The sequence below is a fragment of the Ursus maritimus genome, unplaced genomic scaffold (assembly GCF_017311325.1).
Source record: "Ursus maritimus isolate PB19 unplaced genomic scaffold, ASM1731132v1 scaffold_4, whole genome shotgun sequence".
NCBI lineage: Eukaryota > Metazoa > Chordata > Mammalia > Carnivora > Ursidae > Ursus > Ursus maritimus.
In genome coordinates this window covers 1,363,321-1,504,692 of record NW_024426552.1, presented here as the reverse complement: position 1 = coordinate 1,504,692, position 141,372 = coordinate 1,363,321, and the positions used below count along the sequence as shown (strand labels likewise).

General features: G+C 51.4%; 1 protein-coding gene across 2 annotated transcripts; it reads left to right on the top strand.

Annotated features, from left to right (window-relative positions):
- The first annotated feature begins 59,320 nt into the window (after positions 1 to 59,320).
- On the top strand, positions 59,321 to 138,372 carry ADARB1 (adenosine deaminase RNA specific B1). 2 transcript variants are annotated; one of them, XM_008710171.2, is made up of 10 exons: positions 59,321 to 59,467; positions 95,790 to 95,864; positions 99,254 to 100,188; positions 103,713 to 103,827; positions 105,840 to 106,008; positions 106,615 to 106,763; positions 107,724 to 107,892; positions 119,012 to 119,193; positions 137,165 to 137,343; positions 138,165 to 138,372. In XM_008710171.2, exons 2-10 carry the CDS (start codon positions 95,837 to 95,839, stop codon positions 138,342 to 138,344), a joined length of 2,106 nt encoding a protein of 701 aa, XP_008708393.2. In that variant the 5' UTR covers positions 59,321 to 59,467; positions 95,790 to 95,836; the 3' UTR covers positions 138,345 to 138,372. The 2 variants fall into 2 exon arrangements, with proteins under 2 accessions (XP_008708393.2, XP_008708395.2); XM_008710173.2 differs by having other exon boundaries at positions 137,165 to 137,299; positions 138,165 to 138,343.
- The last annotated feature ends 3,000 nt before the right edge of the window (positions 138,373 to 141,372 follow it).

Sequence of the window (141,372 nt, the reverse complement as noted above, 5' to 3'; positions counted from 1 at the left end):
GGCGTCTGGCACTGACCGTGAGCAGGCGGCCGGAGAGCTTTCCTCTGCAGCCTCTAGGATCCCTCAATAAGGCGCTGGACCTCACAGTGCTGCGTGGGTGTGGCAACGTCCTGCGTCTTGGCTCCAGTGGCTGGAAGTTGTTTTCCCCGCAACAGCGTAAAGGGGCGTGCTCTGCGCGCCACCGCTCCAAGTCAGGGAGAATGCCGCAAGCCCGGCTCCGCCAGCAGTCCTGGGCTCCTGGCCGGGTCTGCGTCCACAGCAGCCTGAGTGTGAAGGTCTTGGTCCGGCTGCACCAAACAATGGCTCGCTTGCAGAAGACGGCTGCGGAGATGTGCCCTTCAGTGAGCCACACGTCCCTTCACCGTGCCCTGCACAGCCCCCCTCACACCCACTCAGCCCTCAGCCCTCTGACTTGGGCCAGTGGGACTGGAGGCTGGAAATGTCCCATGCACTGAGCCTTGCCCTCCCTCTTGCTACGGTTGGGGGTCACACACCTTGAGAAGCAGCCTTGGCCAGCCTGCGGACCGCAGGTGACACACAGCCTGGTTCCTGCGTGGTCCCTGCTGGTGGTCCATAGGAGTGGGTCCAGCCCACACCCCATGAAGCAGACTGGAGCTGTGTGAGCTGCTGGTCACAGGATCATGAGCAACTGAAGCCGCCTGGTTTTGGGGTGGTCAGTTTCACAGAAACAGATCTCAAGTCCTCACCATATATTTGTTTACTAAGGTGGACTCCCTAGAGGGCATTCTGGGAGTCTTGATTTTTCCTCGGTGGTCCACAAGTGTTCCTGTGGACACTGTACGTGGCCCTTAGCCCTCAGGCTGGGTGATGGCTTGCCTGTTAGCTGCTGGCCCCAGGGGGTGTTTCCTTTCCATGAGAACACCCGCAGCAGATACCTGGCGCGCCGCAGCACTTTTCCGTGTGGTTAACTGATGCTGCGGGGCACCGAGTTCTCAGAGACGTTCAGTGGGAATCGCATCGCCGCTGTGCTTCGGGCGGAGCGGGCTCCTCACCGGCATTAGCCTTGTCCTGCCCGTTTTGCCCGGGAGGAAGCAGGCAGAGGTCCTGAGAGACGCCCGAGCTGTGCCCGGGCGGGCGAAGCGGCAGCAGAGCTCGGCTCTGCGGGGTAGGACCCCGGGCCTGCCGGGCTCTGAGCACCGTCCGCACTCACGGCTCAGGTCTCGGCGCCGCCGTTCGAGAACCGTGCATTTTCCCTGATGAAGCTGTAGTTTACTTTCTGTTCTGGGTAGACCGCAGCCTGCACTCGGTTCCTCCGGTCTTCGGAAATGGGGCATTTCGACACGTGCTCACGGTGCTGTGCGCACTCAGCGCGCACAGGAGTGAGTGTACCGCACACCGTCAAGGAGCTTTCAAACGCCTTTCCTGTCGTCACACAAACCCACCGAGCCTCCCAACCAGCACCTCCACGTGGACGAGCTGGACCTGCTTCCGGCCTCCGGGGCGCGGAGCGGGGGCCTCGGACCCGGGCCCCACCTGCTCTGAGCACGCGCCGCACCGCGCTCGGCACCGCTAGGGCCGCGGACCGCGGGACGGCTTCCGCGGCCTGCGGGCGCGCGCACGTCCTGCGCCGCGGCGCCCCCTCCCCCCGGCGTGCGCGCGGCCGGCGGCGGGGGCGGTGGGGAGGGCGGAGCCGGCGCCGCGGGCGAGGGCGGAGGGCGAGGCTGAGGAGGCTGAGGCGGCGGCCGGCGGCGGAGGCGGCGGCGGCGGCGGCGGCGGGAGCGGCGGGTCGGGCCGCGCTCGGGCCGCGCTCGGGGCCGCGCCAGGCCACGGCCAGCGCGCCGCAGCCCCGGCGGCCGACTGGAGCCCCGGCGGCCTCGCGGTCCGAGCCCCGGCGCGGCGTGCGGAGCGGAGCGGCCCGCGGCTGAGGTGAGGCGAGGCCAGGCGAGGCCAGGCGAGGCGAGGGCGGGGGCTCGGACCCCGGGGCCGGGCAGCGCCGCCGGGGCCGCGTTTATGTAAGCGCCGCGGGGCAGGTGGTGAGGCCGCGCCCGGCGTACGCCGCGAGCCGGACCCCAGTGCTGCCCGGCCCGGGGCGGGGGTACGGAGGGGCTGCCGGGCGGAGGTGTGCGGGGGGCTGCCCCGTGGGGTGCGGGCCGCCCGCGGAGGGGAGGCTGCGTCCGGGACCGCCCCGCGTCTCCTCTCCGGGGCGCCGCGTCCGCGCGGGATGCTCTGCGCCGCGGAGAGGGAGGCTGCGCCCGGCGATGAAGCTGAACGCGGTGGGGGGACCGCGCCCCGCGTGGAAGCTACGCCGGTGGGGGGACTGCGCCCATCGATGAAGCTGAACCCGGTGGGGGGAGGTGGACTGCGCCCCGCGATGAAGCTGCGCCTGGTGGGGGCACTGCGCCCGGGGTGAAGATAAGCCCGTGGGAGGGGGAGTGGACTGCGCCCCGGGATGAAACTGCGCCCGTGGGGGGTGGACTGAGCCCCGCGATGAAGCTGCGCCTGGTGGGGGGGACTGCGCCCGGGGATGAAGATGCGCCCGTTGTGGGGGGTGCTGAGCCCTGGGATGAAGGGGGAGGCCGCGCCCCTGAATGAAGCTGCACTGGTGTGTGTGTTGGGGGGGGGGGTAAGACTGCGCCTGGGATGAGGGGGAGACTACGCTCCTGGGAGGAGAGGCTGAGCCCCGGGGAGAGTAGGCTGCGTCCCGGGATGAAGGGGAGAGTGCGCCCCTGGGACGGGAGGTTGCGCCCTGGGATAAGGCTGCGCCCCAGTAGAGGGGACACTGCGCCCGGGATGAGGCTGAGCCCCGGGATTAAGGGGACGCTGCACCCCGGCGTGGAGATGAGCCCCTGGGGCGGGAGACTGCGCCAGGGCAGCCCCTTCTCCTCCCCAGGAGTGCCGCGTCTACTCCGATGCTCTCCGCGCCAGGGAGGGATGGTTGCGCCCGGGACGGCCCTGCGTCCCCTTCTGGAGGGCACCGCGTCCGCGCGGGAAGCTCTGCGCCGCGGGGAGGGGAGAGTACGCCGTTGGCATGAGGCTGCGCTCCCCAGGATAAAGCTGCACCCCGGACGGCCCCGCGTCCCCTCCCGAGGGCGCCGTGTCCGCGTGGGATGCTCAGCGCCGCGGGCGGCCCGGGGCGGGGAAGTTCCCGCGGCGCGTGGCGGGCGTCTGGAGCCATCCGGAACAATCTGGGGCGATTGGGGGCCCGAGGTGAATTCTGACGTGTTCACATCTGCAGTAGGAAAATTACCGGGTTGTGGATGGGTCCGAGGGAAGGTGTCACATTGAGCTGTGGACGCTAAAAGTGTTGGAGTCCGGATTTACAGACGCGAGAAACGTGCTCTGGTCCCCGTATTTGTCAGAGCCCTGCACCCTTGTGTTTGTTTCGCATTAATATTTTTAGCCGCCAGGTTTTGCTAGTTACTTCTGATAAGGACATTTTGTTTCCTTATTAAAGAAACCATAATGGTTAGCATTCCACTCTTCAAGTATAACGGAAAGTGGCTTCGTATCAAACTTGCTTCTTTACTCTTAGTGCCCTAATTAAGATGATATATCAGTAAGCTTTGAGAATAGAAATACTGATTTAATCTTCTTTGTTTCCTCTTAAATTTACCTGTATATTTTTATTCCTTTGAAAGGTGCCGGCAGAGCTGCATTTTCTAAAACAGTGGGTTGTCTTAAGAGCAGTTCCTGGGAAATGTCTTTTAATGACCATCTTTTGTTTGGGGCAGAGACTACCCTCTGCCTGCCCACGGTTTCCCAGAGGAGAAAGGGAGGAGGCAGGCTGGTACTGCCCCACCTTGGGTGGGAGAATTAGCTGTCCTTGCCTGCATGGCTCCTCCAGTGGGCAGATCCTCTCCGAATGCACACCCCCGACAGGGGCTTGATAAATATTTGATGAGACATGCTGAGCTGGGTGCGGAGACCCTGCTGGAGGGGGAGGCAGGGGACTCACAAGGGCTTGGAAAGGAATGCATGGTCCGTGAGTAATGCCCTGTGAGATGTCTGAGGGTTCCTGAGACTGAATATATTCAGCTACATCTTCAACAAAATTGGAAGCTGCAGTTGGAAGGGGGAAAAGGAGGCCTTTCTGCAGGGGGCAGTGGTGAAAAGAAGATTGGTCGAGCTCTGAGAAATTGATGACACACGTACCTCGAGGAGCAGTGTGCACATGAAGTCAGTACTGGGGGTGAAGAGAGGAGAATTAGCTAATAACGTCATCAGCAAGCAACTTCTCGGTTCATAGGCAAACGCACTCCTTTGTGAACTGACACGTTGTGAAAGCATTTCAGTTGCTTTCAGATTTGTGGAATAAGAAAATTCTTTGAACTTATATTTGTCCGGTGAATGAATAAAGCAAACGTAATTCAGTTGACAAATCCATCTATGGCTTGCTGTGTGCTGGGCCCTCCCTGTTACAGGCTGTGGGCTACAGTGCTGAACAAGAGAGAGTTCAAAGCAGTTCAGGTGCTGGCAGTTTTAGTAATCAGTTTATAGCATTACATTAAAAAAGTAAGATCTATGACTTTAGTTATAAAACTTTAAGACATATAGCAGTACCATTTTTATGCATCGATGTAAAAATGTAACAGCACCTTCAGACGGCACAGAGGGTTAAAGCTCACTCCACTCCGTTCCGTCTACCCGCTGTATGTCCAAGCAGGGGTCAAAATACAGACATGGTTGTATGTATGTTTTAATACAGTTTTTAAATATTTGCTGTAGCAAACAGGGCTGCCGTGAATAGTTTTTATATGTGGGTGCAAGTGTAACCAACCGTGTTTTACTAGTCCCCACAGTCCCTTAGTCCTAAATTTTAGTCCAGAATGGAGTTCTATTCCCTGGAATGCTGTGATGCGCTGTGTAAATACTTAGGAACAAGGACTGTTATTTAAATAGGAGATGGTTGGAAAGTATACTTTAGAGATTAATGGGTGAAATTATATACTTAGCAGCCTTTAAAAAAATTATTTAAGAAAAATTGTCAATCTTAGTGTGAAACTGAAAAGCTTAGAGAGTTCCAATTTTATTTAAAAACTTGATGGTTTTTTTGTGTCGATTTTCTAAATTGTGAATTTCCAAATTTATAATTTGGTGTGATGGAAATGATGGTGTTAAAAAAAAACCTGAAAAAATATGTTCATAACATATGTGGTGGAAAAGGTAAACCGTGAGAATTTCATTTAAAAATTGTACGTTGAGGCACCTACCGGCTCAGTCAGTGGAGCTGTGGTCATGAGTTTGAGCTCACGTTGGGTGTAGAGCTTACTTAAAATTAAAAAAAAAAAAACAAAAATTATACGTTGAAGCAATTAAAATGTCCTATTTCCTCGAGTGACTTTTTGTGTTTTATTTGGAGTGTGACCAGGGAAGGTGCAGTGGCCGGGAGATGTCCTCACGTGGCCCTGCTGCAGACCTTGACGGCTGTGGGGCCCAGACCTTGTGAATTTCTGCTCTGATTCGTACTGCTTTCTGCTTGTCTCCACCCATGGGTGCAGGGTGTTCTGGGAGTGTACAGAGAAAAAGGACTTTGGTTTTCAGTTTTTCATCTTTGTGATGGATTGAAGTGAAGATGGGGTGGGGAGGGTGTGGTGGCCTGGAGGTACCTGGAATTTTTTTTTTTTTTTAAGATTTTATTTATTTGACAGAGAGACAGACGGCCAGCCAGAGAGGGAACACAAGCAGGGGGAGTGGGAGAGGAAGGAGCAGGCTTCCCACTGAGCAGGGAGCCCAAGGTGGGGCTCGATCCCAGGATTTTGGGATTACGCCCTGAGCCGAAGGCAGACGCTTAATGACTGAGCCACCCAGGCACCCCGGTACCTGGAATTTTTACTGGAAGTGTGGGAAAGTTCTGCTTGCCTTTAGGTCGGTTTGTTTCTCCCACGGCGTCACCAGCATGTGTCCACCCTGTGCCGGGTACCGTCCTAGGTGCTGGAGACATGGGTGTGAGCACAGTAAGGGTAGTTCCTGACCTCGTGGGGTTCACATTATGGGGGATGAGGGGATGGTAAACCTCAGCTGAAGTTTTAAGTGCTAGGAAGTGCAAATAAAATAAAATCGAGTGTGGGTGGGGGCCTGGGAGGTGGCTCAGAGGACGGAGGGAGCTGGGTGCTGCCACGCAGGCAGGGGGACCCCTAGAGGAACTTCCTTGTCCTGTGCTTGGAAGTGTGGGGAGACCAGTGAGAGGGAGGGAGGGTGGAGGGCTGAGGCTGCGGTAAGGAATCTGGATTGTCTTCACGGTGTGATGGGAAGCCTTCAGAGGGCGGGCACTTCCCTCCCTCTCTTCCTAGTTGACCTTAGCGAGTTTTTTTTTTTTTTTTTTAAAGATTTTATTTATTTATTCGACAGAGATAGAGACAGCCAGCAAGAGAGGGAACACAAGCAGGGGGAGCGGGAGAGGAAGAAGCAGGCTTATAGTGGAGGAGCCCGATGTGGGGCTCAATCCCATAACACCGGGATCACGCCCTGAGCTGAAGGCAGACGCTCAACCGCTGTGCCACCCAGGCGCCCCAATGACCTTAGCGAGTTTTGAACGAGGAAATGTCATGACCAAGCTCTCAAAGAATCACAGGCTGTTACACAGCTCATGTTTATCAGGTACTTGGGACAAACCGGGCTTCTGGAGCACCTTCCACGTGTTGACTTAAATCTTGGGAGAGTCCAAAAGGTGGGCCCTTTTATGTGTCTTCCCATGTTGTGCATGTGGGTAAAACTGGGCACAGTGAGGGCACATGCACATGTAAGGGGCAAAGCCAGGACTGCCCTGAGCCCCGGGACCACAGGGGCTCTTCCCACCATTCCTCCTGCAGACAGGGCGGGGGTGAACAGCGTGGGCACGTGGCGAGATCACCGTGGGCCTAGGGGTGACATCAGAGCCTGCACTGTTAGCCAGAAAATGTTGCCAATTGTACTGGGATGTAGTGCCTTTGAACCATTTAGGCCTTACTTCTACTCAAAGTGCACTTGGACTTGAAGCATAGACTTTTAAAATCATACCATTGTGCCCTCAAAAAAAAAAAAAAAAAAAGGAAAACAGAAGTGAAATAAAATGCAGTAATTGTAAAATTTCTTTCCGTTTAAAATCTGATTCTTCCCAGTCAGCCTTTGAGCACCGATGTGCTCCAAGCTGTCCCTCTGTTGTTCCCTGTGCTGGCTTCCCTTAAGACCTCACCCCTGCCATCTGGGGGTGTCTTCCAAGCAGCTGATGCCCACTCTGTCCATTTGGGTGCTTTCTTGATCTTATTGGCGGGTGTGAAGGACAGGTTTCTGGCCCTTCGTTGACGGACCTGTTGATGGGCTGTGTTGTCCCGTGTCCTGTCGTTGTGAGACACCACCCATGCCAGGCACCTCCGATTTCACAGGGTTCAGATGTGGGAAGATGCACATCTGAGAACCGGTGAACTGGGGCCTGTTTTGTAAACAGGCCTGTCAGGATTGGAACATCCCAGAATGATCCCAGGGTTGTTGGCCTGAGCAGTTGGCTGGCACTGGCGCCGAGCTGGGCGAGTTGGAGAACAGCAAGTGTGTGCGGCAGAGAGCAGGCGCTGGGGACTGGCCGCGTGGGCCTCAGACCCTGGCGCCGGCAGTTCTTCAGCAGGGACGCCCACAGACTGGGCCTTGAGCGTGCGCTGCGTAGATCTCCGTGTTGCCACACTCCAGATGTGTGATCTTGAGCGAGCTGTTTAATCTCTCTCTGCTTCGGTTTTCTGAGCCATAAATTAGGAAGAGTAGTGCAACCTTTATCCTACGGTCGTTGGGTCAGTAAACTGAGCTAACATAAAGTGTCTAAAATAGTACCTCTAACAGTACTAAAGTGGGTTTACTTTTCTTGTTATTTTTATGATTAGTCATCCAAGTGGAGATGTTTGGATACAAGTGGAAATTCAAGGTTGGGCTCAAGAAGAAGTTGGGCCAAATATGTGAATTTGGGAGTCATTTGTCTGTTGCTGGTGTTTGAAACCATAGGCTGCACGGTGGGTATAGACAGGGCGGATGGAGTCTGGGGGCTTCTGGCAAGGGGTCCACGGGAGGAGGGTGGTCTGGCATTACCCACTGTAAAGGGGTCTGTTGAAGGAGGAAATCAGGAGGGTCTTGTGGCCTGGGACCCAGGGCTGAGGGAGTGGGCCTTGCAGTGGCCGAGAGTGCTGCAAGGGAGACTCACATACGGAGGCTTCTCGAGGGGTCTTGTTAAAAGAGGGCAGAGTGTGGGCCAGTAACTGGAGGGGTCTTGGGCTCCAGGGAGTCAAGTGATTTTACTTTTTAAATGGAAGTGATGATGATATGTTTATGGGTTAACAGGCACGACCCAGTGGAGGGGGACAACTTTATAATACGTTGGGAACAGGGAAATTGCAGGAGCCAGGTCCTTGAGAAGGTGAGAGGGATCACGAGTATTTCTGAAACACACGCTGCCCTTTTGAAAGGAAGGTATTAAATAAAATAGAGTTTTGTGCTCAGTTCCAGAAACTTGGGGATCGTGCTCCAGGACTTAGGATACAGTTTCTTATTGGCTCCTGGTGTTAAGCATGCCGTGAGCCATCCTTATAGAAAGATACATGTGGAATGGCGTTTTACTTTATCAGAAGAATTCCCTTCTTTCTAAAAGTGTCATTAACTTCACTAGATGTTGGCACCTTTCCTCTCCAAGTTTGGTACTGCTTTTGAGGACTGGCAAGATTCGCCTCCTGCTTTGTGCTTCATTTGTCTTAAGCTGTCCAGAAGGACGGCAGCTTTGCATCTGGGACAGCCCCCCACCTCTGGGGGAGGACGGGTGTTGCTTCCGGCCCCGTGAGGCCTGATTGCCCCTGGGCCAGCAGCACGCACGTGAAGTTGCCTGTTCCAGTGCTATGACCTCTTCCTTGCACGCTGGTTCGTGGTGTTTGTGGTGGGTTCGAAGTTTTGAAATACCGGTCTCCTCAGTAGTTCTGTCAATGGGCTGAAGTGTGAAGAAGCCGTCACGGACTCCCTGCATGTGCCCGCAGTCTGTGCCAGGGGAAAACTGGTTTCCACTGCTCTGGGCACTCTTTCCCACAGTGACAGGTTCCGTGTGAGTCACTGCGGAAGGACGCACTCTGAAGGAGAAGGCCTCTGCCTCCTCGGGCCAACATTCCGGCGGGGAGGCTAAGCCAGGCACCAGGGCTGACGCTCTGCCGTGAAGCTCCTTTGTCTGGGGGGGTTGAGGGGGACTGAGGAGACAAAGGGTGAGGGAGATGGCATCAGGGGGCGGCTCCTCCCTGAGGCCCGCCGGGCAGGGCAGGCCTCTCTCAACAGGGGCGCCACGCTGACGCCCAGGGGAGACGAGCTCTTCCTGCCCAGAGGGGGGACAAGGACATTCCCAGTGGAAGGGGCAGCCTGTCAGAACCCCGCTTGTTGGAGCAGCTGGGGGGTGGGCAGCAGCCTTCGTCCAATCCTTGATGGGGGGAGCGGTGGAAGTGAGCGGTGCATGCAGAGTTTGAGGCTGGGGGTGAGGGGGTGCCAGGCTGAGCAGGGATGAGGTGTAGGGGGTGAGGACGCAGGGGGGAGTAGGAAGGGCCCTTAGAACTCTTTGTGATGACGCGCAGAAGGACCCCAGGGGAAGGTCCCTCAGTTATGGGCATCACTTTACATCAGATTCTCTTTGAATCTGCAAGTCACTTGCCCCTTGGTGTGTCCCGTGCAGAATGTGAACATGTGTGCACGTGATCTGGAAGGGGTGTACCATGTTGTTTGTGAGACGCAGACAGGTGCAACAGGGCTGCCCCGGGGGCTCAGGTGGCTGTGTGTCTGACTCTTGATTTCAGCTCATGGCATGGTCTCGGGGTCTTCATGGTCTCGGGGTCGTCATGGTCTCGGGGTCGTCATGGTCTCGGGGTCGTCGTGGTCTCGGCATCGTTGTGGTCTCAGGTCGTGGGATCCAGCCCTGCCTCGGGCTCTGTGCTCGGTGGAAGTCTGCTTGAGATTCTCTCTTTTTCCCTCTGCCCCTCCACCTCTCCCTTCAAATCAACTTTGTGCGGCAGAACTGGCGGGAACTGGGAGTCCTTGTACTTGGGTCAGTCATTCCTCCTGAGCGTATCAGCCCTGTTTTTCAGATGGGGATTGGATGTAAGAGGTTCGGTAGGTTCTGGGAGCGCTGGGTAACATGTGGCTGACATTCAGTAAGCTCTTAGTGTGTGTCGGGCATGGTGGAGCCAGTTTCATCTGGCCAGCTGCTCCTGCAGCTCTGAGGAGGTCCCCCTTGTGAGGTGCCCTCAGCACCCTCGGACCACTCGGACACTCCTGCGTGCCTCTTTCGGTAGCCTCCTCCCCTGGGTCTCCTTCCCCCTGTTCCTGACCCGCAGCCAGATTGGAGCCCTACGTGGGGAGGGTGGATCCATCACTCTCCTGCCCAGAGCCCTGCCACTTCCCCCATCTCAGAGTCCTCCCAGGGTCTGCTGTCCCCCTGTCACCCCTCCAGCCCTGGGGCCTCGCCCCCAGGTGTCTCCTGGGCTGCATCCCCTGCACCCTCACCTCCTCACCCAACATGTATCCTGCTGTCCCTTCAGTTTATCTTGCTCTCCGAGACCCTCCCCTGCTCTCTGAGCGAGCGGAACCCTCAGGGAGGCGGGGCTCTGGCTCTGCGTCCGTCCTCAGGGCTCAGAACAGTGCGTGGGGGAGAGCAGGCAGTTATCCTGGCTGTGGAGCGAATGACTAACGTTCTCTTACTTTCTATGCAGGTAGTAAATGGCAGAGCCGACAAGTCTCCGTTCGTCTGCTTCCCCACACTGCCCCTCCCCTGCTCCTGCCGTGCTTGCTGAATCAGTCATCTATTTATGCCCCGTATGTCTATGTTATCTCCAGATTTTTTTGCTTTTCTTTGTAGAGTAGAAACATTTATAAAACATTCGAAGTTGTTCTAAAACCCTGAAGTACACTATTGTAATTTAGTCTGTTGAAAACAGGGAGTCCCCAACCTACAAGAGCGGCTATGTCCCGCTGCCGCCCTTGGAACCCCTTAGGGCGACACACAGCTGAGAAGCGTTCTCGTAAGTGGTAACAGAGAAGTAATGGTTATCGCTACACTGGGACAAAAATGAGAATGCGAGTAATTCTGGGAGGTTTCGGAAAAGCACCAAGTGAAATGGAACATACCTGATTCAACAGTGGAGGCTTCAAGGATGGAAACCCTGGAGAGAAGGTGGCTGCTAAGGTGCCCGGTGCAGGAGGAAAGGAGAAAGCCAGAGAGTGCTGTTATTTAGGAAGCTGGGTATCTAATCCCAGCCCTGCCTCTGAACTCGGGGGGCCCTTCCCTTCAGCATCCTGCCCTAGGTTCCTCGAGGTAGAACGAGGCCAGTCAGGTGGGTGATTTCCAAGCTTTGTTCCATTTCCAGAAGACTGTCATATGCAGGAGTAAAATAATAAATTCTGAGCGTTTCAAGGGTCACTCGGTCATCTGTTGCACAAATACTTATCTTAGAACCTGTGTGTAGTCCTGTGTTGGAAGTAGGCAATGCCTTGTCCCTTGGCTGCTAAGACCCAGCAGAGGCTCACACCTGGCAGAGGGTCCTGTCACCTCCGTCTGGACCAGGCAGCTCTGCTGAAGGAGGTGAGGTGCAGGAAGGGAGGATCTGGGGGGGTGGGTAGAGTCATGGGTTCTGGCTCCAGGGGACTCCAGACGGTCCCTTTCTCTATTCCTTGGTCTTAGGGCACTAGTCTCTGTGTTGGTTGTCGGGAATTAAACTGAGCAAGGATTGTTTTTCAGGTGTGAAAGTCTGAAGCTTACCTTAGCTGACTAGAGATAATTCCACAGCAGGTGATACTTAATTAGCCCTCTCTTGTAACATGATAGAGGTGGAAACTGAGGGGGTAGGTTTGGGAGGTGCGTTGTCGTCTGTGCCTTGGCGTGCAGGCCGCACACATAGATTCACCTTCCCTTTCTGGTTTCGGCCGGTGACAGGATATGCACCAGCTCTCTGACCTTCCGAGTGTTAAGCATGTGGAGTGAGTTGGTTTCCTGGAGCAGAGGAATTCACTCAAGGAGGTAAGGTAGCTTCTCGTCATTTGCACGACGTTGAGTCCGTTGTGGCACCAGGCTCCCCTCGCCCACGCTCCCGTCCTGACCCCATGCCTGCGGCCCGTTCATCTCCCTGTCTTCTCTTTCGGGGATGGGTTCTGCCAGGCACCTACTTTCACAGGTTCCTCTCTTTGGAGGCAAGGCTTTGTGCAGCCTGCCTCTTACCGGGCTCCGGCTGTGCGAGGCAGGAAGGGGGTGACCCACGTAGAGAAGGGGAGCTGTAGCATGCTGTGCGAGGCACTCACCACTGAAGAGCCACGGATGGCACGGTCACTCCACGCAGATGCTTCATGGGGTTCCGGCCTGGGGTCCGTCACAACAGGGGCTGTGGTTTCAGGGGCTCTGTGCTCAGGCCACAGCCCATAGCCCACAGAGCCGTGGTTCTCTAACCTCTGGTCACCTCTGCCCTGTCCTGGCTATGAGTGAGATCAGTCAGTGCAAGTGAGGTTTATTAGTCTAGATTCTTTTTCAGAACAGGAATCTACCCAAAATAACAGTCAGACAGAAGGATCACTCTTGAGCCAGTCATGTGCGCCGGGTTTGACAGCACGCTGCTGTTGTAACACCATGTTCTTGGCGGGCTGCTTTAGGGGGCTGTTGTTTTTGTTAATACCGTAAAACTTCATTTTCATTCAAAAATTATCTAACCGTTTAAAGAACCTTATGTAATAATTTTTTGTATTAACGTTTCTGGGGAGGGAGCGGCAGGCGCAGTGAACTGAAGACTTGTTGCTTCAGGTGGAAGCTGGTTTGGGAGTTGAGGCGGAAAATCGTAATCCAGGAAGATGCAGAAGTCATAGGAATGCATCATTGGACTCGAGAGCCGCGATAATTTGGGGTCATAGAGTTCAGCCTAGATTTGACCACACTGAGACCCTGTGGAAGATCACTGCTTTCCGGAAGCTGTGGGACGAGAGCTCTGTGTCCGGACTGCTGGCTCCGTGTCCGGCCGCGGATGTGGCTCAGATCGCCGAGTGCAGATCAGGGTTGCAGTTCTGTCTCCTCACTCCTACTCTTGGTTTCTTCCTCTCTCTATTTCTCTGTGTCATGTCGTACAGGGCTTTCACCCACAAGCACATGAATGAGTGACATGGTTGATCATTGTACTATGAGGCTTCCTCTCCTTTAATTTTCTGCCTCTGAGGAAACTGTGAGGGGATTGATATTTCCATAGAAAAAGCAGGTATTGCGCAGTCAGGCAGGATGTGACACGGGGCGGGGGTGCTGGGGAGCTGGAGGGTGGGGAGCAGAGAGCCCGTGTGTGGTGCCCCTTGTCCCGCCCTGCTCCCCTAAAAGTCCCCGTGTGGAGCAGCCCTCCGTGTGCTTGGCAGGGTAGGAGAGGAGTGCTGATGAGCTCAGGTGGTTCTCTCCGAAAGCCCTTGCTGTGGGAAAGGGAGGCTTCCTCCTTAAGTGAACCCAGACTTTGAGGCGGGATGTCCCCTGTGGACGGAGCCCCACCGCGAGTGGAGGAGCCGGGAGAGGGCAGGGCTGTGCGCGATGGCGTGCGAGAACCCACCCGTGTTTCCCCGGTCCCGCTGGTTGTGGGAGGGAGCGCTGCAGAGGGCGCATGTGATCCAGCTGTGGGCTGGGTGCTCTAGGAGGGTGCGCGTGGGAGCTCAGAGGTGGGAGAGGTGCTGTAGGGAGGTTTGGTTTTGTGTTCAGCGGCTGCCGTGAGAGGTGCCCTGTGAAGGAGACAGTTCAGTGGTTTTCACAGATGTCTGAGCTGTGCAGCCGTTACCACGCCTGCATCACCCCCAGAATGTTCCAGTGTTTGTGTTAATTCCCATTCCACCTGCAGGCCCTGGCAACCACTGACCTTTCTGTGTCTACAGATCTGCCTTTTCTGGATGTTTTACTTACGTGGACTCACGCGGTGTGTCGTCTCTAGTGTCAGGCTTCCTTCTCTCCGCAAGGGTTTTGGGGTTCGCCTGTGTTGGGGAATGGACTTGTGGTTGGTTCTGTTACTTGCTGACGGGCCCTGCACCGCACAGAGGTAGCAGATCTGTTTTATCCCTTCCCTGGCTGGGCGCTTGGACTGTTGCATGTTCTGACTGTTGTGAATAATGCTGCTGTGAACGTCGGCAAACATGGCTTTGTGTGTGCGTGTGCTTGTGTGGGTGTGGGCTTTGAAATGGGGTTTAGGATAAAAGCATGTCGTTGTTACTGATCGTGGTGGTAAAAACCACGTGTGAGTCTTGAGGCGGCTTGCTCTCTGGTGTCTGTGACGTGCACTGAGCTTCTCGAGTAGTGTGAACCTTTTCCTTCCAGGACGGAATGTCACGGTCAAGATGTCGAGCATCAGCTGCTGGGGTTTCTTAGGTGACAGCCTGTGTGTGGTGTATGCTGTTGGGGCCCCACAGGTGTTTACTCTTCCCAACATCTGATCATTTCTTTCTCCGTCCGAGGAGGAGATCAATGACGCACAATCGGGCGTGTTAAAAACACCATTCAGCCTGCAGAACGCCGTGTGCCGAGTGCTTTGACCCCTCAGTTCCACTTCTAGGAGTGTAGCTCGAGGGGCACCCCCAGCTGTAGGGACATAACCTAATTATCCATGCGAGTGTGTTGATGTCCACAAAGTGCTGTGTGGAGGACAGTCTGTGTGAACTGATTCGAGGTGACTTCCAGAGCAAGCAAAAGGCGAGTGGAGCACAGCACCACAGAGTGTCTAGTAGTCTGCCCTCTGCTAAGAAGACTCTCGCGCGGCCGTGCCAAGGGAACACGGGCAGGACAAGCCAGAGCTGAAGGTGGTGCCGCGAGGGTGGGTGGGGGGTGGGAGGGACGGGGGAGTGGACTCAGCTGCAAGTGTGGGGGCGTGGGACGTGTCAGCACAGCCTGACTCTTGGAACCACAGGCCCCAGAATGAAATAAGTTAACTTCAGCCAGGACGTGGACTACAAACAGAAACAAGCCTTACTGTGGGACAAACAACAGTAGAGCCACAGAAGAGGGGGTGGGAAGAAAAATGTTAGCCTGGGTTTGGAAAGCCACATTTTGGCTAGATTCTGTGGGGCTGGAGTCTAGCGGTGCCTTTGTTTCTCACAGGGGTCAGGTCAGTGTGTGAGCATAGGACAGAACAGATAGTAAATCTGTGCTGGGTACCTGGAGCGAAGAGGAAGGCTGAAGGGCCCGGGTCACCGTGTAAACCTGTGGTGTCTAACATGTGCACACGGGGGTAGGCAGGTACGGACACACGGAGATGCACGTGAATGCGTGTGTCCTAGCTCTGTCCCCGGCAAGGCCCAGCAACGCGAGCAGGCCCGAGCACCCGTCTCCAGTAGAAAGACACAGGGCTCCTGGAAGGAAGCGTGGCTGCCGGTGTGGAAGGAAAGGCATGCTCAGAAAGGGCGGGGTGTGTCCAGGGGGTGCAGGGGCCGCCCCGAAGGAGCACAGAGGGCCACAGCTGAGTCCGGCTGAGCGAGGAAATACATGCTGATAGCACGGGTTTATAATCCACAGACTGGAGTGACGACCCGCCAGTCCGCGCTGAAAAGACAAATGGTTGATTCAGTGAGCAAATACGCTGGGGCGGGGGGCAGCTCCTCCCGACGGAAGAGTCGGACTCAGTCAGTGTGGAAAGGGGGAGGCCGTGGAGCACCAGCATGAGGCAGGCGGCATAGCAACAGTCAGCTCGGGTGGGGCTCGGGCACGGGGGCTAAAGCCGCGCAGGTGGAAGTTTGAGGAGAAACAGGATATTGGCCTAGATTGGAAGTATCTCTTCCCCAAGTTATTTATTTATTAAAAAGGGAAAAATGGTAACTTTAGAGTGGAGAAAGCCAGCAGATACCACCTTCCCCGGGCGACCCAAGTTACCGTGCCCTGTGATGAGACCAGTCGTCTCCACATACCCAGATTGCACACAGGCACATTGGGTCTCTGGTATTCCTGCCCCAGGTGCACAATCACGGTATTGTCACAGGAGACAGCAGACAGACCCAACACGACACCTGACCTGCGCTCCGTGCGCGCCCAGGTGCCCCAGGACAAGCTTCTGGAGGGGACGTGATGGCAAAACGCAGTGCGGCTTCTGGATGGGGTCCTGGCGGGGGGGAGGGGTCTGAGTCGGAAACCTGGTGAATGCAGGTACGGCTTGTGCTTGAGCTAATTGTACTGTGCTCGAGTTCCTTTCCTAATTTTGTAGTTTATCAGTGATTCTGTAGGATGCAAACATTAGGAGAGGCTGGGTGAAAGATACGAGAGAGCTCTCTGCTGGTTTCAGCTTTCCTGTAAGTCTGTCATTTCAAAATAGGCGACTGAAGAAGAAAGCCCCTGATGGAATGTGACAGGACACCGGAGAGCTCAGGGTGAGGACAGGTTCCTCTCATCCGTCCCCACTGCCATTGATGATTCAGAGTTGTGTTCTCAGAGACAAATCCTCTCCTGCCTTCTTACTGGGAATTCTGGTGCCCTTGTGCCCTGCATGGAGCATTCCAGAGCTGTGGGGTGGGGGCCTTGGGATTGCTGGGCTCCCTCGGGAGGAGGCAGTCGGGGCCCTGGCTGACAGGGATGCCAGAGGCCCTTGTTGGGGACCTCTCACAGGCCTACAGGTGTTCTCCTAGGTTGTCCTTGGTCTTTTGATTTTAATATTTTTTTTCCAAAGAGAGATGTTTATATATTAAAGTTTATTGGACTTTTCCTTTATGACTTGTGTTTTGAGTCCCATCTGAGAACATTTTCCTGCTGCAGGAGTCTTTCCTTTTTCATTTCTTCTGGCGGTTTTATAGTCTGTTTTCCACACTTAGCTTATTAATCTGTGTAAAACTTGCTTTTATACCGTTTGAGGTGAGATCTGCTATTTCTCCAGTCGGCTAGCCGGTCGCCCATCGATCACTGAGCGGTGTGCCCCCTGCGCAGGGACGAGAACCACCGCTCTTGCCGTGCGGAGCTGCTTCCGGTCGCTGGTTCCTGCCGTACGGGAAGGCTCTCGGGCTTGCGTGCTCCTTCTGTGCGCAGCTTGTCATCACGTCTTGTGTTTTCTAGGCAGAGGGTCAAATCCTGCAAATAATGCTGTTTCCTGCGCATCTTCGTACTCTCCCCTGGTTCGCTGGCTGGCGTCTCGGGCACTGTCCGCGCGGTGGCCGTGCTCGGAGACTCTCCCCTTGCCCCGGCCTCGGCACTAGCGCCTCGTGGTACTGACCAGAGGTGTTTTGTACAGACCCTTTATCCAGTGAAGCAACTTGTTACCTTCCTACTTTGCTGAGAGGCTTTTAAAATAAACTTTTTCATGACTAACGGTAGAATTTTGTATGCCTTTCCTGCGTCTGTTGAGATGGTTGTATGGTTTTCCTCTCCAATCCGTTGATACAGTAAATTTCATTAATAGATTTCCAGATGTTCAACATTTTTTCCTTCTTTACTTCCAACATGTTGAAAATTAAATTTGCTATTTACCTTAATACCTTTTCCTTTTTCAAAATAAGCCCTCCCCCTGCCCCCTCCCCCCCAAAGTGTTTTACTTCTATGGACCGTAGTTTATATACTGTAAGGTGTGTGTGGGGCCGGGCTGGTAAATCTTCAACAGCTGGTGTTTTTGGAGGGAGGGCGGTGCAAAGAGCCCTAATGCGTAGCGTTTGCCAGTTTCTGTGGCATAAATATTTTCACCATTGTTTATTTCAAGCTACCAATGAGCTGTCAGCTGGTTCACAAAATTCCAGGAAGTCCTCTCTCCTGAGCCGGCAGGAGCTGGTGCGCAGCCTGGTGACCGGCTCTGACGCCCACCCTGAGGCTCCTCGTGCCCGTCCAAGTCAGCACTCCCCCTGGTAGCTGCTGCTCTGACCTTGGTCCCCATCCCGTCCTTTCTCCTTCTTGTTTTCTGTTCTGTGCGTTCACAGCTCTGTATTTTCCCCCCAGGACTGGCTTGGCCTCCTCATTTATAGCTAGTAAATGTAGGGCTTCTGGTGACTTCTGTTGGAAAGCGGAGCATCTGGCCCATCACCATGACTACTGTAGCACTACCTTTGTTAGAAAGACCAGGTGGGTTCCAAGATAGGAAATGTCCTCTAACCTGAGGGGTCGCTGGCATCTTGTATTCATGGAGCTCTTCTTCTTCCCTGGTATAAATTGAACCTCTTTTCAGTTATCTGTGCAATCATTTGACAAGTGTTTCTTGAGCACCTACTATGTGTCAGGCACTTGGGATGCCAGAGGTATAGCCGTGAACAAAGTAACCCAGTCTCTTTCTTCGTAGAGCACAGGTTCCGATCTACCTTTAAGCTGCAGGTTTTTCCAGTTTGCCTGGCCTTGCCAGTCTTCTCCTTCCTCACATATCCACTTGTCTTTGCCCCTGGTATTACTTAAATCAGCCTTCAGTTAATCCAGTTTCTTCCACTGCTGAATTTGAAAATCCCTGCTTCAACATTAGTTGATGTTCAGTTTTACTACATATATAATTATTTCTGCTTTTACTAAATTCTCGTGATGAAAAGACAAAGGAATTGGATCTGGTGGTTTTACGCTAAAAAAGGTTAATACTTTCAAGGGTTGTGATGGTAGAGTGCTTGGAAGGATGAGTGAAGTGACTCTGTGGTTGGTGGACTGTCGTCTGCGGAGGAGCCGTGGTGAGCTCATCGTCACCATCGTCATCATCACCTGCAGCCCTCTGGATGCCAGCAGGCAGTTCCCGACCAGCGTGGTCTCTGTCTGGCTCCCACAGGCAGCGGGGTGTATGTGGGGCTGTGCTTCTGGTAGCTTGGCGGCTGCGAGGGATGGGAGCCTGGCTCCCAAGCACCATATGGCGCTGTTTGCATTTGCTGCCCACTCTGCGAGCAGGTCGGGGGGAGGAGATCAGGATGCAGGTTCCCATTCTCCAGTGGGACTCAGGCCAGGGCGACTGGTGGGTTTGCCTGAGGGAAAAAGATCCAGAGGCCCCCAGTGAGTTTAGCTGTTATGGTGGGTACGGGGGCTGGATGCAGGCCAGTGGACCTCAGAAATCCATTTGCCCATTTTAATAAGAGAAAATAGTTGTATTTTACTTATTCAGACAATTTAAAAGCCCTTAAAGATCAACTTTCCTCATTCCTTGGGGAGGATATTGAGAAACAGAGTGTGACAAGTACAGTCTGGGTGGGCCTTGGCTCTGCAGAGAAGAACCTTCCACCTGCTGGGCCCATTGGTGTAGGAGGTGTTGACTGGCCCAGCTGAGATCCAGAGCCAAAAACACCTTCCCTTTCCTTGCCCTGGTCTTGCATGACACCCCTCCTTACCAGCCGGGGTGTCTGTGGAGGATGGAGGCAACCTCTGAAGCCCATCCTTTGTTTATCAGCCGAATTTGGCCTCTTGGAAGTGACCGACTGAGCTGCCCCCCCCCCTTTCTGCCATATTGCAGCTGGCTGCCAAGAGGGATCAGAGAGATGGACATTTTCGTGGAAGCCAATATTATCTTTTTTTCCAGTATAGTTGCACCTTGGAATCTAGTCTTTGAAACTAATAATTACGGGGACTAAGTCTTAGTTTGATGGTTGAACCCTTATAGAAAACCTTTAATTCTTAGAATCAAAATTCAAGAGCCCTCATCAAAAGTAAATTTTCTGTTGTTGTGTACATGTTGGATTTTAAAAAATGGGTGCATCTTATTTATCTGTACTTAAATTTATTAGCCAGACTGATATGCTGATAATAATGTCACGGAAAAGCAAAATATCTTTCAATGAGTATTAATCTTCAAATTAGGGATTGTACGAAAACACAGCAGGTGAGGTGAAGGAAATCAATGAAGCTCTGAATAGCTTAAATCTAACTTTACCTGGATAAGTACTTTAAAAATTGTTTTAATAAATAGAGCCTCTCAAGCCTATGCAATATGAGTAATAATTCATCATCATACATTTTTGTATTTTTTACTTCTCTTTCTCAAAGGTAGATTTTAGGTCCTAGAGATGTCACAAGTAGCATCATCGTTTAGTTTTCGTTTCCTTCTTTCTTTTCTTTTTTTTTTTTTTTAAAAGATTTTATTTATTTATTCGACAGAGAGAGAGACAGCCAGCAAGAGAGGGATCCCAAGCAGGGGGAGTGGGAGAGGAAGAAGCAGGCTCATAGCAGAGGAGCCTGATGTGGGGCTCGATCCCACAACGCCGGGATCACGCCCTGAGCCGAAGGCAGACGCTCAACCACTGTGCCACCCAGGCGCCCCTCTTTCTTTCTTTTCTTTTAAAGATTTTATTTATTGTTTTGAGAGAGGGAGAGAGAGAGCACACCAGTGGGGGGAGGGGCAGAGGGAGAGGGAGAAGCAGACTTCCTGCTGAGCAGGGAGCCGGATGCCAGACTCGATCCCAGGACCCTGGGGTCATGACCTGAGCTGAAGGCAGATGCTTCACTGACTGAGCCACCCAGGCGCCCCCATGTTTAGTTTTCTAAAGCCAAGGAAATCTTTATATCTTGTTTTCAGAGCCAACAGGGTAATCTGTTACTGGGCTATTGAAATCTTTCGATGAGTCTCATATCATCCTTGTCGTACCCGCCCCCCCCCCAAAAAAATTTACAGAGTAAACAATGAAAACCAGGAAGCCCGGGCTCTGAGATAAGCCGGGGCTCCAGAGGAAGGAAGCAGCATGGCTCCTGCCATGCCATGGGGCCACACAGCCTCCTTCACGCGGCTCAGGCCACAGAGGAGCCTGGGGTGGCCATGTGGGGCCGCTGGGGTGCTGAGCAGCTGGCATGCTGGGCCAGGTGGCTCCAGGTCCCAGGGAGGAGTGTGTCGCTGGAGCTGGGCCCGGATAGCTCCAGGCCAGGTGCAGCAGCTGTGGCTGCCTGCTTACACTCCCCTTGGCAGGTCTCCCTGGCGATCAGCAGAGAGAAGCAGGCATTCTGTGGGAGCTTAGCCCTCAGAGCCAGACCACTGCCGCTCTGACCTGGGGGTGTCTTCTTGCTGCCATTGCATTTTAGTCTGTGGTTCTGGAACTAGTCCTGTGCAGCGAGGGTCCAGGTGGTTGTGATCTGTCACTGTGTGTCCACAGTGCTGTCTGAGAAGACCTGCCCGTCTTCTGGCCTGGCCTCAGCCTCCTGCGCTGTGTCTTCTCTTGGGAAGAGGCCCTTGTATGCAGAGCCTGGAGGAGACCAGGCAGCAGCCTCTGGGGGATGTGGCGGACGGGTCTGCTGCAGCCCCAGGAACCTCTGGCAGGGTGTCGGGTTCTGGAGGAGGGTGTTGTCGGTCAAGGCCTTCTGGGGTTTTAGTTTTTGTTTTTGTTTTTGTTTTTGTTTTTTAAGTAGGCTCCACGGCCAGCGTGGACCCTAATGCAGGGCTCGAAGTCATGACCCTGAGATCAAGCCCTGAGCTGAGATCAAGAGTCAGATGCCCCACCGACTGAGCCACCCAGGTGCCCCAGCCTCCTGGATTGTTAAGTGACGGGCCAGAACTTAATTATTCTTGTCTTCCTGGCTGTAAGTCTGAGCACGTGTCTCTTACCTGCCCTGAGAAGCACCTTAGGCTTCGGCTTCCTGTCCCTGCATAGCCGTCACGCACTGGGTGCGAGAAAATGTTTGATGAAATCAAGCTGAGTGACTTGCTTTATTTACGGCGCTTCGTTTTTGCTGGTGATCTGTTCGCCATCCCCACTCATGACTCAGCTCATCAGTTGTGTGGCTGTACGTGACTGCGGCCTGTTGGAGTCACAGAACTTGAAGAGGTGGTTTCTCGATCATAACGGACAATGTGCTCTTTCATAGGATGGGTTCTGGTGAGGTTGTGTTTACAAATGGAGGCTCTTTTGAGAAATAAAATATTTCAAAATATTCAGAAACATTTTTCACAACTCCCCGAGTAGCTGGATTTAAAGCACAGCGTTCAGTGTGTATTTTGAGCCTCGTTAAGGACCCATGAGATCAGCTTCCGTCAGGCGGCTTGTCCTGACTTCTGGTGCGGGCAGAGCTTCTCAAGTGCTGGGAGCCCACTCTGGGCCCAGTGCTGGTTTGTTGTCCGAAGTTACCTTTACATTGGGAAATCCTGAAGTAAAATTTCGGACAGTTATCAATTCCCCAGGATATTTTTGAGTTTGGATTTGGTGAAAAGTGCATTTCTCATGCTTTGCTGCTGGTGTGGTCACTGGGTGGGACGCGTGCTCTGTGCACAGAGAGGAAGCACCCGAGGGCTTGTGCCTGGCTGTGTCTCGGCTCCCCACCTGCGGGCTCTCTGCGCCCCTGTGTCCACGTGAACCCCCGGGACCCTCAGGACCTTGTCCTGCTGGGCTCCGTTCACACGGCTCTTCTCACCTTCTCCCAGCCAGTGATTTCTGAGTGCCCCTTGCATGGGGGCTCTGTGACAGGCACCGGGCAAACCAGGCAGGGACCTGTATGTCTCAAGCTGTTCCGCCCACAGAGGTGATACGAGAACACACTGAGCTGGGGCCTCGGCGTGACGGATGACAGGCTATTGGTGTTCATGCTGGGGCCTCCCAGCTTGGATGCCTGTCCCCATTCTTATGACCTTGACTGTTCTGCTTGGCCTCTCTGTGCCTCTGAAATGGCCCTTCCGAGTCACTAGTGACCTGTCTTTGTCAAGGTCAGTGACCACTGTCCTGTCTTGCTTAGGCCCTCAGCAGCGTCTGACAGAACTGCCTGAGCTGCCCCATTCCCCAGCGCCCGCCTGCCCTCGGCCCAAGGGCCACGCTCTCCACCTGCCCTAGCTGCCGATGCCTCTCTAGCCTGCTTGCCCTGCCCTCCACTCCAGAAGTGGTACAGTGCACAGCTGTGCAGAGCTGAGTCCTGGCCCATCCCCGTCCCTCCCCCAGGGGCCTGTAGTCATTCTCATTCCTTCCTCCTCACGTTGCTCACTGTCTGCACAAGGCCCATCAGCTCCTCCAGGTCTGCTTCTGTCTCCCCTCATTGGCTCTCCTGGGTCCAGACTTGCTCCCGTGCAGTCCACCCTCATGGGGTCACTGCTGTCATCCTTCCAGGGGACATCCCAGCAGCTGACCCCTGCTTGACCCCTTCCATTGACTTCCCCTCAGGATGGGGAAAGTAAGTTCCCTTAGGAAGACGTTCACAAGCCTTCTCCCTTGCTGGTTTCCCTCCACTTTCCCTGTTTGCCGATGTGCACAAGTGGAACCCCCCACCCCAGGTCCCGTGTGTCTGCTGTGCCTCCTGTGGGGGCCAGTCATCCCCCGGGTGTTCATGGGGCTGCCACTGTCTGGCGTCCAGCCTTCAGCTCACATGTTGTCTTCTTGGTGAGGCTGTCTTGCTCTGCCCTCCCCCGGTTCTTCTTGTCTGCGTCACCCTGCTTGACGAGCACTTGACATGGCACTGTTTGCTGGTTGGCATGTGCGTGCTTTCTCCCTCTGCCCTGCCGCGTGAGCTCATGGTCACTGCTGTGGATTCAGGTCCCTAGCAGGCCTGGAAATAGTCCCTGTGCCCGGGCAGTGTCCTTGACCTGTGTTCGTGTCGGGTTGGTCTGGCAGCATGGAGCAGAGAACCTGGCTGGTGTGGCTTTTAGCTCTTGGGCCCCTTATGCCAAGAAGTGTGCAGTCTGGGGCTGGAACGGTGCTTTCTGGGCCCTTGTGTCTCTCCTTTCTGCTAGTTCATCCTCATGCTTAGGGGTGACTTCTGACTGCAGCCTGATGTTCCAGCAGGAAGGAGGGGAAGCAGGAAGGGGCGGTGTCTCTATCAGGAAGGCATTTCAGGAAACCCCCAGTCTCCATCTCGTTGTCTGGAAGAGTGCTGTGGGCCTTGGTCACTAGGGTCTGCGGCAGCGTCTTTGCATGACAAAATCAGGCTCTGTGAGGAAGGGGTAAGAGGGACAGTGGGCAGTGCTCCCACAGCCCTGTCTGCAGGAGTCCTAATACCTGACTATCAGAGGCTTCAACGCTGCTGAGGTTCTGTACTTTGCACCATTTCTTACCATCCCAAGTTCTGGACCAGTTGGGAGACCGGTGAGTAGGGAGTCGACGAGGGCTCTGTTGTGCACAGAACTAACTGGAGAACGGGGCTGTCTGTGGCCGAGTGAGCTTGTTAGTGTTTCACCCCAAACTAGACGGACTGGCCTACCTGGTGATGAGAATGGCTGGGGACAGGTGCGGGGTGCCCTAGGAAGGGACGAACCCCTTGTGTGCAGTGACCTGAGTGCATGGTTGCTGTGGGTGGGCTCAGCCCAGGATGGGGAGAGGAGCTCACACCTGGCTCTGCTGACCCTGCACCTGCAACCATGCCTCCCTCCGCGGGGAGGGGCCACCTGGGTTCTCTCCAAGAACGTGTGCCCCCTCGGCCCCCAACATGGCTTTTGCTGTGTCTGTGGAAGAAGTCTGGGGGAAGTGCTCTCTTGGGCTGGGCTACCATCTAGCCGTGTGCCCCAGGGATGGCTGCCACAGCCCTGTCCTCACACAGCCCCCCGGGAGGCAGGGAAGGGGCAGGCCCTCCTCCAGAAGAGCTGCTCATGTCTTCACCCACTTCTTTGCAGCCACCTGGCGTGGTGTCTGAGGCGGAATCTACCGCACAAGCAACCCCACCCAAGGACATATCCAGAACAGCTCATGAGAGCTGAGGGGAACCCGGGGAAGCCTGTCTGGGGTTTGGGAGGGACCTTTCCCACATCTCAAGTGTGCCCACACAGCTTCCTCTTCCAGTTCAGCTGCCCCCTCCATGTTTTCTGCAGGGGATTAGATGTGGGCATGGATTTGCCCTGCCCCCTCAGCAGTGCCTGCAGGTCAGGAAGAACGGGGTGGGCTGCTTCACTTCCACTGTGAGGTGGTCACAGTGCCGTCTCTTTGTTAATTGAGAACCGGAGAGCAGAGCTTTGCTGGAAGAGCTAAAGTGAGCTTGTGAGCTTTGCTGGTCGCGTAGCAGGCAGATGTGGTCACAGAGGAGCCTGTGGGCCAGCTGCAGGTCACCGTGTCTTGCTCTGAGCCAGGGATGGCACTGGGCGGGGGGTGAGATCAGAGCTGTGGTTTGGAAGGTTCTCCCTGCTGCTGGCGGGACAACAGGTCCGGGTGGGGGCGGGGAGGCTGCTATCCAGGCGGGAGGTGCAGGATTAGGGCAGGCAGAGACTTGAGGCACAGCGCCTGCGTTTTGGCGTGTGCAGGGCATGGAAGGTGGAGCCCTTTCGGGGCAGAACTTGTGGGGAAGGAGATACGGTCGGAGGGGCCAGCAGCTGCTCTGATTTGGACCTGCTGACTTTGACAGGCAGGCAGTTGGCTGGGGCGCTTGCTTCTGCTTTTCCCCCTCCAGCGCCCTGTGGGTTCTGGGCCCCAGGCCTGCCAGGTAGCACAGCGCACCTCCCTCTCCAGGCTGCTGTTCCACAGGTGTTCCTGAACATCTGCAGTCAACCACCTTACTTTCCTTAAATTCCTACCCTTTCTCCTCACAGTGAACGTCGCCGACTGCCCCCAGTCGCTGGAAACCTGGCAGCTTGTTCTTGCGGTCACCTCTAGTCCCCAGCACATTTTGTGTCCCTCTAATCCTCCACCCAGGATGCCTGCTTCTCCATGTCCCCCCCCCTTGGCCCAGCGGCCCACAGGCTACCACCCTCTCTCCTTTGCCCCAAACAGAAGCCTCCTGACTGGGCCCTGAATCCTCCCTCATGGTCTCAGCACCCTTTGCGCAGCCGCCAGAGCTCACTGTCTTCCTCTCACTTACAGTCCCTTCGTGACTGGCCCTCGGGGCTGCAGTAAAACTGTAACTTACTCCTTATCCACCAACACCTGGCTTGACCCAGCTCCCATCTGCCTCTGGCCTCCCCCACACGCTCTCCCTGGGTAAGCTCCAGGCCCACGGCCCCCTCCCCCCGACCACTCTGTCTGCTTGGGTCCAGCTCCTTGCCTTTTTAGCTTCTTGCACGGGCTTGCTTGTTCCTACCTCGTGTCTTTCCCCGTGCTGCGCTCCCTCCCTCAGATGGTGGCCACCACCTCTGAGATGATCCTGACCTGCCTGTCTGTGGAGGTGTCCTCTCATTCTCAGTTGAGGGAAGTCCTTTTTTGTCTGGTCTCTGGAACCAGACTGTTGGGTTTCAGCCATCCCAATCCCACCTCTCACTGTGTGACCTTGACATGCTATTTGCCTTCTGGGCTTTGGTTTCCCAGTCTGCAAACTGGGCATATTAATACCTCCCTCATGACTGTGAGGATGGGACGATTGTGTGAACCACTTGCAACAGTGTCTGTGGATGGCAGGAGCTGGGTAAGCACTGGACCAGGCACTGGGCCGAGCTCCCCAGGAAGGGCAGGTGTTCAGGAAGTCAGGAGCTGGGCACCTTAGCCTTGAGCCTCTCTGCCTTTGCCTTGGAATCAGAGACGCGGCCAGGTTATTCTTGGTGTTTTAGGCCAGGCTGGGCATCTTCCCTGTGCAGCAGAAAGGATTGATTGATCCCCAATAAAGAGACATAGTTTCCACAAACAAAACACGTGCCTGAGTTGTTTTACCAGCAGGTAGGTAGAGCTGGAGATAGAGATAAAGTCTGATAGAAGCCTGGGATTGGGATGAAACCTTGGATCATCTGCTAGGAATTTCCACATCTTCTTTAGGGGTTCTTAATTCAACACTACTGTGAGAGAGTAGGGGTAGGATTGGTGACCAAGAAAGTGTAATTTGCTATGGGAGAGCAGCCTTTCCATTGTTCTTTATGTCAAAGAAAGCTATAATTGGCCATCCTTTAATACATAGAGTAAAACCTTTTAAATTAGGATTTTTCTCCAGATTGCTCCTTAAGCCTTTAAAAAAATAATTTGCCATTTGTGTTCAATGCAAGTCAATACTGTATCAGTTTATATAAATCAAAGCTTGATTACTAAACACAGCATGCACTCCAGAACACGCAATGTTTGTTCACACATGCTTTTCTTGCTCTGCACATTGTTGAATCTCGTGTTTCTGGAATGCTCTCTGAGGCTGGGAGGTCTTTGGTTCTGAAGGCCCCATAAGCCTGGTCAGTAATGGCGTGTCCATGTGGGACTACGGAGCAGAGACTTGGAGACGGTGTCTGTGTGTTGATGGTTGGATTCGATTAATGTCCAGAAAGTACTTTAGGCTTTGTCCCAGGTACTGTCTAAAAATATTAATAGGAAAGAGTACAAGTGTGGGTTTATAAAGATAACATGTATTAAACAACAACAAAAAAGTGTGACTATAACTCAGGCGAATGTAACGTGACTCCAGACCTCGTGTTCAAGATTTAAGATACGTATTAAAGTCACCCTTAAACTGTAAAAGTTATTAAACATATACAAAAGTAAAGCAGCGTTTGAAGATTACATGCGGTTATCTACTACTCTCAGGATAGGTCAACAGCGGTCCTGCAGAGTTCTTGCCTCTGTGGGATGTGCAGGACAGCAGAGTGCACACGCTGGGCATGGGGATGGTCTGCTGTCATTGTGCTGGCCCCTGTCACTTACTGTCCCCAAGTCAGATGCAGCCACCAGCTCCCAAGAGAGCTCAGCTTCCCAAGAGCTACATCAGGCGCCAGGCCTGGCCGCTACGCATCACCCACAATACAGAGAAACGCTGTGCAGACTACCCAATCATTTTTTGACTTTATACATTTAATGAACCAAAGTAAAGGTAAAATATCTTTTAATTCTCAAGGTAGAGCTGCAGGTACCCGAAGTTCCCAAGCCCCATCTTGAACTCAGTAGGATGTCACCAGCTCCTTTCAGTCTGTTCATGGAATCTCAGGAGGTGTGACCGTTGTGTCCACATGCTGCAAACCAGTCACGGTGGGGTTCTCTATTTTCTGGATCCATTTCTACTAGCAAAGTCAAGGAGTGGAGGGCGGTGATCCCTGGCGCTCTGTGCCCACGCTGGGCAGTGCTGGCCGCGCTGGATGGGCGCCTTACCCGAGCACCAGCCGCGGGGCGAGCGGGATGAGCGGGGCCAGCAGGGCGAGCGGGCGGGGTGCGGGGCGCAGGGCGTGGGCTGCCGCCTTGAGCTCAATGCCCGGCAGGGGCTGGCCTGCCGACGAGTTGCGGTCCGGGGTCGGGGCCGGGGCCCGTGCTGGGGTCGGGGTGGGCGCGGTGTCCGTGGGCTCCATGCGGGTGTGCTCGGACAGGAGCAGGACCACCAGCAGCAGCAGCAGCAACGCGGGCATGGGCTGGCTCGCCATGTCCGAGCGCTCGGGGCGCCTCCCCTTGCCGGTGCTGGCGGTAGTGGCTGCGCCCGGCAAGTCTGCTCTACGCAGTCCTCTCAGAGTCCTGTCCGGTGAGGTCTGGTCCGCTAGCTGCGGTTAACCGTCGGCTCCCGGGATCCCGCCCCACGCGCCGGCACGCCTGCGCGCCGCGGAGCCTGCCGAGTTCGCGCTTCAGCGCGGTGCCCACTGCGCCGGGGCTTCCTCCGCGCCAGGTCCCCGGCGGCGCCTAGTCCGGCTGCAGAGCTGCTAAGCAGGGCTTCTGGGCACGCCTGTGGCATATTACCACTATTCTGCAGGGGACTTCGGAAACCTTACCTCCTGCTGTGTGCACACGGAGCTTTTGTGTTAAAAACCTTGAGATTATGTATCTTTTTCTTAAATATGCCCGTGATGTAGCTAAAACATTTCTTCTTGTTAATGCTTCTCCCGAGTTTTGCTCATGTGCAGCATTTACTTCCTGGACTGCAGTTTGAAAGGGTAACTTATTTCTTAAGTAAACCAGGGACCCTTTTGTTTTGGAAGTTATGATGAACTCAGCCATCTTCAGAGCTATAAAATTTTCTCCCCAAGCAGAACTCTTGTGAAAATTTCCAAATACTATATACTTAATATATAGACATGTGAATTTTTAAATTTTATTTTTTTATTTATCTTTTTTAGTAACTCTCCACCCAATGTGGGGCTCGAACTCATGACCCCAAGATCAAGAGTCACATGCTCTACCGACTGAGCCAGCCAAGTGCCCCCAGACGTTTGAATGTTTTGAATGCCTATTATGAACCAAACTGCTGATTGTTGGGCAGAAGAGAGCCACCGGAAACACTGTAGGGAGAGTCCTGGCAGCCAGTATATGGTGTGTGAGACTGGGTATTTAGTTCTAAGCACAGACTGAGTGTGCGTTTTGCTTATTTTATTCTAGAGAATTTAGTATATCTTCCTTACTCGGATTTGGTCTCTACATTGCAATCAACACAAGGATTTAAAATAATTCTACGTGTTTTTAAATTATAAAAGTATGCATATCTTTGGACATGAGTATGCAAGCACTTTAAAATGAAAGGTTTAGGCTTCCTCCCCCATCCCAGTCCCTTCAGGTAGCCCCTTCCATAAGACCACCTGGTCAGTAGCCAGGGAAAGTCAATTTCCTTAGAACAAATTTGGTGCAGTATCAGAAGTAGGAAGATGGATTCAGGGTCAGTTAAACTGGTCAGTTAAAAACAGCTTCTTCCATAAGTATATTTTTCAAATGTGTAACTGTATGCTTCATAAAAGAGCACATAAAAAATAAAGAGCAAGGGCTCCTTTCTAGGGCCGGGCAGGACGTGCCCACGGTGGGCCAAGGAAGGAGGGGCTCAAAACCAAAGCACAGCCCCCACCTTGATGGGCATGTCAGAGGGACACAGGAGCCAGCTGCAGGGGCTCCCGGTGGCCGGAGCTGGACCGGTCCCAGCAACAGAGTGGAGTCGTGTTGGACTATAGCCCACACTATAAGATAGATGCCGTGAGTCCATACTGACATCCGTAAGTGATTCACTCATGCACTGATACAGAAACGGTATTGATCTCCTCCTCCGAAGGAGAATCCCACAACGTCTGCACAGCTGCGTCGTCCTCGGGGAGCAGAGCACACCTCCCCACTCCTTAGGTGGGCTGTGCGTGGCAACTCCCTTCCCCAGGGGACAGTGCGGGAAAGGGAAGGAGCCACGTGGGGTGGGGACACCTGGCAGACCCACCTCCAGGTGACCACGGCCAATGTGAGCAGTGACAGGTCGTGTTGACGGCAGGCACCTGGGCCGGACGGGATGCACGGGCACTTCCCTCTGTGGTCTTCCCCCCAGCAACTCCTGACCCCAGTCCACTCATGAGAAACCATCATGCTATCCCAACGAGGGGCATCCCCCCAAATGCCTGACTGGTCCTCCTCCAAATGGTCAGGGTCATCAGAGAAACTGTCACAGCCAAGAGGAGATGTAAAGGGACATGATCAATGTCACATGGCGTCCTGGATGGGATCCTGGGACAGAAGAGGGACATTAGGGGAAACGGAGGAAATCGGAAGCTTAATTAATAATAATGTGTTAATATTGGTGTGTTAATTGTAACAAATGTACCATCCCCATGTGAGGTGTTTATAAAGGGGAAACTCAGTGTGAATATGTGGGAAACCTCTTTACTGTCATCTCACTTTTTCTTTAAATCTAAAATGGTTTTTATTTATTTATTTATTTATTTTTAAGATTTTATTTATTTATTCGACAGAGATAGAGACAGCCAGCGAGAGAGGGAACACAGCAGGGGGAGTGGGAGAGGAAGAAGCAGGCTCACAGTGGAGGAGCCTGATGTGGGGCTCGATCCCGGATCGCCGGGATCACGCCCTGAGCCGAAGGCAGACGCTTAACCGCTGTGCCACCCAGGTGCCCCTAAAATGGTTTTTAAAAATACAGTCTATTTTTAAAATATAATGTTTTTTAAAAAGCTAATAATTCCTTAGAAGCTCCTTTTGTGTTCTCATCCTCTGCCCTAAGTATCATTGACTTTTGTGTTAATTGTTCCATTGGTTTTCTTTGTAGATTTATCACTTTCGTTATTCTAAGCAGCATATCCGTTGGTTTTGCCAGCATGAACTCCACTCAGCAGAAAAGGGTCATATTGCCAGTGAGGCCCCTGGGTGAGGCTGGGGTCTTAGCGGCTGTGGATGTCCGGGGACTTCACTTGCAGCGGTCCCTCCTGGCCAGTGTCCTCACACGTTTTACATCTCTCAAGAGTGAGATCTTTTAATGAGTCACCCAGGACTGCTGCCGCCTTGTCCACCCACTTCTTTCTTGCACGTCCCCTGTCCCAGGAGACCTCGGATGGCCTCGGGCATCTTAGTGCTCTGGCTGAGAGGAAGTTACATTGGGTTGCATTTAGTTTGTGCTTAAGGGGATACATGTATGTGGGTGTGGTCACTTCTGGGAGGACTTAGGCACTGCTTGGGTGTGGTAAGCTTGGATTCTGTAGTTGTCCTATGGGGGGGGGACATAAAGGAGCAGGGCCAAAGGAGAGGGGCCATTGCCCATTGCTCCTGTTTACCTTGGGACCCCTGGGGGAGAGTTAGACTCCAGAAAGAAGAGGGAAAATCAGGACAGGGGCCAGCCCTGACTGCTGGGAGACGGGGGTGGGGCTGGGGTGATGGGCCAGGAATGGAGGTGTTCTCAAGGAGGGGTTTCTCAAAGAGCTTTGTGATGAAACTCCTGTCCAGCTGGCTAGCAGCCAACTCCAGCAGAGTTCCGATGGTCTCAACTTTGGCCAAAGTGGACAGACACAGTGTTGCAGGGGACACTGCAAGGGGCTCAAAGCAGAGGAAGTGTCAGGAGTGATGAGTGGGGGTTTTGGGAGCAGGGCCCCTGCCTTGCAGCGACGGGCAGCCCATGGGTTTGGAAGTGCCCCTTGCTGTCCTGGTGAGCGCCCAGCAGCCAGCCTGGGGGTCCTGGCTCAGCCCCCGGCCCCATACCAGTCCTGCAAGTCTTCTTGAGGTGATGGCTGGCCGTAGGGGTCATGGTTTTTATGACATTAATGCAAAGTTGGCATTTTTCCTGGGGGGAAATATTCCTGGGTGAAGTCCGCACCTTCTGAGCGTCAAGTTGGATAACAGGGTTAGCGTGGAAACAAAGCGAGCGATGCAGGTTGCTGGGCTCACTTCTGAAGTGATTTTCTGCTGTGGTTTAGATGCATTTTTGATCCTTTGCTTTTTTGATATTTGGCTTTGTCACTTGTGATTTTTTAGAGGAGATCTGGTTTCATTTTGGCCTTTTAAGTATGATAAAAGAGACAGCATGGTTTCTCCATTTGCTCCAGGTGCCCCCTTGTAGCTTCAGCGGTTCCCAGGTCACGATTAACTGAATGTGTTTTGAATGTGACCATCCCTGAGAGTTAGGCGTAAGGAAAGGTGGAGTCGCTTTGAACACCGTGCAGATAAACGCATGCTAACAGTGTGTTCTTCCTGTGCTAGCTTGTAGACTTGCTCCGCATGAGCGTGCACACGTGGGTTGTAGGCGTGTTTCAAGAACCCGCCTCCTTCGAGCAAGTGTGTGGTGCCGTGGGAAGGTGAGGGACCTGAAATCCTGGCTCGCCTGTCCACCAGGTGCCAAGAAACCCACCACGTCCAGGCTTTTGAACTTGTGGGGTGAGTTTTCTGTCTGCGGTGCACCCGTGTCTAGGCATTCTGGCTGAGATCAGCCTCTTTGGTGTTTAGTCTGGTTGCTCATGATCCTGTGTCTTTGTGAAACAAGTGTGGACGAAGATCAACGATCTGGCGTGGAAATCCTTCTGTGAGAAGGAAGCTACCCCAATGTCATTTCATGTTTTAGGGTTCTTTGCTTCTTAAGTTGTTGATAAAGTTGTTCTTGGATTCTCAAGTGTTACCAGTAGCATTTCAAGCTCTCAACGCTGTTTGCTTTTGTTTCTTTCTTTTCCACGGTGGCATTGATTCCTTTGTCTTTACTGCAATTGTACCCCATGAGAGTGACCTTACTAAATTCCTTGGTTTTTTTTAATAGGTCCCTTTCTTCATTTGGCTATGAAGTCTGTTGATTTTAAAGCCCGTCTATAATATTTAACCAGGCTCTCTGTGTGTAGTTGTGGTCATGTTCATTGTTGCCGCCTAGACTAATACAAATAGAGTCTGTCAATAACTAATCCTTCTAAATGTGTTCATGATTCTTGCTCCAAAACCATCCTAACCATGTGGGCCAGAGACGAGTGCGCATAGATGTGTGTGCTGTGATTTCTTAGATTGAGTTTCCCAGATGTGAGTCTCCATGGTAAAGCCGGCAGAGCCGGGGGAGTGTGTTTGCTGTCACACTTTTCTCTTATTCTCCTAAAAATGAGTGAATTGGGAATTAGTCAAAACAACAAATTAATAAAAAATGAATTTTTCCAGCAATGTAAGAAAAGTTTAGCGTGTTTTACTTATACAAAGCCTGTTTAGTGCTGTCTGAAGTCAGTTAGGGTCCTTCTGATGGAAGGTACTCCAGGCCAGGGATGAGCCGGGTGGAGGGTGCTCCAGGCCAGGATGAGCCGGGTGGAAGGTGCTCCAGGCCAGGGATGAGCCGGGTGGAAGGTGCTCCAGGCCAGGGATGAGCCGGGTGGAAGGCATCCCTTGCGAGTGAGAGGACGTGGCTGGAGATGCAGTAGGTATGATACATGATTGTTGGAATACTGAAATAATGAAATAGGAGTCAGGTATGTATGTCCTATTTATTTCAAGTTTTAATAAAAAAGTAACATTTAGAAATCTAAAAATCTGTTTTTCAGGACCTACAGATGTCAGTCATTCAGTTTGTTTTAGATGGAAGTTCCATTTTTCTCTATGAAAAAGTCTTATCCCAGGCTTAAACACGAGCCAGAAGGGTGAAGAAGAGGTTGAAGATGAAGCTGATGGAGTAAATTTTGGTGCTGATCTGTCCTCCTCACAGCGGGGCGAGGTGCTGGGCACATGGGCCCCAGGGGAGTGAGACGCAGAAGGTGCATAAAACAGAGACGTGCCGTTTCATTAAAGATCATCAGGGGCGTGCTGGTGTCCTTACCAGCCAGGCTGAGGACAGGACAAGGGAAAACACAGGCAAAGTGATCTGTTTGCAGGAGCCTCAGGAAACCCCTTCTGTGGCGGTACACTGTCCCATACAGTGGCCACCGTGTGGGAGGGCACAGCCTCAGAATCAGGGATTAAAAAAACCCAAATCATAAAAATTCGCCAAGGCAGCAGAAATAAAACCTAACGTACATCCTTAGTAACCTAGTGTTCACAGAGGACACTATAGAGGAGCTGGCCCCATTCACAGTAGCTACAAAAATGAACCGGTACTCAGGAATGAACGTGGTAAGACAGGTGCAAAACCTAAGTGAAGACCATTCTAAAAACTCTTGAGACAGACACAGAAGTAGCCTCGAGCAGATAGAAGGGCGTGCCCTATTCATGGTAAGGGTGTCAGGGCCCATTCTAAGCACTCTTGAGACAGACACAGAAGTAGCCTCGAGCAGATAGAAGGGCATGCCCTATTCGTGGTAAGGGTGTCATGGCATCGTTTCCATGGCGGTTCTCCCCCGGGCTACTGTGCAGAGTTCATGTGATTCCAATAACAATATGAATGCAACAAGAGTCATTAGTTTCCCTCGGGCTGGACATGTTGATTCTAAAAGTGACACAGAAAAACAAGCACGCGTGGAGACTAGAAACTCAGAAGAGAAAGGGCTGAGAAAAGGCACGTAGCCTGCCAGACATTAAAATGCACCGGAGAGCCTCTCTGTGTGAAATCGCATGGTCATGTTGTGACCAGTGCCACAGGAGACTCAGAAGGAAGCCTGAATCCGGACGGACATGTCGTCTGTGGTTAGGGTGGTGTCTCAAGTTGCCGGTCATGAGGGACTTCTTGAGAAGTGATTTGGGGACGGTTGAGCACCATTGTGTGGAAGACAGCGTTGGATTTCTGCCCTGCACCACGCGCAAGAATAAGCTCCAAGTGGCTCAGAGAGCTAAATGTGGCGGCTGAAGCTATTCAGCCGAAGAGAGCCTACGCGTGGGACGAGGCTTGTCAAAGTAGAACTCAAAACTCAGGTTCAGCAAAAGAAAAGATGCTCAAAATTGACTCCATTAAAACAATACCACGACAGTGGAAACCTGTCTGAGTGAAACAAAACAACAGAATAATGTGAGTAAAGTCAGAAGACAGAAGGATCAATTGTGAGAAAAATCTTTGCAACATATCATAAATCCTTAAAAATCGTGGGGAAGAAATAGACCAAATCCTGTAGGAAAACAGGTGAAGGCACACATGTGCATTCCGCCGTGCACACTCACACACGCGACGATGGCCCTTCCGCGTCCCCGGGGTGCTCATCGGATGGGCGGGAGTGAGCCGTCAGCCGTGTCTGGCGTCACTGGCAGTGGTGGGGTAGACGAAGCAGTTGTGCAGAGCTTGGCCTCTGTGTCTGAGCTCGCTTGGCGGCGTGCTGGGCAAGGGACTTGAGAGCAGCGCGGCGCTGCTGCCTCTAGGTCGTGGGGACTAAGCACAGCGAGTCAGTGGGTTTTTGGAAACCTACCTTTGAGCTCCATCTCTGCCTCCTGTGGTTACTCTGAGCTGTTTCTCCTTTCCTCCAAGCCCCGTGCCTCATCCCCACACTTAGGGATCGCTTGGTTTGGGGGTGTCTGCTCTGCTCCCGCTTTTCTTGTGGCATCTCTGTGCTCACGTAGGGTTTCCTACTCCGGTAGGGAAGTATGAGAGGGGCCTGAGGCAGAAAGGGTGCCCGGGGAGCAGGCAGTGCTTTGTCTGCAGGCTGCGTGGCTGTGGCCCCACTGTGCCCGCATGGCTGCGTGACCCGGTGGAGCCCACTTTTCCATGACCAGACGAGCTCTGTGTGCACGGCGCTGAGACGGTTGGCAGCACGAGGCTGGAGTCCGTCTTGTGGATTCGAACTGAAGAAGTCAGATGGAGAAAAGGAAAGATGCAGAGGAGGACTTGAGACCAGCAGAGCTTCCCGAAGGGCAGAACCTCTGCTCTGGGCTGTGCTGGAACTTTCCGTTCCTGAACCACAGGCCTGGCCCTCCCACCGCCATCCCACAACAGACACCCTCTGTTAACAGGAGACTGCGTTCTCTGCCCCTGGATTTTTTGTTAAAGGCTGAATTGTTGTTTTGATTTATGACCTAATTGTGTAGGTCCCAGCGTAGATCGAAGACCACACGTCTTTCCTCTGCTTGGTGCCTTCTACACGGAGAAGACGGCCTGGCAGGGGTGATGACGCAGACCGAGTACCAGTTCTGCTTCCGATCCTCCTGTGCCCAGTGGGGCAGGAGCATTGGGTCCCGGGCCAAGGCCCCTCCAGGCCGGGAAGTGCTTGCTCACTCCATGGTGGGTGGACAGGAGGGCCAGGGTCAGTCCTGCCGGCGGCTGGGGCTCCTGAGATGCTGGTTCTCACTTGGGTTGGGGAACAGTCATGGGACAGCTGCCACCCTGCCTAATGAGGCCACCCCAGGTGCAGGAGCAGTCAGAGAGGGTGACGGTGCCTGCCGTGTGGTGTGGGGCCTGATGTGTCACTGGCCCCTTCCACATAGCCAGCTTTGGGTTCGCTCACTCTGACTACCAGGATCCCCTGCTGTCCCTTTCTCTGATTGCGCGAGCCCCCTCCTCTGCTAACTGTGGCCTGTTTTGGAGATGTATTTGTGCATGGGAGGAAGGTGTTTTCTTTCTGTATTACGTAGAACTACTTTAGGTGCATTCGGGGCCTGGCCGGAGAGAACACTCCTCTCCTTCCTCCACTGGGGCTGTCACGTCCAGCAAAGCATTTCAGAGCAGAGTCTACACTTGAGCTCTCGCGGTGCCCGTTTCATGCTCAGCCTGTGGCCATGGGCTGCCCCCGTGATGGCCGTGGTACCTGGAGCCACGCCCTGGCTGGACGGCCTAGGTCTGGTCCTCTAGGCCTGTGGGGCCGGGCTGCCCAGCACTAACAGCCCCACCCTTCCAAGGCTGCGCTGGCACAAGCCGCTGTAACGCCCTCTGTCACAGCTGGTCGGCAGTGTTGTGCTCCCACCGACTGCCATCTTCCGGCTCTCTGTGTAAGGGCTTCAGGCTTCATTTAGTTTAGGGCACTGACTAAACACAAAGTGGCCCTGAGGAGGGGATACTTGGAGACCCTTAACTTGTGCCGTTGAAACCCCACCCACCTCCCCAAACCGCTTTAAGAATTAAATTCACATTTAAAGTGGTGTCTGGAAAACACTGTGGAGATTCCTCAAAAGTTGGAAATAGAGCTCCCCTATGACCCAGCAATTACACTACTAGGTATTTACCCCAAAGATACACATGGAGTGATCCGAAGGGGCACCTGCACCCCAATGTTCACAGCAGCAATGTCCACAACAGCCAAACTGTGGGAAGAGCCCAAATGTCCATCCGCAGCTGAATGGATAAAGATGTGGTATAATTATATACGATGGAATATTACTCAGTCATCAGAAAGGATGAAATCTTGCCATTTGCAGCGGCGTGGATGGAACTAGAGGGGATTATGCTAAGTGAAATAAATCAATCAGAGAAAGACAATTATATGATTTTACTCATGTGGAACTTAAGAAACAGCATAGAGGATCACAGGGGAAGGGAGAGAAAACTGAATGGGAAGTCATCAGAGGGGGAGAAAAACCATGAGAGACTCTTACCTCCAGGGAACAAACTGAGGGTTGCTGGAGGGGAGGGGAACGTGGGTGATGGGCACGAAGGAGGGCACTTGATGTGGTGAGCACTGGGTGTTACATGCAACTGATGAATCACTGAACTCTGTGTCTGAAACTAATGATGTAATGATGTACTATATGTTGGCTAATTGAATTTAAATTAAAAAAGTAAAGTGGTGCCACTAGCCACGTGTGGCTTTTTACATTTAAATTACACAGAAACACAGGTTCACTTGCTCAGCGGCGCTGGTCCGGGCAGGGACACTCAGGGGTAACAGGGAGCTGACTGAGCGCAGGCCCCGGGGAGCGGTGTGTGCGGCCCCCCTTCCTTCCCCCTGGCGCTTTTCCTGGTCCTGTTCTTCTGTTATTAAACTGTATGCTTTGTCACAGAACAGATAATAGAAACGAGAAAAAGCGATGAGAACAGTCGTGTCCGCGCTCAGATAACCTCTGTAACCACACTGGGTGGTGCCTTCACGCGTGTGCACATGTGCACTCGTGCACACAGGCGTCCCTGGCTGCGTGCGTCACTCTGGGCACTTCCTGTGCGTTCACTCGTTCGCTTCTCCACAGGGAGTGACAACTGCTGACCCGCTTGCAGAAGAGATGATGACCTGAGGCCACAGACGTGGTGGCGCTGGAGCCGGGTCAGTCACTGGGGCTCTGAGTTCACGTGTGAGCCACTAGTGTGCCCAGCTGCCTCCTGTGAGCGTGGGCGTGGCTGTGTGTGCATGTGCGTGTGGGCGTGCACACTGCAGCGCCTGACTTGTAAGCAGCTTCCCATTTGGGGAGCTGTTTCAGGGACTGTGAGGTGGTCACCCCTGCCATCCCCTCTGGACGCCCGGCATCGCGCCATCCACGGCGCCTCGGCCTCCCGTCCCTCGCCATGGGCGCCCTCCCGGCAGGTCCCTGACAGTCCGGCGAAGGGTGAGCGGGTGACCACAGAGTCTTCAACCTTGTGTACCTTTTGGTTTCCAGGTTTGCTAATGTTTTTGCTGCATGTGATAGAAAAGCCAACACAAACCAGTTTTAAGTGAAAGTAGTGTGTTTACTCCTGAAACTTACCTTTGGGTTTCCACAGTAGATCATTGCAGGGGTAAGATTGTCAGTATGTGGTTTTCAGCTCTACTGTGACGAGTTTTTCTCTCTTTTTTCTTCTGTCTTTAATAGGGTATTCGGGGAACGCGGAGCATAGCTGGGGAGGGCTGTCACCCAGTCCTGTCTTAGCTGGAAATCAGATGTGAGCCTATACTTTTACCCCACAGCCCTTCCTCCAAAAAGCTCACACTTCTTTTATTTTTAACTTTAGCTTTCTGCTCTGTTAGCTTGTACAGGGAGAAGAGGAGCTCAAATTAGTTTGCTTTGTATTTATTTTTACTTGACCTTTTCACTTCTAAATTTTGAGAAGAAAATGTGAGATTCTTTTCCCTGCATAATTTTCTTTTGAAGGTGGTGAAGTTAACCTCAGGGTAGCATGTCTTGCATTTCCCATTCATGAAATAAACTTTCAAATGTTAATCTGTTTACTCTATGAAATAATTGTTAATTCCGTTTCCAACTAATTTGGAAAACAGTACATGTGTATCCCAAGTAATGGTTGTGTTTCCAGCCAGTCCGGCAGGTTTTCAAGACCAAGGGGTGTGAGGCAGGGTGCGTGTGGGGGTCATTTTGTCCAAGAACCAGGTGAGGCAAGAGTGCAGAGAATTTGTTCACTATTTGGTTTTTATTCACTTTTTTCCTTCAAGAATTGAACTAAATACTTGTCACTGACGGGAACCTATTTGACTTCCTAGGAGATGAAACTCTTCACAGTGGCAGCTTGAGGACTAATCCTCGTCTATTTAAGCATATACCCATCCTTTTGGAAGTTCTAATAGTCAAGGAGTTGTTAGCCTTGATTGTGCCTTTAGTATTTCTAGCTATAGTTGTTGTCAGGATTCATTTTATTTTGAATAAGTAAAGCATATAATTTAAGAACGAAAGGCCACTCCCAGGAAAGATGTGAGGGGGAGAGAAGGTGGGGCCACACACACCAGTCCCCAGGACCTGTGCTTATTTATTTTGAATAAGCCATTATTTTAAAAAGGTAATAAATAAACATATTAAATCAAATCTCATATAAGGTGTTTCAAAACAGATTCCTCTCATGCTTCATAAGAGCCAGCTGTGTCCCCAGCTTTGTGCTCCTGGCGGATGCTCGTAGGTGCGCTGCTGCGATCTGTGTTTCCACGTCTGGCACCTGGGACACCCTCCCGCCCGGCAGCGGCGGCTCTGACAGCGCTCGGCGGGGTGACTGCTGCTGAGGAATGTGGCGCAGAGCATACGTGTGCCCTCAGAGCACACTTTGTGCGGCTGCCGCAGGACGAACTGCAGGGCGTGGCCGGCACCCCGGCCCGGCGTCTGGGTGACAGGTGTGTCACCGGGGCACCTGGCCTGCAGCTCTGGGCTGCAGGTCTGCCTGCCTGCATGTGGGTTTTAACTTTCTTGTATAAATACAAAGAATGCATTTTTGTGTCTATTTTCTTTTGTTCAGGATTGTATCTGAGAGGCTCAGTCTGGTGTGGGGGTTTTCAGTGTTGTGTAAAGTAGTCCACTGTTTGCCCCATCGTCCGTGCACCCACCCTTCTGATGGTGGGTATTTACCATCTGGGGCCATTGAGTACAACCGCGGTGACCATTCTGATACACATGTTTTGATGCAGAAGCACCAGTCTTCCTGGGCTTGGGCCCTCGCTGGGCATACTTGGACGTCCGCGGGCGTTCTGCTCTCTCCACACTCCCCCTGGGACATTGGCTGTCTTCGTCGTTTTGCCTTTTTAATCTTTACTATTCTCGAAGGTGCTCTGTGCTATTTCCCTGTGGTTTTAATTTTTATTCCCCTGATGGCTGATGAGACCAAGCACTTCTTTCATGTGTTTAGTGATCATTTGGACTCCCTCCCTTCCTTCCTTCTTTTAAGATTTTATTTGAGAGAGAGAGAGAGAGAGGGAGAGAGCATGAACAGGAGGGGCAGAGGGAGAGGGAGACTCTCCAGCAGACGCCCCACTGAGCGCTGAGCCCGACACAGGGCTCAATCCCATGACCCTGAGATCATGACCTGAGCCAAAATCAAGAGTCAGATGCTCAACTGACAGAGCCACCCAGACTCCCCTGGACTTTCTTTTGATTGCTGGTTAAAGTGCACAGCTCACGCTTCTGTCCCCAGGGAAGAAAATGGGGATGGGGGTCAGGGCTCTTCTGCCACAGCTCCTGTCACGCCTGCATCTCATCTTAAAAACGAGCAAACCTTTGTTTCCCTTGCAAGCTGAAGAAATTGGCTCATCATTTCTGAGTTCTGTCTCAGGTGTCTTTTCTGGAGTTGCCAGTTTTACTGAGTTTTAAGAAAGGCATGAATACTTGATAGCTACTCTACGCGTGGCCAGTTCCCTGGAGATACGCGTAGGCTTCTGGCAGAGCCTGGCCTTCTCTGTGCTTCTGGAACCCTGTCTAGCGCTCTCCTCCTGCTCCCTGGGCTGCCTGGACGCGGGCCAGGACCAGCTCACAAGCCTGGATCTCAGGTTTATCTCCAACCAGAGCTGCTCCAGGACATACTCCTTCTGTTCTAAATGCAGCTGGGTGGGAATAAGAGGTGAGGGGACCTGGGTCCCCAAATATCTCTTGGTTGGTCTGCCTGGTGTGAGGTGGGGAGGTGGGCAGCCAGCAGTCCTCTGTAGACCCTCATTCTCCCCTCTGCTTGGGGGACACAAGCTTGTGTTTAAGTAGGTGGCCAGGCAGTTTACTGTTGGATGGGGCCACTTTAGGGAGCCAAGGGGCTGCGGTTAGGAATCACCACAGGTGGCATTGTGAACTGCATGTCCTGGGCCCATGGGGTCATGATCCTAGAATTGCCATCCCAAGGGCCCAGAGGATCACCAGGAGTTTGATAGATGAACCGTGAGTTGTATCAGGTCCTGTGTGTCCCTGTGCCACAGACCAGAGGGAACGCTCGGGGGGCCTGTGTGTCCCTGTGCCACAGTCCAGAGGGGGCCCTCGGGGGTCCTGTGTATTTTCTGAACCACAGCCAGATGGAGCCCACAGAGGTCATGGGAAGATCTGGAGTTGGAGGCAGAATGTCTAAGTATTTCTTGCATCATTTTTAATGTTTAGTTTTATTTGTTCATGAAAGAGGGAATCTACTTGCCTTGCTTGAATCCCTTCCCTAGGGCTAGTTGGGGAAATAAGATGTGATAATAGAACTTAAAAATATTTTTTTAAGGATTTTATTTATTCATTTGACAGAGAGAGAGATAGCCAGCGAGAGAGGGAACACAAGCAGGGGGAGTGGGAGAGGAAGAAGCAGGCTCATAGTGGAGGAGCCTGATGTGGGGCTCGATCCCGTAACGCCGGGATCACGCCCTGAGCCGAAGGCAGACGCTTAACCGCTGTGCCAGCCAGGCGCCCCAGAACTTAAAAATATTTTGTAAAATGTTTATTATTCATTTTGTCTTCAACTCTTTCCTTGTCTATCTTTGATGGGTCTTGAAAGGAAGTGCCTCTCGAACGTGGTCTCTTACAACTGGTGTCCTTAATTTTACCGAGGAAGGTGCACGGAATGCATCCCCAGGGTGCTCGGGCGGGGCGGGGTGGCCCGCAGGTCTTGCCTTCGTGGCTCCTGCCCGCCTGGCGTGGGCCTGACTTACTGAGAGGTCTTCAGCATTTGTCACCGTGTGAACGAGCTCCTTGTCTTGACACAGTTGCAGGCTGCCCCGTCAGCTCTTCCTGCCAAGTGCAAAGGTCAGTTTAGCTTAGCCCCTTCATAAATTTTTCAAAGATTTCAAATTGGAAGTCACAATTGGTTTTTACTTTTATAAGCAATCCACTGTTATGATTAGTTGCGTATACATATCACAGATGAGAAGGTGAATGTTTAGTTAGTTAAAAGTACTTTTAAACAGCTGCTGAAGGACTAGAATTCTTTTATAAATTGAGGAAAACCATGTGATCTAACACGGTTGTGGGATGAAGGTTCTTTTTAATGAATGTTAGGGTTAGTAGACATATCCCGCGTACCGGTCAGGTCACCACTTAAAGAGCGAACGCTTGCTTGCCTGACTTGGGCCTGAGAGTGCGGGGAGGCCGTCCTGGTCCCTCCCTTGCAAGGCCTGCAGCCCTTTGGCTGGAGCACAGAGACCAGCGTGAGTAGTAGCGGGAAGGAAGCAGAGTTCATCAGGGATGTCAGGGGGACGCAGGGGCATTGCCGTGCCTGTGGTGGCCTTTTCCATGGAGCGTGACAGCCCCTGGGCGCGTGTCAGGGTGGCGCTGGGTTCAGTCACAGAGGGGCGAGGTGAGGGCATGTGTCCTCCTGTGGGCAGAGGGGCAGTCTGGCCAGTGGGGGCTCCTCACTCACTGGAGAGCTTTGCGTTTGCAGGGTCTTCACGGAGGTCGTGGGGCTGCAGCTGAACATTGTTTTAAAGGTTTGACTGCCCTGAAACAGAATAGACAAAACTGTTTATCATCACTTAATTTTTGTTGATTGGGAGAGTGTCTGGGCAGCTCAGATTTGGTTGCTGTTACCGCCCTCTTAACAGCCAACAGTTACTGATCCTTTTACTCAGTCCTTGGCTGTGCGGTGCATGGCGGGCACTGCTGCTAACCCCAGTTTCTGGGTGGGAAAGTGCGAGGCTCCTGGGGCTGGGGAGCTGGGTTCTCGAGCAGACAGGCTCCCCACTCTGCTCCTCACTCCGGGCATGTAGGTTCCACCGTTGTGTACCGAGGCCAGGACTCGCGGGGAACGGGGCCTGGAGCTCTCCCTCGGAGCAGGAGCATGGAAGCAGGGTGATCTCTGCGAGGCACACTTATTCCAGCTGCACAGCCGCGAACCCGCTCACAGACACGTTTGTGAGGGCCCAGGGGGCATCCAGGCGGCCAGTCATCTGGTGATAGACGATATTGTAAACTTAGTTCTGTTCCCTCCTCCCAGAAATGCAAAAATACATGTTTTTGGATGTTTCATCTCACCTGTTTGTGGTCAGGAGGACGTACCCGCTTTTGTCCTGCTGTCTGGCTGTTGGTCACAGAGTGAGTGGTGCCTGGGGGCCCATGGTCACCTGGGGAACTCCGCGGCACGCAGCTGTCCTTGTTGGGCACTCAGGTGCCAGGGTGGTGGGCAGCCTCTGCGATGGCTCTGGGTGACCCACCTCCTCCCAGGCAGAGCTAGCGCCGGGGCCCACAGAGTTCACAGGGCTTGGACATTCCCACGTGCCGTTCACCTCTGTGTCGTGGTGTTATGGTTGTGACTTCCTGTGAGCACATGTGTTTGACTTCAGTGTGAGTCCGCCCCTTTTCCTGCATCCTTGGGTTTTGAACTTAAATATTCACTATGTAAGTTTAGAGCAGAGATTCTGTTTTTATTTGTATCAGTTAAACCCTCCTGTTCTTGCAGAAGTCGCAGGCCCTTTTTGCTCGCGTCTGTACGTGTGCGAGGGGTGGCTTGCTCTCAAACCCCGTCACGTAGCCCACGGCGTCATGGTGGCGAGCCCGGGAGCCTTGGCCTTGCTTGGGGGTCCAGCATCTCACCCAAGATCTGGGGCAAGGGTGACCACCAAATTAAATGTTAGAGACAAGGACTTCTGCTTTAGGGGGCTTTACTTTATTCTTTTCTGCAGAACCAAAAGCTGAAGAGATACGTGTCTGCTAATTAAGTGGCTTCCTGGAGTGCCTCTTGGTGTCAGGAAGTGTGTGCTGCGTTTTTACTGTGCAGACAGAGCTCTTTGCCTGAGGGTGGGCCCTGGGGAAAGACAAGTGCTTTCTGGGGCTCGGGGTCAGATGGCCTCGCTGTGTGTCCCCATGTCCGCAGGGCGAGCTTCCCTATGGCTAGCTAGTTCTATGTAATAAACAGGACCCGTGTGGGAAGCAGCCTTGGCCGAGGGGAGGGCTCCAGGCAGGACCTGAGCCTGCGCTCTCTGGCGGCAGCTTTGAAGGACACTTCTTGCGTTTCTGAGTTTCTTTTAAGAGATTTTATATTTTATTTGAAAACAAAATACTCTCATTGTGAACTGTGTGTACTTTGCAGAGATGCAAAACAGGAAGAAAGAGGCTCTGTGAGCCTGACTGCCCCACAGCAGATCTTGGTAATGTTCTGTATGTGAGTCTGTTCGCATCTGTTTTCCCGGGCAAGTATATGATTTCTCCCCAAAGCACAGCTGATAGATGGCCGTCACTCTGTGTGTTTCTGCAGGCCTCTTCAGGTCACCGGAACGGGACGTAGCACAGATGGACGTGGACTAACAGCTGGCCTGTGGACAAATGGTTTATATTTTCCCTTTCGCTGCATAAATAGAGATTGTCCTGTGCGTGTTCTGTGTGTGCTGGGAGGACACTGTGCAGAGTAGCAGCGCTGCTGTTTCTTGGCTTTTCTTCCTCTAGGGACAGAGGTAGAGGACGTGGCTCTGTCGGAACGCCATTTCGTCCCATGTTCTTCTCCGTGGCAGCCTGTGCCCGCTGCCCCTCCCCGCTCCCACGGGGGTGGCCTTCCAGCACGCTGGCTTGTCCGTGCCACGCCTGTGTTCAGCGCTAGGCCAGCTGTTTGGGCACATGAGGGTGCCGTGTGTAGGGTACACGGGAAAACCACGGCAGGGTGCGTGCCCAGTGGTGTACGTTCACACTGGCTTCTGTGCGTATGGGATTCCTGTTGGGTGTATGTATGGGATTCCTCTATTATATATGCGGGATTTCTGTTAAATACATAGGACTCCCATACACAAAAATAAACTCCAAATGGATGAAAGACCTCAATGTGAGACAGGAATCCATCAAAATTCTAGAGGAGAACATAGGCAGCAACCTCTACGACATCGGCCAAAGCAACCTTTTTCATGATACATCCCCAAAGGCAAGAGAAACAAAAGATAAAATGAATTTATGGGACTTTATCAAGATTAAAAGTTTCTGCACAGCCAAGGAAACAGTCAGAAAAACTAAGAGGCAGCCCACGGAATGGGAGAAGGATGTACTGTATGGTGACTTACATAATATAATAAAATATCATTAAAAATAAAATAAAATAAAATAAAATAAATAAAAAGTAGCATCTTTGACAAATCAGCTCTTTGGATTTCTACCAGGATCTGATAGAGGTGAATTATGATTCTTAGGTGACATTTGATCATTTGACCAGAGATGCCCAAAATGAATCAAGGGGCTTTGGATACATCTGGCCAGAGTCCTAAATAACAGAGACTACCTGATTAAGTAGAATTGACATATATGATGTCTACCCTGAATAGTTACTTCAGACACAAGTAAATTTCAGGATAGAGATTTCTTGATAGGCCCTGTGGTTCAACTATGGACCCAATGCAGTACCTGTCTCAACACGAACATATATGTCTGTGAACAGTTTAGGCCATCAGTTAAATGAGTAAGGGAAAAAAAAAAACACAAAAAACCTCTTTTACAGAAAGTTCTGGATGATAAGCTGGCATGTATTGAAAATGGTCTATTACCATATTACAGGCCCATTTAAGATGATTGTCAGGGACATTAGAAAAAGTAAATCTTCCAAATAAATCTTCCACTTCCAAGTGATGCTTCCGTTGGAGCATGTTGTTTTCCACTTTTCATGGAAATAGAGATGGTTGGATGCGAGAAGCTGACAGTTATTCAGATAACCAAAGACTTGGAAGAACAGATAAGAAAATTGATATTGTGGGGGAATGGGATAGACCGGTGATGGGTAGTAAGGAGGGCACATATTGCATGGTGCACTGGGTGTTATACACAACTAATGAATCATCGAGCCTTACATCGAAAACCGGGGATGTACTGTATGGTGACTAACATAATATAATAAAAAATCATTATTAATTAAAAAAAAATTAAGGGCAATTATGAGGTAATCTGAATGCAAAAAAAAAATACATAGGACTCCGATATATATGGGATTTCTGTTATATATGGGTTTACATCACTCTTTAATGCACCTTTTTCATTACACCATGGACATGTTAGTACAATGGTACTTCCCTCTTCATAGGACTGATGCGTTTTATCTATTTTCTTTTAGAGTAAAAAATAGTTTTTAAAAAAATTCTGATTTAGGGGCACCAGGATGGCTTAGTCGATTGAGTGTCTGACTCCTGATTTCAGCTCGGGTCGTGATCTCAGGGGTGTGGGATCAAGCCCCGTGTCAGGCTCTGTGCTGCACGTGAAGCCTGCTTGAGATTCTTTCTCTCCTTCACCCCTCCTGTCTCTCTCAGAAGAACCCTGATTTTATATAACTAATATACTGCTCATAACTACTTAATACAGTGAGGGTGTATTACTCTGTCCAGTAGATGAACTCCAGTGTTTTCCTGAGTCCCTGATTGATGAGGGCGCCCTTTCAATTTAACTGACTTTAACAAATGTTGGAGTAATACAGCACGTGCTGTTAGAACATATTCCCACCCGTCAGCACGTGTCAGTTCAGTTAAAGAGCCCTTCTTTCCACCCCTCTTCCCAGGGATGAACACCTTATGGTTTGTGTCTCTCCGCTCTTTGGGCCCCCCACTTGTGTTTGTTAGCTGTTGGGGTGCCTGCGCACAGGGCCTCCCAGGTCTTGGTGTTCGTGAGTTAGGTTTTGGGTTTGTGGTCTTTCTCATCTACGGCTAGGCTTTCTGTGTTTCTTCTGCAGCTTTAGTCTAAACATGATAACGTAAGGAAGACGACGCTTGTAGGGTTGTGACAGAGCCAAGCACTCTGACTGGAGAAACAGAAAGTGTAATCTCTACCCCAGGACTCTTGCCTGGGAAAAGAGCATGTTTAACCAGAACCTCCACTTTCTTTTCACATCTCTGAGCTACGTCAGGTGCCGTAGCCTCTCGTGTCCCGTCCTGTTTGTTTCTTGGATTCTGTTTTGGTTTTGCTGGAGTGCGTCCTTAATCTGTTTCTTTATGGAGAGCATGGCTGAGAGACTTATGGGGTTCTTGTGTGCAGTTATTGTTTTCCCACACTTGATGGATCCTTTGGCAAGACCCAGAACTCCAGGTTCTTATCATCTTCCCTTCAAACTCTGCATTTCCTGTCATTGTCCACAGTCTGGTGTTGCTGAGGAGAAGTCAGGTGTCAGCTTGATTCTCATTCTTCACAGGTCAGTGTCTTCTGCTCTCCCCTGCGCCCCAGTGCTGATGATTGGATGTAGAATTTCCCTGTGCTCTGATCTGCTTCTCTTCCAAGACCGAGTGGCCATGTTTGGCTCCCCGCTTTGGGAAGCCCCACACCGTCTCTGGAGGGGAGTTCTCAGGCTCAGCCTGGAAGTGAGAGGACTGCCCCGTGGCTCCTTACTCTTGGGAGACCCCTCCCCCAGCTGTCCTGTGCTGTAGTTCCCACTACTCCTTCAGGTCAACCTGACTGCATCTGCTTGATGCCTTACCCACTTACTGGAGTTCCCTTGTCTGCTGCTGAGCCTGCTTCGTGGTGTTTCAGTCCTATTATGGTCCATTGCCAAGAAGTACCTTTTCTGCCATTTTGATGGGGTTTGGGAAGAGAAGAAAGAAGATACGTTCTTTTTCACCATCTTCAATTAAAAGCCTTTTCATCTTTTTTTTTTAAGAGAGGGAGTGGGGGGAGGGGCAGAGGGTGAGAGTCCCAAGCAGACTCCACGCTCAGCACAGAGCCCGACATGGGGCTCCATCTCACGACCCCAAGACTGTGACCTGAGCTGAAATCAAGAGTCGGATGCTTAATGGGCTGAGCCACCCAGGTGACCCCAGAACTTTTTTAGATCGCTCTTAATGGCAAGACTCTATACCTTGAATATCTTTAACAATGGTGGTTCTTTCTTTCTAGTGGAGAAATTGCTCAACATTCTCAAAGAATTGGGAAGAGATTAAATGAGCCAGCTCCAGTACATTTGTCAGCAGCAGTATAAATTCTTTATGAGCTATGTTACACTTTTTACCTGTCATTTTATATTACGTAAGAGCAGTCCATAAACTTCAACATAGCTGGGCAACTGTGTCGTACTTACCTTGTAGAGCGTGGCAAGTCAGAGTTCACGCAAGTCAGAGTCAGAAGGTTGCCAATAAATGAAGTGTCACTGGCTTATCGAAATTGGGGGGGTTCTATCTGTTTTGAAACGAGCTTGGAAATGATTCATGATACTGATAAATTTAGTTATTGAAAAATTATGGTTAAAAACCTGATAAAATTTTCATCACTGTGTACACAAATAGCCCATATTAAACTGATGTGAAATGATAAAGCAAAATTAACATTATAGTGATAGAAACAAGAATGGTTGTAGTTGAAGTCCATGATAAATTGGGGCTGACATGGATGGCGACTACGGGCGTGTGGCCCTCTGCCGCTGTGTGCGGGAACTACGCCGCTCAGAACTGAATTAGAGCCCTGTAAGCACTAGTAACGCTTCGGGTGTGGGTTACGAATTCCACTGTTAGTGCCCCTAACACGTCCCTCTATGGGTTACCGTTGACGAGCCATAGTTGTATTGAAAAAAGAAGGGCCGTGAAATGTTGTTGGTTAAATGCCAAAGAGAAGACTGAGTCAGTTCAGTTTGGGAGGGTGACTTTGTCTGCCAGAGGTCCTTCTGAGCACCTCATTAAAGCTGTAGACATCGTCGTTAGAAAGATGCACGTGGGCTTAGAAACATACCGTTTTGTGTTTTGCCTTTTTCATGGACGTGAAGCCTTGAGGAACACCTGCTGTATCTACACGTGTGAAGTGGCTGCTTCTCTGTCCCGGGGCCTCACCCAGCAGCGGCCCCGTACGTGCACGGGGAGCCAGCAAAGGCCGCACAGGCTGGGGGTCTCCGCCAAGCTCTTCGTCCCTGCTCCGGTGACATAGGAGGGACACCGTTCCCCGCTGTTGCCAGCTCTGTTGCCATTGCTCCTCCCAAGGGAAGGAATGTGCAGGGACGTCTGTGTACTTGTCTATTTTCATGATTGGCAAAAAAAAGTTTTCGTTTTATCAGCTTTATTTTTTCTCTGTGTTTTCAGTTTTTTCACAGTTGGATCATATTTTTTGAGAAAAGTATCAGGTTCGTTGTACTAGGGGAGATTTAGGAAAAACCAGTTTAGATTATCGAAGACTCTAAATTAAAGCACTCTTAAAACAAACAAACAACCTTTTACTTAAATTCCAGAAAGTTAACATTAAAGCACTCCTGAATAGAAATGTCATGTTCCACATGCCACGTGCTTTTATCTTCATTCTTTTTTGTTACTTATTTTCTCTACAAGATCACTTCCCTTCTTCTGAAACGTATCCTTTAGGGTTTCTTCCAAACAAGGGTCAACTGGTGGCTGACCATCTCAGGTGTGATTTGCCAGGGAAACATCTCCGTTTGTTCTCATTGTGAAAAGATGTTAGGTGGGTCTGTGGTTTCAGACTCAGCCTTTCTCTCCGTCCAGCTGAGAACTGCCCTCCCCACTGGCTGTCTGGGGAGCCAGCTCTGCCTGCCTGCTGCTCCTGACCTGTCTGGGCTGAGAATTATGTTGGTTTCCTCTGCATGGGGCCAGTTGGGTGTCTTGGATCTGCCCCCCTCTCTGTCCCTCTTCTGCATTCTGGTCACTTCTTCAGCTTTCTCTCCCGGTTTACTCATCTTCTCTTTGTGTCTAATAGGATGTTAAAACCAACCATCAAGTTCTTAATTTTAGTAATTTTAGTTTTATTTATAGATGGTTTATTCTTTTCCAAGTCTGATTGGTTATTTTTTGTTTTCCTGTTTCCCATCTATTTCTGTTTTTAGAGAGCGTGCATGTGAGCGTGAGTGGGGAAGGGCAGAGGGAGAGTCCCAAGCAGACTCCCTGCTGAGCACGGAGCAGGAGGATGCAGGGCTCCATCCCAGGACCCTGAGATCATGACCTGAGCTGAAATCAGGAGTCAGCCGCTTAACCGACTATGCCACCCAGGCTCCCCCCATTTTATTTTTATTACTTAACCAGTTACTGTATGTATGGTGTGCTTGACAGGTCTGCCACATCTGAAGGTCGGTTTCTTGTGTCTCTTGTTCATGCTGTTATCCCTCAGTCCTTGCTTCCTTGTGGGATTATCTTTTTCACTGTCAGCTGCTTATTTTCCTTGGAAAACCACTTGTATGAATTCTTTGAGGCCTCAGATGATGGTGCGTATTTCCGAAGAGGATTTTCTTTTGCTTCTGCCGAATGTCTGAGTACCACTGGTTCAGGAAAACTTCTTACTCAAGTCCTTTTGGGTACATCTTGGGGCATCTGGGTGGTGTGATTTGGGGCTTGGGAGATTGGCTTAGGACAACACCTGACCAGAGACCTTTTGTTCCTTGCTTTGTATACCAAAGAGAGTAGTAGCCGCAATTTTCTGCCTAAAAACTTACATTTACTATGCCTTATATAAGAGCAAGAAGATCTATTTGAGAGATTCCTATAAAAAATATTAAAAGGTTTTTTTTTATTTAGACAGTTCATCTCCTTGCAATGGATAATATTACACAAACTTTTAGTGTTTGACAAATAACCTCACAGAGTACTTTTAAATTATAATGTTACTTAACTACAGACATCACATTTGTTTGACTTTGAATTAAGATCTTCTGGAAATGTGTGTGCTTGACACTAATCTGATGAAGGGAGTTGAGAACGTCACAGGTTAGGTAGCATATAGGTGCACGGTGAGCAAAGAGGCTGGCAGCTGTGCTCGTTAGTTACACAGGTCCTTTGGGAAGCCTGGGGTGATGGATCTTTCTAGACCTTGAAGTCTGTTGGGGGTCTTGGAGCCGCCCATGTGCCCGGGGCTGTAGTGTGGGGCTGCCTGCGGCCCTCCGTGCTCTGCCGACCGGTCTACATCCTCCATCACAGAAAGTCTCTCAAAATAATCTTTCCTTTCACTCTCCTTTTCTTACTTGGCTTTGTCTTTTAGTCTGTGGAGAGATTTTTGTTTTTCTTGACCTGTTTTGGTGTAATCCAGTCTGAGTCTCCTATGGGAGAAGGTGGGTCAACCAGCGCCTCTGTGGCCTTGTGTTCCCCACATCCGCGTGTGCACTGCAGGCACGGGGGAGCCTCAGCTCATGGCTCTCATGCTCCACCGGGCTTTGGAGTTTGAAAGGCTCCTCTGTTGGTCTTATTTGTTTGCTAGGAATGACTGGCGAAATTAGTCCTCATTTTTATGAAAAATCACTCCCTAAAAGCAAGGGGGAAAGTCATAATAAAAATAACGTGGCTGGTCATCTCTTTCAGTGTAGGAGCTCTCTGACACGAGTAACCCCGTTAATCATGGGGGACAAAGGCCTCAAGTCCTGCCCGTAAGGGGTGTCGACTAATAATACACTGTATGTAACTAAATTGAATTAAAAAAAAAAAAAGGAGGTGTCGACTCCTGATAGGCAGACCTCCACTTCCTGATGCCTGAGGACACAAGCCCACCTGCAGTGCGGTGGCCAAGGACCAGGTCAGGAAGCCCTGTCTGAGGCCCTGCTTCCACACCGGCGTGCTCCCCTGTAGCAGAGGCCCCTCTCCTGGCCTGTTGGCCTCTCTGGGTTGTTTTGACGTAGGTGGCCAAAGGGTGGACAGTTGTCCTGAAGGGAGCAGGTGCCAAGGACAGGGAGGGCTCAGAGCTCCTCCCACATCCTTCCTCTTCTGGGCTGGAATGATAAAGGTGCTGCGTGCCGCACCCGGGGTCACACGCCCTGCTTGACCTGAGTGCAGGAGAGCAGGTGCAGAGCTGTGCTCACGAGCGCTCCCCCCCTCCTCCCTCTGTCTCTGTCTCCACCCCCAGGTGCCTTCTCTCTGTGCAGATGCAGAGCTCCTGCCTAGCGTTGGGAGCATTGGGTCCCTCTGGGAATGATTATACAACAGTAAAGTGTAGCTGGATGGGGAGAACTCCCTGGCCTATTTAATGAGTTGTTTTAATGTTTGCAGCAAGCTTTAATTTCCCATAAAACATTAGATTATTCAGAGTTTTAAAAAGTAATGTTTTCCCTCAGGTCACAAAATATTTTCAATAGTGTTTACTAATTGACCTCAAAAAATAAGATGAAGGTTTTTTTTTTTTTAAGTTTTTATTTATTTATTTGACAGAGAGACAGTAAGAGAGGGAACACAGCAGGGGGAGTGGGAGAGGGAGAAGCAGGCTCCCTGCTGAGCAGGGAGCCCGATGTGGGGCTTGATCCCAGGACCCTGGGATCATGATCTGAGCTGAAGACAGATGACGCTTAACGATTGAGCCACCCAGGCGCCCCAAGATGAGGGGTTTTAAAATATAAAACAAAGTAGTCTTTTTAAAAGCCAGCTTTCTTGGGGTATAATTGACATGCCAGAACACGGCACGTGTTTTAACATGTGCAACTTGATAAATTTTGAGACACCGGTGAGACTGTTGCCACAGTGAAGATGGCGAACGCGCCCATCGCCTCTGAAGGTCCCCTGCCCCCCCCCCCACTCCCGACAACCACTCCTGTCCTTGCTGTCACGATAGATCCCTTTGCATTTCTAGAGTTTTATATAAATGGGGTCAGATAGTAGGTACTTCTTTGGTCTGGCTTGTTTCACTCGCCGTTATTACTTAGAGATTCATCTGTGCTGTGTCTACCATGGTTCATTCTAATGAGGCAAAATATGTTATTCTTACTTGCTAAGAAAATGGAATATATTGACTTCAGTAAGTAGAAGAGACGACAGAGTCCATTTTGGTTGTTCTGTGAAGACCAAAATGCTGGGGAAATAGAATGAAGAGCAACAGGGGCTTCATTGTCTAAGTGGTGGTCCCAGTGTTGAGGCTTCCAGACTGAGGCAGACCCCACGGTCTGCACGGGGGTAGAGCACGTGTCCTCCAACTGAGCTGGACCCTGTTCAGGAGCAGGGAAGAGGTTGTGGTTCTCCAGTGTCACAACAGAATGTGCTGTGCAAACTACTTCCTAAATGGAATTTAAATAATATTAAAAAATGTTAAATTAAACCAGGACCTCTGGACTAGGGCGCTATTTCCTCCTGCATTTCTCTTCCTTACTAGAAACCAGTGAAACGGGGACCTGCGCCCTCCTCCCAGCCTCTTCATTAAGCGCTGAGCTCCTGACGGTTCGCTCGCGGCGAGTTCGCTCTGTGGATTTAGTCTCCTACGGCAACGTTCTTGCATCTTAAGTGTCCGTTATTTCTTTACCATGTAGAGATCTTACCCCTCCCTGTAGTAGTAGTTCCTAACACAGAATTGACTTTATCCTTCTGAAACGTCAGGTAGCCAGGGAAGGTTTGGTCATTGTTGATGTTGAAATATCAATGACTATAGTTAATATACTTTGAATGTTTTTATAGTTCAGGACAATTGAAAAACAACTATCTTATTTCCTCTTTTCTTTCGATTTTCTCATGTTGGTTATTGAAAATTCCATCCACCCCTTTGAGTCAGGATCCTCAGAGTCGCCTGCCGGTGGTGCTAGCCCTGCTATCACCCCTCTGTCCCTGGCTGTCCTCCCAGCCTCCAGCTTCAGCCCTCCAGCCATGGCCCACAGGGCCAGCAGAGCCATCTTTCTGAAGACAGACTGGATCGCTCTTGCCAAAGTGAGTGTTCAGTGCCCTCTGCCGAGGGGCCTCCCACCCTCCTCCTCACCAGAAGCATCTTGACAGGCCCTCTGTGCTCCTCTCTGTGGAGAAGCATTGCTGTGTCCTTTGGAGCCCCGGGCTCATGACTCAGGCCCCACTTGTGGCCCTGCTCTCTGTTCCCACCGCTTCCGGTCCTTCTCTTGGGGGTACTGATTCTTAGGACTGACTAAGCACTTAAAATCAAACACACTGTCAAAAATCAGGAGGAGTGCTTCTCTGTCTTCGACCCTTCCGTTGCCTGCTTGTTTACCTCACTTGTCCTGAGCATCTCAAGCCTTTGTATCTTGAACTAATTGGTGTCTCGAAACATCAGAGAATCTACCCAGTTGAACAACTCTGTTTAACTGTATACTCATGTATCTATGAGGTAGAAAATGAGAGTACTTATTTTTTGGCAGAGCAAAGCCCTAATTTCCACGGTCTAATTAAATTATGATGATAAATATCACTTTAAAAGAAAATGCGATGGTTTTATTTAATCAGTACAGCTATTAGTGGCACAGCAAATCCATTGAGTGCTGAGTGATACGTGTATTTTTTTAAAGATTTTATTCGTTTATTTGACAGAGAGAGAGAGCGAGCACACAAGCAGGGGGAGCGGCAGAGGGAGAGGGAGAAGCAGACTCCACGCTGAGCAGGGGGCCCGACATGGGGCTCGATCCCAGGACCCTGGGGTCATGACCCAAGCTGAAGGCAGATGCTTCACCGACTGAGCCCCCCAGATGCCCTGATATGTGTATTGTAACAGGACTAGTCCTGTACCTGCTATTGGCACTGGGCACATAAACCCTGTGTGAGCTATGTTTCATCAGCACCGCCATGACGTTTGAATTTCGTTTTGTCAGCAGGTAGCTGGATACACACCTGTTGTAGAGACACTTCCGTCTCGGCTGATTCGGGGTCGCCTGTTTCCAGGGAGGCCCGGGAGCAGTCACTGGGTGGAGGCTCCAGAGAGGCAGCGTGTGGGGTGCGCTGGGCCGCTGCCCTGGAGTGTGGCAGGAGCTGGAGGCCGCAGAGCCGCNGCAGTGGTGGTCCCCCACTACCTCCACTCCTTCCAGGTTCTTGGGTCACCTCAGGCCCCGCCTGTTTCCTGGGGTGGGTTGCAGCAGTTGAGAAGCGTGCTGTTTGCAACTCAGCCCTGCTTTGCTAACTCGCTCCTTGCCTAGAAGGCACGTCTCCCTGTGCTTCTCCCTCCTTTGTTTCTGCGGGAAGCGTGAGACCTGTTGCTGCCTCCCCGACCCTACCCCAGGCTTGTAGACTTGGCACCACTGGCGCAGTACCTCCCGCCCTTCCTGCTGCAGGGAGTTGGCGGTGTCAGTCACTTGTTGCGTGGCAGTGACGCCCTGGCCACGGCTTGGTTCCGTCGTGGCGGACCGTCCTCTGTAAGAACGGTGGTCACCGTTGGCCGTTTCTGGGTCCCCTTGCCCGGTTGTTTCCTCGTGCACGTTTGCCGCGAGTTAGATCGTTCCTACAGAGAGCGCGTGTGTGAAAGGATGATTTTCCTACGTGTTCCTGTCACCGTCACCCAGGACCATAGACAGAACATAGACATTGTGAGTCAGAGCCTCCCTCGTGCTGCTCAACGGTGGCCTCCCCGCACACCGCCTGCTGCCTGCGCTCCGGCGCGCACGGCCCTGCTCCCCCGTCTGGCCACGGAAGCCCACGTCCCTACGCGGTCAGACTCCGCGTCGCCTGTGGCTGAACTTCACGTCAGTGGCGTCATGGGTGTATTCCACGCCTGTCTCGGTTTATTAGTGTGGCAGGTTACGTTAGATGATTTCCATACACTGACGCATTTTTACATTCCAGAGTAAATCCAACTGGATCATATATCAGCTTTTAAAAACGTTGCTGGATTGAGTTTGCTGACGTTTTCTTTAGGATTTTTACATCTGCATTCATGAGTCAGTTTGGCTGATACTTTGTACATGATTTTTGTTTCCCAATTCTTGTTCTTTGTAGTTTAGTCAGAATTTTCTATTTCTTCCAGAGTCAGTTTTGATAAATTGTATTTTTCTTAGAATTTGCTCATTGTACCTAAGTTTACAAATTTTAAAAAAATTTTTTAAATTTTTTATAAAGATTTTATTTATTTATTTGACAGAGAGGGGCAGCGAGAGAGGGACCACAAGCAGGGGGAGTGGGAGAGGAAGAAGCAGGCTCCCAGCGGAGGAGCCTGATGTGGGACTCGATCCCAGAACGCCGGGATCAGGCCCTGAGCTGAAGGCAGACGCTTAACGACTGAGCCAACCAGGCGCCCCTAAGTTTACAAAATTTTTGAAGTAAAGTTCCTAATACCCCCTTATTATATTTTTAATGTTGTGAGAATTTGGAGTGATAATTCTGTTCTGGAATCTCTTGTTGCCTAACATACCCCCCCCCCCAATAAAGCACAACTTAGTGGCCTGAACAACCACCATTTGATTTTGCTGGTGATCTTGTAGGGCAGGGACTGGGGCAGGGCTTGTCTGTGCTCCATGGGACTGGGACCTCAGCAGGGGTCCCTCGGGTGACTGGAGGTGGCATGTGTCTGCAGCATCAGGCCCAGCGGTCAGCTGGGTTTTGTAGTTCTTGCCAGCATCTTGTACATTTTGTCTGAGGACAAGGTGGGCACCTGCCTGGGGCTGACCCGGACCCTGCCTCTCTGCGTGGACTCACAGCTGGGTGGTCTCAGCTGGGACCGGCTTCCTGCAGAGAGAGTCTTCTGAGATGGCAGCCCCTGAAGGCGTGGGCCCGGCACGCGGTGACTCTTCTGCACCCAACCCTCCATGGCAGACCCAGAGCCTGCTGAGACTCTCAGGGATGCCTTGAAAGGACCACTTCACTCGGTGGCAGGGGTGTCATGTAAGGGTGGGCACCCGGCTCTCCACTGTTTCCAGAGCAGGCTGATGTGGGCCTTTTCTCCCTTCTCTGTGTGTTGGGATTAGCCTGGCGGGTGTCTGTCTTTGTGTGCCTGCTAGTATGTGTGATTAATGCGGGGTTAATTTCTTCCCTTTTTCCCCTCCTATTTTCTTTGGGCTAGTTTTGTTGTCCTTGTACTGACTTACTGAGGTGGGGATTCATTGATTCCCCCCCCTTTTTTTTAATGAGTTCAAAATCGGCAGTTTTTTTTTTTTTTTAAAGATTTTATTTATTTATTTATTTATTTGACAGAGACAGCCAGCGAGAGAGGGAACACAGCAGGGGGAGTGGGAGAGGAAGAAGCAGGCTCATAGCGGAGGAGCCTGATGTGGGGCTCGATCCCAGAACGCCAGGATCACGCCCTGAGCCGAAAGCAGACGCTTAACGACTGCGCCACCCAGGCGCCCCTTTTTCCCCCTTTTCTAAAAGTGCGAGCGTTAGGCTACACATTTCCCTCAGCGTGCTGCCTTATCTGCATGCCACACATTTCCATATGTAATCTCTTTTGTTTTTAAGTTTTAATGTTATCTGGTTTCTGCTGTGATTATTTCCTTTTATCTGTGGATTACTTAGAAGAGTACTGCCTAACTTCCAAACGTACAGACTTTTCTAGTTACCCTTTGGTTGTTAGTCCCTGGGTGTGTGGCGTTGTGGATGGGCGTGAGCTCTGCCCAGCCACCCCTGTTGGCTGTTGGCTGGCTGCTTCCCAGAGCGTCTGTTAGGGACGGAGGCTTCTGTGTGTCTGCTCGGTGGTGTGTTCCTGGCGCTGCTCCCGCTCTCTGTCAGCTGCTGTCCTCTACTACCCCATGACAGCAGCCTTCTCTGTCTTTGCCCACCTTCTGTCGCGCTCATGCTGTGACTTCCACTGTCACTGGGCCAAGCTCTCTGTGTCCGCGACACCATTCAGTCCTCGTGGTACCGTACGTGGCCCGTCCTCCACGTGACTGTGCCAGGACCCGGGGGCTGCACCGCCCCTGGAGGCACTGCTGTGCAGCTGCAAGGCCCCCTCTTGCAGTCCGAACCCACAACCCTATAGTCCCCTGGGTGTATGGCAGCTCCCATCACCCGAGTCTGGTTCTTCCTGTTTAGTTGTTGCAGTTTTGCAGAACCCATCCCACGTGAGTCCGGCTCCCCTGGGGCAGCTACGCGGGGCTGTCCTGGGTATGGTCCCTCCAGCAGATGTCAGGGCTCAGACTTCCCCTCACTCTGGGCCAGCGGGTGGCAGTGTGGGCACTAGAACCCCGTTCTGTGAGTCGTGGTCATGTTCTTCCTGCTGTTTCCCTCTCTCTGTGCCATCTGTGGACCTTGGTTGGTACAGTGATGTTTGACCTCTTTCCCACGTCATCCTTCCTTTTCCTTGGCTTGCAGGAGGCTCTGGGTCCTGGTCTTCATTCTTTGTTAAGGGGTCTCACTGTCTCTCCTGCACACCCTCCAACCAGGGCAGGAGCTGCCGACAAGATTACTGATCAGGTGGGGGTGGCGTTGAGGAATGGGGGGGGGGCCACGGCAGCACCACTTCCTTCATTCTCCTCTTCTGGGTGTGGAATTAGGACCAGTGGGGCGCTAGTAGGATCAGTGCCTGTGTGCACAGACCTGTGTGCTTGGCCCAGAAGCCTCTGTGCTGGACAGGACAGCTGTGTGACCTGTAATCCCAGGCTAATAGGCCATTGTCGTCAGTCCTGGTTAGACCGGGTGACGGCAGCATAGGACATGAGGACCGTGTCTTAGACCTGTCCTCGCGGGCCTGCTGACACACATTACAGATGAACTGAAGCGAGTTACAGCTGAGAGATGTGGAGGGGCTTAGAGACTGGTCACTTCTAACCCCTGAGGACCCACAGCTGGGGCGGGTGGCCCCAAGGGTCATGGTGCCTGGACTGAGTCTGCACAGTCAGGGACCCCTCCATGTTCAGAGGTGCACCTGTCTACACTCATTGCCAGTCTTCTGGCCGCCCGCTCAGGGACCCACTCGTTCCTCCCCTGTAGATGCTAGCTAGCAGCTCTGCACTGGAGAAGTCCCACTCTAGACTTTGCCTTCACGTGGGTACTGGTTTGTTTTCTAAAAGAAAATGTTAACATTGCATATTTAGGTTTTGTCAGTATATAAGCACGCTGAAACACTCTCTTTAATGAGTTGTGAGTTGAAAACATTTTTATGCTGAGAGGAAGTGGCATGGAGATGTTCCACACAGTCTGCCTGCAGACACACGCATGGACTGTAGCTTCTAAGCCCGGGCGGAAAGGGCAGGAGGGGCCTGCATCCGCGCATTTCTGATGTCTGTCTGTACTCACGCACCCGTGTGCATGTGGCATTCTATCTTACTGAAGATGGTAGGTGCACAGGATTTCACTGGAGGCCCCATTCCTCAGCATGTGGGCTGGTGCATGTTTGCACTCCTGTGTTGGTGCGCAGAGATCCGACGGTGAGTGTGCGTGTGCACCTGCCTCTTGTGACCGTTGGGGTGAAGGTGTGACTCATTATTGTGTATCTGCTTTAGAAAAGCATAAGAGTACATTAAAAATGATTTACGCTTGTATTTAGAAAGAGGATTTTTAATTATTTATTATTAGAATTCACATCTGAAGTGTGAAAAGGCAAAGTAATTGGATCTTTCTGTTACACAGAGTGAAGTCTCTCCAGCTGGGCATGGCGAGCTTATGGAGCGACTGAAGGAGACGTGCTGAGTGCGCGCATGCCCTCGGGGTCGCTCAGCCCTGCCTGTACCCAGGGAAGCTCTACCCAGGGTCTGAGCGAACATCGACGCTAAACAAATCTAAAGGTAAGGTAAAAACCTGCAAAAATCTGCTAACATTTGACTGATTAAAAAATACCTTTTGCTTGATGTAAACTGTTTAGTTAAGGCTGTTTGCCTTTTCAAGTGTCTTATTAGTGACTTCCAGCATAGATTGTTGGTTACTGTTAATTCTCTCATAATCACATGGGCCCGGACTCCTTGCAGGAGCCGCCACGGCTCCAGGTCGGTGCGCTGCTGCCCTCCAGCGGCTGTGTGTCCAAGTGCTGCCCCGGCCTCCCGTCTCCGCCGTGCGCAGTAGTGCCTCGCTCCAGGCGCTGAGCTAGGCTTGCTGTAAAGCATTTACTGTACGTTAGTTCCTTTGAGGTGATTAAAAGAAAATTTATTTAGTACTTAATTGTTTGGTGACTATTACATGATTCAGCGTCTGCTTTTGAGGGGAGTCGAGGCAAATTTAAAGTCCCGGTAAAGTTAGTACCGTATAAAATTAATTTATGGCCTGTGGAGTGACTAATTCAAGAAAGTTGAATTTTAAATATTCAAGGAAGTGTTGTCGTGGGGAAGAAGTATGAGGAAGTAGTCGGCAGAGGGCCGCTTGTGCTCATTCACCCGTTCTGGAGACGCTGACCCGTGCCCAGTGTCTTGGGCAGCCGTGGAAGGAGCAGGCGCGGAGCTCGCGGTGCGGGAGGGGATGCCCGCCATCTCCGGGGAGTTCAGGTGCGCCCACATCTGCTGGGCATTTCCAAGTCTGTACGTGTCAGGAACGTAAGGAGACAAGCTCCCGGGGAGACCTTTAAAGGAGGGTTTGCTCGATCTTTAACCAGTGCCCCCCACCCTCCTTCTGCCACAGGAGCCCTGAGAGTACGGAAAGGGTGAAATTAAGGTTATTTACGTTTGCCATGCCAGTGGGTGGGCTTTCCTGCCCCGGCCCTTCTGTTAGCCCGTTAGTGGTATGAAATCAGTGTCTCTGTAACTAGAGTGTATTCAAAGGTGGTGAGCGGTGCCGAGCCGGCTGAGCCTGTAAGAGACACTGTTCGTGTCGCTGGGTGCCGTGCAGTCCGTGACCACCTGTGCCTCGTGCCGTGGTGGTGAGCGGCTGCATTCACTGGGCCCTGTACACGAAATGGCAACCATTTTTATCTCATGCAAGCATGCACTGGGGAGGTGGATTATTTATAGTCCTGTGTAGAAATAAATTGTCCTTAAAGGCGTACACACAACAATGAGCTCCAAAGCATGTGCGGGAAGGCGGAAGCAAAGTCCGAGCGGTTACAGAGACAGCGACGCAGGAACCGCCCTCCTTCCACTGGCTCTCCCTCAGTAGGTGCTCTAGCCGCACGGTGGAGATTTTGTACTTCTCTCATAACATGAAAGCTAATTTTGACAACACATACTCTGATGTATGATAACTTTCCTTTTTCAGGGTGGTTTGGAAAAGAAAAGTGAGCACGAAAGCTTTTGGCTTAAACGAGTCTTCGCTGGGGAGCGCCCTCACCGGTAGGCGCGCTCTGCCCTGCCGCTTGTCCAGAGCCCGTCGGGGCCTGGCGGTCCCGCCGCGTCCTGCTTCACATTTAGCTCCACGCAGGCTCACTGCTTTTGCCTTCCTTAAAGAGACGAAGCTGTTTCTTATGGGTTTAAAATTTTAAAAAAGATTTTATGTATTTATTTATTTGACAGAGAGAGCGAGCACAAGCAGGCAGAGTGGGGGGGGGCAGAGGGAGAGGGAGACGCAGGCTCCCCGCTGAGCAAGGAGCCCGATGTGGGGCTCGATCCCAGGACCCCGAGATCATGACCTGAGCCGAAGCAGACGCTTCACCGACAGAGCCACCCAGGTGCCCCTGTTTCTCGTGTCTTAACACGTGAGAATGTCTGCTGAGGTTGGGGTAGCTGGGGGTGCTCCTGAGGAACTCGCCCTCGTGAGAGCGGCTGGGGAGCCGTGACTCTCGTGTTTCTCGTTGCCACCACACCCAAACACTTTTTCTGTAGCAAATATTTATGAACTCCTCCATTGTATTCTGAATGAAATTCATAGAAGGCATTACTTTGTGTAATTATCACCGTGTAATTTTAAAAAGGAATATCGTGCCAAGTGCAGTAAAGGAGAAATTACAAATGCGTGATAAAGGCACCTCGAGTCGGTATGTGCGCAGTGCTCGGTACTCCAGCGCGCTGCTCACGGCGGAACCACCGAGGCGTGCACCTGTGCGTGCGGCCGGGCGTGCATGTGGCACCACTTCTGCGATGCTTACAGCCCGGGGGAGTTCTAAGAGAACCCGGTACGGTCTTCCCTGTCTTCACGTGGTAGTTACGTTTTTGGACAGTCAGGTGTGTGTTAAAAACATAGAGAAATGCCTCGTGCTTACGTATAAGACAAAGTGGGCATCTGGGCTGGGTGACCATGAGCGGCCTCCCCCACCAAGTCAGTCCTTCAGTGCCGGAAGGTTCTTTGTTTCCGGGGCCGCCCTGCATGTCCCAGCAGTGCCCTGTGCCCGCAGGATGCCAGAAGCTCCCAGCACGGATGAGGAGCCCCCACAGGGATGCTGTTCCCTGGGAGCCTTGGTTGAGCAGAGCCAGTGGCAGCGGGAGGGGGCACAGCGTCGTGAGCCACTGGCATCGTGGAGGGCTGTCCTCCAGGGCTGTCCTGTGCCGTGTGTCCAGCTCAAGGCAGAAGCAGCAGTGGGCTCCCAGAGAGTGAGCGATGCAGGCGCCCAGCAGGGCTGGCTCGCGGTGCGAAAGTCACCTGGGCGGACGTGTCATACCAACGAGGACTGTTGAGTTCAAGGTTAAAGTTGCAGTGGCACTGAGTTCTGAATCTTTATATATCATGGCAAACACTTGACCTTTTTTTCCTTTGAAGTGGTTTATTGGTTGAAGGAAGCTATGGAGCACAGACGATGCTTTAGTTTATAAGCATTCCTGAAGGTTTCTGAAACAGAATTTGGCTGAGAATGAGAAGAGATTCTCTGTGTTTTTCTGGCATTAGTTCTCGTCACTGAGAAGGTGTCTTTGTGTGTCTGGCCTGATGCACTGGTTAGTTTGACAAGAGGTGTTAATGTCTTTGCGGCTCGGTTTTGTGAGATCACAGAGCCAGGGCAGCCGCCAAGGTCAGGGAAAGCGTCCTGCCTGCCGCTCCGTGGCAGCGGGGATGCTTGTCCGGCAGCCTGTGCCCTGGCGGACTTCACAGCTGCGCTTGCTCGTGTGCTCTTCCGTCGTGGAGCTGGGAAGCAGGGCTGAAGCGCCTTGTGTCGAGGCCTCGCTGGCCCTGGTGGCCCATGAGGAAGGTCACGTCCTGCCCTGCGAGTGAGATGGAAGCGGATGCGCTTCCTGGAAGGTCTGTGCAGAATGAGCTGCGTCTTCAGAGCCGACCCTCCCGGTGTCNTGCACAGCCGTGTTGTGCAGCTCTGTCCCGGTGAGAGGAGGGCGGGTCCCTCCAGAGCTGGCGCGCCACGTGCGGTCAGAGGGGGCGGGCGCCTCAGCACCAGGGTGGGCTCCTGGGCCCTGGAGGCTCCGTGATGGTGCGTGCCAGTCGGACAACATTTCCCGCTGGTGCTAAGGCACAGTCAGAGAGTGTGGGCTGGCGATGAGGAGACAGGGCTCCTGTGCACACGGCAGACGAAACGTTGAAAAGAATACCAAACACCATTCCACACAGAGAGGTGCCGAGGGCACCCCCGTCACTTCCCTGTGGGGTTGTGCGCCTCAGTGTATGCACGGTGATCTCAGGCTCACCGTCCTGGCGAGCCCGACTCGTGCCCCTGGTGGGACTGGACGGCTGTCTAGGGATGTTGGCTTTCGCTCAGAGGTGTGGGCCCCTGATTCTGTCCCTGGAGGTGGCCAGAGTTAAGGCACCTGTGGATTAGCGCTCTGTTGCTGCATAATGAATCAGCAGGAAGTTGGGTCGCCATTTCCAGGCATGGTCCCCGGGGTCCCCTGCTCAGGGCCTCACTGGCTGTGGTGTCCTCTGAGGTTTGGAGTCTCTTTTGCGAGATCACTGGCTGTTGGCAGAATTTGGTTCCTTGTGATTAAAGGGCTGGGGCCTCCAACCCTAGGGACCACCAGTTGTTCCGGCCAAGTGGTCCCCTCCACAACGTGCGGTTTGCCTCTTGCAGGCTGTGGGAGTGTCTCTTCGCCTCCTTATCACTGACGTCTTCTGTCCTTTCAGGGCTTACCTGATTAGGGTAGGTCCATCCAGGGCTCCACGTCAGCTGATCAGGGACCTTAATTTTGTCTCGTAAAATCCCTTCACCTTTGCTTTATATTGCAGTGTGTCCATCATGTTCATAGCTCCACCCCCTGTCAAGGGGAGGGGTTATACAGAGCGTAGACACCAGAGGGTGGGGTGCCAGTTCCACACAGACTGGGAAAAGAATTTGCTACACGGGTCCCTGAGAGGGGCGCGTCCCTGACGGGGGGCAGGTCCCTGATGGGGGCGTGTACCCCCCCAGGGGCATGTATCCCCAGCGGTGTGTACCTGATGGGGACGTGTAGTTGACAGAGGCCTGGCTTTGTTTCTGGAGTCTATAATACATGAAGATTCCCACGAGTCAGTAAGGACAAGACAGTGCAGTGGAATTAGGTGCAAAACGCTTGCACGGTTTTTTCACAAAAGGTGCAGTCCGCGTGGCTAATAAGCTTGTAAAAAGTGCTCATTCCTTCGGCAGACTCGGACTGCCTACCGGAGGCCAGAGCCCATCACCCTGTGATGGACTCGTGAAGGTGAGGAGTAAGTTGGCATCTTCGTCCGCAAGGCCCGCCTGGATGCCTGCAGGCAACATGCCAGAGAGCTGAGCTCCGGGCCCGCTGGCGGCAGCTGCGTACCCCGAAAGGCTGGGCAGAGGCCTCCCCTGGGCAGGTGGCCAGGTGGACCCTAAGTCCAGGCTCTGAAGTGAAGAAAGGCTTTTGCATCTTTCAGGAATTGTAAACCAAGCAAACAAAAGTGGGATATGCAACAGCTACTGTACGTGGGCACAGAGACCGAAATATCTGCCATCTGGCACTTTACAGAAATGTTTGCAGACTGCTGGAAGGGGTGAGCTTGCTGCACGGGGGCCCTGCCCGGGCTTCCTTGTCTGGGCTCCACTTCTGCCGGCCCTCATCAGCTCCAGGAAGACTGCACGATGACAGTGTCGTCAGACACAGTGCCTGGGCCAGGGTGCCCAGGAAGCCTTTGACCCCAGAGGGTGGGGCCACCTGTCGTCAGTGCCTCGCCGTGCCCACGGCGCCATGGCTTAGCTCGCAGAGAGCGCTCCTGACAGCGTGCCTGGGTCCTGCGACCCTAGGGCCATAAAAAGGCAAAGAAGTGCAGGTGACCTATAGGAAGCAGTGACTAGGGGAAAAGGCCAAATGGAACCAACTAGGAAAAGTGGCTCCTGAAGAGGCAAAAGGCTGGGACACAGAAGCTAGAGAAACCTAACTCACAGTGAGGCCATAGGGCAGTGGCCGAGACTGGAAGGGCTGTCTGGAGCCGACAGACTGCTGTCAGCCTTCACGTTTTGTTAGATGGGAAGAAGAATGTCATGCTGAGCATGACATGAGTCTGCTCGATCGGGTGAAGACGCAGGTGACATTGCAGATGACAGTGGGGGCATGAGTTAAGGGCCTCGGGTGACTTCCCCACTCCACTGCCATCCCCTCACATTCCACAGGGCTCCTGGCAGCAGGGTGCTCCCTGCCCTTCAAGACACCAGCCATTGTGGAGCTAGGTGGGAGCAGGACGGGGCTGAGGGACGTCTGCCCACACACAGCAGGCCATGCATGACAGCCTCGCCACTGTCCATCCTGCAGCTGCCCCTGGTACGGGCTGGTGCCGGGCAGGGGTGTAAAACCAGCCCACCCCAGCAACTGGTGGAGGGAGTGGGAGAGGCAGAGCTGCTGGGAGGTACAGGGCCCACAGGACTCTTGGGGGGACTCTGTGATGCCCCCTGCTGGTTCCTGCTCTGGCTCCTGCTCCCACACTGAGCACGTCTCCCAGGCTCCTGGTGTTCTGCATAAGGGGGCGCGCACCTCTCTCTCCTCTGCCCATGCTTGAGGCACAGAGGATCCCAGTCAGAGCTACAGGCAACCCAGTTTCAGGGGAAGCGATGTAGGAATGTGCGGATAGATGGAGTCAGTGTTTGCAGCGATGAGTCCCAGAGCTCTGGGGTTTGTTGGTCTAGGAGTTGTAGTTTCTGGAACTCAGAGCAATGTTAAAGACAGATCTGCATTGCACCCTGGACCCACCTCGCGTAGCCAACAGACACGTACGGGCAGATGCTGCCCAAGGCCCTGGGGTGACAGTGGGACAGGCTAGATGGCCCCTGTGGAGCTGACGCCGGGTGGGAGCAGACGGTGTTGGGGAGGGACACCCAAGAGAGGGGTGGCGGCCTCTCCAAGGGGGTGGCATCTGAGTGCGGAGCCAGCGGGGGGCCAACCACCACAGTGAGGCATGGCCCTCCCCTGGCTTCTTTTCTGCAGACCCCTCGGCCGCAGCAGGCCTGCAAGCACGGGCGAGGCTGGACACCCGCCGGGGATGCGGAAGCTACTACGTGCGGTGGGGAAGGGGTCGCGATTTTGGATTGTTTTCCATCCAAAAAATGGAAAAATCTGAGTAAAACTTGGTTTAAACAGTATCAAGTTTGAAAAATTTCTAAAAAGCGGTTGTATTCCCAGTTTTTGTGTGCTGTAGATTTAAGCTTCCAAACGGACAAACGAATACATCATTAACCACAGAAGTATGGCTTGAGATGATGGCCGTTCAGTTGCCTGTACGTTGTTGGGTGGGAAACCACAGATCTCTGTAGTGGTTCGAAGTGGTTGGCAGTTCTCTTCTCGCTGTTGTGTGCTCGGGGCGTGACCGGTAGGAAACCGTGGACCCAGGTACTTAGCAGTGATACACACGTGAGAGAGCACGGCGGGGATGCATTTGCAGATGCGGGGAAGTCTGGAACTCTCCGTGATTTCCTTCTGTTTTCTGCGAAGGCTTTTCCCAGGGCGGGACTTGTAGAGACCCAGCACCTGTGGGCGGCTGCCGCTCTGTACAGAGGGAGGACGAGCTGATGGGCTCTGGGCCCCTTGCCAGACCCGCTCCCATCCAGAGCTTCTGGCAGGTGCCGGGCACCCCCAGTGCAGCTGTGCGCAGGAAGCGGGGGCTCCGTGGGCCTCCCTCCTTGTTCTGGGATCTGGGGGCTGGAGCACGGGTGTGCTGTCACAGGGGAGGACGGAGGGCAGCTTCCCTCCTGGGCGCCTCGAGGAGGGGGCCGGGCTGCTTTGAAGGGCCTGGGAGGGGGCCTGGAGCCTAGTGGACACTGGCGTCTGCTGCTGCGGTGACAGAAGTGGGGGCAAGAGGGAGGTGGCCTGTTGTCCATGTGGGGCGAGCTTCGTGGGGTGGGCTGGAGCTGACTCTGGAAAGGTACCGTGCTGTCTTCAGGGGCCGGTGAGCACGGGGCAGGAGCTCTGCTGAGCAGGGGTGCAGCAGGGGGCGACTCCAGCAGCCCGGTGGTGTGGTCATGCCAAGGGTCTGTGACTGGGGGAGGGGGCGTGGTGGGGGGGAGGAGAGGGGTGGGAGAAGGTAGGAGTGTGGAGGGACTGAGCAGGGCCTGGGTGGACGCCTGTCCAGCAGGGGCGAGGCCAGACCTGTGTTTTATTTCAGTTTTGATCCAAGTGGTGCCTTTATAGGCAGGTCACCTGATTTAGGCTTTTGATGAAAATCAGTTGTCCACAGTCTTCCCCTTCCTCTGAGGCAGCACTGATGGTTTTAGAAGTGGTAGGTATTTGTATTTCTGGGTTGGTCATGACAGGGACACCGTGCAAGGAGCGTCCCCAGGGGAGGGCCTGCCCCATACAAGCAGCCGTGCTCAGGCAGACAGGGCTGGAATGAGGCCCTAGCTGTCTGGGCCCAGCTCTGCTCGGCGTGTGGCCTGTCACGCATGAGCTCACCCACTGTCAGGGCCTGTGATGGAGACACTGCGACAAAGGGTGCATGTATGCCATCTCTCGAGGAGGTTTCCGGAAGCTTCCACACGACACTTCTGTGTTCATCCCAGTGGACACGACCTCATTTGCATGACCACGACCAGTCACAAGGGGGCTGGGCATGTCGTTCTCGGCGGCTGGGTGCGCTGCCTCACAGAGGAAGGGAGGAGTGGCTGTTGGGGTGAAGATGGCAGTCCCTGCCGTACTTTAGTCTCTAAGGAATAGCTTTGCTGGTTTGTGATTTATGTATTTTAGACACGATCTGTTGTGTTCAGTTCAGGATAGCAGCAGCTTGAGCTTACTCCACACTTGTCTGGCCTTTCCTTCTTGTGTTGTTTAGGAGTGCTCTTGGCCGAAAGTCCCAGAACACATGACCTACAGTGTCTTCACCTAGTGGGGATTTCTTCATTTATTTCATAGGAAGGAATGCAAAGGTGGGTTTTTGCTAGAGTTGGTTGAGAGCTCATCCAGGTCAGAAGTCTGGGTCTGTCTCAGCGGTTCTAATCTTTCCCTCATGGTTGCAGTGTGGTTGCTGCAGTCCGAGCCATCACATCTGTATTCAAGGCAGGAATAACTGGGAAGGGTCAGGCAGTGCAGCCCATGTCCGTCATTTTAATTATGGCATTCCAGAAACCTCCATCACACTTTTATTTACGTCTCATTGACAGCTCCGGCTATCTCCCAGCACCCTGCCCTGCCCTTCACCCCCTCCTCACTCTCTCTGCTCAGTTTCTGGCAGATTTGGTTCTCTCCCTCTTTCCTTCTCTTACAGAATCAAATTTTCTGTTCTGTAACCAGGGGTCAGTCGGTTTCAAATTCACAAGTGGTGTTTATATAATTATGATGAGTAAATATTGTTCATTACGGAACCAGGTAAAATGTGTATGATCTTACTTCCTTCTCCGCCGTCCCCGTGCCCTCACTGCCGTGTGCACTCAGGAAGATGTTAAAATGACTCCTCTTTTAGCTCGCTCTACTCACAGTGGAACGCCATGCCACACTTTAACTTACTTTATAATTGGATTGTGCCTTTTCTGTCCCCGGTTTCCTTTTCCTGACGTTCACATTGCCTGGGCCGGTGGAGCCGAGCGGGGAGCAGTGTGGCCCTTCCCGAGGCAGCTGTGTCCTCGGGCACCGTGCTCGGCCTCCCCGCCCAGCCTCCTCGTCTGGGCGGCAGGGGTGGCCGCGGTGGCCACGGGGACTAACGGGCTAGTCTGGGCGTGGCTGTTTTCTTGTTGGGAGAGGAACTGCACGCTTTGCTGTCAGTCTTGTCCGGCTCGTTCCTTCTGTTGGTTGGAATATATTCATTCCTTCTTCCTGAAATCTGTGTATTTTCTATTTTATCTCAAGTTGAGACTGTGACTTTTGTGATGTACAGCTGGATTTACTGAGGTGTGATTTACATACAATAAAAGTCACCTCTTTTCAGTGCTCGGTTTGGTATGTTCTGACCAGTGTGTACGGTTAACACAGCCCCCACTGCAGTCAAGACATGGAGGCTCCCCCCCCCCCCATCCTTCTTGGCCCCAGCACGGAGGTCTAATGTTGGCCTCCTGGGACATTGTTTCCGTGTCCGCTGGCGCCGGGCCCCTTGAGCGGGTGACTCAACACTAGGTGGTGCTGTGGGACCGCGGCAGGAATTCAGCCGCAGCTGCTGAGCCAGAACTTCGTTTTCTTGCCAGGAGTCCAGTTTTCCATGCATTTCCTCTGTGAACCCAGATGCCGGTTTCCTTCAGAGAAGTTTCTGTTTACTGGCTTTATTTGAACCATTGTAAAGAATCCATGCGGTAGGGGTATGGAACATTTATAACTGATTTGGTTCAGCGAGTGATATGATTTGTAAATTAAATTTTATTCATTTATAAATTTAGCAATAATTAAGTGAGTCTGTGGAGAGGCTTTTACTGTTTGTGGAATTGGAGATCAGATTTCATACATCGGTTCCCAGTGTTTGAAAAATTACTACTTTGCCTATACACTTGATGTGCAATATAATTTTATGATTCTACTATTTTAGAAGAGTTAAGATAAAATGCAAAAAAAAAAAAAAATAGCCTGTACCATCAAGTTTCTGAATGTGTGGTGTTCAACAAAATCCAACGGGGTAACTTTGAAGGTCTGATTGGCTCTCTCCGGTGACCCCTGAACCCGGCCGCCAGCCGCGTAGTGGGCAGAAAGGAGCTCCACAGAGCTGCACTGATGAGAGGCTTTCGTGGGCAGAAGGGAGCAGGACAAGGATGCTATCCCAGAAAAACGGGGGTTAGTTGGCCAAGGTCACTCCTTCAGGGGACCGCGGGGTCTGCAAGACAGATGACCTCGCTCGTGCCGACCAGGTGACTCCTGATGGAGGCCGAGCTCCCGTTTCTGGGAGAGGCCGTCGATGTAATTAGGTTAAGTCTCAGTTTGGTGACCTGGGGCTCATGCTAACCGAGTCCATTTTGGGGCCTGTTGTCTTGTTTTTAATAGTGCTGACAGATTGCCAATTTTAGGAAGATAATAAGTTAGCCAAAGTTTGTGTTTGTGTGTTTGATCTTTGGCGAAGAGTTGCCATCATGCACTAAAGGAGTAATGTCGATATTTAAGTTTTAGAATCTCCCTTCTGTGAACCCTTGTCTTGCATCTGCTCGACATTTTCTGGCCAAGTTCAGCCCGTTCCCACTCTGATGCCCTGTCCTTCCACACCTGCTTGGTCCTCTCTGACTTCGCAGCTGTGGGGACAGGATCCTGGGGGGGCCAGCCTGGCCAGACAGCTGCTAGCATCTGCTGTGTCATCCAGGGGTGAAAAGTCCTGGCTCAGGTTCTGCCCACGCGGCACAGAATTCTGGAATTCTAGACTGAAGGGAGGCTTCCCCTCTGGACAGGGGGTTGGGGGACACTGCCACAGAAACCCCCCCTTAGTGTTGACCCAGGGGGCACCCAGCTCTCCAGGCCCAGGGCGATGGGCCCCCTGCCTGCCCACCATGGGCCTCTGGTGAATTGGAGGTGGGAGAGAGTCCTCAAGAGCCATGTGCACCCGGGTCTGTACAGACAGGACATGGGGCCTGTGGACCGCCTGCACCAGGACCCTGGACTTAGTAGCGGAGGTGCTGACGACACACCTCAGGGTCTCATAAGACCCCCACCCCTACCCGTTAGAGTTGAACAGCATCTTGATGGAAACTCAACTTAGAGGTCACACTGTCCTTTTCCTAGAACTTGGAAATACTCCATCACTGCCCTTTGGCGTGACTTTATCTCCTCAGTAATTAGATTGTGTTGGTCTAGATTCCCTTAGAATTCTTCATGGATTTCAGGAGTATTGCTGAGAAAATGTGTTTTCTTTGTTTTTTATCACCTTTTCCATGCAGCTGGGTGTCTGTCCAGTGGCTGATTGGGATCTTTATTCCTGGGACGTTTTCTTCCATCATAACGAGTATTTTCCTGGTTTGCTGCTCTGGTCTTTGGGCCCAGAGATCGTGTGCCTTTGGCTCTGCGCTCCGTGGGTCCGGGCCGTCATGTCTCTAATCCCCTTGTAACTTTCCGTCTCCATTTGCTCTTGTTTGCATTTCAGCCTGGCCGAATGCGTGTGTCCACATTGTACATTCCTTGTCCACGCTCATGTTTATGCTGCGTCTTTCATCTACACATACCCACGTTAAAGACAGCCCGACGCCATTTATAAATGCACGAAGTTGGCCAGAGGTTTTCCGTTCCAGATTGAGTAAAGTCACTTTTTCTTCTTTGAAGGACTAACCAGTTTTACTTTATATTTGAAAAGAGTTGTGTTTTACATTGTTTTTTAATATTTGGTAATAATAAGCATTATTTTTAAACGGTGCTTCAAAAACTCATCTTTAAAGAAATATTTATTTAAACCACGCTATCAGTTGCACACCCCAGTTTAGTTTCAAATTTATGTTCAGACTTGATCCTAGCATTTCTTTCAAACTTTTCTTCGGTATGTAGTGCGAGTTCAGAGCTCTCCCTGGAGGCCCTGGGCCTACTGGGCTTGAGTTCCCTATCGCCAGCATCCATCCACGCGTCACCTGGGCCATCCACGGGCCACCATCTCTGGCTGCTTCCTTAGCTTTAGGTTGCTTTAGGCTTTTGGAGCTAATTTTAGGGCCTTCAATTTAAGTGCCTTTTTTTTCCCTCTGCCAAATCCAGCATCTGCTATACTTACTTGAGAAATGTAGGTTCGATTTTAATTTAAAATTCCTTGATAGAGTTACCTTAAAAGAAAATGGAAAAGCTTAATTGAATTTATGATCTTAATTGAGTGGAGGAATTTTGCAAGTAGACATAAACTATACTTATACCCATCTGTTTGAACCCATTTTCATATAGGAAATAGAGATGTGTTAATTTAAAGAAATATGTATGTGTTGTTTTGACTGACAATTGTGAGGAATCGTAACATATAAAGAAGTAAAATCAAGCGGTCATGTTTTTGCTTTTACTGGGCAGCACTGTAGAGGAGTGAAGAGCTAGGGCCCCAAGTTCCAAGTGTCCTGGATTCTGAACTGCGTTCTGCCGCGTTCCCCAGCACGTGACCTTGGATGAGCTGCTCTGCCCCTGCGGCTGGAGGGCTCCTTTTTATAAAGCGGTGGTGCTGATGATATGATAGCAGCTAGAGCCCAGGTGGGCACCATGTCCTGCACGCTGTCTTCACTTGATCCCCCCAGTGAGCCGGGAGTATGTGCTGTCACTGACTTCTGTGTTGTACTGAGGAATCTGAGGAACCATGAGGGTAAGAACTTGCCCAAGGTTCCCTGACTAGCAGGAGGTAGGGTGGGCCTTTGACCAGAGAGACATGCTTTGGGCTTTGTGCTCGTTACCACTATGCTATAATCATGGCCACACTGTACAGTTGTATGGGTTGTACACTGCACAACTCCACTCACAAAGACTTGAGTGATGTCCTTGATGGTTGTAAAACAAATGGTGGCTATTTCCAGGCTGCCTCTTGTGCAGTCATTTCAGAGGCTGACATTTGGTGAAGTGTAAATGAGCTGGTCCATGTGTGGTGTCTGGCAGGTGACAGTTGCTTGGTGAGCTCATCCTCCACGCTCTGCCTTAGTGGCTGCTCCCTCACAAGCTCCCTGCCCATCCTTCCCGTCCCATAATTTGCCAGCAGCGGTGCCCTTCCTGGCTCAGTCCTGGTGTGTCCTGGGCTCTATCTGTACTGGTGACTTGGCGTCTCACCCACGTACACCTCTGTCAGTCTCGGACCCTGGGGCTGCCCAGCATCTCCTCCTGGGCATCTGTGATGTCTCTGACTTCAGACGGCAAACCAGACCTCTGGTTCCTGACCCCACCTGCAGTCTTCCCATCTCTCCAGGCTCTCAGGGCACAGGCCATGGACATCCAGTGTCTTCTGTCCCCTCCTGGGCCCTCTATCTGCTGTCCCTCAGCATGCATCCAGCATGCATTCTTGCATCTGCCATCACGTGCCCTGAGCCATCGGCTGTGCCTGCGCCAGTCTCCTGACCGGGCCCCCTTGCATCAGCCCTTGCCCCACATCTGCTCTTCGCCAGCTCTTCACCTCTGGCTAGAGGCCAGGACCAGGCCAAAACTCCCGGGCAGAGGGACTGCCAGGTCCTTGCACGAGCCCAGAGGCCCTGGCTCTGGGTCTCCTGGTTTTCACCTCTGCCAGCCCGGCCTCCTGGCTCTTCCTGCCACATAGTCGTTACCTGTGTTTCTCAGACACTCTGTTCCATCAGATCTTCATGTGTGTGCTTCACTGCCGTCTTCCTCGAGACTAGAAAGCATGCCCACCGCTGCCCTCCTGCCCTGTCACCTTCCGGGGTAACACCTACCCTCCTCTGACATACAAGGCCATTCGGTGGCTTATGGTGCCCCTTGTTGCCTGTCTCTCTTGCCCTCCATAGAGCAGAAGCTCCTTTTGTTCCCTGGTGTATCCCCAGCACCTGGCTCAGACCTGGCCCTTACTTAGCAGGTGCTCACTACTAGTTGAATGAGCGAATGAATGAATATTTGCTGCTTTTCTTATTAATAGATAATTCTGAGGCACTTGAATATTAAGTAGTGCTACAATTTCCCATGTGTTGATTCTACGTAATAATTAATAATGGACTCATTTCACAGAGTTTAGAGTTCTAATGGAATAAATTCCTTTTTTTTTTCTTATAAGAGAAAAATTGTTTTTAAGAGTTTTTTCATCAATTAATATTCTAGGAACATTAAATTTTGGAGTCTTTACTCTGAGGACATAGATAAAAATAAAATTAATGAGGTACCAGGAATGTCAGATGCTAAATGGTGTATGGCTATTTATGACATTCTCCTAGAATTCAGTAGCTATTAACTCGCAAAGATGTGGCAGCCGAGGTCAGAAATGGATGTACTTCTAAAGTTGGAGAAAAGATCTTCAACGTGTCTCTTTAAATTATAAACTGTCAGTTTAATCATCGCAGAGACCATAGCTGGTGCACTAAATCATTGCCGTTCTGCTGTGAATTTCTTGATTCTCATGAATGCAGGCATTCTATTTTTATGCTTTTCTTAAATGATCCTAAAGGTAGAAAGAATTGGGAAGAAGGAAGAAAGAAATGAGAGGCCCAGAGCTGGGACCTCACATTGACTCTGGAGCATCGTGAGGGGCGCTCGTCCTCGGGCGGCGGTGCAGGCCCGCCGAGGCTGGGACACCGTGCGTCATCACACTTGTGGATTCTCAGCTCCCCTGACTTTCAAGAAGGCAGAAGATACAGCGCTTACCATGTCAGGAAGATCTGCCGTGCGCCGGGTTGTGTCCTGTGACGGGGGGTGATGATGAGTGTGTGACACGGTGGGAGAGTGTAGGTAACTGCCGTTTTATCTAGGGTTTTAGATGAATGCAGAGCAGGTATCAGATAAGGCCGCACAACGCGGCAGTCAGGGAACGAGCTGGCCTTTTGTTTTATAGCCTATATATGCCCTTTAGTTAAAAGGAAATTAAGTAGACTTGGTATTGTCCAACGAAGCCAGTCTTGAGAATGGTACTCCTGCCCCACTTGTCCCCACGGGATGGTAGTTGATGACATCATGGGGAGGGAGGCCAGTGCCATTAAAAGAAGACTTTACTACTCACATTTCCCTAGAGGAGGGTCTGAGCCACGCCGTGCTACACAGGGCCACACGGGGAGCACTGGTCTTGGTCTGGAGGTGAAAAGGAGCAATGGAAAGGTCTAGGTAGGCCAGAGCCTTCCTAGGGTTTCCACAGGAAGGCAAGGCAGGGCAGGGAAACAGCTTAGGATTGGCAATTTGAATAACTGTGGCAGGCTCTGGGCTCTGCTTGATTTCCGGTTGCCTGGTACCTGGCCCTGGAATGATATAGAGCGAGGGCAACACCGGCTGGATGGGAGAGTTACAAGAGGAAGTGAGGGGGTTGTTTGCATAAGAAGGGTACGCTCCTAGCTGGGCCCTGGGAGGGACAATCTCTTCCTGGGTCTGTAAGGCTCCCAGATTCCAGAGCATCAAGAAAAAGAAATTATAGTTAATATAATTTTCCCAGCGATGAGCGTGTGCCAAATAGACAAATACAGTATTTAAGAGAGTGGTTAGCACAATGGCCTCCGTTGACCACATGGCACACCTAACCCGAGACATCAGGACGCCAGGACGCCAGGACGCCAGGACGGCACCAGCAGAGGGTTTCCTGGCAAACTCACCATCGTGTCTTTCACCATGGTAACTGTAACTTCCAAATTAATTCTTAACGACAGCATATCTCTTGGCTTGTGGTTTTGGTATATTTCCACTTTGCTAGGTTCCCGAGAAGCTACCCTTGGGTTAGGTTTTTGGTGGTCATGTCATCGAGCCCGTGGGCGCACCGACACAGTGGGCTTCTGGCCCTGCGCTCGCCGGGAGCCTTCGGATCAGTCCAGGCAGCCTTTCACAGTAGGCCCTCGACTTCCCCACCTTATGGCTTTGGATTTCTCTGATTCGTGCTGTAGGAGCTTTCGATAGAGGAGTATATGCAAGCTTGTCACTTTACAAGCTTTTCTTTTCATGAATATGCTTTTTATATGTTGTGGTGTGTCACGATATAAAACGTTTTGTCTCTTTTAGGTCAGAGTTATGATGGAGATGGAGAAATTAACATTTTCTCATTTCCAGGGTGCAGAGGGGAAGCCTGTGCAGGTTTGTGCTGGCCTCGAGGCGGCCTCACCAGGGCTGTGCCCGTGAGTGGGGCAGGGTGGGGCCCACCACGGAGCTCCACGTCCTGGAGACACCAAATCCAAATGAAAACCTTAATTCAGGAAGAGAAACCATAAAAAATGTGAGTGTCTCTAATAGCTGGGGAGATGCTCCTTGTTTTTACCTGACATCCTGGAGCATTATTTCCCCAGATATTCTCATCATAAGGAATCTAGTGTCCAGATGGCTTTTTATCATTTACCTTTAAAAAAAAAAACCTGTGTATTATTTGATGTGGACAGCTCCAGATTCTGACAGTATTAAGCTCTTTCTCCTGCATAAGAGAGTCCCACAAGTTCTGGCTCTCTGCTCAGATTGTTGCTTTCTTGGTTCAGTCCCCATTAGGAGGGCCCTGGGGCCGGTCCCTTGTCCGTATGGTGCCACCTGTGCCCGTGTGTCCTCAGAGGGGCGGGCGGCTGTGACGTGCTCACTGTTGTGCTCAGAAGAGTCCATCCTGTGCTCTGGGCTTGGGGCTTCAGGCTCATCGTCCATGTCTGCAGCCTCGTGGTTAGTCACGGCGCAGGGCTATTGTCAGGGTTCAGTACCGACCTTGTTTCGATGTGTGGCAAGGAAATAAATCATAAGGAAGCCCATGGAACTACCCAGACAGATGTTAAATACAGTATCTTTATTTTATAAAACAGGTCCAAAGATGTTTTCTTGTTTCTTATTTAAAGTAGTTGAAGAATGTTTTATGTTTTCCTTCATGGTTTCCTCTGTGGTTTCTTGGTTCTCATTCCTGTGGTTTGCTTCTGAATTCCTCTGTTGGGGGTATACCGTGCGTCTGAACTCCACAGAGAACTCAAGCCCCACCAGGAAGGCCGGGACAGGTGTATGGTGCTGGCAGGGGTTTTATCCAGGGCAACTTGTCACGTGAAGTTGTGAAGCGTGTGATGTCTGTCTGTTTCATGTTGTCCAAGTGCTGCTTCTACCAAAGAGGCCATCTTGGGTAGTTTAGGCCGGGCCTCTGTGTGCGTGCGAACTGTTCCGCAGCGGTAGAGGAGGGAGGTCTCCAGCCTGGCAGCCACAGAGCCTCAGCAGCTCCACCGCCTGTCCATCGGTCCTGCACACCCACCACAGGGGCTGTCTGGGTGTGAACACGGAGCCCAAGGCTACCCCCCTTCCCAGACTTCAGACTGCTCTTTCTTTGTCCTGCTCCTAGCTTCCTTCCCGCATTTCCACTCTGCCGCTGCACCTGCCTCTTCCTCCCTGAGTGCTGACTGCCTGGGGGCTGGCCTGCTACCATGCAGTGTCACTGTCACCCCCAGCCCCGGCCGCAGCTCACAAGCCGAGACGGCTGTAGGAACGAAGGAGTTCTCTGCTTCCCAGAAGACTCTGCCCCGTGCGTGGGGGAGAGCAATGCTGGCCCCAACCCCAAGGCTGTGACCACCTCCATGAGTTTGTAAGCAACAGAAACATATGACCACAAAGTCTGAAACACTTATCATCTGGTCCTTGATCCAAAGGATTAAAAATAAAATACTTAATTGGGTTTAAAATATATGAAATTTAAATATATTTCTGTCAAAAATGGAAATTTTACTAAACGACAAAGCAAAATACTTATTTTTTCATGTTTTCAGAAAATGTCTTTTCAAAATTCTCTATTTAAAGTAAGTCACATAATATAAATTACAGTTAGTATCAAATGTTTAAGTCGAAATTAAAGAAAGCTGAATTTTTAATTTAATACTTTGAAAATTTAGTTAAGTCGTATGAAAAAATTTATGAAAAATGAAACTCGTGGTGATTCTGGCTGCCGGCACAGATCACGAGTTACCCTGAGTGCGTCTGGGCGCGCACACATGCGAATGTAGGGGAGAGCAGGGCTGCTTCGTGTGGGGGAACGCGCCCCGGGCGCCCGTGTGCTTATGCTGGATCGCGTGTTAGCCTGTGTGCCTTTGGAGGAACACGTAGGCAGACAGGTGCTGGCCGTTGCTGGAGAGGGATTTTGTTCTATAAGCCATGATTACTTTGCATCGAGAGAAGAGTTGGGTGACTTGATTGTCTTTTCTTTCCCCCAGTGTGCTCTTCCGCTGACATCCTTCCCGCATCCTGGCTCCTCCCAGGACAGCCGCTGATCGGCAGGGCTTTTGGATGCCGTTTTGTTCCAAGGACACAGAGCCTTGATCTGGGACACTGTTCCCCTGGGGCCTGATCCGTGTGTGTCGGACAGGAGGACATTGAGGGCTCGTGGGTTGGGCTGTGTCAGCCCTAAATGCCGGGTCCCAGACACAGCCCCCTGGGCTTGGGGGACACCGTGAAGGCTCAGTGTCTGCCCGCCCAGGGTGCTGACCATGCAGCTGTGGGCAAGCTGTACCCCAGCGGAGGAGACAGCAGCTTGTGGGCCGTCTGGCGAGCATAGGAGGGAGGAGCCGTGGCCCCTGAGCGGGGGCAGGTGGTGCGCTCTGCACCGTGGGGCTCCTCTGGGAGCCCACATGGTTCACGGGCACTTGTGAACGGTGTGCGGTCCCTGTGGCGGCTCGCGTGCTGAGCCTCTGCACCGTGCGCTGTGGTAGCCCCGGGCTCTCCGCAGCTTTATTTTGTACACTGTGCTCTTTTCCTGATACTTCACCTCATTGTTGTGGGAGCTCTGTCTGTTTTAAAGGTGAGAGAAGCCTTTTTAGGGCAGGACTTGGTATGTTTCTGTGGGGATTCCTGTTCCCCTGGAAGGAGTCACAGCCCGTCTTTCCTTCCTTCCTATGGTGTTGTGTTTGGGAGTGCACGGAAGGGTTAACTGTCACACGTCACTGCTGGGTGGTGTGCTCTGAAGGCATTGTGGTGTTGGCGAAGCCCTAATTCTGCGGTTTGAGCAATGAGCCTGGGACAGAGGAGGATTTGCTTCCCCGAGTCGGCAGGGGGCCGGCCGCTGCTGCTGCCGCCGCCGTTCAGCTGGGATACTCGGCCGTGACGGCCCCGGGGGCCAGGGGCCCGGACGAGGCTGGGGCTGGCCGGGGCTGGCCTCGCTCGTCTGTATGGCCTCGCTCATTGCTGGGACTTTGACCACGGGGACCTTCTTCAGCATTGCGGGGCGTCGGTATAAAAGGAGGCGCAAGAAACGCTCAGAGAGGAAAGGTAACTTGTTTTGCTTTTATTCTAAACTGTGAAGTGCTGGACCTCATATGCGATATGGAGACGCTTTCTGGGGCAGATGGCTTCAAGAGCTAGTCTTGTTGATGCAGCTCCTTCCCAGCAACCCTTCTAAAATGCCTGTGCTTTTATGTTGGCATTTCATAGGATTTAGGGCTAGTTTAAACAGGTAGGTTTTAAAAGACCTATATAGAAGTCATTTTAGCTTCAGTGTTTCAAGTATATTTTTAGGAAGGTATTTATGAAGCCTTAGAAGTTTGTGGCTTTGGGGATTAAAGATCTTTCCTCCTGAGACAGATGCTTTATGGTGACTTCTCCTTTGCTGCCACTCTTCATTCATAACTTTTCTAACCTTAAAACTACTCTTCAAGCTGTAGAAAGTAAGGCAGTGGCAGCCATTGTTAAAACTGCTTGTAAAAACACGGAGAACAACTTCCTTGCATTCAACACCAGGTAATTTCAGCCTCCAATTCAACTTGATGTTTTAAGACATTAAAAATCTGTATTTTTTTCTTAACGCCAGAGCTAAAAGTTGTCTGTGACTGTAAAAATCACAAAGTCCTGGCTCTGGGTGCATTGCTGCTATAAAGGTGGCGAGTGTGTGCCATCCTCATATGCTGTAAGTGACCTTATAGAACGTGTCTTTGGTGAAAAGATGCTTCTGGAGAGGGGAACCGCCTGCTATGCTGGGAGCCTCTCTCTCGGTGCGTCCCCTTTCTGCCCACCTGCTGGTAGGACCAGGACCCAGTTGTCACCACCCCAGCATCCTTGGGATAGTCCGTGGCCAGAGACCATGAACCCCTCAGGGAACAGGTGAGCCGGTTTTCAGTGTGGCTTCCGGAGAAAAGGAGGAAACCAGTTTTGGAGTAGCGGTCTTAGGATGCCAGCATCTTGCTGAGTCCACAAAGATGCTTGTGTCCCACGGAGCTTTGTGTCTGGGAGCAGCGAGGGCATCGTGATCTGTCGACCTCAGGGGCACCGTGCCTCTGTGTGCATCCGGGACGAACGGCGCCATCCCCGGGGGACGTGCGTCTTCAGGGCAGCGGTGACAGACCCTTGTCTTAGGCTGCAGTGGTGCTCTTTGTTCCCTAGTAAGGCGTTCAGAAGCAGGATGTCCTTAAGACAAGCAGTGGAAAACTAAGATAAAGGCAAAAGCAGAAACTGTAAGAAATTTTGATCAAATACCCTAATTTAGACTGCCACTATTTTTTCCGTGCCTCTCATCACTAAATGTGTAAGTTGGGGAAAATATTGAAAGCTACAAGAATAATTGTTTATTTGGGGAACTTGCTGTAATTCAAATGGTTTGTTTTTGGACAAATGTCAAAATACCTTCTTCATGCGTTCTAGAATCTTTTTCTTCAGTAGGGAAACCGTTCTCAAATAGGCTGCTTTTGGGTCAGCATCTTGAGAGACTGAGAACATCACAGGATGTAGCTCTCGAGCCCCTGTGTCGAATGAGCTGTGCTCACGGAGCACTCCTGTGTGCGTAAAGCCTCTGCGGTTACGTGAGGCGGCATTGTCGTGTGCTACGCCTCTAAAATTATCCGTATCAGGGCGCCTGGGGGCTCAATCGGTTGAGCATCAGACTCTTGGTTTCAGCTCAGGTCATGATCTCCAGGTCATGAGATCGAGCCCGGCTCAGGCTTCGTGCCTGCTGGGGAGTCTGAATCTGCTGGAGATCCTCCCTCTCCGTCTGTCCTTCCTCCTGCTCGCACGTGCTTTCTGTCTCTCTCAAAATAAATGAGTAAATCTTTAAAAAAATAAAAGTAAAAATTATCGGTATCATTGAGGCTGGCCATTCCATTTGTACCAAATAAGCAAAGTTTTACAAGATGTGCAGCGTAGTCTCTTAGTATTACATAATTTTAAGGTGCTCCAAATGATGCGTGTTGAACTTTTCCTAAGACTGGTATAATGCGAGTGATATATATGTATATATATATATATATATATATATATATATATATATCTCCACACACACACACACACACATATATATGTATATATATATACATACATATATTTTTTTTTTTAGAGAGGCGGCGGGGAGGGGCAGAGAGAGAGGCAGAGAGAGAATCTCAAGCAGGCTCCATGCCTAGCATTTTCAAATTGAATTATTTTTTTGAGAACAACAGCAGCAGGTTACTTGTTGGCTTCAGGAACAAGATGATTTCAGTGATTTTTCATAGCTTCTCAATGATCCATGTAGTTACTCCCTTCTATAGGGCAGGTCATTGGCTATTGACTGTGTGAGGCTCAGACGGATTGGATGAGTCATCAGAAAATTATGGTTTAAAAGGAATAATGTGCAATTTAAATATTGACCAGGACCTCCATAAAGCAGATGCTGCTGGGACAGTTAGGTCCCACACACCAGCCTTCCCTGGGCCCTCGCCAGTCCAGGTGACTGCTTCTGCATCTGTTGCCTTCTTGCCACTCCTGGCGCAGCTGCTGAGTAAAGAAATGTTAGGTGGGGGTGGGGGGGAAACACACAGAGCCCCTTGACCCCCCCATCCCCCATTGTGTGAATAAGCCTCTGTATTCCAGATCGAAGGCTTTCTCAATGAGTACTTTGTCTCAAGTGTGAGAACACCTTACCTGCGCCCAGCATTCTGCATGCCGTCTGACAGCCACTGTCAGGTGGGTGGCAACTCTACACTGTGCTGCAGTCTGAGGCTGGGCTCCCCCACGTTTCCAGGATGGAAAGGAGACCAAGGTCTGGGGGCCTTTTGTAGAGATGGAGACCCAGACCCGTAGAGGTGTGCTTCCTCTGAGTACTGCTGGAGAATGGGGTACTGAAGACTGCCTGCCATCTATTCTTCATAGAGTGAGGAGATACAGCCAGGTGTGGGGTGATACAGGCAGCACCTGAGAGAGCATGCCAGGCAGCCCTAGTTTCACCTTGTTGAGAGAGTGCCTCTTGGTAAGGTGCAAAGCACTATGAGAGCTTGAGGTATAGGGTGGGATGGCATTGATTCATCCATGTATCCGTCTTCTCATCTCTTCATCCATCCATCATCCAACCATCAACCGATCTACTTATCCATCTACCCATCTACCCATTCATCATTTATCTACCCATCCATCATCCATCCACCTACCCGTCTGTTCATCCATCCACCCACCCACCAGTTTACTCATACACTCATTCATCCATCCATCTATCCATGTATCATCCATCCATCTACCCATCTACTCATCTGTACCCACCCATCCTCCCCTCTGCTCAGTCATCCACCCATCCATTCATCTCTCTACCTGTCCATCAACCCATCTACTTATGCATCTATCCATTCGTCATTTATCTACCCATTCCCTCATCCATCCATCCATCTACCCATCTATTCATCCATCTACTCATCCATCCATCTACCTATCTACCCATTCATTTATCCATCTACCCATCTGTCATCCATCCATCTACCCATCTGTTCATTTATCCATCCACTCATCATTTACCCATCCATCATCCATCCATCTACTCATCTATCCATCCTTCTACCCATCTATCCGTCCGTCATCCACCAACCCATCTATCCATCCATCCATCCATCCATCCATCCATCCGCTTATCTACTCACCCATTCCCCTCATCTATCATGCATGCGTGCATGCATCCATCCATCTATCCAACCTTCTTTCTTTCTATCCATCCACCTACCCACCCACCCATCTCTCCATCCATTCAGCCAGTACCCATTAGAGCCTTTTGTGTGCTGGCACCAGGGATTTGGGCATGCACAGGGCAGGTGTAGGTGCTAGGATGGCAGTGGCAGAAGGACAGCCCCCACTTTAAAGCTTGGGATTTGCTCTGGAATGGGCCACCTGAAGTACCGTCTGGTGGATGACAAGGGTGGATTTGTATGATGCATTGCTGCTCTGCTGTGTGTATCAGGGAGGAAGGTTTGGATCTTCCCCAATCTCTGGCAAGAATGGGAGTCACTGCGTCTACCAGGAGAAGGGCACAAGTAAGGACAGTTGCTGAACCCTGCCCCCCACCAGTGAACAGCAGCAGTAAAGAAGGCCCAGATTTTCTAGAACCTGTTGTGACAGATGTATGGGTGCGTTTCATGGCGTTCGTGCTGAGGGCTTCATAGCCCTAGAGGGGACCCTGCTTGCTAGAAGGAACTCCTTCAGCTAGAGGAGACATTTCAGAGATGGAGCCACTCTAGGTGGACAGTTGAAATTGTAAAGCAAACCCCACGGTAAGATTTGTGAGATTGTTCTCACAATACTGTGGAAATTGGATCAGATCTCAACAGTGCTTATTCTTAGTGTCATTATTACTGTTCATGTTGAAAATACAGTTCACCTTATTGTCTTCTTTTCCTTAATTCCAGAAAATAAAATGTATTTTTCAAATAAATGGGATTTTAGTTGGGCTGTGTGAAATAGAGCAAACAGAGACAGTATTGCAAATGCATTGTTACTGTGTGTCCATTTTGAAGGACAAACTATGGTTGTAAACACAATCCTTTATGATGGTTTTTCTTCTATGGTTGGTTCTGAGCTGGTAATGTTACTTTGTTGTTCTGGAATCAGGCTTCAACAATGTATGTGCATTTGGAGAGGTTGCTGTTGCTCAGACATGCCATGCTGAGGAGCAGGAGAGGCAGCAAAGGAGGGGGAGCCCATGGAGGTCAGTGTGTGTGAGCGTGCACACACATGCACACGCAGGTGAGTCGTGGGGCCAGAGGGCACTGACCACGTGACAAGCCAACCCAGTGCTCAGACATAGCTGGCCCGGGAGGTTACTCAAGGACTCAGGCTTCTTTCCTTCTTTGACAGAAGGTTCTGGAGTCACCCTGGGGGGTCACCCCCAACCCGGTCCAGCAGAAGAACGTGGGCGAGACTCCAGGGAAGCTCACAGAGGGTTGTGAGGCCAGGCCTGGAAGTGTGGCGCGCACCACGAAGAATGCAGCACCTCCCCAGGGAGATTAACCTCTGTCTTTGCCCGCCATTTTTTGTGGCTCACCCTGGGCTGGTGGCCTATGAGCCGCATGCCGATGAAGTCTTGCCTGGCAGGGTTACGCACTCTGCCCCAACGTGGGGCCTCTTATTTACACCCCACATCTTCTTCTGGGGGGTCATTGTTCTCCCAGCCACTGGCTCCATCCTGGGGGTTCTTGCTTCTTCTCTAGAGCCCCACCCGGGGTAGGCTAGGACAATGTAGGAGAGAGCCGGTAACCATCTGAACGGTTTGCTGGGGGCCTTATAAACCACAAAATTTAAGCTTGGGCAAACATGTTTCTGTGTATTTGCTAGGTATAAAATAGGCGTGTTTAGAATAGCGTGTGTAATGGTGATAACTGAATGGACTAAGTGCCTCGGATTTATAACGTTGTTCAGGGTTTAGAATCCTTTCGTCCCCTTGTACTAGTGACATCATTTTATGACACCAGCTCCTGGTGAGCTGGGGGGCCTGCCCAAGGTCACTGTGCAGCCCTCCCCCTCTGTGCCCCCAGGTATCCAGAGTGGTCGCTCCTTCCCCAGCAGTCCCACAGCCTGTCGGCTTGTCCTCTCCTAGCAGGTTTTAGTTCTGCCCATAGTTTGGCTGGTTGCACCGTCTCTGTGAGCTCTGACATTATGCTGGCTTCCACAGGGTGTTCGGTATTTGCCATAACACCAGTGGGAAGGGTATGGTTCTGTTGGTGACGACAGTGGATGGGGCTGCAGAGACGGAGTCTGTGGTTCCGACCGGGGTCTGCGACTTCCCAGCCCACTCTCAGAGTCTGTCGAGTGAGGCGTGTGGGGGAGGGGGGTGGTGGCTTCGAGTAAAGATTCCACTTTTCTCATTATGCAAGAAGTAATGTTTATTGTAAGAATTAGGAAGTATAGACAGAAAATAAACTTTATAAAAAGCAAAGGTGGTAATTCTTGTAACTAAATCTTTGAATATAAGCAGTCTTAATAGTTTCATCCAGTTGTTAGAACTGGGCTCAGAGCTCGAAGGTTTGTGGCGTTGTGTTGTTCTGGTGGGAGCACAGTGATGCTGACTTGTGCCTTGGGCCTTCTCAGCATCCCCTGGGGAGGTGAGCACACTCTCAAAGACCCCCTCCCCACTCCAGTGCTCGTTGCTCAGAACCCTTTGCCTGAAGCCCTTCTTACAGCCCCCAGCTCGTTCCCGCCCAGTCCCTGCTGAATCTTGGGATTGTTTTGCTCTCTGGACACCAACATGGAGAAGGCCAGTCAGGGCAGGTGCTCCTGCAGGAGGCATGGCCTTGGCCTTCATAGTGGCCACCGGTTTCTGTTCACTGTACAGAGACCCCTTCCCTGTACCTCAGCCAACCTGTGATTTCATACTCCTTGATGGTTTGACAGCTGACATCTTTCTGCACTTACAGCGAACGGGTAAAACGAAAAAGCTTATCAAGCCCATCTACATTTATTCTTTTATAAGTTTTGTTTCTGTTTGTTTACCTTTTTTTAAATTAGGTATTTGTCCTTATATTATTGACTGTAGTAGGCTGTTGAAAGATTGCCTGAGGAGACATGGTTCTTACTTTCAGGTAGATTGGCACAGGGAGGCCACTGAGTCCTCCCGTCAGGGTCATCTAGAATGTGCTGCCTTCTGACATGGGGGCGTCCGAGTCCCTGGATGTGCAGGGAGATGCACAGCCATGTATCCAGGGGACTCAGCAAGAGCAGATGGAAGAAGTCAGCTTTTCCTGGAGGCGTCCCGCTGGAGCCGGCCGTCACATCCACCACCCACAGGGAGTGGAGCAGGGGCTGGGGGAGGAGCGGGGCTCAGGCTGTTTGAGCCCCAAAGCAAGTTGCCTTGCTATTTTGTGTTTGTGGGCACAACAATCTCCCTACCCACTTGCTTCCTCCGACTGGTGCTGGGCTTTGTGTCTTCTTGGTTGCCCCTGGGCGTGCGGGCTTGCTGACCGCGAGCAATAGACAGTCCCAGCCACTCTGCTCCGTGCGGCTACCCCAGTGCTCAGCCTGGTGAATGGGTTACATGGAAGGGGGAGAGTCTAGAGTTTATGTGTCTAGAAATCTGGTTTACTGGAATCTTCCTGCATAGGACTTTAACTCATAATATGATGGGCTTTTATCATAAGTAAGATTGGGTTTTGTTGGCTGCCTGATTGCTTAGCTGGGGTCAGTGTTCTCCTGACTCTGGTCTCATCCCTCTGGTGTTGTAGTCACTGTGGTGTCAGGCGTGGAGTTCAGCGATTGCTCCTGGAAGGTCAGAGGTTGAGGTGAGGTTAAGTTGAGGTTAAGGAGGCTGAGACGTGACTTCGAAAATACATTTCTTGGTAGATTACTTTAATTCCCCGGAGAGTATCAATAACCGAGGTTTCTCCTATCTGCCGTGGGACTTGGAGCATGGACACAATTAACCCCCTGCGTTTGTCTGCTGTTGTCCCAATATCCAGTGTTTCAGTGACTGTCCCCTAGTGTGCGGAGCGAACCCAAGGATCACAGTCACAGAAGCAGCCTCAGGCAACGGCACGTGGAGAAGCCTGAGCGTGAGGCCCTCGCTGGGCTGGCCCTGCTCGGCGGCGCCGCTGTCCCGATGACAGTAGCCAGCGCTCACGGGGCTCGCTGCGTGCAGGCCCTGGGCTGGGCGCCCACTCCCTGGCCGCGGGCTGTGAGTGTTACTGACCAGACACAACCTTGCCTGAGGCCGTGTAGCTAGAACTTGAAGCAGGCTCACTGGGACTGTCACCCCAGCTAGTGGCCATCCCGCAGGCCACGAGCAAGTGGGTTCTGGTGGAGTGTGGTCTGCAGCAGGGCAGTTATAGCCCATCTAAGAGCCATGTAATGGCTTTTGCTGGGAAGACATTTCTTCGTCATGAACTGTACTCAGAAGATAACCTCTCACATCAGTAGTAACCACATTATAGCTGCTTCGTTTACAGCTGTTTCTGATTTAAGGATCGAGAGGTAAGTGAGTATGTTTTTAAGTTTAGATGTGTTTCAAGGAAAGCTGCTAATGGAGGCAGAGACAGTAGTCGAGATGTGATCAGTTAGCTGGGGACACCCCCATCCCCCACAGCAAGCAGCACTTTGCTGAGCGCTGCCCAACCGAGTGTCGCAAGCACGGAGGATACGGAGATTTGGCTATGAGGGCTGGTGGGAAGGGAGGGTCCGGTCAGAGAGGAGCGCTAGGGGGACGGGAGGCTGGGCCTTGCTCTGTGGGAGGTGCTGGCCTTGCCGGGGGCGGGGGGGGGGCAGCCACAGCACTGGCCTCCCAGGCCCATGGCAGCCCCAGCTCCAGCTGTCGTGAGCTTCAGAGCGTGCCACCGTGGGGTTCACCTGCCTTCTGTCTGGGAGGAGAAGTCACACATGCAGGGGGGCATTCTCTTGGCTGTATCAGGAAAGCCCGAGAGAGTGGGTCCTTATTGGTGAGTGGAAGCAAGGAAACAGAAACATGTTGGAAGTTTGGAACTCTGATCTTGGCCTGGCTATGTCCGCTCTTACCGTCTGCTTTGGGCTTGCTGGCCTGCTGCTGGCCTGGTTCCTGCTCAGGGCTCCCGGGTGTGGGAACTCCTCGGGCAGCTGTCTCCCGATGCTGCCGTGCTGAATCTGGCCCGGTTCAGCGGCTCAGGGCTTTGTGTCCTCTAATAAGGTCTGGATTGTTAACAGTCGCTCATCTGTTTTTGCGCAAGTTGACATCTAGTTGGCACATTTCAGTAAAAATTATAAATTAGGAAAAATTGATAAAATCCTGCGTCTTTCCTTCTGGCAAAGATCAACACATGCCCTCATTAGAGCAGCAAACATTGAAGGGAATGGGACCTGAAATCAGCACATCATGCTTCCAAGTCATAGTCAGGTGGGGGTCTTGGGTGTGCGTGGTTCTCAGAGCACAGTGTGCCTTATTTTGGGGAGAACAGCTGTGGCAGCAAGTAAAGACTCTGGGATGGGGGCAGGAGCTGGAGGCGGGGACATCTAAGCAGCTGGGAGCTTGTGTAGGTTGTCTGAGCGGAGGCAAGCCCGTGTGGTGCAGGTGCAGGGCTTTGGAGAAGGACCAGAGGTGGAAGCTCAGGCTCACCTGTTGGGCCTGTCCCCACAGGCATGGGCAGATGCTGGGCAACCAGAGGCACGGAGGCCCGGAGGCCCGGTGGGGGGATGGGGGAGACCGGTGACAAACAGGGGGACAGGCTGCAGATCATAGGCTTCAATGAGTGGAAGGAGGTGGAGGGTGATGCCCTGGGTAGGACAGTGGCAGGACCTCTCCCAGGAGGTGGCCTGTGAGGAGGAGCAGCCTGTGGTGACCTGGGGGAAGAGCGTGGCAGGCCCGGTGACCTGAGAGCCCAGGGCCCCATGCTGAAAAGCAGTTGGCAGGGTGGTGAGGAAGCCCCTGGTCGGGCATAGTGAAGAGGGGCCAGGGCGGTCCCCTCTGTGGGGAGAGGTGGCCTCCCGGCTCCACTGGGCTGTGGGGAAGCCTGTGGGGAAGCCTGTGGGTGTGGTTGCGAATGCAGTGCTCATGTGCTGGAGGACTTCCTGGTCACCTGGTTAAGACACCGGCTCCTGTGTGGGGGCAACATCAGATCCCAGGAGCGGGAGTGGCCGTGTCACAGGGAGGATGCGCAGGGGCCCTGGCCCCAGAAGCCTGGTGCGCGTGGCAGCACAGAGGCGGGGAGGCTGGTGTATTTGGTACTTACTTTGGGAGAAGAGCTGGCAGGTCTTCAGGTGGTCTTGGGATGTTCGGGGGACAGGGAGAAAGAAGAAAGAACCAGGGTGCCTGTAGGTGCCATGCTTGAGCACCTGCTGCGTGCATGCAGGGACAGGTAGGACAGGTAGGCCTGCTGTGACAGATTCACATAGACTTACGTGGGTGGGACCACTACCAGACCTGCAGCCCATCCGGAAAATGTCAGAGGCCCCAGCCAGGTCCCCTGTGAGCCAGGCCTCCTCCCCAGCGCTGTCCTTGCTGGGCGCCCTCTGCAAGCTCTGCTTCCAGGCACCGCTGCCCTCAGCCTGCGGCTTGTGGGTGAGGGGAGAATCCAGACCCACAACTCGACCATGTGGCCAGCTCCCTTCTTTTGTCTGACGGCAAAGGATAAATTGTCTGTGGTGTTTGCTCCTGCCGGTTTGTCCACCAGGTGTTGGTGACCTGCACATGTAACACTGAACCCACCAATTCTGTGTGTCCACTTGCTGCCAGGCGTCCTCCCGGCATTTTCCTCCTCTGATCCAGTAGGCTCACTTCTCACCAGTATTTCCCAGGTAACATAACGAATGTCGTTACGCTCTGTGTTTTAAAAAGATGAAGACTTCACGGTCTAGAGCAGTTTTAGGTTCACAGCAGCATTAAGGGGAGGGCAGAGGTCCCCCGCCCCCTCTGCGCCCACACACAGCCTCCCCTGTGTCTCTCTGCCCCCAGGGTGGTGTGTGTGTCACTGTGGATGAACCTGCACTTACACACCGTGACCGCCCGGAGTCCAGAGCTGAGCCGCGCTGTGTGTCCACAGCTTTGCCCCAACGTATGAAAGCGTGTATCCACCATTACGGTGTCATGGTTTCACGGCCCTGAAAAGCCTCCGTAGTCACTCGTTCATCCCCACCGCCCCTGCAGCCACGGACCCGTCACCGTCTCCACAGCCGTGCCTTCGCCGCAGAGTCCTGTCGCTGGAGTCACACAGGACGCGGCCTTCTCAGACCGGCTCCCGTCCCTTAGCGATTCGCGCTTACGGTCCCTCCGTGTCTCCTCGTGGCGTGATGGCTCATTTCCTCTCAGCGCTGGATACTCTCCCGTTGACCGGATAGACAGTTCCGGTGTCCGTCCACCCGCTGAAGAGCACCTTGGTGGCTTCCGAGTGTGACAGTTACGCGTGACGCTGCCGTAAGCGTGCGTGTGCAGGTTTTTGTGTGGACGTGTGTTCTCACCTCCTCTGGGGAAACACCGGGGAGCGTGATCGCGGGGTCGCGTGGGAAGAGCGTGTTCCGTGTGGTGAGAAACCACCAGACCGCCTTCCGAGGCGGCCGCGTCCTCTGCTTTCCCAGCCGCCGTGAGTGAGCGCTCCTGCCGCGCCACGTCCTCGCCGGCGCTCGCCGGTGTCCGTGTTCCGGGTTGTGGCCGTTCTCGTAGGTGTGCAGCGGTGTCATCGCTGCTTTAATTTTCAGCTCCCCGGTGACCTGTGACGTGGGGCAGCTTTACTTACTGCCCACTTGTGTGTCTGCTCTGTTCAGGCCTTTGGTCCATTTTTAAAAAGATGGCTTGTGTTTTATTGTTGAGTTTTCAGAGTTCTTCATATATTGTAGATAACTGTCCTTGATCAGAGGCGTCTTTTGCAAATGTTTCCTCCCAGTCTGTGGCTTGTCTTCTCACTCTCCTGACATGGTGTTTCACAGAACACCATGTTCAAGTTTTAACAAAATCCAGCTCATCAGTTCCTTCTTTCTTGGATTGTATCTTTGGTGCTGTATCTAAAAAGTCATCGTCCTATCCAGGGTCCCCTAGGATTTCTTCTCTGTTGTCTTCTACAACTTGTACAGTTTTGCACTTAGTGTGTGATCCATTGTGAGTTAATTGTGAAGCGTGTAAGGTCTGTGTTAGGTTCACTTTTTGCCTGTGGACGTCCCGTTGTTCCAGCCCCACTCGTTGACGAGATGATCTTTGCTCCATTGATCGCCTTGCTCCTTTGACAAGGATCCATTAACCCTGTTTCTGTGGCTCTATTTCTAGGTTCTCTGTTCTGTTCCATTATCTGTTCATCTGTTCCTTTTCCAAGGGTATTATTTTATTTATGTAATAGTGAAAACAAAATACAAATCATGGGGGCGCCTGGGTGGCACAGCGGTTAAGCTTCTGCCTTCGGCTCAGGGCGTGATCCCGGCGTTATGGGATCGAGCCCCACATCAGGCTCCTCCGCTGGGAGCCTGCTTCTTCCTCTCCCACTCCCCCCTGCTTGTGTTCCCTCTCTCGCTGGCTGTCTCTATCTCTGTCAAATAAATAAATAAAATCTTTAAAAAAAATACAAATCATGAGGTTTATTCTCTAAAGGTGCTAGATGAAGGTGTTGAATTTCAGATTATTTTCCTTCAAATGATAAAAGAATTTTACATTTCAGTTACTTTTATTAAATAAATCATCATTTGCTATTTTTGTTATGGCTGTAAAATTAATCTAGACTTTAACAAGTCACTTGATTTATAGTAAAGTATCAACACAAATAATCTCCATTTAAACACTTCTCTTCTTAAAAATTTGCAGTGTGTGGCTGTTAAAAATAAATCCCATAGCAGTCACAAATCATATGTAAAACTTTTCTTAAAACCATTCTGTTTTGAGAATAAAATGGATAAAATCCAATAATTGCTAGTAATTTTAACCAAGTTTACTCCTTATCTTAAGCACTTTTTAATCTATACCTTTTTAGTGAATTCCTAATGATAGAATTTTTAGCAACACAATAGAAAATATTTAAGTTCTGACACAGTTTTAAAATAAGTAAGTCATGTCCTTTATATTTCATTCCAGAATCTCTTTTCACTAAGGGAGGGGCGGGCATGAAAGGGTAGGAACGTGTACAGCTTCGCTCTCCAAGGTGGAGGGAAAAGGGCACCGTGGAAGTTACGTTCTTTTACGACAGATAAACATCTACAAAGGTACAAATAATGACCACCGTCCACTTAAAACGAAAACACTGCCAGTTGAATGGTGTCATTTGCAATCAGTTCTTCCATGTGGTCACCCAGTGTCCAGTGCGATGTGTTAGGAAGTGCACGTCCCTGACCCGGGGCACCCCTGTGTCCACACAGCAGACTTCTAGGTGTGCTTGCTACAGCTCCGTCTCCACAGCTGTCCCACCGCTGGTCAGTCCGCGAGCCGCGCACCTTGTGTTGGGTGGTAGCGCTCCACCGTGTCCAGTCTGGGAGGGCCAGCCCTGCTCATTGCTGCTCTCGTTCAGTTTCGGGACTGTTCACGTGGCTCATTTCTCCACGTAAACTTTCGAACCAGCTTGCCTAGTTCTCCTAAACAAAGGGGAGTTGGACTCCTAACTGGTCGGAGTTGGACTTAAACCCAGGTCTTCCGATGCCAACATGAAGGGTCTTTTCACACTCCAGTGCCCCCAGTTTAGCTTACTTCCTACTGCATTGGGGAAATTATTTGAATATTGCTGTCAAAGAAAGCTTTTCTTTAGTTGGCTGTTCCTGGAATTTTGTTGGATATGGGATTTTTTTGCGGGGTTTTAGTTCTTACTTGTTTATAGTTGAGGCCATAGGAAGTGCTTTCCTGAATGAAAGAGAAATGGTTAGTGCAGTGCTCTGCACTGCTTCGTTCATTGTTTTGCTGTGTTATAACCTTTGCTAGCAGAGTCGGCATTTGTAGAAGCTGAAAATGTTGGCTTCTGCTCTGCAAGAGAGTTCTGGCTTCCATTCTTAATATGCATGTACCCACACGCCACCGTGCACAGCCTGATTATTTTCCACCGTGAGACATTTTCTGTGTCCTTTTTTAGAATTTTAATATGTAAGAGCAGGTAAACAAGGTGAGCTCTACGAGTCAGGTGACCTGTGCTAGAGCCAGGCACGTCCTGGGGCTCAGACTCACCGTCATTATCATTGCAAGCGTGTTCTTCCTCGGCCCAGACCTCCGGAGAAGCCAGCCTTCTCAGCGCACCGGCTGGTGGTTCATTACCTAGTGTGCCTTGTGTCTACTTTCAATTTAACTTTTTATTTTCAAATCATGTCACTTCACATGCAGCCAGAAGAGATAACAGGAGAACCTGTGCTTGCTTTACACAGTGTGCCGTTACAACAGGGGTGCCGACCTCCATGCAGTCAAGCTCCAGGACGTTCCAGCGCCGTAGGGATCCCTCCCGTTGCCCTTTCATAGCCACACCCACATCTTCCCCCAGCCCTGGTAACCACTCATCTCTTCTCCATTTTACAGTTTTCTCACTTCCACGATGTTTTGTACCAGTGGACTGTACGTTGGTCCATACAAAGGACCATGAGATTGGGGTTTTTATCACTCATTCTGATTCTCTGGAAATCCGTCCAGGTTGTTGTGTGCATCAGTAGTTTGTTCCTTTTTATTACCACAGGTGTTCCATGGTGCGGTTGGACCACATTTTAGTTAATCATTCCCCCGTTGAAGGGTATCTGGGTTTTTCCCAGTTTTGGGTTATTGTGAATAAAGTTGCTGTAAACACTTATGTACATTTAAAAACAATTTTTTGTGATCTGCATGTCTGTCCCTCGCCAATTCCACACCGTCCTGATGACGAAAGCTGTTTAGTAAGTGCTTTATGACGGCTGCTTGAAACTCTGCCTCCAGTGAGTCTAACTTCTCTGGGTGGCGTCTCCTGGCTGTATGTTTTCATTCAGTTGGGATCTTCGTGGCTCTCAATATGATGAATGATTTTGATCAAAACCTGAGCATACTGTGTCACAGGACCCTGAATCTTACTTACCCTTGTGTCCTACTGACTGTGTGTCGCACCGCTCTCTGTGGTGGGGTCCAGGTTCCCACCGGGCCACTGCTGCCAGCTCACAGGTGTGCGCCTCTTCCGTGGTCTCCTGACAGCCCCAGTGGGGATGACATGGGCACCTCGGCACCTCGTGACAGGCTCCCCGAGTGTCCCCCTGACTCTGCGCTGCAGCTGGGAGGGTGGCATCCGGCTGCAGTCGGGCGGTCCCCTCCATCGGTTGCCCGTGTGGCTGGCAGGTCCCTCTCTTGGACTTTGGCCGAAAGAGCTGTTCTTGTGTTGTTTGTGTCTGTGCCCGCTGTTGCTGCCCGGCGTCTTCAGCTCCCTGGCTGGGATAATGATGCGAAAGGAGACGCAGGGCACTTGCGGCCATGCACTCCCAGGCCCCCAGGGGCCTGCCTTCTTCCCTCACCCTTCAGAGCCCTTCTGATGTTTGCTGTATGTGTAGTAGTTTGGGTTTCTCTGAAGTGCTTTGTGATTGCCTGTCTCGCACCAGCTCTGCGCTTTCCTCTCTGCCACCTGAGTCCTGGCTTCAGGGTGTGCCCCTGCTGGCCCGCCCTCCAGGCTCCGATTAGCACCCAAGCACCCATCGTCCCGCCGACGGACTCCTCAGAGCACCTGTGTCTCACCGTGGGCGTGTGGGACTTCTACACTCATGACCACGTCTTCCCTCCCACTTCGGACCTCAAGGAAGTTACTTTTTTATTTAAACTTTCCATAATGGGAATGTTAAACATGCAAATGCAGATTTACAAATGAACCCCACATGCCCATCAGCCAGCATGAGCATACCAACCTTGACCCCTCTGTTTCATCCAGACAGCATCTGCTTTCCCCCCATCATGCTGGGTTGGTTTATAAGACTAAATCCCAGATGTTATGATTTCATCTTTACATACTTCAGTATGTGTCACTAATATTTAAGTACTATTTCCACACCTAAAATGATGAACAATTCCTTAATTTAATCAGCTATTTAGATAATATTTATTTTTTTTAAAGTATGTATTTATTTGAGAGAGAGAGAGTGGGCACAAGTGCAGTGGGGGAGGGGCAGAGGGAGGGAGAGAGAATCCCAAGCAGACTCCCCACTGAGCATGGAGCCTGACACGGGGCTTAATCTCATCACCCTGAGATCATGACCAGAGACAAAACCAAGAGTCAGATGCTTAACCACTTGAGCCGCCCAGGTGCCCCTTGAATAAAGGATTCTAAATAGAAACTCATTTAACTTTTAGCAACTAATTTGCCATGTATACATTGAGAGTCAATATTGTTAACAAATGATTGTGATAAAAACTATATACGTTTTAGATAGATGAGAGAAATTTATTACATATGCATGACTTAGCACGTCTTAGTTACCATTTTCCTAAAAGCACTGAATTTGCCTTTCAGGGACTTATAAATTTCGTTTGTACACAAAGCAAGTGTGGCTGCATTTGTAATCTTCTCCTTGCTTGCGGTGCGATGGGGTCCTTTTTTCCAGCTTATGTATTAGTACAGTCTTGGAGAGTACAGCCACAGTGTTTAGGAAGAAGCGACCATTAAATTTGTTAATAATTAGAAAATTGGAGTCGTCGTTCTTTGGGGATTTCCTGTGGTTTCTCCTGCCAACAAGACAAGACGTCCTACACTGCGAAGGCTTTCGATCCGATTGGGGTAGTTGCTTGCTCTTTAGCTGCATCCACACAAGACGCTGTTTTGGATGAAGAAGAGCAGCAAGGAGCAATCCCGGGTGTTCTTGCTCCGCGCCTTTAGTCGGTAACCCAGACCAGAGTCCTGCGAGCAGTCCTGGCTGTTCTTGCTCCACGCCTTTAGTCGGTAACCCAGACCAGAGTCCTGCGAGCAGTCCCGGGTGTTCTTGCTCCGCGCCTTCAGTCGGTAACCCAGACCAGAGTCCTGCGAGCAGTCCCGGCTGTTCTTGCTCCGCGCCTTCAGTCGGTAACCCAGACCAGAGTCCTGCGAGCAGTCCCGGCTGTTCTTGCTCCGCGCCTTCAGTCGGTAACGCAGACCAGAGTCCTGCGTGCAGTCCCGGCTGTTCTTGCTCCGCGCCTTCAGTCGGTAACCCAGACCAGAGTCCTGCGAGCAGTCCCGGCTGTTCTTGCTCCGCGCCTTCAGTCGGTAACCCAGACCAGAGTCCTGCGAGCAGTCCCGGCTGTTCTTGCTCCGCGCCTTTAGTCGGTAACCCAGACCAGAGTCCTGCGAGCAGTCCCGGCTGTTCTTGCTCCGCGCCTTTAGTCGGTAACCCAGACCAGAGTCCTGCGCGCAGTCCCGGCTGTTCTTGCTCCGCACCTTTAGTTTGTAACCCAGACCAGAGTCCTGCGAGCAGTGATCAAATGGCAGGTGGGCTGGCGTGTGGGTGGCTCCATCGTCTTCTGTCATGACTTGCGTCTTGGTCCCGTCCAGTGGGAGAGCTCTCTCTGAGACATCCTTGTCCTCACTGTCCTCCAGGGCCCAGCCCCTGCCACAGGGCTGCCCTCCTCAGAGTGGCACTTGAGTCACAGGGTGGACCCTTCCCCCTTGTGCCATCCATCCTGACAGCGCAGCCCTGGTTGGCGGTCCTTCGGTGTCCTGGGCCGTGCAGATGTTCTGTCCCGACATCAGACCTAACCATCCTTGTTTCATGACTTTCTTCTTTAGTTTGCAGTAATGTCCTACTCGCTCCCACGGAGCAGGCTGACCTCATCTGCTCATGTGACGGGCGCCCTGAACGTTGTTTTCTTGCTGTCTTTCAGACAGAAACCGTCTCCGCCAGTCAAGAAGCCCTCAGAAGTACTTTGCCATGGATACAGAAGATGAAGAAAACATGAGTAAGACCTGGCCTATCGTGTAGCACCACGTAGCTAAGTCTCCGTTAAAACCTTTGTGTTCTTGTCAGTCTTTCTAATGAGACTAATTTGGGGAAAGTGATTTTTTCCTACAGTATTTCCTATACCATTAACAGTGACATGTTTTAAATTTCTGATGTATTCTCTACAGTAGGTGTTGGGACTTGCTGTGTGCATTTTCCTACAGCCGTGTGTCTGGACTGTCCGTCACTCTCGGGCCACCGTGTGTGTTCCTGGAGGAAAACACATGCCTCCAGACGCATTTGCCACAGAGCTGCATGGTTTCATGTGATGTCACAGCGTGGTCTCCTACTGGTGACCAGATTTTCATCTGCGCAAATCTAAAATACCCTTCAAGGTTGATTTAAGTACTTGGTCATTTGGGATAACACTACCTAAATTTTCCCCTGTAAATACGGTGGATTCTCCCTGTGCTGTGAGGGAAGGGGGCTCCCAGGAGGCTGCTGATCTTGTTTCTAAGACTTCAACAAGCCTTTGAGCTGCTGTGGAGCAGAGCTCACTGCTGGGCCCGTTCTGTGTCCTACACTGTCCTCTCAGGCACACAGCTTCCCTCCTGCAGCGGTGTTCTCTGGGAAAAGAAGTTCCCCGAACATCTGTCCTCTGTTTTATCTTTAGTTCCCGATAGCCGTGCATTTGAGTAAGGTTTAAAGGCTCCCACAGTAGTTGGGAGCTTTTAGTGGGGAAATTACAACAAAGCACGATTTTTCTGATGTATGTATACGTGTACATTCTCACTTGTCTGTGTTCGGTGCTTCCCATGGAAGAACACGCAGGTCTAAATGATGAGTGACATCATATTGAGAGCGGTCAGCCATCACTAGAGGAGAGTTCAGTCCATCTCCCTGTGACTTCCCCCAAAACCGACCAGCTGAGGCCTTGCCCTTGGGCTTGTCTGCCACCGAGCACCCAGCAGCTCACTGGCAGAGCCCTGCTGCCCCGCGGGCTGCTCCACGGGCTCTGCTGTGGGGAACGTGCAGTGGGCCGGCCTTTGTTACACAGACCGCACAGCAAGTATTCTCTTTGGTGGTCGGCGGCTTGAGAAAGCACGAGCAGGGCTGTAGCTCTTCTGCTTCCTGCAGGCTGCTGTCCCTGCCAGAGCCTCCTTGGGAGGTCAGTTCCACTCGCCACGGCCACTTTTGCCCATGCGCTCCCCCATTTGGGCACTGTGTGAGCACCTGCCCCCCAAGCCTCCTTTTTCAGGACTGTGGGCTCTCGTCCGTGGCAGCCGTCCCTGGGTTTGGGTGGAAAGTTCACGGTGTGTAGACCCTGTGGTTCCTCACCAAGATAAAGGGATCTTCTGAGTGATTCTGCGGGAAGATGAATGCTGGTTCCACAGCTGCCAGTAGCGGGCAGTCCTAGAGCTTCTGTCGTTTCAGAGACAATGGAAGGTTTTACCAGGTTGCATTCACATTTGTGCAATAAAGCAGCATGCCCTGTGTGTTTGCGAGCTGTGGCAGTGGGGCCTCTCTCTAATCCTAACATTGATTTGCTTTACGTGGTAGCCCTTGTGATTAGATGCAAGCTGGGCAGTGTCTGAGCACTCCAGAAGCGAAGACAACCTGGAGCTGGTGTGAACTGTTTTCCTTGCAGTCTCGGGATCACTGTCACCCCAGTGCCGCTTAGCTTTATTTCCCAGAGCACAGCCTTTGTCTCCAAGTCTGTGTGTGCATGGTGGCAGGTGTGCACGGCGGACGTGGCCTGACCCTCCGTGCTGGGGATCTTCTCTGGCACCAGTGTCAGGGCGTAGGGGGTCGTGCAGCGTGTGCCGCTCTCACTCATGTGTTAACCTAAATTCTGTCTTGCTCTGCCCTTTAACCTTTGTTTCCTTTGAGCACCGAAAGGAGTAACCTATCGAGCTTTTGCTGGAGGATGTTATAAATGAAAATTTAGTGTCCATTCCATCAGCTTTGTCAACTGGGAGAAGTGGTGTGTGTGGGAGCCCCGGGGAGTATTTGACTTGGGCAGAGAGCCATCAGAAGTGCCTCCCCTCTGCCTCGGCACAGACGCTGTTTCCCGGGGGCCGTGCTTCAGTAGGCTTAGTCTTTACATCTCAGCCCTGGAAGTTCGAGAACTTGAACTTTGGGGATTGGCGGCCGTCAGCCCAGACTTTCTGTCCCGTTTAGCCTCCCGTGTCCACAGAGCTGTCCGTTTGCTCAGCCAGCGTCACGAGCGTCTATGTGTAGATGCCGTAGCAGAGGGACTCTAGGGCCGCCCCATCCGGGACACTTGTCAACCACTCGCGCCTGCACCGGTTACTCTGCCTACTAACCGTAGATGCCTGAAAGCCGGTCACAGGTCTCAGAGCATGGTCCCGCCGATGGTGCTGCAGAGCCCTGTGCTCACCACTCCCACGCTTCATGCGACAGACGGCCTGTGGAAACCAACCAGGAAGACAAGGAATTTTTTTCTCTTTTTTTTAAAAAGTTTGATAAACTTACAAGGAAGAGTGAATACTTTTTTTATTTCCCTTTTTGAAATTAAAATCTTATGTATTTTGCCATGAACTTTTAGAGTTTTAAAATTGTCTTCATTAATTGTCAATAGAAACTACCTTTAGAAGGTGGGATAACCAAATTATTCTGTAAATCCATCAAATATTTGTTTAAAAAAATAAAATTGCTGGCTTTGCTTAGAAGGTTAAGAAGTCGTAACCTGTTTGGAGCTTCAATTTTGTCCTTTTTGGACGTATTTTTTTCCCTATCATGGAATGTACTAAGGATTCGGAGGTGATCAGTCCCCATGTAGCATGAAAACAGTGTAAGCATGTGTTAGAAGTGAAGCCGCATCCTTCAGAAATAGCCTCCCTAGTCCCGAGCAAGTCCCATGATCTACAAGGCGTTCCCTGAGATTGATTCATGGACTAGACCAAGTAACCGCACACATTGATTTGAATAGTCAGACCCTGAAGGCTGGCTAGCTTGTGAATGCCTGTTTTAAATCCTGTTCCCTCTTCTGGGAGATGCTGCCATCCAGAGCCTGAGAGCCCGAGAGCAGGACCATCAGAGAGGAGGGGGCATGTGTCAGCACTGACAGGAAGTTTTCAGGATTAGTTTATCATCCCACGTTTTGATTAGCTTGGATAGAGCTGCTCTAGATGCTTCAGAATGTTCTTGTAGGAAAAATTTATTTAAAAGATTCACCTTTTAATGCAAAAGCAGCTGGTGATACTAACTAGAAGTGGTGTCTAGGAGATAGTTCTTGGGTGGAATGGGGCACACACAACAAGGGGCAGAATGTATAAGCACACATCACTTAACCAGTTACAAAGAGAGATAAAGGAATCTATAAATTTTGCATTTACAAGATCCTGCAACGAAGGCGTTGTAAGTTACTCTTTCTGGGCACCGCAGGTTCGAGCAGCACAGATGTTAAGGAAAGCTGCAGTCTGGACAGCGTGCCCCCCAAGGACGGCAGTGCCCCTGGGCCTGGCGAGGGCGCCCCGCTCTCCAACGGGGGCAGCGGTGGTGCCAGCCGGAAGCGGCCCCTGGAGGAGGGCAGCAATGGCCACGCCAAGTTCCGCCTGAAGAAGAGGAGGCGGCCGCCGGGGCCCGCGCTCCCGAAGAATGCACTGATGCAGCTGAACGAGATCAAGCCCGGCCTGCAGTACGCGCTGCTGTCCCAGACGGGGCCGGTGCACGCGCCCTTGTTCGTCATGTCCGTTGAAGTTAACGGGCAGGTGTTCGAGGGCTCCGGCCCCACCAAGAAGAAGGCCAAACTGCACGCCGCTGAGAAGGCCCTGCGGTCTTTCGTTCAGTTCCCCAACGCCTCCGAGGCTCACCTGGCCATGGGGAGGACCCTGTCGGCCAACACGGACTTCACGTCCGACCAGGCTGACTTCCCCGACACGCTCTTCAACGGTTTTGAGACCCCAGACAGGTCGGAAATGCCCTTCTACCTGGGCTCCAATGGGGACGACTCCTTCAGCTCCAGCGGGGACCTCAGCTTGGCGGCGTCCCCGGCGCCCGCCAGCCTGGCGCAGCCTCCCCTCCCCGGCCCTCTGCCGTTCCCGCCACCGAGCGGGAAGAATCCCGTGATGATCCTGAACGAGCTGCGGCCGGGGCTCAAGTACGACTTCCTATCGGAGAGCGGGGAGAGCCACGCCAAGAGCTTCGTCATGTCCGTGGTGGTGGACGGCCAGTTCTTCGAGGGCTCAGGCAGGAACAAAAAGCTTGCCAAGGCCCGGGCTGCGCAGTCCGCCCTGGCGACCATTTTTAATTTGCACTTGGATCAAACACCGTCTCGCCAGCCCATCCCCAGCGAGGGCCTTCAGTTACATTTACCGCAGGTGAGGAAACTTGCTGTTGCCGGAAACGGTGGCCATGTCTAGACAGTGCTTTCAGACAGGGCTTCATTCTCCTGGTCGCTGTTGATGTCCCATCTGAACGTCACCGGTAAGTCTGGCTCTGGGCGGTCCTGCCCTGCCCGTGTGGGTCATGCTGGGCAGCCAGTCCGCGGCCATCACGTCTGGGCGGGACACATGAAGCCCCATCCCCCAGAGCAGTGCTGTCAGCGGCCTCCAGGCCAAGCCCTGCCCCATGTCCCATGGCAGCCTGTGGCTCCCTTCCCACACAGTCCCCCTCCCCCCATCCCGCAGCAGCCTGTGGTGGGAGCAGCTCAGCGGTGTTTCCCACAGTCTCACCAGGGAATCCTGAGCACAGAAGGGAGTCCGGCCAGCTGGCAGCTGAAACCCTAGTGTGGGTAGGGGTGGGTGTTTCACAGCTCCAGCAGGACTGAGGGCTGAGGGGCCGGCCAGGCCGAGGGTCGCCCCACAACAGGCATGAGCTTCTGGAGGGGCAGAGGGGTGAGGGACGGAAGGGGACCCTTCAGCGGCACTCAAGGTGCCCGGGAACCTGTACCTGGAATGTCCTAGGTGGGGTCCATGTGGGCGGCCCCTCTTGTTTGGTCTTGAAAGACCCTCCCCCATAAGACCAGGGTGAAGGTAGGAAGGATTTCGGGGTGGGCTCATGGCTTACACGCGAAAGGGGGAGCACGAAGGGGGAGATAACGTGTAGCTGGCGCCTCTAAATCCTACAACTCTTTGATTATGCGTTGCTTCTCTTCTTGGAAATCCAGTTTTTTTCTGGCCACGTGTAAAAATTATTCTTTTTGAGAGAAATTCTGACCACCCTTTTCTATTCCTTTTTGTCAAAACATTATTGATGTTGAAGATAAATTATGTACCGGTGTGATCAGAAAAAAATGTAGGGACTCCAGGTCGCTAGATGGGACAGCTCGTATTTCTTCTAGAAGAATCCGGAGTGTCACAGCTTGTCTGGTGCCTTGGAACACAATTAGGGTAACCTCTCTGTGCTATTGCCTGAGGTGACCAGTACTTTTCTATTTTAGAAGAAGAAACTATTTTATTTTGCCTAAAGCAGCCAAACACGGCATCAGTATAAAGTAGCATTTTCGAAATATCCTACAGGTATTTAATGAACCAAATAATCATGTCCTGTATTAACCTCTTATGAACATTTTTCAGAGGAGTATTAGTTCATTTATCATTTCACACATCTGTGGCACTGGTTCCCTAGAGACTTTTTATTTTCGGGTTTCCTGTTTGTTGCAGTATATTCCAGCCTGAGTTCGAGGCAGTGTCTGGTGCCACCGGACTTCCCTTAACATCAGCAGAGTCGTGTGTGAGATGATTGGAATTCTGTCAAACGCTGGGAACCCCTGATGCCTGGGTTTTGCAGGGTGGAGGGGTCACACCGTGGCAGGGAGGCAGGCAGAGGTCCCGGTCTGTGCCTGTACTTCCGCGGGAGCAGAGACCAGAGCTCTGCTGGGGGCCTCACCGGGAGGGGCATCCGGGAATCCCACCCAAAGGAGAGGGGTAGGCAGGCAGGGGTCATCTCAGCCCTGCCCCAGGCCTCTTGCTTGAGTTCTGGGGGCGCCTGGAGCTAGTTTCTGAATGTTTGTGACAGTAGAGCGGCGTGTCCCTGTGTCTGTCACTGTGCTCCCACCGTGGTGTCTCTGGAGCCCCCACGGGAGCTCAGGATATGACCACACTTTCCTTGGAGGACCTACGGCGGCCTTTGCAGAATGAGCCCTTGCAGCTTGGTTTCTGGGCCCCACGGCCTTTGCAGTGGAAGTCCCCAGGTGTACCCTCTGGGGTGGTGTGAGCATCCTCACCACTTGCCTGGAGTAGCCCTTGAGTCTCTGGTCTTGGAACTTCTCGCCTTCATTGTGTTCATGGTGGCGTTGCAGGGTTTAAAGCCAGACGTCGTGGGCCACGTGAGGCGTGCAGAGCCCTCCGTCAGTGTTGGACCCTTTTAGAGCGGCAGAACTGGGCCGTCAGCCCAGAGCCCAGCTTTGAGCCGGGGCCCCTCAGCTCCTGGGCGCTGTTGCAGGGAAGGAGTGCTGCCTGGGGCGGGGGGGGCATGGGCGTGACTCTCGTTGTTACGTCTGCCCCCAACACGTAGAGAGAGAGTCACTTCCTTACCTGGAGGAAGGAGATTGTAATCTCTGTGAGGGATGGAGGAACTGTCTGGGTGCTGAAATGCCTGCCTCTGACCAGTGAGTGTCCACGTAAGGGCCTGACCTTCATCTGAGTGTCTCCGAGCTCGGTGGTTTGGAGCTAGACCTAACCCTTGATGAAACACAAGCTTTTCTTTTCTGTGGCTTATCCTTGACCTCTCTTGAGATTTTTTTCTCTTATGTAAATTGGAACACGTGGTCCTTCGTCTTTGATCCCCTCTGCACCGTGTCGCCTGCACCCACGTATGTGGCACTGACACCCCTGCCTGGAGTGCAGGGGGGCCTGTCGTCCCACGTCTTCTGTCCATGCTCCCCACCCCCTGCTTGAGCACAGTCTTCTGGGGCTCCTTGGTACTTACTGAGGCAACGGCAGGAGGAAGAAATCCTAGTGACTTTTGTTTTTTTTCAAAATAAGTCATCATTTAGGATGAGGGATGTTTCTGTCCATTTGGGGAGTGTTTTATTACAGGCTAAACTGGGGACACTAGACGTAGCTGATTGTCAAGAAAGTGTGAGATTGGGAGGACGCAGCTCTTCACACATACCTCCCGTCAGGCATCATTTCCCAAAAGCACTTGTATCCAAGATAAATTGTAAGCTGTGAAAATAAGACAGTGGCCACAACCAGACAGATGTGTTTGCTCCTGGGAAGCGCAGGCTGTCTGGTCTGGCCGTCAGTGCTGTCTGGTGTGGATGGGGTCTACGGCAGCTCCCGGTGCTGCTTCCTGGGCTGTGGTGAGCCCAGCTGTGCAGCTCTTCACGCTGCCCCTTCCCTTGCCCTGATGTTTTGGGTCACACTCGAGGGGCATGTTCTCTGGCCTGGCCAGCCCCCGAGCGGACGGCCACCCTCCTGTGGTCAGGAAAAGGAGCACTTTCACTTCCTTCAAAAGCCCTGTCACTCCGGGGAGTGTGGCCTTGGAGGCTAGGAGAGCCGGGTGCAGAGTCATGGGGGGTGCAAGGCAGGTGGCCAGGGGAAGCCACTCTGGCTGGTCTCTGCCTCAGCTTCCTCGTCCAGGGGGAGGGCCGTGGTAATGGGAGGACCAGAGGGGTGGCACGGGCTCTGGACTGTCCCTGTCCGTGAGACTCTTGAAGGATTCCAGCCAGAGCCTCGAATGCTCCTGGGGCCTCTGTTTCCAAGGAATGTTTTGGAGAAAAAAAAAAAAAGCATGCACACATGCACACACACACACACTCAAAAATGCGTTTGCCAGATTTGCCTGCGTGGTTTTCCAGCAGAGAAGCCATGTGTAAGGCCACTCTGAAGGGTCAGCCTTGTTGGTGTGCACGGGGCAGGTGCAGACCGCACCCCTGACTCCCTGCTGTGGTCCTCAGGTGTTAGCTGATGCCGTGGCCCGCCTGGTGCTGGATAAGTTTGGGGATCTGACGGACAACTTCTCCTCTCCTCACGCACGCAGGAAAGTTCTTGCCGGCATCGTCATGACAACAGGTAAAATGTTGGTGTTGCGCTTCACCCTGCCTCGCTTCACACCTAACGGAGAGGGGCCGTGCTCTCAGGCCTCAACCATCTCTGCGACACTGATGGGGCCGTTTTCCTAATCCTTCAGAATCCCTGCCGTGTGCAAACATAGGAACTGCACATGTTCATTTCTTTAACCTAGGTTTTCTTATTTGGAGAAAGCATACTCTATTAATATCTGATTCCTACAATCACATGTGAGTGGTTTTGATTGACTCTGGACAAGTGCAGCAAAATGGCACCTCCCCCTTCCTGCTTCGTTTGCAAGTGAGACGCATTTGACTTATCAACCAGTGGTGACGCTGCCAGCTAGTTTCTGTGGGACTTCTGTGCGGGAGACAGGCAGCTCTAGAGAGAACAGAAAATGCACAGGTAAAAAGCACCCTTAAGGATAGCAGAAGGAGCCCTATTAAATTTACCCAGAAGTTGCCACCAGCTCAAGGAACCTCCAAGTTCATTCCTGCACCCCAGGGGTGAGGACGCAAAGCAGCCTCCGCCCGTGGACCGCTCCCAGGAATAGGAGGCCACAGCGGTGGCCCAGGTCTGGATCCCTGCTCCTGTGGGTCCCTCTGCCCTGGGGCCTCCACTCAGCACCCCGCTGGCTCTCTGAGCCTGGACGGCCATGTGCAGAAAGCACTCTAAGGCTGGAGAGCGAGCTAGCGAGCTAGGAATGCTTTATCCGTCTACACCTGCCAGCCAGGGAGAAAACCCCAGTCCTCTGTGTGGGCGAATGCACCGTCCCGAGGTAGCACTCTATCCTATCATGGGCAGGACGTGATTCCATGATCCTCAGCATTGACCTACCCCTTGATGGCTGAGGAAACCTGAGTGCTGTTTTAATTACGGCTTTTTCTTGCATGATGTCTTCACTTTGGCGCAGCTGAGGGTGTGTCTGTGGTAGGAGGAAGTGCTCTGGACGTTGCCTTGGCTCTCAGTGTAATTCTGGTGTTCCGTGCCTGTGTTCTCCCCGCCCCCTCTCTTTGCTGCTGTTTTTCACATGACGAAAGGCGAATGCTTCGGCTCCTGGAATGACGTGTCCCTGGGTGACGTTCTGTGTCTCGCCTGCAGCAGGAGTGAGTGACTGCTGGGTCGCTCCATGCAGCTCTTCTCACCCGCTCAGAGGGGCAGACTCCTGGGCGTGTCGCACCCTGCTGTGCATCTCACTTGGGACCTCTGCTCGTGCCCTCGGTGTGCCCTGCAGGTAGCGCCACGCAGCCCGTGGCACGTGGCCCTGACATCAGAGGGCCGGGTGCAGCTTGGGCTCCCACTGGTTGAATGACCTCGGGCAGGCCGTGACCCCTCTGTGCCTCAGGGTCCTCATCTGCAAAATGGAGACGAGTAGTGTGCCCCTCAGAGCGTGTTAAATGGGAATGACGTGGAAACCTTGCCTAACAGACCCGGGGCTGCGTCTGCCGCTCGGGGCGCATGCCGGCCATGTAGCTGACGGCGAGTGAGGTTTACCGTCGGGCAGTGTCCGTGTCTTGCCCCGTGTCTGGCGTATGTGGTCTGTTGGCAGATGTTCCGGCAAAGTGGCTGTGCTTCCCGTGCCCATGGTTTCGCTCCCATTGCCCTTACCGACACACCGCGGGTCACTGCCTCTCTTTCCCTCTCGTCCCTCTGGTGCCTGTACGCCCTCCCTTGTAGCCTCGCTCACGCTTTGGTAGACTGGTTAGTCTGCCTTTACCTGGTGCTCCCTCCCCGTATCCGGTGGGGAATGTTCAAGGAAAGACTTGGTTCCGTCCAGAGGAAATACCTTCCTTAGGTTTAGACTCTGTAGACTAAAGAGTGAGGGAGGTTCACTTCCCAGAAACATTGTACCGTGAGTCCTCAGGGGGAGGCCGTTCACAGAGCCTGAGTTTGCCCAGGTACGAATTGGGGGCAGGGGTGCCTATCACACCCCAAAAGTGAAGTCACTGAGAACACACGGCAGAGCCCCCGGAGCCCAGCGAGGCACGAGGAATAACTTCTCGTTTGTTTTTCAGGCACAGATGTGAAAGATGCCAAGGTGGTCAGTATTTCCACGGGGACAAAGTGCATCAATGGCGAGTACATGAGTGATCGTGGCCTTGCGCTAAATGACTGCCATGCGGAAATTATAGCCCGGAGATCCTTGCTTAGATTTCTTTACACGCAACTTGAGCTTTACTTAAAGTAAGTTTAGTAAGTAAATAACTAGAGGAAGTTGTTTTTAAAAAACATGCCCCTCCTGTCAGAATGTATTGCAAAACCTTCATTTCTGTAATCTCTGAAAAATTCTTAAAATGGTAACTTCATTGGCAACGATGAGGTCGGGTCCTGTATGCTCAAGCTACAAAATCCAGTTGGGCGAATACCACATATGTGTGCACACACGTGCCTGCGGCTCACGCGGCCGTCGATTCGAGGTCTGTGCTCAGGACCGTGTGCTTCTGGTGTGTGCAGCGCGAGCGTGAACAGAGCCGCGCCGCCTGGCGACCAGGGCCCCTCATTCTAGTCACCTGTCTGAGCTGCTTTCCGTTACCAAGCCATTTCCAGTGTGTCCTCTGTGCCGAAGGCCTGAATGAGAAGGGAAGGTCACGCATATTCCATGGCTTGTCCTTATCGAGTGGACTCAGTCATTATCTGCGTGAATGGTCATCAACACGTAAACATCCCAGTTCAAGCTCGTCTGTACCTTGTTGAAAGTAGTGGCCTCTGAAAGTCATTGTAAATTATGACAGACTAAATTTAGACTGTATACAGCTTTACAGTTCATTTTTGCTACTTTTTTCCTTCTAGTAATAAAGACGATCAAAAAAGATCCATCTTTCAGAAGTCCGAGCGCGGAGGGTTTAAGCTGAAGGACAGTGTTCAGTTCCATCTGTACATCAGCACGTCTCCCTGTGGGGATGCCAGGATTTTCTCACCACACGAGCCGATCCTGGAAGGTATGGGACTCAGCCGGCAGCTTCTCGGGGAGACTCGAGGTTACGTAGTGACAGACAGAAGGGTAAACCAACGTTAATACCCTTTTCTTCTTTTTCTTGAAAACTTCAGCTTTGAAAGTGGATCTGATAGGAATATATAAAAGCATGAGGTTTTTCTTTTCAGTGAATAATTTGATAAGGAAACCTGACCGAATGAAGCGTGTTGACTCTGGTGCACTAAGGACACCAAGGAATTAGAGTGAGGCTATTAAATCAGATTTGTGTTTAAATTTGGACAGTCTGCTCCCTGCATCTGGGCCTTGGACGAGCTAGGATTTGATGCGTGTGTGCCTGCGGGATGTGGCAGGCATTTAAGAAGCAGGCCCGCACGAGTGAGAAAGGGGCCGTGGTGCATCACCACACGAGGTCCGTGCTTTGGTCGTGTAGTAATTCGTGTCCTCGTCTCTCCTCCCAAGCTGAAGCAACTCAGATACGGCATCTGAGTACATTGTTTTCCTTGATTACAGAAGCAACATATACCCACTCTGGAAAATCACATGCTCATGTGACCTAGAGCTGGTCACCTCAGATGTCTGTTTGTGCCTGCATGCTTTCTCTGCATTTATTTTGGCATCCCTGTAATTTATTTTTGAAAATTTAAAAATGCAGGGAAAATATATAACACTCAAATATCCATCATCTAGAATTAGCAAATGTTAGCATTTTGTCCTGTTTGCTTCGGCCCATTTTTAATGATAGAAATCATTTTGGTTAAAATGGAAGCCCTTTCTCTCCAACCCCTGGTGGAGACTGCTCTCTTGAATTTGGTTGGTGTCACATCTTTTCCTGCCCAGTTTTCTCTACCGTGTTGTGTATCTGTCTTAGAGAGAGGACAAGCATGTGCACAGGGCCATGAGCCAGACTTGGAATGGACAGGGGGCTTCTGCCCACGGGGACTCTCACCCGGCCTCCCTCTCCTAGAACCCGCGGACAGGCATCCAAACCGCAAAGCCAGAGGACAGCTGCGGACAAAAATAGAGTCTGGCGAAGGCACGATTCCCGTGCGGTCCAATGCAAGCCTCCAGACGTGGGATGGGGTGCTGCAGGGCGAGAGGCTGCTCACCATGTCCTGCAGCGACAAGATGGCGCGGTAAGGCCTCCCGCCCGCGGGCTCCCTGCAGGCGCGCGGTTCCTCCGCGGTTCCTGCTCCTGTGTCCCCGCGATCTCTGCAGGACTGGGGCTCTGTGCCGTGCTTTGGGGGCCGCCTTGCTGGGCCCGAGCCGGGGCCTCCATACCGCAGGCTCCGGGCCGCTCATGCTTTGCTTCTGTGTTTGCACGTACGTATGGGCTTCTGGGGAGTCCGTGTGCTTCAGCCAGTGACATTTTAAGGCAATTTGCTCCCAGAGAAAAGGAAGAGTGTCCTCATTCCCACCGATGGCGCCTTAATGGTCCTGTTCGCTGCTGAGGTGCCGTTTTGGGTTATTGTGAGTGCAGAGTGTCCCTAGCGTCCCGTGCCAGGTGGTGGCTCCCGGCGAGGCTGGGGCTGCTGCAGACGCACCTGTTTGCATTTACTTGATGAGTGTTTCTCAGGAAAGGATGTGTCCAAGCCAGACTTTTAAAGAAAGCCTCATTTCTTCAGGTGCTGGCATTAGTTCCAGTAGCTCTTTGTTTTTATTTTTTAACAAATGTCTACTTGGAAAAAAAAAAAAAGTAACATAGGTAGATGGCAAAAAGTTAATGGTACAAAGCATGTGAAACCGTCCTCAGAGCCCTGCTGTGGCACCATGAACGCGCTCTTGACCGCCCTTCCAGAGCGGTCACAGCCGGCGTGCCTGTGTGTGCACACACGGCCCTTTTCAGTTGTCTGTAAGCCTTCCTGCTGATTTCTCGAATGGGCCTTGTCAGGGAACCTCCAGTACACAGAACTTGATTCCTCACACGTGGCCCATTCCCCTGCTAAGCACGGGTACCCACTGTGACCACCTGACACGTTTGCTTATTATGTGTCCTTCCTGTCCACTCTCTGTTTGCTTTTATGTCTGTGTGTGTGTAGCCTTGAAAAATACACAGTGGTGTCATTTTGGGGTATTAATGCGTGTATTGTTCATTGATAGAGATGGGACTGTGTTTAAAGTGCTGTTCTGTATCTCGTAGTTTCATTCAACCCAGTGTTTGGGAACTACCCCTGATGCTGTAATAAATAGCAGGTGATTACTTCTCACCTCGGTGGACACCCTGTGATAGGCATGGACTGTGCCTTGTCCCCTTCCCTCACCGTAGAGACTTGGTCAGCCTTGAGTCTCCATGAGTGTAGCTCATGCTAGACTTTGGCCATCGGGATCTCCGCTGTGCACGGGTAGAACTTCACAGGTGATCTCAGATGCACCCCGACGCGCACACGGTTTACACTCACACCATCAGTGCGTGATGCTAGTTTCCACCTCATGTGAAAACTGGTGTCTGCTGGGGGTGCGGGGCAGCCGTTCCATCGTTCATCTTTCTCATCAGAGTTGCCTGTTGATACCCTCTGCCCATTTGTCTTTGGGATCTCATGCTTTTTTCATCTTGGCCTGCAGACGTTCCTCGTATAGTTTGTACTGTCGTCCTTGACGGTTTCAGAAGTTCCGTGTCTTCTCCAGGACAGACCCATGTCTTCACTTGGTCCATGCCGTCCTCTTATTGAATAGAAACCCTTCCTTTTGTTCGTACCTGATCCGTTCATTTTTCACCCTGTGATTTGCACTTTGAGGATCTTATTTAAGAAATTCCTCCTCAGGGGGTGCCTGGGTGGCACAGCGGTTAAGCGTCTGCCTTCGGCTCAGGGCATGATCCTGGCATTATGGGATCCAGCCCCACGTCAGGCTCTTCCGCTATGAGCCTGCTTCTTCCTCTCCCAGTCCCCTTGCTTGTGTTCCCTCTCTCACTGGCTGTCTCTATCTCTGTCAAATAAATAAATAAAATCTTTAAAAAAAAAAAGAAAAAGAAAAAGAAATTCCTCCTCAAATTAAGGACATGAAAGTTTCTCCCATACCTTTTTCTAAGATTCTTATCATTTTACTTTCAAATTTAGGCCTTTAATACATGTGTGTTGTAAGTAATAATTTGGCTTTGTTATTTTAATACAGCAAATCAGTTTTCCAGGTGCCCTCCACTAAATAGTTGACGTTTTCCTCACTGATCTGCAAAGGCGTCTCTATCATATACTGAACTTTCTTACAAAGATGGGTCTGTTCTTAGCCTCTCAAATCACTGTTAGCTCATAATCAGCCGTAATTGTACGAATCACACAGTTTTACACTTCTGACATTTCAGTATGTTTAAAGGTCTGGTTGGATAAGACTCATTCTTTGCTCTTCCTTCATCAGATTTTTTGTAGCTTTTTATGTACCTCTGTTCTTCCGCACATAACTTAGAATCAGATCGTCAAGTGTCACCGAATGTCTTGCTCAGATTTTATATGGACTTGAGAAATTATGGATCGAAATGGAAAGAATTAACATGAAGTTACATCAGTCCATCCATGAAAATTGGCTTCTTAAAAAGTTAAACGTATAATTGCCATATCATCCAGCAGTTCCACTTCTGGGTATTTGCCCCAAAGAACTAAAAGCAGGGTCTCCAAGAGATACTTGCTCACCCACGCTCAATCACGCTCACTTCTAGCTCATAAGAGCAAAAAACATGGTGAGGTGCCTGTTAAGATCTTTCACCCATTCTTTTTTTCTTTCTTTTTTTTTTTTAAAGATTTTATTTATTTATTTGACAGAGGTAGAGACAGCCAGCGAGAGAGGGAACACAAGCAGGGGGAGTGGGAGAGGAAGAAGCAGGCTCCCAGCAGAGGAGACTGATGTGGGGCTCGATCCCAGAACGCCGGGATCACGCCCTGAGCCGAAGGCAGACGCTTAACCCCTGTCGCACCCAGGCGCCCCAGATCTTTCACCCATTCTTTAATAGGGTAGTTTGTTTTCTTTTTTTTTTTTTTTTTAAGATTTTATTTATTTGACAGAGAAAGAGAGCCAGCGAGAGAGGGAACACAAGCAGGGGGAGTGGGAGAGGAAGAAGCAGGCTCCCAGCAGAGGAGCCTAATGAGGGGCTTGATCCCAGGACTCTGGGATCACGTCCTGAGCTGAAGGCAGACGCTTAACGACTGAGCCACCCAGGCGCCCCTCTTTTTGGGTTTTAAGAATTTTTTTCATATATTTTTTTCATATATTTTTCATATTTAAGAATTTTTTTCATTTATCAGACATATCTTCTGCAGGATTTTCTCCCCGTCTGTGGCTTGTCTTCTCATTCTGCAGATATTGTTTTTAGTCAAGCAGAAGTTTTAAATTTTTATGTGGTCCAGCCTATCAGTATTTCTTTCATGGATTGTGCCTTTGGTGTTGCGTGTAAAAAGTCATCACCAAACCCAGGGTCATCTAAATTTTCTCCTGTGTTGTTTTCTAGAAGTTTCATAGTTTTGCATTCTACATTTAGGTCTGTGATCCATTGTGAATTAATTTTTGTGAAGGGTGTTAGGTCTGTGTCTAGATTCATTTATATATATATATATATATTTAAAGATTTTATTTATTTATTTATTTGACATAGATAGAGATAGCCAGCGAGAGGGGGAACACAAGCAGGGGGAGTGGGAGAGGAAGAAGCAGGCTCCCAGCGGAAGAGCCCGATGTGGGGCTTGATCCCAGAAAGCTGGGATCACGCCCTGAGCCGAAGGCAGACGCTTAACAACTGAGCCACCCAGGCGCCCCTAGATTCATTTTTTTGCATGTGGATACTCAGTTGTTCCAGCACCACTTGTTGAAGAGACTCTGGTTGCTCCCTTTTGTTGCCTTTGTTTTTTTTTATCAAGGATCCATTAACTGCATCTATGTGGGTCTATTTTGGGCTCTCTATTCTGTTGCCTTGATCTATTTGTCTTTTATTTTGCCCGTACTGTCTTGATTACCATTTGGATTTTGAATCTAGTTCCACTGTATGTGTGTGGGAGGGATTGGCCCTCACGCATCTGACAAAGCATCCTCAGCACCAGCCAGGTGTCCCGCAATTTGCCTGTGCTTCTGGCCAACCAGGCATAGATTGGAGGTCTCGGGACCCCCTCCCCAAGTTCAGTTAATTTGCTAGAGCAAGTCACAGATCTCAGAGGAACATTTTACTCACGACATCGCCAGCTTATTAGGAAAGGATGTAACTCGGGAAAAGCCAGATGAAGATGTGTAGAGGGCAGGTCATGGGGAGAGGGTCAAGGAGCTTACGAGCCCTCTCCTCACATCCATGTGTCCACCACCCCAGAAGCTTCAAACCCTGTCCTTTGGGGGTTTTATGGAAACCTTGTTACATAGGCACAATTCATTAAATCATTGGCCATTGGTGATTTTTGAAAATTTTAAAAAATTTCTTAAGTAATCTATATACCCAATGTGGGGTTCAAACTCATGATCCCAAGATCAAGGGTCACATGCTCCACCAACTGAGCCAGACAGGCACCCCAAATCATGGGCCATTGGTGATTAACTCAATCTCTAGCCCTTCTCCCCTCCCTGGAGATCAGGGGTTTGGGACTGGAAGTTCCACCCCTCTAAACCAACCCTCATCCTAAGGTGCTTTCTGAAAGTCATCTCATTAACATAGCAAAAGATACCTATAAGTTTCTCATCACTCAAGAAATTCCAAGGGTTTTAGGAGCCATGAGCCAGGAACCATGGATGAAGACCAAATATATATAAGGCCAAAACATAGTTCTTATAAATCATAATATCACAATTACTGTAGCTTTGTAGTAAGTCTTGAAGCCACATAGTGTCAGTCCCTCAACATGGTTCTCCTCCAGTGTTGTGTTGCTTATTCTGGGTCTTCTTCCTCCATTTGAACTTTAAAATTCGTTTGTCAGTACCTGCAAAACACCTTGCTGGTATTTTGATTGAGACTCATTGAATCTATATGAAGTTGGGAAGAGCTGACATCCTGATAATATTGAGTGCTCCTATCCATGAACATGGAATATCTCTCCCATTTATTTCTTTGATTCTTTTTTCAGAGTTTGGTAGTTTTCCTCATAGAGATCTTGTATGTATTTTGTTAGATTTATGCCTAAGTATTCAATTTTTGGAGTCATTACTACAAATGGTATTATGTTTTATAATTTCAAATTCCACTTGTTCCTTGTTAGTCACACTGACTTTTGACCAAGGTGCAATGGTAGTTCAGTGGGGAAAAGAGTCTTTTTAATAAGTGGTGCTGGCACAATTGGACATCTGTGTGTAAAAGCAAACAAATCAACTCCATACTTTACACCATATACAAAAGTTAACTCAAAATGGATCATAGTCTGAAATGTGCAAAAGTTGTAGAAGAAAGCAAGGGAAGACGCTGGCAGGTGTGGTAGGCACCTTCTGAGATAAAACACCAAAAGCACTCAACTCCATCAGATTAAAATTACTTCTCTTTTAAACACACCATTAAAAGAACGAAAAATAAAGTCACTGACTGGGAGAAAATATTCACAAATCAGGTATCTGATAAAGGGCCTGTATGCGATATTAAAATTTAGGCTCTCAAAACTCAACACGGGAGTAAAGCAATTTTAAAATGGGCAAAATATTTGAATGGACACTTCATCAAAGATGTCAGAGAAGCACGTGACGAGACTGTCAACGCCGTCCTCTCCGGGAGATGCGCGTGAAGCACGAAAGCACGCCCATCAGAATGCTGGGCCCATGAGGTGCGGACAGTGATGCCGGGGACCGGTGCCCTTGGCTGCCGAGGGCGGGCATGCAGACGGCACAGCCGCTTGTGAAGAGTTCGGCAGTGTCTTAAAAAGCTAACGATGCGCCAAGCGCATGTCCAGAGTCACACACGAGTGTGCCTAGCAGCCGTCTTTGTAGTAGTCGGATAAACACGTGGTGGTGTGTCCACAAGTGGGTTCTCCTTGGGAAAAAGAATGAACAGTGATACCCAGTGCACCATGGGTGAGTGTCAAAATGATGATGCAGAGTAAGAGAAGCCAGACATACAGGAGTGCTCGCTGGGTGGTCCCATGTACAGAATCCTAGAGAATGCACACCAACCTCCAGTGACAGAAAGCAGCCCAGTGGCTGCCCAGGGAGGGGCAGAGGAGGAGGGGCAGCGGAGCAGGCATAGGACAAGTCTGAGAGGACTTTGGGGGTGATGATCTCAAGGGCACACACAGAAGTCGCCTCTTGGGGCACCTGAGTGGCTCAGTCTTGGTTAAATGTCCAACTCTTGATCTCAGCTCAGGTCTTGATCTCAGGGTTGTGAGTTTGAGCCCCATGCTGGGCTCTGCGCTGGGCTCTGCACTGGGCATGGAGCCTAAAACAGCACGCCCACAGACCTCTTACCACCATGTGTGCCTTCATACGTGCAGTGTGGTGCAAACCCCCGGGTTGGTTCTTTGGAAAGGACGATGACAGGAGCAGAGCTGGCAAGGTTGACAGGATAGGAGAGGGCCGGCCCAGCTGTGCCGGGGATGGAACGGGGGACAGTCCGGGACTCGGCCGACACTAAAACATGCTATAGGCAGTTGTGTGGGATTGCTGGCAACGTCATCACCAGTATGACACGGGGTTACGCAAACCTTTTAGAAAAGCATCCGTTCCCGACGTTGACTTGGCGTCAGTGGAGGACGTTAGCAGAATCTGGATCTGGAGCTGTTACAAATACTCCACCCGCCACGCCCACGCCCACGCCCCCGGCAGGAAATCAGCTGAAGAAAATCGGAGAAAGGAGAGCTCGGCTGTGGAGAAGGGGAACTGCTCTCCTGGACAGCTTGTCTGTGAGCTCTCCGCACGCTTGCCGAGCCAGAAATCCCATTTTAGGGATCAGAAGACTAGGGACCGAGCCTCAGCTCCCTTTGTGGGATCGTGACCATCTTTACCCCAGACCAGCAAGGCCGGGAAAGAGCAGCACGGTGACAAGCCACCCCTAGTCGTGAAAACACACACACACACCGAATCCAGTCCTGTGCTTCTAACAGTCTGGTCAGTTTCTTATGAAGCTGTAACTTTAATGCAATTTTAATGAAATGTCATTGTTTTTTCATGGCCCTCGAAAGTCCTGTCGTGGCATTGGGATGGCAGGTGTAAGACTGCTGGTGATGGGCGGTCGGGTCGCCTGTGTTTAGAGGAAATGTAAACAAGACGGAAGTTTATTTCTGTCTCAGAGTCAGGTCCAACAGTAGGTGGTTCGTCTAGATTCCGTCTTCCTGCCGCATCCAGGAGGCATCTTCTGTCCTCAAGGTCCTGCGGTGCTCACCAAACCCCCAGCGCCTTGTCTGAACTTCTGCAGCAGGAGGGAGGGCAGGCAGGAGGGCCGTGCCTCCAGAGCCGCCGGCCTGGTCACCTGAGACAGCTGTGTTTCCTCATCCAGAACTCTGTCCAGGGCCACATCTCGCTGTGCAGGAAGCTGGGGCTAGCAGGCTCACAATGGCCTTCTGAGGCAGGATGGGGGAAGAAGCGTGGGCCTGCCACCACAGTCTGCTGCATGTGGGATCTGTGGTCCGCCAACAGCCCTGGACCGACCGAGGGAGTGTGTTTATGCACAAAGAGAAGCAGGCCCTTGACTCTGCCCCCAGAAGCGCATTCCAGGAAGAAGAGGGACCTGAGTGTGAAGAGTGGCCTCTGGCAAGTTTTGTGGCCTCCACTTAAGCAGGTTTCTTAAGGATAAAAAGCCCAAATTAGAAAGAAAAGCATGAATAAACGCATCAGGGGTTTCCAGGACCCCCTCCTTGGGTTCAGTAATTTGCTAGTATAGCTCAAAGAGCTCAGGGAGGACAGTTTACTTAGCACTTACCAGTTTATTGGCAGGAATACAGCTGGGGAACAGCTAGGTGGAAGGGACGCCCAGGAGAAGGGTTTGGGGCTGGGGTGCATCTCTGCCGCCCCGCACACCTCCCCTCTGCACCGGGCTGTGAGCCCCTCCGCTGGGGCCCGTTGTGCAGAAGTCCCTGGTCACTGGTGACTATCGCAGCCTCCAGCCCTCCACCCTCCCCAGCACTGGGGGTGGGCCTCTAATCCCCTGGACCAGCCCCCAGCCTCCTAGAGCCTCCTAGCATAGGCTCAGGTATGCTTGAAAGGGGTTGTTACTTGGTGTCACACCAGCACGTGGCTGGGGAGGGGGCGAGAAAGGTCGTCCAGAAATGCTGTGATGGCAGGGTGCTGCCAGGTGGCTGCAGTCCTGCCCCTGCCCCGAGGGAATGAGAGCATCCTGGGTGGCCGCTCTGGAAGTCAAGGCTGCCCTGTATCCCTTACAGAAGGGCACAGCCATGTTCCGCTCGCATTCCCTTTGGACAGAAGAGCACAGGATCAGGGCAGTGGGTGGGCTGGGCATGGGGAGGAAGGAGCAGCGCTGCAGCTGAGGGTCACCAGGTGCCGTCCGTCTGTCTGGTGGGGGCCAGTGATGAGAGTGTAGCCAAGGGGGGGGGGGATGCATGGCGAGTCCTGTCAAGAAGGAGTGGGGTCTCGGTTCCGAAGGCCACAGCCTCTGTGCCCTCAGCTGCATGGAGGGAGGAAGGGAGGAAGCAGGGACCTCTTACTGAGTTGAGGGGGGGGGCCTGCTGCCCTCTGCTTTTCCGGTGTGGGCAGACTCAGAGGCAGCCCAGAATGGGGAGCAGGGTAGTGGGGAAGAGGGGGCCCGTGTGCATCCCTGGAGGCTGTGGGTGGGCTCGGGGAAGCTGCACCAGGGCACCCAGCTGGGCAGTGGTGCTCTGAGCCCTGGCCTCTCAGAAATCACGTGGGGAGGGGAGAGAGAGGCCGTTGCACCTTGGCACCCACGTGGTTCTTGCTAGAATCACCCAGCACTCTGCTGAGCCTTTGCAGAGGTTTGCTCGGGGACATTGGGTGCTGGGAGCCTGGCTGCACCCACCCTCCCAGCCTTCCCCGTAAGGAGCACTGGCAGGAGCCCGTCTGCAGGAGTGGCTGGTGTCCCACGCGTTCCCACCCAGGGCCTCCACAGAGCGATCATGGCTGCTAGAACTCTTTCAGGAAGCCTGTGTTCAGAATTAATGACTCGGCACAAATACAGGGTTCTGCAAGATCACGGTTTTGAAGTTTGCCCTGGGAGGCTGAATTCCCCTTAGAGATGGTCTAAACCCCTATATAGGCTTGAATTTGCATAAGAAGGGGTGCCTTGTGGTTTTTGTAAGCATGGAGCCATTTCATGCTTTTTCTTGTAAAATAGGGAAATCTGTTTGCACTTCCTTTTCAGAGGGTGGGAGGAACAGCGTGGGCTGGGGACTCATCCTTTCAGCGTGTGTTCATTGTACCCCCAGGCGTGTGGTTTAAGTGCCAGGCCGTCTCAGGGATGGAGCTCGCCTGCTGGGAGGTGGCAGTGGAGACAAATAATGGCACGTAGACCCGTAGATGATGCAGGAGGTCAGCGCTGGGAGGGCACGCAGGTGGAGGCTGGGAGGCCCCACGGAGAGGGACTTCCTGCAGAGACAGAGAGGTGGGGGCACTGTGGCCAGGAGGCTGCTAGGGAAGGGTTCCAGGCTGGAGGGCCTGGGAGAGGTGGCCTGAAGCCCCCTTACCCCTGGTAGCCCAAGCATGGGAGTGGGGTGGTGGGGGAGGGACAGCCAGGCCAGATGGGTCTGGAGGGGGCCTTCGGAATGATGGTGTTTTCTAGGGAGAAGATGGGAGTGTTGAAGGGTTTTGTGCACAGGAGTGTCTTGGCCTGGCCCGTGTTCACAGGGTCCCAAGGCGGCTCTCTAGGGATGGGCCATTGGGGGTGGGGGCCGTGGTCACCGTGGGAGCCAGCGATGCAGCAGGTGGGGACCTGTGACTCGAGAACCGTGGTCCAGGAGGGGCAGTGGCGAGGAGGTGCCTCCTGGGCCTGTTCTGACAGGAGGCCCCCAGCTCTGCTAGCCGCCTGCCTGTGACTCTGCGGGTTTGGCCCCAGCACAGAGCGTGGAGCTGGATAGGTCAGGAGTTTGGGCAGTGGACCTTGTTCCACCCCCAGTTGTCATCGTTGACCCGCTGGCCACTGCCGTCTGTCCCTTTCCACGAGGGCTGAGGGAGCCGCTGGACGTGGCCCAAAGTACAAACACGGGTGCAGCCAAGGTGGCCTGGGTGGCCTTGCAGTGAGGGTGCTGCAGAGAGGATGGGGAGGGGCTCTGCACCCCACCCCTGCCCCACACCCACAGCCTGTCCAGACCCTGCAGCCCCCCCGAACCTGAGCCCAGGGTGCCTCTGAGGTGGGCCTCCCTTCCTGTCCCCCCTCGTTTCTGACCTGTGTTGCCGCCAAGGCGGCCCCCCGACAGCCTCCTCCTGTAGCTCCTTGCTCATAGGCAGAGGAACATGGAGGTGAGTCGTCTCCAAAAAAACATTTCCATTAAATCAGATGGTGTACTGCCTTGTCCAGAGTCCTTCGGTGGCTTCCTGCTGGCCTCAGGCTGCTCAGGTTGGCCCTGACCTGCCTTCCCCTGGCCTTCCTCCTGGCTGCCACTGCACCCCCCTCCTGGGTCTGACTGGGCCTTTCCCTGAAGTTGGCACTCCGTTTGCCTCTTCTTGGAATCCTGCTTTCCCTCCAATTGACCTCACCTCCATTTATGTTCTTGATCATCTGTTTGCCTTGTTACTGCTTGCCCTTTGTCCAGACAGCCCCCTGGCCCCAGGAACACGCGGGCCGTGCCTTCCCTTGCCCTGTGGCCTTGGCGCCCAGTACCATGGGCTCCTGCGAGCCATCCTCCTGCTGTTCGTGGGACTCAGGAAGGGGGCAGGGGTGTGCTGGTGAGAGGGTAGGTGCGCTGGAGCAGAAAGCCTAGGTTGACAGTGACGGGAACAGCTCCGTGACTAGGGACCCAGGGCGGCAGAGAGTTCGCCCTCCCCTCTTGGCTGAGCCTCCCTCCACGTGTCAAACCAGGCTGGGCCCTGATTGTTGCCGAGGAGCAGGAAGCAACCAATTTGATGTTTTCAAGGTCTCCTTTGCAGTTATTTTTATTGGAAGTAATAAAAATTTACTTGCTCTTTTGGTTTTTCTCCCAAGACACGTGGCTCATGGACCCTTTCTGAGCACTAAGCCTCAGTAATGTGTCGCGGGAGATAGCATGGCGAGAGCCGTTCCACAGTTTAGAAGAGTTGTTGAGCGGGGTCTCGTCTGTGTCAGTTCTGGTTACGTGCTGCCTCGTCCCAGCTGCTGGGGTTTGGCCACCGTGGTGCGTCTGCGCACCCGGCAGCCGTGCGGCACGCTGGGTTGGCGCCCTCCAGCACGCACACCCCCTCTCCCGCTCAAGAGTGTGTTCCCTCTGCCTCCAGGTGGAACGTGGTGGGCGTGCAGGGGTCCCTGCTCAGCATCTTCGTGGAGCCGATCTACTTCTCCAGCATCATCCTGGGCAGCCTCTACCATGGCGACCACCTCTCCAGGGCCATGTACCAGCGGATCTGCAACATAGAAGACCTGCCCCCGCTGTACACGCTCAACAAGCCCCTGCTCAGCGGCAAGTACCTCTGAGTGTGGCCGTGTCAGTGTCCCGTCACCTCGCGGGGCCGGCCAGAGCCTCCCACGGGAAGCGCCCCCGGGAAGCTGCTCTCTGTCGGGGCAGAGGGCGGGAGGCCGTGGCCCAGGGCCTCCGGGCCGATCAAGCGGGTCCTCAGACAGTTCATCTCTTTACTGATCGAAAACCTTGCCTTTCATAGGTAAATTACAGCCCAGACTTGGCCTGTTTTCCTTTCCCTTGTATGTATGTGTGCAAGTCCTTGTCGGTGGGGGAGACACAGATGCCGCGGAGCGTGTGCTGGCGTCGGCCGTCCGGGGTGGAGCGGGGCCGGTCTGTGTGCTGAGCTGCCACCGCAGAGGGAGCTTGGGAGTGGAGTTGTGCGCACTGGGACGGGTCAGTGATGCAGCGGTGGGGCCTCGCGCCGGCCCTGAGTGCCCGTGGTGACGGGCTCGTGTGCTGTACTCCCTTTAGCATCTCAGTGGTGGCCAGTGAGGGGAGCAAGAGCTCTTGAATGCAGGGGTCCTGACTTCTCAGTTCACCCCTCTTTAAAAGACACAGTTAAGGTATTTTTATCGTTTTGAACATACCATTTTACTCACTTTTTTAAAGCTCAGAACTAAAACCGTAATCCCAGACCGCGACGTGTGTTTCTTTGGGGTGTGCGTGCCTGCCGCCTTGCCGTGGTGCTTGGCTGCTCACGCGCCTTTAACTGGAGGAGAGCAGCGTGGCCCTGGAGTTGGAGGCATGTTTGGTAGAGCACACGAATTATGCAGAATGGAGAAAACCCGTGGTTGTTTCTGATCACGTTTTACAGCTTTTACAAAAAAATACTGACTCTGCTAAAACTTGATAGCGATTGCAGTCAAGCGTCCGCGTGCTTGGAGCCTCGACTGGAAGAGAGGAGAGAAGCGTAAGTATTGTGTCGTGTGTTAGAACGTGAGTTTCCCATGACGCCGAGAATAGCTTTCCCCGTGTGGCCTCCGTGGTCTGTTTCCTTTCAGCTGCCAGCTGTCTTTCACGCTTGGCGCAGGAGAGGTGCTCAGACGTAGCTGACTAGCGCCTCGCTGGCTAGCGCCTCGCTGGCTAGCGCTGCGTCCAGGGCTAACGCGCCAAGTCGGGTCCTGTGGCTGCGGGAATGTGCCAAGACATTGAGAGGAAAGGTCACTTTCAAACGTCAGGTGTGTTTTTATCATAGCGTGTATATACGAAGTACATATACACCTATGAAAAGATAGTGAAAACAGTGTTTGTGAGAGAGAGACCCTGAAGTCGTCCTTTGTGTGTTTGTTACAAAGACCAAGTGTCACAAAGTTAGAGTCTACTCTTCGTTCTCGTCTCCCCAGCATCACTTGCACTCCCGTGCAGTTTTGGCGGACGCGTGCCTGGGGGTGCCGCGGGCCTGCCGGGGAGCCAGGCTGGCCTTGCTGCTGCTCCGCCTCGTTGGCAGCTGTGACAGCCCGGTTTCCTGGTCTTCCCTGTGACGGGGCTGCGCCGGTGCCGGGTGCGATCCTTCTGGACAAGTGCGCGGGAATTCTGTGAAATACAGGGGCAGCACTGGGGTTTCGGGTTTCAGAGTATTTCTTGAACGCTGAGCCACTGGACAGCATCACTCTGCCAGCAAAGTCCGTTTCAAAATGCAAACTGTTTGAGATATTTTACTTTGGATGATGCTTTACTTTGGAAACCGTGGTGGTGTTTTTCCTTGAAGAGAGCTCAAGTCTGTGCAGCAGTCAGCTTTGGAGAAGATGTCTTCAATCTCTGGTGGTCAAAAGGGGCGGGGGGGGCCCACAGGCACCAGCAGGGGGGAGGCACGGGTGCCGCTCTGTCCGTGGACCACCGCAACATCGAGGGCCTGCACTGCAATCTCAGGCAGATGACATGGCGGGTATTACCCGGGACAGAAACACTCAAGCAGGGTGGCCTAGAGCAGAGTACTGACCTCTTACGTTTGGGAGGTCACACTCCTTTAGAGCGGGCCCCACGGCAAAGCCCTTAAAACTTTCTTGCGAGGGAAGTCTTACATTTAACGAGGGGCATGGAGGGTTGTTTCCTTCGGGTCATGTGGATATATGGTGCGTGTGTATTTATTACAGTTCGTGGGTGTTTGTCCTGCCCTTTCACCTCCCTGTTTATCATAGATGGTTTCTGCGTTATGGGAGGATGACGGCACGCAGCACGGAGGTTGGCAGTGTCCCCAGGGAGGAACAGGCATGGCCATCAGTGTGCGCAGGGAACCGCCCGTTAAGCGAAGACCAGAGCGGACCCAGGTGGGCTTCAGCAGAAGGTGTCGTGCTGGGCTGGCATTCTTGAGGCCGCCAAGGACAGATGAGAAGAATGTCATTTTCCTTTCAGCATAGAAAGTAGATTTTTATGAGAAGAAAGTACTTCTCAGTAGTGAGCTGCCTCCATGGGGCCACGAGCACACGCATGACACTCTTCCCTGGCGCTTTGGACACGGAAGCCTTTTGACTTCCCGTATCTTCTTTCCGGATTAGTTTCTCATCTGGTGCCTGCGAGCTTCAGAGCAGTTCTGGCTTCCGAGTCGCATCTGTCGGCCCCTGAGTCTGAGCATCTGCGCTGGCCCGGCTGCCTTCCCGTGATGCAGAGGCCTCAGGAGACACACAGCAGTCTGAACCTTCCCAGGGCCCGGGGGTCCTGGCCGGCTGTGCTGCCAGCGTGGGCACAGAGCGTGACCGCCAGGGCAGCGCCGAGGGAGCGAGTGGGTTCTTGTGAACCCAGTCAGTGTGGGGCCTGTGGGAAGGCAGGGGCTGAGAGTGTGGCAGAAAGAAAGCAGGGGTGCTGCCGGTCTGCCAGGCGAAACGTGCACGCCTTCCACCAGCGGGAAGCCACGTACCCGCTCCTCGTGGGCAGAGGGGCTGGAGCGGCCTTGGAAAGAGTTTCCTGACAGGAGCTCAGTGCCCCTGGTGATAGGAAGTGATCCAGTTGGAGTGACGCCAGTGCCTGCTGTGGACATGGTGATGGCAGCTTCTCGTGGGAGACCACCCAGATGACCTGGAAGTGTCTTCTAAACTCTTAAGTTCCCGTGGACTTGGTTTGCCTATTGTTTTTTAGAAATTCTCTCTGTGGGGGTCTTTAGTGGTGAAGTAGTTATTTAATTGACATCGTTGAAGGTTTTTCAGAAATAAGTTGTTACACTGGATTGAGTGTTATTTTCAAACCATGTGCTAGGGCATAGACACTCCCTCCCATCACTCCTCGGGGGGAGCAGCGCCTGAACCCCCCCACCCTGAGCACACACAGAACAGAGACATCTGCGCTGCTGGCCTCCTCCCTCCTGCATCCAAAGTCAGAGGCCCTTCTCCTGTCACCCCCATGGTCTGTTGGCAGGTGGAAACTTTAGAACTTAATACACCCAGCCCCATATTGCCTCAGGAATGCAGAGTCTGGGTGAGAATCCTGCCTGCGTCCCTGGGTCTGCGTGACGGGCGCTCCCCCAGGCTGTCAGCATCACACTCGTCACTCTGGACTAGAGAGCTCAGGCTCTTCCCCGAAGTTGGTGTTGTAAAACCCCAAGGTCGAGTTCCAAGAAGGAAGCCTTGTTTGGCCAGAGGCGCTGGTGTGGAGGGACCTGGCTGGGGTTAGAGCCCACACAGGAAGACGAGCCCGCACCTTGCTGCCCTGCTACTGCCCTCATTCACTTCCCTGTCAGCTCAAGAGTCGTCTTCCTTCGCGAAAATCAGAATGACAGTCTCACAGGTGCTCTGCTCCCCGCGTAAATAGCAGGTTGTTTCACAGCCTTTCGGACCTTCGGGGTCTGCAGACTGGCTCAGGCCTGAGTGTCATCACTGCTGGTGGCCGCACGTGCGGTTTCCGCACGGACTCCTTCCCAGGTCTTGGATTATTTGCAGAACAGAGGCCACCTCCACTGAGATTGTAAACGACACATTTTTCTGGTCAACTAACAAATGGCTAACAGTGTCTGTAACAGGAACCCCTAGTGACCCTAAATATTTGTTACCATTATATACATAATTCAGTTTTGATTATCCATTAGTATAGGAGAAACCACAGAAAATAGTTTTAGGAAGGGAACTAAGCAGGACCAGTGCCAGCTAGCTCTCGGTTGTTCACTGTGTCAGTCGTCAGGCCGGCTCACAGTTCGTGGTTTTGCTCTAGAAGTTTGGATTCAGCACACTTAGTTTACAGCAGCTGTGGGACTCTATGGCCAGCCAAGCTGCACCTGCTTTTATTGGTTTCTGCACCATGGCCGATGATTGACTCATTACCCTAGTTCTCGCTTTGTGGCCCCAGAAAGATAAGCTCCTCATTGGTGTCCATCCCCACGGTGGTGATGGCCCTAGGGACTCACAGACATAGGCTCTTGTGACCATTTGGGGGATTTCTGCCCCAGAAAAAGCATATGGTTTGCATGGAAACTTCAGGCTAGCTATTTCTTTTTGCCTTATTTTCTCCATTCTTGCTAAAGATGGCACTTTATTTAGTTTAAAATCTAAAAACGATTTGTACTTTAAGGTCTTATTTTCTCAGTTGACTCTTTCTAGTTTTAATATGCAAAATGTTGTAATTCTAAGATTCTAATATCATTCAAAAATAATCCTCTATTTTGACCTTATCGTAAAGAAGTAATAGAATTGCAAAGGAAGATAATATAAGCATTATCCATTTATTCGTGAAAGATTCAATTCCATTATGGTCAGAGATTCCCTGCCAGTTGTTCCTAAACAGGTCCCCACCTCCACACCAGACCCCCAAGAAACCCTCCCTGATTGTGTCTACTTGAAAGGCTGTGCCCTTGAATGAGCTCAGTGACCTGGAGCACCTCCGAGCCAGGCAGGTACCGGAGATAGAACAAGTGTACGAGTGACACTACCAGACACCCTGACAGAAATCCAGAGCATAAGGGACGAGTTCCTGATAACAGAGAACCAGTAAAATGAGAAAAAGGTGATATCAGGACTATGTTTAACTCCTTACGGTGCCTTGGTGTCCCATGGCCTAGTGACATCTAGGGAGAGGCCAGCTGTTTCTTCTGAGGGAGTCTCACCCATGGTGGGGTTACTCTGTCAGTGGTTAGGGTCCCCTGACCATCCCAACAGCCAAGCAAGGACTGGGCTGGACCTCCAGACTCTTGGTCTAGAAGGCGATGTGGGTCCTGGCTGGACACGGCTTTCCCTGGAATCATGTACACAGCCCGGAAACAGGTAGAAGAAACCGTGCCAGCCACCCAAATCAATCAACCGGGACTTTTATTCACAAACACGAATGAACAACCATTATCATTTCAGGGAAATAAACAACGCAAAAGTGAATGATCTATATGAGGAAATAGGACAACTAAGAGAAAATAAACCTAATTCAGGAAACAGAAGAGAATAGAAATAACCTTATCAGTATACATAGTGTTTTGTGAGTGTGGAAAGCAAGTATCCGTTTGAAGGTCTAGAAAGCATTCATTCCACAAACACCAGTTAAGTGTGTAATAGGCACTGTTCTGGGTGTTGGGATGAGTAGTGAGCAGAACAAAACTCTCCCTCGTAGAGTGTGATTCTTGGGAGGGGAGAGGAAGGTACATCAAATGCATCTCTGATAACTCGGAGCAGAAAAATGTGAAGACTTAGGGGATGTAGAAAGTTAATCCGATGTCTGTCTGGGAGCATTTCAGAACTAGAAAACAGAGGAGGAGGTGAGAGAAGAAAATTTTGGGGCACTGAAGAAAACCGTGAGTACTGCAGTGGAAAGGATGCACTGGGTATGAGCAGAATTAATTTTTAAAAATCCATTACTAGCACATCCTTATGAATTTCAGAACAGCAAAGGAATAAAGAGAAGATGCTAAAAGCCTCTGAATTAACTACAATAAGTATCATATTTATATAACACTTATCAGGGACACTGGAAGCCAGAGCTGAAGAGAAAATGGTTTTTGTAGAATTTCTTATTTAAACAACCAAATATGATAATTTTCAGATATTCAAGGATTCAGAGAGTTTCTTTCCAATATATATATTTTTTGAGAAAAAAAAAAGGATACTCCAGCAAAATGAAAAAGACATCTAAGAAAGAAAAATATGGAATCCAAGAAAGAAAGAATACTTTGTAAATCCAAGAATACAATGAAAAAGATAACTTATCAGCAAGCTAAAATGTAACAAGTCCAAGTTAGAACAGAGAATCGTATCAGAGAGCTCTAAAAAGAGCGTTTTTCAGAAGAAAGCGAATGCATTTTAACAAAGCCTGAGAAACTAAATGGTCTTTATGATAATGTGAAAGTAAATGTTAATTTGTGAACAATTTTAAAAAAGGAAAATGGAAACTCCAGGAAACACAAAAAGCTGTTTAAGAAAGGAAGGGTAAAGAAATGTACCGTAATGGCCAATATTATGTGTCAAATTGAGTGGCCAGGGGCACCCACGTTAGACAGGATTTCCGTCTGTTAGGGTGTTTGCAGCCTGACATTAGCATTTGAATCAGTAGACGCAGTAAAGCAAGTTGCCCTCCCCAGTGGGGGTGGGCATCTTTGAACCTATTGAGGGACAGAGAGTGGGGAACAAGGAATTTACCTCTTTTTTCCTGCCTCACTGATGGAGCTGGGACATCCCATCTCACCTTCTCCCGTTGGACTAGGAGAACCCCATCTGTCCGGGTTGTCAGGCCTTTGGACTCAGACTGAACAGCACTGCCAGCTTTTAACCTACACTGGTATGATTTTGAGCAGTTGGTGTGAGATGGGACAGAGAACCCACTTGAAGTGGAGGCTTGAAATGGCTTGGACTTAATAGCAGGATTCACACTGTCCTCTCAAGTCTGTCACACTACATCACATGGTCAGGGTCATAGGTAATTAAATCCAGACTCATTAAACTGTACAGGTTACTTTCTCTTACTGCAGACCCTAAAACTTAAAGTTAGCTATAAAGAGTTGAAATTAAAACCAAAAGGCCTCAGCCTCTTGGAGTTCAGACTCTCTTCAGTAATTCTTTAATCAGAGAAGAACCCAGCACTGAAGCTGGATTCCTACAATACACATATCAAAAATGATGGGATAGAGCCAGTTTCTCTTGGCAGAATCGTGCATGGCCCTGAACGAGTGAATGAAAAACAGTGAGCTAAGCATTTGGCCCAGAACTGAGAAGGAAAACTACCGCAGAGCTAAGTAAGAAGCTAACTACAGGAAGAAGGAAGAAAAAGAGACAGAAAGCAAGAGGGAAGGGCGGAACAAGGAACAAGATTATAGGCCATCTATAAAACTAAAACGTGTCGATGGGAAAGAACAGTAAAAGAATCTACTACCGTCAGATGAAAACACGATGTCAGATAAAAGTAACGTAGGAATTGGTGTATCTGCAGACACGGAAGCAGGCAGCAGAATTTTAAGAGAATTCTTTCTTCAACTCAATACTGATAAATTTGAGAATCCCAGCAACAACAACACAAGGACAAGCAAGATGTAAATTGCCAACATTCACCCCAACAGAAATACAAAAATCTGCCAAAGGAAATTTTCAGCAAAGACATTGGAAATGCTATCAACAAATTACCTTCCAGCAAATTCAGAGTTTAATCAGTCCGCCACAGAGCATATCATTCCTTTTCCATATGAACTTTCCAGGTCACAGGAAGGAGCAGTCGACCTCATTCCAACACTGGACAAAGAGGCACAAATGAAAACCACAGATGGCATCACCTGTGACTGAAGATGCGAAACTCCTGAATGAAATACTAGAAAATCCGTCGAAGTACAGCTTAGTCTTGTGGCTGTTCGTAGAGCTCGCCTGTGAATAGATGGTCAGAGGGACCACGGATCGGCGCGTCACAGAAGACCGCACACCGGGCGTGCGCACGCAGCCTCTCCAGCTTGCTGATTTGTGTGAAGCATGGGGGTTAAAGTGGCGATTCTCATCTGGGAAGGAAGAATTCTTTGGGGGGTGGGGGTGGGATTGAGGACTCTTGAGAGAGTCCAGGAGTCACTGGTGGACGGTTTTTGTCTTTGTGTTTTTCAGAGACATCAGCCAGGGCCACCTACCCAGCAGGTGTCCGAGGTGGGACACAGGTGTGCTTACTGTGTAAAGCTTCATAGATAGGGAGCTTCTATCTGCTTAGTGCCACTAAAATGATTACGTGGCCACCTCTGTGTGTCGTAGCTTTAATTTCTCTGAGGTTTGTGTGGATTTTTGGAATTTCCCACAATGAGCAAATGTTACTTTTTAATGAGAATAATATTTTTTCTTTTTAAATTACCTTGCAGTATTTTTTCAAAGCTTCATTGAGGTATAATTGGCATCAACTGTGTGTTTGAAAGATACAGTTTGATGAGTTTTGGAGTGGTTTACATGCATGCAGCCCTCGCCACTGGGAGGGTAACAAGCCTACCCAGCACCCTCCCGGCATCCTGGTGCCCTTGATAATCCCTGCCTTTCCCCCTCCCATCCCAGGCAACCATTAATATGCACTCTGCCAATATAGATTAGTTTGCATTTTCTAGGATTTTACCAAAATCATAAGATATGTAGGGTTTTTTTTTTTTTAAGATTTTTTATTTATTTATTTGACAGTGAGAGACAGCCAGCGAGAGAGGGAACACAGGCAGGGGGAGTGGGAGAGGAAGAAGCAGGCTCCCAGTGGAGGAGCCTGATGTGGGGCTCGATCCCATAACGCCGGGATCACGCCCTGAGCCGAAGGCAGACGCCTAATGACTGAGCCACTCAGGCGCCCCAAGATATGTAGTTTTTGTCTAGCTTATTTCATTCAGCATAACTCTTTTGAGATTCATCCATGTTTGTTGAGTTTATCGGTAGGTCATCCTTTTCATTGCTAAGTAGTAATGGGTTGTGGGATAAACCACAACTTGTGTGTCCGTCCAACTGTTGATGACATTTGGGTTGTTTCCAGTCTTTTACTGCTTCAAAGGAAGCTGCTAAGAACATTCGTGTACAAGCCTTTGTATGGACACTCCTTCCTTTTCTCTTAGGCAGACACCTAGGAGTGTAAAGGGTGGGTCTTCAGGCAGCTGCAGGTGGTGGTTTTTCGGAACACTGTCACACCTTTCCGAAGTGGTTATGCCCTTTTATACTCCCACCAGGGGGTATGTGGTTCGGGTCCCTCCTCATCCTCACCAGCACTGAGGAAGGAGCCGTTCCAGGCTTTCCGAAGCTGTGGAGAGTGTCTCCTTGTGGTTTTAATTTGTATTTCCCCAGTGACGAAGGAAGTTGAGCATCTTTTCATGTGCTGTTTTGCTTATCTTCTTCAATAAACTGTTCAAAACTCTCATTTCTTACTAAGTTGTTTAACTTCTTACTGCGTTTGAGCTATTTATGTATTCTGGTTGTAAGATCTTTATCAGACATATGATTTGAAAGTGTTTTTCTTTCCATTCTCTTAACTGTGTCTTTCAGAGACCAAATTATTCTAGTTTCCATAAAATCATATTTATCAACTTTTGTTTAAGTCATGCTTTTGATGCTATATCTAAAAAATGTTTGCCTAAGTCAGTGTCACAAAGATTTTCTCCTATGTTGTATTCTTAGAAAATTTATAGTTTCAGTGTTTAAATTGAGGACTATTCCATTTTGAGCTAATGTTTGTGTAGGATGTGTGGTATGAATTGGAGTTCATTTTTTTAACATGTAACATACCCAGCACCATCTATTGAAAAGTTCATCCTTTCTCCGCTGAATTCTTTTGAAGCAGGGGGAGTGGCAGGCAGAGGGAGAAGCAGGCTCCCTGCTGAGCAAGGAGCCTGACCTGGGACTCAATTCCAGGACCCTGGATCATGACCTGAGCCCAAGGCAGCCGCTTAACCAGCTGAGCCACCCAGGCGCCCTTCTGTCTTTTTAAAAATATTTTATTTTATTTAAATTCAATTAATTAACATGTAATGTATTATTAGTTTCAGAGTTAGAGGTCAGTGATTCATCAGTTGCATATAACACCCAGTGCTCATTACATCGCATACCCCCCTTAATGCCCGTCACCCAGTTACCCATCCCCCCACCCCTCTCCCCTCCAGCAACCCTGTTTCCTAAAGTTAAGAGGTTTGTTTTATGGTTTGTCTCCCTGCCTGATTTTATCTTATTTTATTTTCCCCTTCCTTCCCCTATGATCCTCTGTTTTGTTTCTTATAGTCCACATATGAGTGAGATCATATGATAATTGTCTTTCTCTGATTAACTTATTTCGCTTAGCATAATACCTTCTAGTTCACATCCTTGCAGATGGTAATATTTCTTTTTTTGATAGCTGAGTAATATTCCATTGTGTGTGTGTGTGTGTGTGTGTGTGTGTGTGTGTGTGTATATATACATCACTTCTTTATCCATCCATCAGTAGATGGACACCTGGGCTCCTTCCACAGTTTGGCTGTTGTGGACATTGCCGCTATGAACATCGGGGTGCAGGTGCCCCTTCGGATCACTGTGTTTGTATCCTTTGGGTAAATACTTAAGTCGTGCAATTGCTGGGTCATAGGGTAGCTCTATTTTTAACTTTTTGAGGAAGCTCCATACTGTTTATCTGTCTTGATGCCAGTATCACACTGTCATGATTACTAGTCTTACAAGTTTTGAAATTAGGTAGAATTGGTTCTCCAACTTTGTACTTCTTTCTCAAAGTTGTTTTGGCTACATAGGTTCTTTTTGCATTTCACAGCAATTTTAAAGATTTTATTTATTTGAGAGAGACAGCAAGAGTGAGGTGAGGAGCAAAGGGAGAGGGACAAGGAGACTCTGCTTGGCGCTGAGCGTGGAGCCCAACGTGGGGCTCGATACCCTGAGATCATGACCTGAGCTGAAATCAAGAGTCGGATGCTAACTGACTGAGCCACCCATGGCAACTTTATAATCAGCTTATCAACTTCTACATAAAACCTTGTTTGGATTTTGATTAAGGTTGCATGGAATATGTAGACCAATTTTGGGAGAACTGACATCTTAACGGCTTTGAATCTTCCAGGGGAAGAGCACAAATGCCTGTCCACTACTTTAGGCTCTCATTTTTCTCAGCAGTGCTTTGCACTTTACAGTGTGCACACCTTACACATCTTTTGTCAGGTTTATCTTTAAGTGTTTTGTATTTTTGATGCTGCTTTAAATGTTATATTTCTGTTTCAGCCTCCGGTGGTTCATTGCTGATATAGAGAGATATTAGTTCCAATAGCTGTTTTAGAAATTTCATTGAATTTTCTTTATAGATGGTCAAGTTGTTTATGTTTAGTTCTTCCTTACAGTCCAGAGGCCTTTGAGTCCTTCCTTCCCCCGTGGCACCCAGATGGCCCCCCCAGTAGAAGGGGGAGCACAGGGGCTGAGCACACACTCCTTGTCTTGGGTGCAGTCGTGGGGAGAGCAGTCAGTCTTTCACCATTAAGTGTGACTCGCTGTGGGGTTTCACAGATGCCTCTCTCAGTTTAAGGGACCTTCTATTTCTAGTTTGCTAAGGGGTCTTCAATCAGGAATGAATGTTGCATTTTATCAGGCATGTTTTTTCTACTCTCAGTAGAGCTGATCAGGTGGTTCCTTTTTTGGTTTGTTAATATGGAATATGGTGACATCGATTGAGTTCTTTAAATATTAAACCAACCTTGTGTTTCTGGGATAAACCTTGTATAGTCATTATGTATTGTTCTTTTTACATGTTGTTGGGTTTGCTGTGCTGGAATCTTGCTTAGAACGTTTGTACCTATGGGACGCTGGCCTGTGGTGATACTGGCCTGTGGTTGTCTTTGAGTGTCTTTTTCAGGTTTTGGCACCAAGGTAATACTGGCCTCATAAAGTGAGCAGAGAACCATTTCCTCCTCTTCAGTTTTCTGGAAGAAGTGGTTTAGATTTGATACCAATTTTTTCCTAAACATTGGTAGAGCTCACCAGTGGCGCTGTCTGGGCCTGAGGTTTTCTCCGTGAGAGTATCTACGTAGTCACGGTCTGTAACAGAGCAGAGGTAGGCTGTTCGTGTTGTCTGTTTTCTCTTGAGTGAACTTTGGTAATTCATGTCTCTCAGGAACATTTGTCTGTTTGACCTAAGTTGTCAGATTTATTGGCTTGAAAGTGTTCCCGACATTCCTTTATTATCCCTGTAACATCTGAGCGTCTCCCGTGATGCCACACCTTCCATTCCTGATACTGCTGTTCTGTGTCTTTTCTTTCCTCATCTGTCTACCTAGACATCTATCAGTTTTATGGATTTTTTCTCTAGAGAACCAGCTTTTGGTTTTATGGGTTTTTTGGGTTTTTTTTTTTTTTTAAGTTTTCTGGCTTTTTTTTTTTTTTTAAACAATTTCTGCTCTGATCTTATTATTTTTGTCTGTTTACTTTGTTTTAGTTGCTCTTCTTTTTTTAGTTTTTAGGGCACTGGCTGATGCCATTGTTTTGAGACCTTTCTTTATTGCTTTCACAGCATTTCACAAATTTTGACATATTGTGTTATCACTTTCACTCCTTTCAAAATACTTTGTCCCGTGTGCTATTTAGAAGTCTGCTGTTTAGTTTCAAAATATTAGGGAATTTTGCACAGATCATTCTGTTGTTGATTTCTAATTTAGTTTCATTTTCTAACTCAAATCCTTTAAATTATGTTTGTCTTACAGACCAGGATGTGGTGTTTGTCAGCATTCCATGAAAACTTGAAAAGAATTTATCTGTTACTTGTTGGGTAGAATGGTCTGTGAGTTGGTTGACGGTGTTACGCGTGTCTTCTGTGTCTTACTGATCTTCTCCTTGGTCTGTCAGTTATTGAGAGAAGAGTATTGAAAATCTCTTGACTATAATTGTGCTTTTGTCTATTTCTCCTTCCAGTTTTTTTCAGTTTTTACTTCATGTATTTTGTAGTTCTGTAATTACGATTGTGGGTTCCTTTTAATAAATTGGCCTCCTTCGTCATTATAAAATGATCTTCTTTATCTGTTCTTCGTTCTGAAATCTGTTTTGTCTGGCATTAGTAGATCCTTTCCTCCTTTCTTTTGATTAATGCTATCATCATGTATCTTTTTCCATCCTTTTATTTTAAATTGTTTTACATTATTTTATATTTAAAGTATGTTTCTTGTAGCCAGCATGTTTGGACCTGCTTTTTTCCCTCCCCAACTGACAATCTCTGCCTTTTCATTAGGGTATTTACATTTATTGTGATATTGATATGGTGAGGTTTAAATCTGTCATCTTGGTACTTACTTTTTATTTGTTCTATATTATCTTTGTTTCCCCCTTTCTCTTTTTCTTTCTTTGCATTAATTATGTCTTATGATTCCATTTTAATTCCTTCTTGACTTTTAGCTATAACTTTTTGTTTTGTTAGTTTAGTGGTTGTTTTAGGGTTTTATAGTATACATGCTTAACTTATCACAGGCCGCCCTCAAGCAATGTTATGCCACTTATGTATAGTATAAGAATCTTCCATTTCTCCTCTCCTGGCCTTTGTGATGTTGTTGTGGTACATTTAACATTTGCATATGGTAAAAATCCCATACTATACTATTACTTTTGTTTCAACAGTCAATTAGCTTTTTTTAAAATTAAGCTTTTTATTTTAATTCCAGTATAGTTGATAGTGTTACATTGACAGGCAATTAGCTTTTAAAGAGATTTGCCACTTCTGGTGCTCTTCATTCCTTTAAGTAGATCCTGATTTCTGTCTGTTATTGTGTCATTCTGCCTAAAGGACCTCCTTTTACATTTCTTGTGGTGCAAGTCTTCTGGTGATGAATTCTTTCAGCTTCAGTATGTCTGGAAAAGCCTTTAGTTTGCATTCCTTTTTAAAATATTTATTTCTGGGCAAATACATTTTTGCTGAAATGGCAGTGTTTTCTTTTCTTCTCGTTTTAGCACTTTGAAGATGTTGCTCCCTGTCGTGCTGTGTGCACTATTTGCAGTAAGAAATCTGCCGTCTCATCTTTGTTCCTCCGTATGTGGTGCCTTTTCCTCTGGCCGTGCTCGACATTTTCTCTTTATGCTGTCGTGGAGCAGTTTGTCTGACGTGCTTTGGTGTGGTTTTCTGCATGTTTCTCATGCTTGGGCTTCATTGATATTCTTACATCTGTGTGTTTATTGATCTCATAAAATTTGTTGAATTTTTATTCATATTTTCTGTACCCCCTTCTCTATCCCCTCCTTCAGGAACCAAGTCACATGTGTGTCAGGCTGGTAGATTTGTCTGACAGCTCACTGATTTGCTGGGTTTTCTTTTTTTCCAGTGTCTTTCCTGTGTATTTCATTTTGAATAGTTTCTGTTATTGTGTCTTTAAGTTCACTGATCTTTCTTCTGTTCTAGATTGTTCTGTGCTGTGGTTGATGCCGTCAAGTGTGTCTCTAAACTCTTCATGTCTCTGTGTGAGCATCAGGCATGTTCTCTGACCCTTTCAGGCAGTTCTTGCCCAATCTTGAGCAGCCCTCTGCTGATGCTCAGGGGACCCTCTGTGCACCATCCTGTGGACTCTGGCTACCTTAGTTTCCTGCACTCTCAGTTCAGGGAGTCTGTAGGCTCAGCTCAGGCTCCTTTCCACACTGCTGCCTGGACGCCCCCAGGACAGCCACCTGGGCACTCATGGGGCTTGCCCCATATGTTTCCTGTCTCTCAGAAACCACTGCCCTTCCTTGCTTGATGTCCAGGGTCTTGAAGGCTAGTGTTTGATGTATTGTATCTGGTTTACTACTATTTTAGTAAGTAAATCCAGCAGCTGTTACTCTCTCTCACCCAGAAACGAAAGTCTGAACTTATTTTTAAATGACAGAATGCTCATTCTTAAACACTGGTCCCTTCTGTGTCACCCTCCAAAATAGATGCTTTTGCAGTCTAGACCTGATTGTGCACCTGGTCATCCAAGCCAGCTGGTTATTCAGGATTGGTTTTGGTTGGAAGTTAGAATGACATCTCCATGTCTGGGTCTGGGTTCCCTAGAGAGCAGAGACCGAGGAGAGAATTTAAGGTGCTTTACTTGGCAAGCGTGAACTCAGAGCAGCAGAATAGATGTAAGGGAAATCTGACAGGAAAGATGGCTTTGACTGCAGGAGAAACTGCCCGCATGTCTGAGCCCGCAGAGGGCTGCTCCTCCCCCGCGAGCCCTGACTGGGGGGGCCTGCGGGCTGTGTGACACCCAGAACTGTGCTGTCCGCGCCCATCTGCCGCTCCACCTGCTGTGGTGGGTGGCTGGCTGTGGGGCTTGTGTACGGAGACCCACAGCCACCTGATGGAGGGGGTGTGACCAGGGTGTCGGGGTGAGCCCTGCCTATCCCGGAAATATTGGCCACACACATCTCAGTGTCTGTCTCAGCAAAATCAGCATTTAATGAAGATGTAAAACCTTTAAAAAATATATGACGGCCCTGTCTTCCTGATTGGTTTTGTATTGGGAAATGGAGCCATAGGCGGGCCATGTGTCTCACTCCCAATGGCCCTCGGGCCGTGGTTCCCTGTAACCTGGTCAGCTCTGGCCTCTCTGGTGGACTTCTCTAGATCTTCCTGTTGCTCTTTGCTTATTGACAGGACAGTTTTACCAAAATTTAACCAAAAGCTGTGCATGATATACCATCCAGATCCTTTAAAATTGTGTTTAATCTGGACAAATGGAAGAAGAAACACGTGCCATACGTATCAGGGGCTACGTGAGCAGCACGGGCTGGGTCACGGCGCCAGCACCCCATGCAGCCATGTGGTTCATGAGAACGTTCCTGCCTGTGAGTTCGTCACCGTGCTGAACTTCGGGGACAGTCCCAGCCAGTGGGATTTCTTTTTAGGAAGGCAATTTTTTGAATTGGTCTGTAACTTTAGTTTGATTTTCCTGTGTTTTAAGTTGCTTCTTTTTTTTTTTTTTTTTTTTAAGATTTTATTTATTTGACAGAGAGAGACAGCCAGCGAGAGAGGGAACACAGGCAGGGGGAGTGGGAGAGGAACAAGCAGGCTCCCAGCAGAGGAGCCTGATGTGGGGCTCGATCCCAGAACGCCGGGATCACGCCCTGAGCCGAAGGCAGACGCTTAACGACTGAGCCACCCAGGCGCCCCTAAGTGGCTTCTTGAACTATGTGGTGAATTAGCTGATGGGTTAATTATTCCCTGCTATCACCAGACATCGAAGGCCCTGTTTTATGGTTCACTCTAACGTTTATATGTGAGTAACTTGACCTGGTTTACATGATAGTGTCAGTGCTTCTGTGCAACGTTGCACGTACATACCCAGCCCTTGCACGCCAGGTGTGTGTCCATCAGCAGTATGTCTGTGTGTCACCAAAACATGTGGTCAGGAATGCTCTCACACACACTCTTCAGAGTCGCCAAGTACTAGAAAAAGCAACAAAGGAAGCCTCCAGTGGCACGTCCCCCAGCGGGGTCCCGTGCAGCAGGACGGCTGGGCAGGCCACAGGTCGCGCACGGGGTGTGTGACTGTCACACACGCGACCTCCAGTGAAGGCGCGGGCGCACGGGAATCCGTTTGTGTAAATGGCCCCACGGACGTAAGGCTCAAAGCGGGCAGCACTGGTCAGCGTGCTGGGGTCCGTGCAGTGACCACCCACACGGGGCAGGGGTGGCTGTGGAGGCAGGAAGGCTCCCCAACTGGTAGGCTCTGGTTGGTGACCAGCTGCTGGGACGCTGGTGACGGGTGTGCTCACTTTGCGAAAACCCCGGAGGCTGTGCCCTTGTGATGTGTGACGCCTCAGTGAGAATGTCCACGTGAAGTAGAACTATTCATTGCTCGTGTGTTGGAATGAAAAAGCGATTGGCAGGTTAACAGAAAAGGCGGAATCCTGAATTCTTCCTTGGAACAAGGTGTCTTGCTGGGTGCCATCGGGTACCGAGGCTGGCCTCCGTGGAGCCAGCACCAGCGAGTGGCTGGCCTTGCTGTGACGCCCGCGGGTGTCAGGTGGACACAATGGGAAGGCAGACGAATGATGAGTCTGGAGCCTGAAGGAGAGGGCCGGGGCTCCCGCCGTCCTGAGTGCGGCCGCAGGGTGCAGCCTCTGGCCTCGAGTGCCCTCTGCGGGGTGGGAACCCTGTCCACTCACAAGGGCATGGACTTAACAAAGCAAAACACCTTCTTGTCCCTTTAAATAAATATCCCGGACATGGGTGACATATAAATATGAATGTCCCCCTACTTTGAGATGCGTGGTGGCTTTGACTAGAGAACTGGAGTCTTCTCCATGGTGGAGCTTCCGATTAGATCTTGCACTCTGATCCAGCCTGTTGGCCCACGTATCAGTCCTGGCTTTCTGTTCAAGGGGGGGTCACAGTCGCCCAGAGCAGAAGTGAAGCAAGGGCCTGGGGATGGGAGCCCCGTGGAGCTCGGTCAGCGCCTCTGGCCATCGGGGAGTGGCAGGCTGCCCGTGCTGGGGCTGTTGGGCTCCTCTCTGGGTACCAAGCACGGGCCAGCTCCCATTGCGGCTGTGTTCTGAAGACACACCCCGAGTCAGGGCGGCCTGTGTCCCCCACGAAGTGTGGATGACCCCGCTCGGCCCCGATGGAAGGCGAGCACTCGGCTCCCAGTTGTCTGAGTGTCCTTTAACACCCTCTCGGCCCCACCAAGTGAGACTCAGTTAAGCCAAGACCGTTCCAATGTGGTGAGAAAACATGTCTGCGTGTGTGCAGTCAGGTTTCTTGTATCTTGGCTGTGGTGCGTGCGAGGTGGGGTAGCCTGCCCCTGCTTGGCCCATGGCGTGCGGGGTGTGTAGGGCGTGCGGAGCACGGGCGCCAGGCCTGGGTGAGGCATGAGGGCAGCCCTCACTGGCACCACCTTACGGGACCTGAATTAACCCCAGAAGTGGCTCGCACGCCCAGACCTCTAGCTCTGTTGATCCGAGTGAGCTCAGAGGTGCCGTGACATCTCACAGGCTCTGGGTTTCTATGGGCCTCCGCCCACCTCCTGGGCACAGTCAAGGCTGTTTCTGGGCAGCACGAGGTGGCACTGGACAGCTGTGAGCACACCTAGGCCATGCATACCCCTCAGGCGTGTCCTTGGCTGCGCCGAGCAGTGTGCTGGGCTCCACGTCACCTCGCCTGTGTCCCTCCGTTCCAGGCATCAGCAATGCGGAAGCAAGGCAGCCGGGCAAGGCGCCCAACTTCAGCGTTAACTGGACGGTGGGTGACGCGGCCATCGAGGTCATCAACGCCACGACAGGGAAGGACGAGCTGGGCCGTGCGTCCCGCCTGTGTAAGCACGCCTTGTACTGTCGCTGGATGCGTGTGCACGGCAAGGTACCGGCCCCACCTCCCTGCAGCCCGTCCCATTAAAGCCCCGCACCGTCCATACAGCCACTCCCCAACCTTTCTGTTCCTTCTGTTTCCACCTTGAAGTGTGGCCCCGGATCGTCACACATAAAGCAGCCTCAGGCACCCCCCTCCCCGCGCCCCGGCTTCCCGCTAGGATTGTCTCCACGGGATCCCACCCAGAGGAGGGGGAGCCAGGGCTCGCGCAGCCCTCAGAAGGCTCTAGACCTGTTTTCTGCAGTGGCGGCAGAGTCCTTTTCCCCAGATAATTTCTCCTCTGGTCAATTGGCATTTTCCTACTTTTCCTGTATCAGTCGTGGCAGGTGTTTGTTACGAAGCAGGTGGCGCCCTTGGCGGGGCCGTTTGCACAGAAGCTGCAGAGTTTGGGGCCCTGGTCCTGGGGCAGGACGAGCACCCGGGCTGGCGGTCTCGGTTTATTCTGGAATCTGCACAAAAATGAGTCAGGCAGCCACGGGAGGCTGTGCCTCCGAGTCCTTCCGTGTGAGGAAGTGTCCGTAACATCAGAGGTGCTGTGTTTTTAAGTAGCTGAAAATATTCACGCTGAAATTGGAGTCAACTGCTTGTGGGCTCAGAAGCAGCTCTTCAGAGCCTGGAGCCTGCGTGGGGAGCACACAGACCATCACGGGCTCACGCTTCGCCCTGTGACCCAGCCCCTCGCAGGAAGGCGAGGGGAGAGCCACCCCCCAGAAGCCAGCACAGGGTGAAACGCCAGATTTTGAATGTCTTACTGAGTTTTATTTTCTCCTGCGACTGCTTCACACTTGTCCCTGTGTTTTAACTTTTTACAGGTTCCCTCCAACTCACTGCGCTCCAAGATCACCAAACCCAACATGTACCATGAATCCAAACTGGTAGCAAAGGAGTACCAGGCCGCCAAGGCGTGTCTGTTCAAAGCGTTCATCAAGGCGGGGCTGGGCGCCTGGGTGGAGAAGCCCACGGAGCAGGATCAGTTCTCTCTCACCCCCTGACCCGGGGGTGGGGCGGAGGCTGCCCGCGTCCGGCGCTGTCTCCGGAGCCTCAGTCTGAGCTGGGGACGGGGGTGGGGACGCAGGGGTGTGGGGACGCGGGGTGCTGGGCGTCCGGCGCTGTCTCCGGAGCCTCACGTCTGAGTTGGGGCGGGGGTGCACTTTGGGGAGGGCAAGGAGCGCGTGGGTCCAGCGTCACCACCCGGCGTCCCTCTGCAGCACCGTTACCCCTTGGAATTACCCAGTGACTGCTTTCGATCTCCGTTTACGTTTAGAAATTGAGTTCTACTGAGTAGGGCTTCCTTAAGTTTAGGAAAATAGAAATTACTTTGTGTGAAATTTTTGAATAAATAATTTATTCAGAGTTAGGAACGTGGTTTATAAAATAATTATATCAAGTCACTCTTAGGCCACGTTATTTTAATTGCAGTAGAGCATTTATCTGTGGAGAAGGTGAGAAAGTGGAGGTAGGAGGAGAAGGCTGGAGTCACAGCCGTGCTGCTGGCGGGTCCCCCAGACTGGCGGCCACGATCAGCTTCCCGCAGCGGCTTCTCAGAGCCCCGGAGAAGAGCTGGCAGGAGGGGCCCGGCCCTGCGCTCGCACGAGTCCCCCACGTCTCCCAGCGCAGTGACGGCGTATGTCCGTGGAGGCGCAGCCCGGATCCCTGCATCCTTCAGCCCCCCAGAAGCTTCTGCGCCCCTCCTAGAATCACATCACGGAGACCGTGTGTTGGTTCACTTCTCAATGATCAGAGATAAAACACGGGCAGTGATCCTGGCTGTTCATTTGAGTTTTCAATAGTATTTAACTTTTATGAACTAGGAGGAATCCGCAGGGGCCACTGCACAAAAATCAGGCTAACATTCCCGTCTTCCTTTCTCTGAATCTCCTGGATACGGATGGCTCTCCAGACATCGTCACAGGAAGGAAATAGAATAAATTAAGTAGATAGACTCATTCTTAGAAAATGCCACTGAAGGCATATTTTTAAATTATTCTTTCCAGCTTTATCAAAGACGTGTTTGAAAGTCAGTATTCAGGCTGGAAGCTGGTGAGGCAGCGTGCCGCGGGCATCGTGCCCACCAGGGTCTGGACGTTGATTGTCACGGCAGGGAGGGGGTGCTGCTGGCATCCGGGGCGCCCAGGGACGCTGCTCCACACCCCACGGCCCCGGGGTGGCCCCGGGAGGAGCCAGCAGACGGTCAGGAGTGCGGGCAAGGGTCCCAGGCGCACCGGGACCTGAGCTCAGAGATTTGCACCAATTGCCTTCTTGCTTCCACTCAGGATCGGACAGGAGCCCGAGGAAGTGCTTCCTGCCCTGTGCCGGTTCAGGGCTCTTTTCATGAGAGTAGTGGTGGGGGGTGTCTTGTGGATGCTGTAGGCAGAGACGGGAGACCCCACCCCACCTTTACGGACTCTGAAAACGCAGAACAGGAGCAGAGCGGTGACTGTCACCCTGGCCCGGACCCCACGTGCTCAGAGCAGGAGACTTGGACCAGAAGCGCTGTGCCTCCCAGTAGCAGTCCCTGGGGGCGCGGGGCTGGCGCGCTGCAGGGACCCAGGCAGGGCTCAGGCTCAGGGTCAGGCCCCCGCGCCGTGCAGCGGGCTGTGGTTTGGCTGAATGCGCTGCCGCCTATTTCCGCCGGTAGCAGGAAGGGTGCCAGCTGGTGTCACCGCCCTCCCCACGCAGGCGCTCCCACACACACGCCATCCGTGAGCCCCTGCGTTTTTATTCTCTCTATAAATGGTATTTTTTCTAATGGGGATTGGGAGATGGACTTAGTTTTTAAAAAAATACGTGGATTTTGATTAAAAGTTCAGTGGAGATATGTCGCGTACATACAAACACCACCCGGTTTGTCTGACCTCCTCCTTCTGTGTGCTAACAGTTGAGGTGCGCGTGGCCTCCCCGCCCAGCTGTCCCGTGTGCCGGTCCCGTGAGTGTCCGGGCCCCGCAGGTGGCTTGGAACGGAGGAAGGGAGCCCCGTCCACCCGTGGGGCCCGCACAGCTCCCAGGACGGACGGCTGGAGCAGAACGGAGACCAGGGCGAACTGCTCGTGGAGACGCGTGGGGAGACTCAGCACTCGGGCGGGGTCCCTTCTGAGGCTGCGCGCTCCCTATTTCCCCCAGGCGTCACTTTGCATTCAGTGCCCTTAATCAGGATTCTAGAGACTTAGAAAATTTGACACAACTAAGAACTTGATTTTTTGAAAAAATCTTCAATTTTGAGGACATTTTGACCAGTGGGGATTGGGAGGGTTCTCTTCTGTTTTGTTCGCTTAACCTATTAATTCCGCCAAGACACCGGCCCGCAGGCAGCTGTCCCCCTAGCGGAAGGCACAAGTCGCAGGGATGTCTCAGGCGGGGCTCTTCGCATGGCTGCGGCCGCGTCAGCCCAGTGCCCGGCACCCCTCTTCCCAGGCCAGGGGCGCTGCAGAGCACAGCTCTGCTTCTGAGTCAGCATTTGATTGACTCGTTTAATCACAAACAGTGATTTTATTTTAAAATATGCAAGCCAACCTCTCACGAGGCATTCGTTTCTCCGGAATGTATTTTTATTCATGGTTCCCCGATACCCAGACGACAGAATCCCTGCTTTCTTTGTGAAGACTGCTTGTAATCTCACGTAGTGACGCTGCGGAGAGGGGCAGCGCTCCGGCCTCGGCCTCGAGGGCGCGGACCTGACGGTGGGGTCCGTGAGTGCTGTGGGGGAGGGCTGTGCGCCTCGCCCCCTTTTTCTCAAAACACAAAAACAAATCAGACGGGTTTTCTTCTAAAACATTTTACACCAAAATATAGGGCCTGCCCGACCGTAAGTTTGATGGAGCAGGAGAAATAAATCAGCCGGCTTTCCTCTCTAAAATGTATGAAATCAGACAATCTCTCGAAAGATTCCTTGTCACCTACCCCCAACTAGATAAGCGGAAAGGGCAGAGTATTTGTGACGGCGCGCGTGTCCAGTGTTGTCTATCCTTGTCCCCTGGCATGTCCTGTGGCCCTCTCTCCAGCCACGCGGCCAGTCACGTCCTC

Bases quoted from the DNA above. Each gene is read 5' to 3' on its own strand.
- ADARB1 (XM_008710171.2), top strand. From the start codon at position 95,837: ATGGATACAGAAGATGAAGAAAACATGA. The intron at 103,828-105,839 runs GTAAAATGTTGG...TTTGTTTTTCAG, and splicing joins CGGCATCGTCATGACAACAG to GCACAGATGTGAAAGATGCC. The intron at 137,344-138,164 runs GTACCGGCCCCA...AACTTTTTACAG, and splicing joins GGATGCGTGTGCACGGCAAG to GTTCCCTCCAACTCACTGCG.